This window comes from Carica papaya, chromosome 7, assembly GCF_054855325.1.
Source record: "Carica papaya isolate Zhongbai chromosome 7, ASM5485532v1, whole genome shotgun sequence".
NCBI lineage: Eukaryota > Viridiplantae > Streptophyta > Magnoliopsida > Brassicales > Caricaceae > Carica > Carica papaya.
Window position 1 is genome coordinate 3,217,014 of NC_142315.1, and position 121,548 is coordinate 3,338,561.

The 121,548-nt window shown below is 34.2% G+C and overlaps 12 protein-coding genes and 1 non-coding gene across 32 annotated transcripts; 7 read left to right on the plus strand and 6 right to left on the minus strand.

The window, feature by feature from the left end:
• The first annotated feature begins 6,032 nt into the window (after positions 1-6,032).
• DES-1-LIKE (fatty acid desaturase family protein) lies at positions 6,033-10,095 on the plus strand. 2 transcript variants are annotated; one of them, XR_002540280.2, is made up of 4 exons: positions 6,033-6,335; positions 7,888-8,739; positions 9,616-9,668; positions 9,734-10,095. XR_002540280.2 is itself a non-coding variant. In XM_088207942.1 (3 exons), the coding sequence occupies exons 1-2, from the start codon at positions 6,183-6,185 to the stop codon at positions 8,713-8,715; spliced, it is 981 nt and encodes a 326-aa protein (XP_088064068.1). In that variant the 5' UTR covers positions 6,033-6,182; the 3' UTR covers positions 8,716-8,739; positions 9,616-10,095. The 2 variants fall into 2 exon arrangements, 1 of the variants encoding a protein (XP_088064068.1); XM_088207942.1 differs by having other exon boundaries at positions 9,616-10,095.
• LOC110817956 (tetraspanin-19-like) lies at positions 9,253-11,860 on the minus strand. Of its 3 annotated transcripts, none has more exons than XM_088207945.1 (6): positions 11,498-11,860; positions 11,150-11,224; positions 10,904-11,003; positions 10,735-10,815; positions 10,544-10,648; positions 9,253-9,903 (listed from the first exon to the last, which is right to left on the minus strand). In XM_088207945.1, the coding sequence occupies exons 1-6, from the start codon at positions 11,536-11,538 to the stop codon at positions 9,445-9,447; spliced, it is 861 nt and encodes a 286-aa protein (XP_088064071.1). In that variant the 5' UTR covers positions 11,539-11,860; the 3' UTR covers positions 9,253-9,444. The 3 variants fall into 3 exon arrangements, with proteins under 3 accessions (XP_088064071.1, XP_021902373.1, XP_088064070.1); XM_022046681.2 differs by having other exon boundaries at positions 9,253-9,605; positions 9,727-9,903; positions 11,150-11,846; XM_088207944.1 differs by having other exon boundaries at positions 11,150-11,860.
• Positions 11,861-11,992: 132 nt separating this feature from the next.
• On the plus strand, positions 11,993-12,065 carry TRNAV-UAC (transfer RNA valine (anticodon UAC)). Its single transcript has one exon. It is a non-coding gene; the product is annotated as a tRNA-Val (tRNA).
• A 615-nt stretch (positions 12,066-12,680) lies between these two features.
• LOC110817799 (transcription factor-like protein) lies at positions 12,681-22,366 on the minus strand. Of its 5 annotated transcripts, none has more exons than XM_088208656.1 (16): positions 21,397-22,366; positions 19,876-20,039; positions 19,410-19,577; positions 19,002-19,070; positions 17,938-18,031; positions 16,941-17,041; positions 16,819-16,864; positions 16,675-16,734; positions 16,529-16,597; positions 16,307-16,390; positions 16,126-16,209; positions 14,647-14,732; positions 14,253-14,343; positions 13,601-13,681; positions 13,146-13,220; positions 12,681-13,047 (listed from the first exon to the last, which is right to left on the minus strand). In XM_088208656.1, the coding sequence occupies exons 2-16, from the start codon at positions 19,986-19,988 to the stop codon at positions 12,910-12,912; spliced, it is 1,359 nt and encodes a 452-aa protein (XP_088064782.1). In that variant the 5' UTR covers positions 19,989-20,039; positions 21,397-22,366; the 3' UTR covers positions 12,681-12,909. The 5 variants fall into 5 exon arrangements, with proteins under 5 accessions (XP_088064782.1, XP_088064783.1, XP_088064786.1 ...); XM_088208657.1 differs by having other exon boundaries at positions 19,876-20,124; positions 21,397-21,752; XM_088208660.1 differs by lacking the exon at positions 19,876-20,039 and having other exon boundaries at positions 21,397-21,752.
• A 4,898-nt stretch (positions 22,367-27,264) lies between these two features.
• Positions 27,265-33,337, minus strand: LOC110817856 (defensin-like protein). The gene is made up of 5 exons (XM_088208661.1): positions 33,180-33,337; positions 30,350-30,403; positions 29,753-29,856; positions 27,955-27,993; positions 27,265-27,875 (listed from the first exon to the last, which is right to left on the minus strand). The coding sequence occupies exons 1-5, from the start codon at positions 33,253-33,255 to the stop codon at positions 27,738-27,740; spliced, it is 411 nt and encodes a 136-aa protein (XP_088064787.1). The 5' UTR covers positions 33,256-33,337; the 3' UTR covers positions 27,265-27,737.
• Positions 33,338-47,597: 14,260 nt separating this feature from the next.
• LOC110817873 (uncharacterized) lies at positions 47,598-50,585 on the minus strand. 4 transcript variants are annotated; one of them, XM_022046590.2, is made up of 5 exons: positions 50,414-50,584; positions 50,259-50,320; positions 49,959-50,157; positions 49,692-49,868; positions 47,598-49,043 (listed from the first exon to the last, which is right to left on the minus strand). In XM_022046590.2, the coding sequence occupies exons 4-5, from the start codon at positions 49,827-49,829 to the stop codon at positions 47,724-47,726; spliced, it is 1,458 nt and encodes a 485-aa protein (XP_021902282.1). In that variant the 5' UTR covers positions 49,830-49,868; positions 49,959-50,157; positions 50,259-50,320; positions 50,414-50,584; the 3' UTR covers positions 47,598-47,723. The 4 variants fall into 4 exon arrangements, with proteins under 4 accessions (XP_021902282.1, XP_088064372.1, XP_088064374.1 ...); XM_088208246.1 differs by having other exon boundaries at positions 49,959-50,320; positions 50,414-50,585; XM_088208248.1 differs by lacking the exon at positions 50,259-50,320.
• Positions 50,586-50,876: 291 nt separating this feature from the next.
• Positions 50,877-58,891, plus strand: ALN (allantoinase). Of its 3 annotated transcripts, XM_022046489.2 has the most exons (17): positions 50,880-51,112; positions 51,250-51,305; positions 51,801-51,894; positions 52,618-52,738; positions 52,887-52,960; positions 53,290-53,366; positions 53,519-53,555; positions 53,628-53,713; positions 54,699-54,758; positions 55,422-55,558; positions 56,239-56,365; positions 56,648-56,803; positions 56,892-57,002; positions 57,668-57,778; positions 57,884-57,982; positions 58,257-58,396; positions 58,489-58,891. In XM_022046489.2, the coding sequence occupies exons 1-16, from the start codon at positions 50,902-50,904 to the stop codon at positions 58,383-58,385; spliced, it is 1,686 nt and encodes a 561-aa protein (XP_021902181.1). In that variant the 5' UTR covers positions 50,880-50,901; the 3' UTR covers positions 58,386-58,396; positions 58,489-58,891. The 3 variants fall into 3 exon arrangements, with proteins under 3 accessions (XP_088063515.1, XP_021902181.1, XP_021902182.1); XM_022046490.2 differs by lacking the exon at positions 51,250-51,305 and having other exon boundaries at positions 50,889-51,112; XM_088207389.1 differs by lacking the exons at positions 57,884-57,982; positions 58,257-58,396; positions 58,489-58,891 and having other exon boundaries at positions 50,877-51,112; positions 57,632-57,703.
• A 4,040-nt stretch (positions 58,892-62,931) lies between these two features.
• On the plus strand, positions 62,932-68,506 carry LOC110817855 (DNA mismatch repair protein MutS, type 2). 2 transcript variants are annotated; one of them, XM_088207538.1, is made up of 5 exons: positions 62,932-63,531; positions 64,884-65,823; positions 65,908-66,432; positions 67,180-67,638; positions 68,003-68,506. In XM_088207538.1, the coding sequence occupies exons 1-5, from the start codon at positions 62,945-62,947 to the stop codon at positions 68,306-68,308; spliced, it is 2,817 nt and encodes a 938-aa protein (XP_088063664.1). In that variant the 5' UTR covers positions 62,932-62,944; the 3' UTR covers positions 68,309-68,506. The 2 variants fall into 2 exon arrangements, with proteins under 2 accessions (XP_088063664.1, XP_088063665.1); XM_088207539.1 differs by having other exon boundaries at positions 68,006-68,506.
• Positions 68,507-68,803: 297 nt separating this feature from the next.
• LOC110817835 (stem-specific protein TSJT1-like) lies at positions 68,804-70,767 on the plus strand. 2 transcript variants are annotated; one of them, XM_088207540.1, is made up of 4 exons: positions 68,804-69,665; positions 69,820-70,060; positions 70,181-70,301; positions 70,515-70,647. In XM_088207540.1, the coding sequence occupies exons 1-4, from the start codon at positions 69,466-69,468 to the stop codon at positions 70,517-70,519; spliced, it is 567 nt and encodes a 188-aa protein (XP_088063666.1). In that variant the 5' UTR covers positions 68,804-69,465; the 3' UTR covers positions 70,520-70,647. The 2 variants fall into 2 exon arrangements, with proteins under 2 accessions (XP_088063666.1, XP_021902241.1); XM_022046549.2 differs by having other exon boundaries at positions 68,810-69,665; positions 70,459-70,767.
• A 2,476-nt stretch (positions 70,768-73,243) lies between these two features.
• Positions 73,244-104,848, plus strand: LOC110817941 (putative nuclear RNA export factor SDE5). 5 transcript variants are annotated; one of them, XM_088208296.1, is made up of 13 exons: positions 73,251-73,397; positions 73,809-73,934; positions 76,705-77,279; positions 78,303-78,328; positions 81,177-81,254; positions 85,650-85,729; positions 86,747-86,997; positions 102,651-102,733; positions 102,858-102,914; positions 103,573-103,640; positions 103,712-103,821; positions 103,900-103,970; positions 104,526-104,848. In XM_088208296.1, the coding sequence occupies exons 3-13, from the start codon at positions 76,715-76,717 to the stop codon at positions 104,640-104,642; spliced, it is 1,506 nt and encodes a 501-aa protein (XP_088064422.1). In that variant the 5' UTR covers positions 73,251-73,397; positions 73,809-73,934; positions 76,705-76,714; the 3' UTR covers positions 104,643-104,848. The 5 variants fall into 5 exon arrangements, with proteins under 5 accessions (XP_088064423.1, XP_088064422.1, XP_088064419.1 ...); XM_088208297.1 differs by lacking the exon at positions 73,809-73,934 and having other exon boundaries at positions 73,244-73,397; XM_088208293.1 differs by lacking the exons at positions 73,251-73,397; positions 73,809-73,934 and adding an exon at positions 73,549-73,605.
• Positions 104,849-105,929: 1,081 nt separating this feature from the next.
• On the plus strand, positions 105,930-108,898 carry GRXS17 (thioredoxin family protein). The gene is made up of 3 exons (XM_022046484.2): positions 105,930-106,208; positions 106,323-106,397; positions 107,536-108,898. Exons 1-3 carry the CDS (start codon positions 106,038-106,040, stop codon positions 108,766-108,768), a joined length of 1,479 nt encoding a protein of 492 aa, XP_021902176.1. The 5' UTR covers positions 105,930-106,037; the 3' UTR covers positions 108,769-108,898.
• A 331-nt stretch (positions 108,899-109,229) lies between these two features.
• LOC110817851 (Tetratricopeptide repeat (TPR)-like superfamily protein) lies at positions 109,230-111,657 on the minus strand. 2 transcript variants are annotated; one of them, XM_088207325.1, is made up of 2 exons: positions 111,300-111,657; positions 109,230-110,641 (listed from the first exon to the last, which is right to left on the minus strand). In XM_088207325.1, exons 1-2 carry the CDS (start codon positions 111,540-111,542, stop codon positions 109,403-109,405), a joined length of 1,482 nt encoding a protein of 493 aa, XP_088063451.1. In that variant the 5' UTR covers positions 111,543-111,657; the 3' UTR covers positions 109,230-109,402. The 2 variants fall into 2 exon arrangements, with proteins under 2 accessions (XP_088063451.1, XP_088063452.1); XM_088207326.1 differs by lacking the exon at positions 111,300-111,657 and adding an exon at positions 111,158-111,293.
• Positions 111,658-115,301: 3,644 nt separating this feature from the next.
• LOC110817795 (heat stress transcription factor A-5-like) lies at positions 115,302-116,799 on the minus strand. Its single transcript, XM_022046485.2, has 2 exons — positions 116,140-116,799; positions 115,302-115,758 (listed from the first exon to the last, which is right to left on the minus strand). The coding sequence occupies exons 1-2, from the start codon at positions 116,506-116,508 to the stop codon at positions 115,420-115,422; spliced, it is 708 nt and encodes a 235-aa protein (XP_021902177.1). The 5' UTR covers positions 116,509-116,799; the 3' UTR covers positions 115,302-115,419.
• Between the last annotated feature and the right edge of the window lie 4,749 nt (positions 116,800-121,548).

Below are 121,548 nucleotides of genomic sequence, written 5' to 3' on the forward strand. Positions count from 1 at the left end.
AATGTAAATAGTTGTATGTGTTTAATTTATGTGAATGTTAATCGATCTAAAGAAATGTTAACATTTAACATTATTGTATTCTATTTTTGAGGTAATGAATATGTGACAGTTATTCAGTATAACATGTGAACTTTAAATCGGCCTAAAGAAAGATTTCTTATTTGATGTGTTTCTACTATCTGTAGTTAATTATTGTTATAAGATACCATTTACAAGTTAATATTATGTACAAAGATAGAGTGTTAATGGAGTACTCGGTATCTTGAGATGAGAATATACATTTATTTAAAATTTATGATTTATAGTTTTATATGGGTATCAATTAATTTATTTTTGCATGTTCTCTATTCAGCTTTATTTTCTACTGGAAGTATCACTGCAAACGTTAATTCCATCCCAATGTTGAATGATACAAATTTCAAGCAATGAAAGAACAATATTCGACTTGTGCTTAGAGTTATGAATCTGGATTGAGTTTTACGAGTTGATCAACCCGATTTGATTACTCATAACAGTACCTTTGAGAAAAAGAAAGAGTTTAAAAGATGAGATCGATCAAACCATATAAGTATTTCGGTTATGGAACAAACCATTACAAAGATTTTTTGGGCACTATATTCGATGAGATCACAACGGCTAGAGATTTTTTTCATTCTCTAAAACAACGTTTTGCCATAAGTGATAAGACTGAGACATATACACTTATATCAACTCTTGTTTATATGAGTTATAAGAAAAATGGAAACATTAAAGAGCACATAATGGAGATGTCATATATGCATGCAAAGTTCAAAGCACTTAGAGTGGAATTGTTAAAAAAAGTACTTATGTACTTTATTTTGATTTCTCTTCCACCACAGTTTAATCATTTTAGGGTGATATACAATTGTAAAAAAGAATCTTAAAATTTGAATGAACTCATTTCACATTGTGTTCAAGAGGAAGAAATGCTCAAATTTGAGAAGGCAGAGAGTGTTCATTTCGCAGTGATCTCAAAGGATAAAAAGAACAAGAAAAAAAAAACAGGTAAATCTGTTGTAGTTGTTGTACAACAGAAGAAACAACAAAAGGTTTAGACTGAAAATATTTGTTTCTTTTGCAGAGTTCTGGGACACTAGAAGAAATAATGCGCTAACTATCATGCGTGACGTGTAAAGAAATGTATGTTTCTTAATTTTATTTGTTTTAAGATTAATTTAACTTATGTATCTACACACACCTGGTGGATAGATTCTAGTGCCACAACTCATATCAGTGTGTTTATGCAGGATTACTTCTATTACCGCAAGCCAAGTGATGATGCTAGATTCATTTATGTGGGCGATGACAAACCAGGCAAGATGGAAGCAATTGACAAATTTAGATTATTGTTAAAGATTGAATTTTATTTAGATTTAGAAAAGACTTTTATTGTTCCATCATTTAGACGGAATGTAATTTCTATTTCTGTGTTAAACATATTTAGTTATTCATGTTCATTTAAAAATAAAAATTTTAATCTTTTTCTTAATTTAAAATTAGTTGGTTTTGGTACTTTATCAGTGCATGGTAATATTTATTTGTTTGATACAATTGCTTCTTATAATGAATCCTTGCATCTTGGTACAATAAATATAAAAAAAAAATTAACTAAGGAAAATTCTTCTTCTTTATGACACAAAAGAATATGTCACATCTCTTAAAGAAGAATTGAGAGACTTGTGTCAAACGAAATTCTAGATCCCTTTGATTTTTAAGATTTTGATTGATGTGTTCATTGTTCAAGAAAAAATAGACAAATATTAAGAGATTAAGTGTCAATAGAGCTATGGACATATTAGAACTCATTCATATAGATATTTGTAGATCATTCTCTATGGCTTCTTAGAATGGTCAACAATATTTCATAACGTTTATAGATGATTATTCAAGATATAATTATGTATCTCATTCACGAGAAGTTTCAGTCCCTAGATGTATTCAAAAGTTTTAAGGCAGAAGTTGAAAATCAACTCAACAAAAGGATTAAAGCTATTAGATCTGCCAGTGGTGTGAATACTATGGTAGATATGACGGATAAGGTAAACGGTGTCTAGGGTCGTTTGCTCAATTCTTAGAGGAATGCGGTATTGTCCCACAGTATATCATGCCAGGTTCTCCTAGCATGAATGATGTCGCTGAAAGGTAAAACAGAATACTTAAAGATATAGTAATGAGTATGATTAGTCATTCTACATTGCCTGAATCACTATGAGGAGAAGCATTAAAAATTGCGAGATATTTACTCAATAGAGTTCCAATTAAAATAACTATAAAGACCTCTTATGAGCTTTGGACGGGTAAGAAGCACACTTTGAGACATTTGTACATTTGGAGATGTTCAGATGAAGCTAAGCCTTATAGACCATAGGAAAAAAATTGGACTTCAAGATTTTTAGTTGCTATTTTATTGGTTATTCTAAGCTATCCAAGGGTTATAAGTTTTGTGATGCCACTAATAAGATAATTTTTGAGACGACAAATATCCAGTTCTTCGATGATGTTAAGTTTCCGGGGGGAGAAAGAGTTCGCGACCTTTTTTTTGAAGAGGAATGGGTAAATATTCCTATTTCCTAAGTTGCTATTGACAATGATCAGGATCTTGTTCTTATACCTAACATTGTTCAAGAAGCAACTCCAAATTAAGACAATATCGTAGTATCTTCCGTTCCTGTTCAGAAAACTGTTTCTGAAGCACAAACTTCACACTCTCGATAACTTATGCCATTAAGGAGATCCACAAAAAAAAAGAAGTGCAATACCAGATGATTACATTGTATATCTCCAAAAATATGAGTTTGACATTGGCACGATAGAAGATGATCCTATCAACTTCTGTCAAGCATTGGAAAGTTCTAACTATCACAAGTGGATTGATGTCATAAATGAAGAGATAAAGTCCATGAAGGACAATAACGTTTGGGATCTTGTCCCATTGCCTAAGGATGCGAAACCTGTTAGTTGCAAATGGATATTTAAGGCCAAGAAGGATTCGAAAGGTAATGTGGAGATGTATAAGACTCATCTTGTCGCTAAAGGCTTTATACAAAAAGAAGATATCAATTATAAAAAGACTTTTTCTCTGGTTTCGTCGAAAAACTCTTTCAAGACTATAATGACTTTAGTGGTATATTTTGATATTTACTTACACTATATGAATGTTAAGATAACGTTTCTCAATGGTGATATTGATGAGTCGATTTATATGATGCAACAAGAAAACTTTATACTTGGAGATGCACAACAAATTGTTTACAAACTAAAGAAATCTATCTATGAACTTAAACAGGCTTCCTATCAATGATATCATAAATTTCATCAAATCGTCATCTCATTTGGTTTTGAGATGAATTTAGTAAAATATTGTATATACCACAAGTTTAATAGGAGTAAATATATTTTTTTGGCTTTATATGTCGATGACATACTGCTTGCCAATAGTGATATAGACTTGTTACACGAAACCAAGCGGTTTCTGATAAAGAAATTTGAGATAAAAGATATTGGGGACACATCTTTTGTATTTGAGATATAGATATACTAGGATCGCTCTCGGGGTATTCTTAGATTAACACAAAAAACTATATAAAAAAGGTTCTTAAAATGTTTAACATGCAGGATTATAAACCAGGTGACTCTTCTGTGTCTAAAAGAGATAAGTTTACTCTAAGTCAATGCTCTAATGATTATTTAGAGACTACGAAGATGTAAAAGATTTCTTATGCTTATGCTATAGGGAGTCTTATGTATGTACAGGTTTGTATGCGTCCAGATATTGCATACATTGTTGGGATGTTAGGTAAATATTTAAGCAATCTAGGTATGGATAGTTGGAAAACAGTCAAATGTGTCATGCGATATCTAAAGATAATAAAAAGTTATATGCTCACATATAAGATGTCAAATTAGTTGGAGTTTATTAGTTATTTTGATTTTGATTTTGCTGGATGTTAAAACAATAGAAAATCTACATCAAGTTATATTTACTTTCTTGCTGGGGGAGCTATTTCTTGGGAAAGTTCTAAACAAATACTTGTAGCCTCTTCTACTATGATAGCATAGTTTATAATTTGTTATGAGGCATCCAATTATGGAATATGGCTGCGAAAGTTTGTCACTAGGCTACATATTGTTGATGACATAGAAAGATCATTAAAGTTATTTTATGACAATAAATCTGCAGTTATATATTCTAATAACAATAGGAGTTCGACGAAATCAAAACATATAGATATTAAGTTCCTCGTTGTTAAAGAAAGAGTTCAGAGTAAGCAGATATCAATAAAATACATTAAAACAAACTCAATGATTGCGGATCCACTCACTAAGGATTACCACCTAAGATCTTTTATGAATACACTGTTCATATGAGTGTTGTATCCTTAGATGATGTGTAGTTTCAGTGGGAGTCTTGTACCATAGTTACAATTATTTTGTAAGACATGTCATAAATTGTGTACTTTGATTTGGTTTATGTATATATGGTTTCATTTTAGTTTTTTTTTTTCTTTTTTTTGCGTTTATGTTTATATATATTATTATCTCTGAATTTTTTTACAGTTGATCTCACTAAGGTTAAGGTAGAACCAGTTGGAAATAAACATACTTAGATCACATAACATATAATTTCTATATTGCACATCCATACTTGATCTATATTGTTCGGTTATATTGATATACGTGACCATTGATGGGTTTAACTACGTTAGTTGTAGCGAAAATCGTTTTGATTCTATGTCTTAATGATCGATGGACGAGATTGTTTGGTGATGCATTCAGGTATTGATAGTATAATTATGAGTACTTCTACGACTATTTAATGCATAGTTAAAATATCACATAAAGCCCAAGTGGGAGATTGATAGATTTTTTTTTCTAACGTGTAGGCTCAATATGGACCTTAGTATGCGTATCAGACTATCAATTTAATGAGCTCGTTTAAAAGTGATCAAATATAGTTAAACAATATTGGGCTTTAATGTATTGGATTTAAGTATGAGGTTGTAATGTGCATATACTATTTTTGTAATATTTTTATTTTATGATGAGCGAAATGAGAATTATAAAAGTTAGTCAATATAAAAGACAGTTATGGTACCCAAATCAAAAGATTATCATTTTATTTTTTTAAAATCCTGTCACAAAAAAAAAACTAATTTTAATACACTGTGTTGATTCGAAAAATCCTACCACTAGACGCAAACAAATCTTCTGCGATGAATTTAGGTACCATTCCACTTATATTTTTCTTTAATTCAGTACGAGAATGCATATTTAATTTTTACAAATCTACAGATTTGAAAAAAACTAAAAAAAATGTCTTGTGACAATTAAATTTTTTTAATTGAGGCATGTATATATTTTATATACCATCCAATTTCAAATAAAGTTGATTGATAATACAGAATTAGTAATTTTGTAGGTATGTTATAAATCGATAATGACTAATTTATAATATTTAATTAAATAAAAGTAAAAATTTAGTTTAATAGTGTGCTAGAGGAGTTATGATAATTAAATTAAGTTAGTTATCAATAAGCTTATTAATTATGGTAGGCATTTGTAATATATATTTTCGTTGAAGTTGATTGATAATACAAAATTAGTTATTTTATAGATATATTATAAATTAAAGGTAATTAATTTATAATATTTAATTTAATAAAATTAAAAATTTAATTTAATAATGTGTTAGTAGAATTGTAATGAATAAATTAAGTTAATTCTTAGTAAATTTTTTATGTTCTTGAATGTAATAAATGTCGAGAGATAATTAAATTCTCTTAATTTTGATTTCTACAATAAATTGAAAAGGTCACCTAATTTTTTTTTTCTCTATAGAAAATTTCAATTAATAAAAAATTATACTAAAATAAAATTGACAGCAAAAAAAAATAAATAAATAAAAATAAACCACCGTATTTTGTGGTGATTTTATATTTATCCTTTATTAATTTAGAATTATATATATATATATATATATACAAATATATATTGTCTTCTTTCTCGTTCTCTCATGGTTATTAGCTGTAACCAATTTAAAAACTCAAGAGAAAAAGGGAAAAAGAAAACGGGAGGCCAAAAAAGGAAGGCACAGAGCAGAAAACTCCAGAGAGAGAGAGAGGAGAGAACGGAAAAGGTTGTTTGCTCGAGGGGGAGAGGGGATGGGGAGAGAGGAAGAGAAAGAAGGAGTAATGGCGGCAGATTTCTTCTGGTCATACACAGACGAACCTCACGCTTCGAGGAGGCGCCAGATCCTCTCTCAGTACCCTCAGATCAAGGAGCTCTTTGGTCCTGACCCTTGGGCTTTTCTTAAGGTCTCACCTCGCTCTACCTCATATTCCTCACCTATATACACTTACGCATATATGCATTCTTTTTATTGCTGGTTTTGCACTGCGATTTTTTTTTTTTTTGGTTGCTTTTTAGATCTGTGATAATGTGGCTGGATTAATCTGTGAACTCGTTTACGTGTTTATGATTGCTGCATTGTGGTATTTGGGCTAATGGGATTCTGGGTTGGTTCATTCGCTTAATTTCGTTAATCACTTCGATTGAAACATGGTGATGATGGTTTTCATCTTCTCCGTCGTCGTAGATTCTACTAGAACAGTAGAAGCTGCGTCTTTCCGTTTCAGCCTGTTCTTTTCAAGATATCTTCCCAAAATTTTCTCTTTTTAATTTTGAGAAGGAAAAAGGTATTGGCTTGTAGAAATTAGAGTTAGCTATAGATTTTTACATATTATTATGTAACATGTACAAAAGTTAAACTTGTCGATTAATATATGTCTATATATGAATATTACATTAATTATTAGAAAATATTTTCTAATTTTTATAAACTAAAGAAACTTATATAGGCTAAAATTTTCAGAGCTACAGTGTAACGTATTTTTTAAGCTGGAGTTGGTGAAAGTTCTGTTTTTCTTTTTGTCTTTTGGGTCATTATCATAATGAAGATTGTGTTGACCAACTTGAAGGAATTGGAAGTGTTTGGTATTGTTATAGTTTCAATGCTGATTCCTTTTCCGCTTACAGCAAGTGATGTTGTGTAGTTATCCTGAATGATTTGCTTCCTTAGGTGGATTGATGAGAAAAATGAAATTCGGAAATTTTTTATGCACTTTCTTGTCTACTAATGACCCTGACATGGGTTAGCATAATCTGAAAGTTTATTCTGTACCTTCAACTGTAGCAGTCGTTTTCACAAAAGAATAGTGTTTCATAGATTTGTCATAACGAGACTCTGTAGCCTCCCAACTGATTTATTATATGTTTTGACTTGTTAAGTTGTTCATTGGTTAACTTCGAAGTTTCATTTTGCAGTACAAAATCGTCCCAGGGTGATTTATGGATGGCTATGTTGTGTTCATTTGTTTTTTTTCTTTTGAAAAGCAGCAGATATCATTATTCTTTATTCTCCGAATGCTCTATTTGTTTTATGAATGATTTATTAATGTGCAGACCATGTCCATCTTGAGTTAATATTCGGTTTAGAAGGTGATTGCCATTTGGAAATGTTTTTGAGTCCAGTGATATTTGATATTTTTTCTGGCTTCTCCTTGAAGCTCCCTATCAAGATTTTGGTGTCCTATGCCAGCATAAATCCAGTTTGGGTTTGGTAGCGGATCATATTTACATTTTACTATTCCTCTGCTATGAATTTTATTTCTTCACTTGTAATGACTTCAGCACATCTCAAATCAAGATAATGTTGAATATATAAAATACAATCTTGCTGACATCATGATTGTATTTTGCCTGTTCTGTTAAATTAATAAATTTTCTGCATGTTAAGATGTAAATTGCTTCTTTTACCTATAGTGGACCGGGATCTCGTATTCATGTCCTCAAATTTGTGTATTGCAGATTACAGTGGTTGTTCTGCTCCAGCTGTGGACCGCTACTTTAGTTCACGATGCAAGCTGGCTGAAGATATTGACAATAGCATATTTCTTTGGTTCTTTTCTCAACCACAATCTATTTTTGGCAATTCATGAGCTCAGCCACAATCTTGCCTTCTCGACTCCAGTCTACAACCGTTGGCTTGGGATTTTTGCTAACCTCCCCATTGGTGTGCCCATGTCTGTGACTTTCCAAAAGTATCACCTTGAGCATCATCGCTTTCAAGGAGTAGATGGCATTGACATGGATGTTCCAAGCTACACTGAAGCCCATCTGGTTACAAATATTGTTACCAAAACCATCTGGGTGTTCTTACAACTCTTCTTCTATGCACTGCGCCCTCTGTTTCTTAAACCGAAGCCTCCTGGTTACTGGGAGTTCATTAACTCAATCATTCAGATAGCTCTCGACATGGCTGTGATCTATTTCTGGGGCTGGAGATCTTTTGGTTACTTGATCCTTTCAACATTTGTGGGAGGTGGGATGCATCCAATGGCTGGGCATTTTATCTCAGAGCATTATGTATTCAAACCAGAGCAGGAGACATATTCCTATTATGGCCCCTTGAATCTTTTAGCATGGAGTGTGGGCTACCACAATGAGCACCATGACTTCCCAAGGATTCCTGGAAACAAACTCTACAAAGTGAAGGAGATTGCACCAGAATATTACGAGAGTTTGGAGTCATATAAATCTTGGAGCCAGGTTATATACATGTACATTATGGACAGAACGGTTGGACCATTTAGCAGAATGAAGAGAAAGCTATCAACTGCAAAAAAATCTGAATAGGACTTCTTCCTATCACTGTTATAGGTATTCTTGTTTGATAACAACTTGTTTTTTCTGTTCATCTTCTTTGTTGCCTTCTTACCTGCTGGAATGTGGGTTAATTAATTCTCTGTTTTCTTCTCTTTTTTTTTTTACTTTTGTTATTTGTCATTGTTGGTAACATTCTTGGGGAATCAGAAGTTTATGCTGTAGTCTTAGACTAAAGAAAATGAGTCAATGATTAATTACTCAATTATTTATAACCAAGTCTTTTTCTATTGGCTATATTTGCTCTGGAGTTTGCATATCTGTTTGTACTTATGCATTTTGATTTGTAAAGATTTGTGAGTAATAACCTGTAGGCAATTTCTGAAGATTTCCCTATTATGCTGTCAGCTCAATACATACTAACAAATTCTAGATGATATTATAAGATAAAATTACATGAGCTGGGATATAGTCCTTTAGTGGTGAAACAGGACACTTCAAATAAGATGTTAAAAAGCAACAAATATATAAATATATATATATATATATATATATGAAAGAGAATGAAAAGAGAGGAATCTGAATGAGTTTTTGCCAAAGTTCTATGCATTTACCCTTAAACTAAACTTGCAGGTTTGAGTAATAAAACAAAGGTAAATCTATTCCATGTTGACATATGCCTTGAATTGAAAGTTTGAAAATTCAACTACTACATGAATCCTACATTAATCCTAGTATCTAGCATTCCAAAAATTAATTACGTTACGCAGCAGATACAACACAATATATATAACATATATATATGTTGTAAACCATAATAACCCCAAAAGTATTGAAGACAGTTCCAGCATCAAACTTTAACAAAGAATCTCCTCTGCTGCTATTTCTCCATATTTGGAAGCTAACTTTTTTCATCTGTTTGCCTATTAACAGGCACCATGAAGATGTTAACAAATGGAGAAGATGCTTCGGAGACAAATACATATGTATGTATGCATATGTAAATATATATGTAAGAACGAATATGGCTAACATGTAACTTACATCCCAGGCATCAGCTGTCTTAGAGGCAAGGGGTGGATCTGCATTAACGAGATATGCAGGTGGTGGAGGGTCTACGAGGGGAAGCCTTGAGGGAAGGAAGTCATCGTCACTGTCGTACCTCCCACATCGGTTTGGTCCCACAGCTCTTAGGCCCATTGCCAGCAAGATAGAAAATCCCTGAAACCATTTTCCAAAAACATTTATTTTATATCCCCCACGGTCCCATTTGATTTTATGTTATTGTAATTTATTCTTTTATTTTTTAAAATTCTCTTCTGTTCATTTTAACCTTTTATCATTTATGTAAAATTTTTATTATTTTATATTTTATAAAATTTAAAATGACAAAGTATTAAATTAGTTATTGAAGTTTGGTATATGTTATAATTTGATTCATAATATTTTTTTTCGTTATATTCTATTTTATACGTTTTTAGAGAATAAAAAAGAAACTAAATGTCTGAAATAAATAGATATTATTGAAAAATTAATTCATAACGAAAAATATTAAGGATTAAATCGTAATAAATATTAAATTTTGAGGATTAATTTAATAATTTTTTAATTTAAAAATTTAACACTAGATTTTCGTAAAAGAACAAGAATGGAATGTATTCTTTTACTTTTAAAAAAATTTTACACTATAATTATCTTGGTATTTTTTGAATCATATAGTTTTTTTTTCTTCAAATCATTACTAAATTCTTTTAATTTTTTTTTTAAAAAATTGCTTAATTTGATTTTAGATAGCCAGTCTCTCTGGTAATAATATGTTTATGATTGAGTGAGTAATATAAATATAAGAAAGTGAAAGTACCTGGGCTAAGATAATCATCAACCCTATCCATTTGCAGACATCAAAATTGGACTCTACAAATCTTCTGAAATCTGGAAACCTTCCTGTTGGATCCTCTGGAAAATCCTGTTACACCAATTACCAATATGAAAAAAAAAAAAAAACCTATGAAATCAAAAGGGTAAATCAGAAGGTTTAATAAACAATTTTACCTTCTCCCAATCAGAATTTAGGAGTATGTCAACTGCCATAGCAGTTTCCAGTAGCAGAAGCACAGAGATAATCACCATATACTTCTTCATTTTAAGGTCAAACACATTTTCCCAAAGTTAAAAGAGGAAAAACTAGTAGCCTACATGAATTGGGAGTGAGAAAGGATACACAAAAGAGGCAAAATCCATTTGCACTATCTGCAGCAATATGACCCAGGCATGTTATAACACACAGAATGATGCCAATACCAAGAAATGTGTATATAAACCTGCAATCCCAACAAGACAATCATAGTTACCAACCATGGAAAAGTAAACAAACCCAGAAAAATTTCATGATTGATCAACAAGATGGTAAGGAATGAGATTAAGTTAGAAAAAGAAAAAAAAAAAAAAGAAAAGAAAGAAAGCTTACCATGGAGCAGTAGAATTGAAATCAACAAAAGATGAGCCTTCAGTGTCTCGTTGCCAAACTCTAGCCATCCAAAAACTATAAAGAATCATGGCAATCCCAGCCACTCCCACAATCAAATTCACAATTTTCAGTACTGATTGCATGCAAGCTCTTGCAATCCTTGCCATTTTGTTCCTTGTGTTTGAGCTAGTTCAACCTCCAAATCTCCTCTTATTACACTCCTTTAATTTTATCTTCTTTGTTTTAACTTAATAGACCAGGCTTATAAAATTATATTTATGTTTTTTAAAATTTATTAACAGAAAAAACCCACATTAGGCAGAATGTGATAACCGATTCGCAACTAACCTTCTCAGCTTATTGAACATGAGCTTTCCAATACCCAACATTCTTCTAAAAGCAAAACAACGCGGAAGGAAACATTAGGGCTTGGTAAGGAATATAATTTTGGGTGGCGGGCAAAATGACTTCTTGGTGAAGGGTCTTTCTTTTTATGGGAGAGGTTAGGATCTGCATATCCAAATTTCTTCTGTTTGTGAGAAGAAATCCTCGAAAAAAAGGAAGAAAACGAATAAGATTTTGACGGGTTGATATTAAATTTGTGTGTGGTTTCTGTTAGGAAATGTCCGGGGGGGGGAAAACAAAGTTACGAGGCCATGCCTCATGAGTGAACATATGATTTGAGGAAGGTAGAAGGAAATTTCTTGGGAACAGAGTGTGTCTGCATGCTTGCTTGGCCTTTTGCTAATACTTGCATTGGCAAATTGTCATTGGCTCCGACCATTCTGATTACTGGTCTCCTTTTATCGATTTTAGAAGCTTAGCACCCTGATGAACGTGACGGTTGCTGTGGTGTAGTGGTTATCACGTTAGTCTTACACACTAAAGGTCCCCAGTTCGATCCTGGGCAGCAACAATTTATTTGTTTTTGTTAATTCCGATGTTTTTTTTTTTCTTTTAAAACTTGGGAAATACACAGAAGATTCTTAGTCCATTCATATTTCTAACACGGAAAAAACGAAATACCAAATTTTCAAAAAATAAGAAACTTATGAATTACATGAAAATGTTGCTTTATATCTTAATTATAATATAAGATTGAATTTTTATTTGAAAGCGTCTATCACCTTATTTAATTCATTAAAATCTCAAAAGTTGATTACTTAAATGTGTAAATTATATTATAAATTTTAAAAATATTGTTAAAAAAATAATTATTTATTAAAAACTCTCTTTAACTACAAGTTTTTTTTTTATTTAATAAAATTAATTCTATAAAGCAGAAATATTGTATTTCATAAAAATAATTTATATTTGAATATATCCAAAACAAATTTTTAAACTTTTAATCTTATTAAGATCATTTTTTATTTTATCGGTTTTGTTATAAAAATATTTTAAAGTAAAACCTGTCCCGAAAAGGACTCATTATCACGGGATATATATGTGATATGTATGTGATGTGTATATATATATATATATATATACACATATAGGTATGTAATACATATATATTTGTGTACCTAGAGTATATAAAATCGAAATAATATTTTCAGACGGCACGAAAAGAATAAAAATGGAGAGTTGCTCAAAATTGATATACAAGAAATAAAAAACTTAAAGAATTTGCAGAGATTACTCTTAAAAGAAGTAATGCTTAGAAGATGAACTGGGTCAAATGAGTATAAATAGAAGAAACTATCAACCCCCGTAGCAGCTTTCCATGTTCACATTGACCCAATAAGCATTCGACTCTGCTGCTACTTGTTTTGACCTCGAAGAAACTCTCGCATATGCAAGTGAACCTCTGCCTTCACTAGCATACGCATCTTCTTCGAGTCCTCCCAGAGTAAGCCACTCCATTCTCGCGCAAAGTCACAGGCTGCCTCAAAAACCTCCTGCCACAATGAACTTATGAACTGAGATGCTAAATGAGAATACGACTAGGCTTGTGAAAAAAAAGAATAAGAAGAAAATCAACGGGATAAATTGTTACCCTGGAAGGAAATTCATCATAGAAGTGAGCAGGGGCCATCTCAACCCTATTCAGATCAGATTCCCACAATCTTATCTGCCACCCAAAAGGTGCATTTATGCCATCAGCAAATGAAGATTATATTCACCACTTAGAATGTGTTTGAAAAAATAAACTATTTTTTATAAAATTTATTTGGAAATTCAACAATCAAATTTAAAAAAATAAATTCTAACATAGTAAACTGATGCAATTGAAATGCATTGTCCTAATTCTATTTATAATTACTTTGGAATTGAATTTTCATTTCTCATTCTTGAACTATGCATATGTTTTCAAGTGAATTCCACAAAATATACCCCCAGTCTATATGCAATTTCAACTTCAATCACTGATAAGACATATCTAACTTTGCGTTGAATAGAATGTTAGAACCTGCATAGAAATATGGACATTGATTGGGCAAGAATTAAAACCTGATCTGTAACATTCTCAGGAACAGATGGTACTCTCTCTGCAATGCGAGGATGAGAATTTTGCTGAAGAAAACTGATTATCTACAAGTGAAAAGATCCAATGATTTAAATGAAGCAAATTCCTCTCACTACAAGAACAGAAATAGACAAAATATCTTAGAATTCCAGAGATCAGGGCATAGTATGTAGCTTGTCAATAAGTTTTTCCCTCAAGAATATTCCAATGTACAGGATCTGTACTGGACCTAAGATGTGAAGAGCGAAACAGATTGGGTACGTGTCAAAAATGCCAGGCTTGCACATGCAGAAGGTAATGACACAATTTCTCGCAGCATCAAAGTTAATAATCTAGCAAAATCAAACAAAACCGGCGGTTTGAACAGTTTTACCTTGTAAGTAAATTTATCAGATAGATGACTGTACATACTAAGATTGATTGCTTTTCAGGTCTCAATTAGTTTAGATAGAAAAATAAACAATTCAATGCAAATTGTTGGCAGCTCGCAGCAGAAGTCTCTAGCCTGTTCTATACCTTTATCTTAAGGTCCATGGCAACTGGAAATTATTCAATATATTGAAACATGCCTGAAAATTTATGCTGGATCTACAAGGAAAACATCTTAAAGAGTAATAACTAAAGAATTTTCTTCACCTGTTCTGCTGTAATGCCATTTTCAAAGGCATTATACAAGCTTTCTTTGGTTATTGCTCCAACTATAAGGTTAGGAAGTTGATACTCGACCCTGTATATGTATCAAAAAATTAATTAAGTCAAGAATATGAGATTCAAGAATGATGCTTCAATGTTAAGACTAGCAGCTACAAGCAGAAATTAGCTAAGTAAAAAAGGAATATGGAAGTAAATAAATTTGAAAGAAGAGTAAAAATCATTTATTAATTCTTAAGTTACATCAACCAACTTCCCCTTCAATATTTCGTTATCGTCTTTGTATTCAATCAAGATTTTGGGACACAATCAAGTAGCAAGTTATGCTCAGTGGAAGAACCTGCAATTAGAAATAGAACTCACCAGGTGGCTACTGTACCTTGAGAAAAGACGTAAAATTTCACAGTGTAATTTGGAAGTTGAGTAGGCATACAATCTGAAGTTTGTTTCCACAACGACAAAACCCTAAAAATATAAAATAGAAACGCATGAAATAAGCGTTCAGAAGACATAATGGACTTGGAAGAGAACTTACAATGTTCACTGCAGTGTTATTTTTGGATACACAACTCATAAAGGTACAGTTAAACGAATCCAAAATCCTTATCCACCCCCCACTATATCATGAAGACATATTGGGCATGCCTTAGATATAAAACCAACTAGACATCTCCAGGAAATATAATTTCCACTAAAAATGTGACTTCCTATAAAAATAAGACTGATTGAACGATAATCTGGGTGGTTGGTTGATAACAGTCAAACCGTAGCCTTGTTATTGAAGGATAATGTAGAAGTCCTAAACAAGATTGATTCTAGGAAGATTTACTTCCTGTAGAAGTCATAAACAAGATTGATTTTAGCAAGATTTACTTCTTAGAGTGTAGAAGTGAAAAGTCTAGGATCTGGATTTATACTCGGACTCCATAATTTCTGGTGTAAATCTTCTTCCTTCCTCAGAGACTCAATAGATTAGGATTCTCTCCTAAATAGTAGGTTTATAACTCTTGTAATCCTCCTCTATATATTTGGAATGCTAGTGATCTAATAAAGATGAATAAAAAGATTTATCAAACAATAGATAACAACAGTTGAAATGATGTCTATTTGACCTAGTTATTACTCGAGACCCAGGAATATATTGGCAATGAGACAATGAAGAGGAATGCTTTTTCTAGAATGACGTTATCAAGAGAGGAAGAGAGTACAAAGAAATGGGATTAAAATATCCTTCTATCAAACAAAACAAATAAAACACAAAGCAAGGAAAGCAGAAAAAAGTCAATATAAATAGCCTTCCAATCCCTTTGCATTATTGACAAAGGCAACTCCCTAGAAATTATGCATCTTAGTAAAATTAAATAAAATGTAACGCAAGGGAAACGAAGAAAAGTCAATATAAATAGCCTCCCAATTCCTTTGTATTAACGGCAAAGGGAACCCCCTGAAAAACCATGCATCTTTGTCCATAAAGAGGCCATGAAAATCATCCTATACCAAATAAAATGTGCAGAATTAGCACTGGTTGAAAATGCAGGCATCAATACCCAGCAAAAAGGCCATGAAAATCATCCTACACCAGATAAAAATGTACAGAATTCGCGCTGGTTGCAAATGCAGGCATTAACACCCCAGGAAAAAAGAACCTGTATCGCATTCTTGCCCTTCATACAACCCTCAAATAATCAGAGAAGAAAATTTCAAGAATGGCTAGCAAATCCAAGTCTCTCCAACTAATAATAATGAGGATTGATTATTGATTTAAGACGAAGGATAACAAAGTACAGACAAACTAGTAGGCCCAGAAGCTGCGCATTCCTAGATCTAAATAACAAAGGCACTATAAATAATAAGATACCTCTTTCCGAGTGGATGAGTCAGTTAAGCTTGCTGACAAATTGGTGGCTAATTTAGTAGGTACAAACCAACTTTCTTTCCTGCCCTGGAAATATACAGATCAATCAAAACCTTAGAATCATACCTAGTTTAGTAACTGAGAAGAGAATTAACATATTCCAAGATAGCCTGGCAAGGAAAACCTGCTGAAGTTTGACCAATCCTAGGTCTGCAAAGTCCTTAATTGTGCTCCTCTGAATGTCAGTCAAGGTATTTATATTATATGCCTACATAAAAATTGCACAACAGAAGGATGAAATGAGATCTGAAAAAAAAAACCAAAATTTTCACCATGAAATGGAAATCATCGTTATAGCAATTTTCCATGCTTGAAATCTTATGAACTAACAAGATTTATTGGATACCTCGCCTGTGACATGAAAACTAAGCTCTAGCAGAAATGAAATCAAATCTGCTGGATCTACACCTCGCTCCTGTACAAAAAGATACTCAGAAATTCAATAATACTGAGAGAACCAGTCAATGAAATCTGGTAATCTATGATCAATACCTCAGAATTAGATATATATTCTCTAATGATGTACCAAAGTTGTGCACTTGTATCCATCAGCTGCAAATCACATTCATCAAACATTACATTAAATAACACAGACCATATGAAGTGGAAATGGCACATGACTCACATATTACATACCAAAAATTGGAAACCACTTTCAGTTAACCTTGGGGCTTCTTTATCCCTGTATAAAAGTTTTAAAAACAAGCTAAATATTTTGCACAAAATAAGTCAGGGCTCACTTTTTCAATAAATAATACCTCTGAGTCAAAAGACCACGCTGGAAAACTTTCATCATGGAAGAGCTGAAACTTGTCAGCTTTTCAGCCTGGGTTGAGCTTATAAGTTGCAGCAGGAAGCACTGATTTAACACAATTGTGAATCATCAGAGAGTAACCAACATTAATATGATTCAACCAACCAAGGTCTGAACCAAGATTGGATCATTATTCTCCATTCTGCCAGGTTGCAATTCATATAACTATAATGGATTTAGATAATATTTTTATTTCTTACTACCAATACACATATTTATAAGAATTTGACCACTTCTATGCAAATAATGTTTGGTTAGAAATTTTTCCCTTTTAGCTCCATCCACACAAGATAACAATCTCCTTGGAACCACATGTCTACATTGTAAACAACTAAAACCGTCGCGATAATCTTCCGTCACCCCATAATTCCTAAATGTTTCTTATTTTTTTTTATTTGATGGAATAAATGTCTCTCTGTTTCTTTTTTTTTTTTCTGATTTTCTTGTGCAAGACAGTATTCTTAAGATTCTCATTTTATGATAATATAGTTTCTCAAACACAGGATGGTCCAAGATAAATCTTCAATACTATCATGTGGGTTTTCCTCTTTTCCTCTTTCTTTTTATCTTTTTTGAGAGACTGGAGTTTCTTTTACTTGCAGCATGTGCTTGCTAGTGTTAATTAACCTGCAATCAAAATCCTAAAATGTGACCTTATATTGTGTCCATCTCCAAAGCCGAGATCCTTATGCTCTGCAGGAGAGCCTCCACTCCAATAACTTTTATTTCAGCCCTTGTAATCCTGGTTTTCATCACTATGTACCCTCATGAGATAGTTCAGTCAGTCCACCAACTAATCCTAGTAGTGCAGGTTATGCAGTTGTGGTGGTTAGTTGCGAAAGCTAAATTACATCTGAAAAATTGCAGAGTTGGTAATCAAGATAGATTATAGTTTCCAAAGTTCAGAGCAAAACTTGAAAACAGGTAAGCAGAGTTCAGACCTCCCATTGTTCAAGGGCATAAGCTTCGAGTTCCTGCAAGCTAGGGAGCCTTGCAGTAACATTTGAAGGCATAGGTTCTCTTGGCAAAACTCCACTGCAGAACCAAGTTTAATTTAATCATATTATTGGAAGAAAAACTGGGAAACATTTATTTTCGTGCAAAACTTAGATGGTAACAATAGAACCCTAAGCAATTTATTATTAAAAGCATTTAGAAAAAGAGGTAGCAGTGCATGATGCAACAGAAATGAACTAAAAAGAAAAAGATATTGAGATAAGGTGGCATCTAAAAGGCTATGTCAGTGACCTATGGATAAGTAGAGAGAAAGAGGGAAAAAAAGGCTAAAATGAATGGTTTATGCTAATTTGAGAATCAAGCCGATATTATCTCTAGTCCTAGATCTTGTTATGGTACCTTGTAGATCAAAATCAGATGATGTAGAACTGCATTTATTCTGGCTTCTTCTTTCTTCCTATGATGAATAATTGTTAGGCTCAATAAGAGAGAACCTAAAATCTCCTTTTAGTTGAGTACTTTAGAAATTGGTTCATATAAATTTCTGCACAGTTCTTTATTCAGATTAGCCCTACTTCCTCTTTTTCCTTTTTCCTTTTTCTTCTTTTTTAAGAAAAGTTTTATTTAAGCCTTACACAATAACTGCCACCTTAATAATAAGAATTGCCCTTAAGAATAGCTAACTGTGTCTAGACAAAACCAACTCTACTGACTTCAAACTGACAGATTCAACAGCATCCAATTAATTATACAATCAAATATAAATTAATTAAATTGCATAGATAGGACACTTAATTATGTGACTACCTAGGCTCTTGATGAGAAAATCTTCGGTAAACTTTGCCCGACAATTAATTTGGTGATTGTGAATTCATAACATAAACATTCAACCATACATATGCATCAACTGATGGATATGAAAAAGGAGGGCAAATGATCTACTTAGTACTTCAGGTTACTCAGAATCAGAACTTTTTGATGCCCACTTCCCAGAATAAGAGAAAAGAAAAGAAAAGAAAAGAAAGATCTACATGAACTAAAAACTTACCCATATACAATATGCTTCTGGAGATTAGCTTGAAATATCGGATTCAATCTATAGGTGGTTTCCTTCTTCCTAAAAGTAGAAAATGGAGAACTTAAGTAAAAAGCAAGCAGTGCAGGGCAAAATTTACATATTTATTTGTTTCTTTTTCTTTTTCTTAGTTGTGGCAAAGGAAGAAGTGGTACCTACAATAGTAGAAAAAAATAACCTGTTTAGACCAAATTAACCAGCCGTTATTCTCATATGCAAATGCTCTTTCAATTGTATACATTACAAAAGGAAAGAATTGATATCACCATATGCATAAAGTTCAATTTACCTGAATCAACCTTGAACATATATTACAAGTACTTGATAACCAATAAATACCAAAAGAGTAGTAGCATGTTCTTGAAAATATAAGATGCATACCTATCAACAGTTTCCGTAAAAATCCTTAATTGAATCAATCTATCAATTGCAACTCTGTGCTTAGAGACTCCATCTGCAAGCACCCATTCTTCTAACATCGTGGCTGGCACCGGGACGTCAATGTACAAGGTCTGTAATACATATTTCTTGGCTAGAGGTTGCAGAGACCTGAGCACCCAATTATTAAAGAAAATTAATAAGAAACAGTAAAAGTTTTTGTCTCCTGTGGTTTATTTCTTTTTCTTTAAGTGTCTTATGGGTGAAAATACTGATCACAATCTTTCCTTCAGAAAAAAAAAATCAAATTAACAGCATTCTTCAATAAATTTACAAGGTTTATCACTTCAACTAAGCTGAACAAGAAAGGGGTTAAAATGACTGCCCTTATGTGTTTCTCCTCTTAAAATAAAAAAGAAATAAAATAAAACAAAGATGTCAAGCTCCAGAGAGAGAGGAGGGGAAGGACCTGAGAATGGCTTCACAGATGAAAACATTGTTGTAAAGCTTGTCAAGCTTGATTGCAGGCAGAGATGCCACCATGTCCATGAAATTCTTGGCAATGATCTTCACCTGAGGCATCTCTTTTTCTTCTCAATACAAAATTCTGGGTCTTAATTTTAGAGTTTAGGCCTGCACCCACCAGAATGAAGTTATTCTCACCAGGGTTAGTGTCTACTGTTTGTTCTTCTTTTCTTCTGCAATTTCTCTGCCCATCCTAAATTTTTAAATAGGCAAATTAATTCTAATTTGTCCTGCATCAGTCTAGTATCAGAGACAAAAAATCCTATACCAAACAACTCAAACCCATTTGTTACAAAAAAAAAAAAGAACTTCAAACCTAACCCAGTCTACAGTTGCAACCTAGATCATGGTCACTGATGGGAGGTGATCGACACAACCACTACCATTAATCGATCAACAAACCCAAAAAGTCCTGCTGCAAAATTCGACCGAAAAATGAGACAATCACCATTGCAAGTTCTCCCAAATGTTGCCTCTCTTGATCCAGTACCTGTACTTCTACACAACGATGTACTCAACACTGAATTCCAATCTGCAACCACCTCCAGTTGGGCCAAATGCTAAATACTCATTGCTGTCAGGTGACTGGATACCGGCGCATGAGTCTCACACGTGTGATATGAGATTGCGCTTTATAATATCATATTCTCTTTTGGCTCTTTCAAATAAAGGATGCCCAAGTCGGTTCACCTAGACTGGTTTACTCCTCCCAGACTGGTTTTCAGCAGTTCAAAATCATTTCTGGGTATTTTTATGTTCTCTTTCTATTTTGAAGTCTCTCCACAAGAGTTGGTGCGATGGGAACAGTTAAAACATGTGGAATCATAAGGATAAAAAAGTCTTCGTCAAAGGATGACAGAATTGACAAGTCTTTCTTAACTACAATTAATCACTAATATGCAATAAAGTGAAAAAAAAATCCAAAATATTCTTCAGTTTGTCAGACACTAGCCTGTTGTGGAAATAAAGGCAAGAAACTTGCCATTCAGGAAGATTGTTGTAGGAATCTTATTTCAATCTCTAAAGTCGAATGGCTCAATATTCCAATATAACCGTACCCACGCCCATATAGACTAGCTTGGACGGATACCATACCATAAAATGAGCCACTGCCAGTGAAGAAAGGAACAGAAGACTCGAGGGCAAAAAGCCAAAATCCCACCCACAAAGAGCTAGTAGTCTAAGCAAGAAATGCCAGACAAACATTTTTTTTTCAAATAATTGGTAGGCGATGTCTAAAATCAATTTTCTTCTATTTTTAACTAGTAAACACAAACAAAGTATTAATTATTTCTCATATCCCTAAGTTCCATAACGATTTCGCGACTCCAATGCAATCAATATAAATGAAGTAAACGATAGATAACAATTCGATAACAGTCTCATACCATAAGTCCAAAACAAAGAACAAAAACAACATCAAACGTTGAAAGCAGAAGAAAATAGAAGGATAAAGAAAACCTACCTTAATCAACTTTAATTAAGCCAAGTTGTGACCGATGGTCAGGCTGCCGTAATCAGCCAGAAGTTAGCCACGCGCGGCCCACTCATGCGGTCGATTGGTACTTTTCCTGCTGAAGGCTACACCATAAGAGTAGCAGGAAAGAAGAAATCATGGAACGCCAAGGCTTCAAGTCCAAATTTTGTCAACGACGATCAAGGGCAACAATGACCAGAATCAGTCACGTCTCTCGCCCAAACCGCTCTCGCGACCTCAAAGCAAACGGAAAAGTGTAGCGGCGGCCGGATGCTTCTCGCCGGCCTGTGAGGATTTATGGCAGTCTGGTTCCGACGAGAGTTGCAGCCGAACCAGAGAGAGAGCTGGTGCAAGCGGGAGTTAAAAAGAAAGGAATAAAAAGAAAATGTGCTTCAGTAATTTGGTGGCTTTTGGCAACGGTCACAATCCTATTCCTTATTGATTTCTGGCTGTTTGGTTACGGAGATAAACCCGAACTTTTAATATGAACGAAAATACAAATAATTAGATTGAATTCTGTTAGTTTATTTTAATTCTAATAAATTTTGTGTTGAATGCCAATAAAACGCTTATGCTTTCACCATTTGTCTCTCCCTCAGTCTCCTCCACTTTAGTTTCTTCTCTTTCCAGTTTCTTTGGGATAGGATGGCCTTTTTGGCTCTCCCTACAGGAAGCTTTTGGATGGTATTTCATCTTCGTTGCTGTAATTTTTTCTCCTTTCTGTTCTAATAATATTTCTTCTCTCATAAAAAATATATATATATACACGAACTAATTCTTCTCCCTCGAATTGTCCTTACATAAAAAAACAACGAAATTGATTAGCATCCGAACTGCATTTTGTACCCTACTTCAGATGTTTTCTATTGTCTTCTTTCTCTTTGGTTATTTTCTTAATTTGACGACCTTGACCCACATCTAGATTCACAATATATATATCTTTTTTTTTTATTTGTTGGAGGCATGAACTTGAAAATTCATATTGGTAATTGGTTGCATTTTTTTATATAGGGCTCTCTTTGGATATTTTCTTTCTAAAAGCATGCATGATTGACATTTAATAGCTAAAGCCTTCGGTTACATTATTGTGACAACGAGGGTGACTCTCGTAGGAAGAGTATTTTGTAGAAAGGGATGACACTTTAGAGGAATGCAAGCATTTATCTTTTGGATCCGTTGTCTCATTATTCTTACAATAATCTGTCTAATCTTCTATGGCTTTTTTTGCTTTCATTTTTTACCCTCGAGTAAGCTTTACTTCTTTAAAAATTTAAAATATAAAGCAATAACTAGTTTAAAGAGTTCAATTAACAAACTTAGATGGGAGTTATACTTGTCAAATGGGTTACTTACTATTCTAATCTCATAATTTTCAGGCTATGTTATAAATTAGTGCATAAATTTTTTTGTTATAATTCAACTTTGGAACCAATTATGTGTGGAACTTAGCAATGGTATAATTAGGTCTTATAAAAGGTTAAGAAAGACTTCACTGAAATACTTTTCATAATTCGATACTTTTATTATAACCAAAAAATGAAAGATTTAGAACTAATTTTTAACTAGAGTTATAGTTTTTTTGGAAGTAAAGATTATAGTCAATCCTAAAATAATAGTTTGGAGCTAGCATTTTCTTAGGTTATTATATTCTTTAATTGTTAATATTAGTAGATTTGCAAGCTTGGCTGAGTGTAAGAAGAGATGTTCCAAGGACCCTGTATTAAAGAGCTGCCAGTGGAGTGCTTACATAGACCGATCTCCAAGAGCTGCTAGTTACTCACAAATATTATTCTTGTGCTAATATCTTCTCATATTTTTGTCATAATAATCAGAAGATATTGGAATAAGGGTAATACTTGTGAGTAACTAGCACCTCTTGGAGATCGGTCTATGTAAGCACTCCATTGACGACTCATTAATACCGGGTCCTCGTAACATATCTTCTTAGACTCAGCCAATATAACGACTCCAGAAATTTAAAAAGAAATGTATAAAGAATGTGAGTGCGGAAGCAAAATAAAAGGTTCAGATTAACATTCCTTATACAATAACTTAAACGTACTAACAATATCAAAAATAAGTCATCTAAAGAAAATACTAGAAATGAAAGACTATAAGAAAACTAATAAACATCTAGGCATCTACTCGCCGTCTTCTTGTGGATCGGGCTCGGGAACCAGGTCATCCTGATCTAAAATGGTTAAGTAAGGAATGAGCTACACTACTTCAGTAAAGACATCATACTATATCACTATCACATAAGTAAAGGTTGGTAGAAAATAAAAAATAATCAATGGAGCACAAATTTTGAATAAATTCATTTATCAATAATCAAACCATTTACCGTCCACTTACCTCAGTGGGATTTATAAAAACAACCCATGCAAACAATAACATCATAGATATCATGAGTTCATATATAATCTGTAACATAGCACATGTCATACTTTTATATTTCAATAATCAAACAACAGTTTTCCTTTTTTATCAGCCTACTAGTATCCATGGGAATCCATAGGGGTCTCCGCTACACCTGAACCATTCCCTTAATAAATTTAATTTCTAGGGCCGTCCCCATACCCTGTCTGGTATGGGCACCAAACAATTTAAAGTCTCCATATCCCGTTCGATATGAGATAACGTTCCCGGTAGGGTTCCCTATGGACCTGATCCGTCCACCATCTACCAAGATATCTAGTGAGGCTGTCAACTTATCCATTTATCAATTCACATCCCTTTCCTATATTTTTTTTTAGTTTTCCGTTTTCCACATAAACATGAATGCTAAAGCAATTAACGAACATCCAACAAGACAAACATATCATTAGATTCACAAAATCAGGCTGAAATGATGTAAGGAGTGATTCATGTATTCAAAACTATAGAATAAATAAATCAGATACCATACTGCATTTAGACTGTAAAATAAATCAAACAAGAACTAATAAAGAAAAATGTCTGGTTCGGGCTCCATTAGCAATCGTAATAGATTATGCATATCTATTTAATTTATACAAATACAGATTTATCATTTATTAGACTTTAATCTCGTGATAGGAAATAGAGTGATGGGTCATTACCTAATTCGAAGTCGAAAACCAGATTTTCATTGTGCCTACGAGCATTCCCTAAATTCCCTGAATTTTTTTTTTGGAACTGAAACGCGCTTACGGTACCTACACATGTCCCAAATAACTCAAAAATCAGACCCCAAGGCCTATTCGACCAATTTCAGAATTCTGGCACGGCAGCTCCGCCGTGCTCCGATGACGGCGCTGCCCCGAGCGGCGGCAATCCTCATTGGGTTGACTGTTTTCGGCCGTTTTCGGCCATATCCAGCCAAACTTGCATTGGTTCCTGTGAGAAAATACCCCCAGGGCCCTCGGTGGGCCGAAAAAATACCGAAAACTGAAACTTATCGGCGGCGAGACTCTCCGGTGTGGTGGCTCCTCCGGCTCGAGTCGTGATTTGGTGTTTTGCTCCGATCAACCTATAGATGAGGGAACATTGATCACAATGGTGGAAAAATTACATCGAACGGGAATCATGAAGGGCCTCATCGAAGGTAAAAACTAAGAAAACCCGCGGCGGCGCTGCTGGGCTTCGGCGGCTTTTTCCAGCCAATTGGCCTGTGTTTTTGGTCCGATTTGACCATAGGTGGGTTCAACATCGAATTCTGAGCCAAGGGGAGAATTTTTACTTCGTTTGGCGGCCAGAGATTACTTCGGTGTGGCGGCGGTCGGCTCCCCGGCGGCTGGACTGTCTTCTCCGACGAGGGGCTCTGGCGGCTAGAGTTAGGGTTTGGGTGCGGATGAGATTATTTATAACCATCCGCTTTTAATCTGAGCCGTCCATCGCAATTCAATCTGCACTGTCAGATCGCGATTAAATAGGAAATGAATCTGGACCGTTCATCACGATATAATCTGGGCCGTCCGTACTCGCGAGAACGGATCTCAGTTGTTCGATCGCGCGCACGCGGATCACCCACGTGGCTCCCTTCCCGTTGCCTCCCGCGTCAGCGTCTCTGCCACACAGCGTGTCCTGATTGGCCGAGGCTGCTGACGTGGTGCAATTTTTTTAAATTACGTTTTGATCTCCGGTTTTCAATTTTCTTTTTAAAAATACCCTTAGAACCGAAATTTTTACCAATTTTTTTCAAAATTATTTTCAATTAAATATCTAAATAATTTTACCTATTATTATTATTATTAATTCTATTAAATTAAATTAAAACCATATATTATTACATAATAAATCATTACATTATATAATAATTACAAAAATTAAAATAAAATAATAATAATAATAATTTAAAAAAAAAAAAAAAGAAAAGGGTTGGGGTGTTAAGCCAAGCTTGCAAATCCACTAATATTAACAATTAAAGAATGTAATAGCCAAATAAAATACTAGCTTTAAAGTATTATTTTTAGGATTAAGTACAATTTTACTCCTAAAAAAACTATAACTTCTATTAAAAATTAGTACTAAATCTTTTGCTTTTTTTGGTTAAAATAAGGATCTCAAATTAGGAAAAATATTTCAATTAAGTTTTTCTTAACCTTTTATGAGAGACCTAATTGTAGCATTGCTAAGTTCCACATGACTAGTTCCAAGGTTGAATTCTAACAAAACACTTGTATGCCTGAAAATTATGAGACTAGAATAGTAATTAACCCATTTGACAAGTACAACTCCTATCTAAGTTTGTTAACTGAACTCTTCAAATTAGTTATTGCTCTACGTTTTAAATTTTCAAAGAAGTAAAGTCTACTACTGGTAAAAAATGAAAACAAAAAAGTCATTAAAAGTTCCAGGCTGATTATTGTAAGAATAATGAGACAACGGATGGAAAAGAGAAATGCTTACATTCTTCCGAAGTGTCTCCGTCAGCATTACATCCCCTTCTGCAAAAGAGTCTCCCTATAAGATTTCACCCCTATTTTTACAATGATATAACTGAAGGCTATAACTAATTAAGAAAATAACCAAAGAAGAAAAAAAGAAGACAATAAAAAATATATGAAGTAGGGTACAAAATGCAATTCAGATGCCAATCAATTTCATTGTTTTTGATGTAATCAGAACTGAACAGAATTGATGAGAAAAGAAACAAAGAGAGATTACATCAAACCAGGAGAAACGTTGCGCACTTTTTAATGCATTGTCTTCCACATAGTGGCACCCGCTCCATTGTTATAATCTGTAAACGCAATTTCTCTATTTAACTCTCTGATAACGGAAGGGGAGGCAGATGGAGGAACTATGATGCGCGCTAACTATTTATTTCAAAAGGCTTGTTATTTGATGCGTCAACCGTTTGGCTTGGTCCAGAACTTTCTCTCCCCTGAAACCGGTCCGAACCGGTAGGCTTGTGAGAAATTAGCGCTAACTATTTGTAAATAAATAAATTCAATTAGCTTTTTCAAATTTCGATTCGGTTCTGAAAATTAAATCGGTAGACTGGATTGAACTAAAACCTAACAGAATTAGATTCTAAAAGAAAATTTTAAAAATTTTAACTATAATTGATATTTAAAAAATATTTTTATTTTATCAACTTTGTTAATAATAAATTTGATTAAAAATTAAAGTTTGTAGATCTTTTGATTTTATTTATTATTTTTAGTTAAACATAATAATTTTCAAATAATCAAATATTATAATCCAAAAAAATATTTGTTTAGTCTTCATTCATAGTTGACCATCTTTATATTTGTACCATGTAAAAATCATAATTCTTCTTTGGTTTTTATTAAAGAAAAAAGTATTTTTCTCATGGAGTCTCATATGGAAAATAAAAGCTGAAGCTGACAGCAAACCAAGCAGCTAAGCTAATAAAATCACAGGAATGTCTTAAGAAAGGAGAAAAAAGTAAAATGCTTGAATTTCACATGCAGCTGCTTCTACAATCTGTCAGAATGTACCTGACTGTTTTTGCTCCTTAAGAAAAACTATCACGAGCAATAGGATAAATCCTTGGTGCCTCACATTGTCTTCTGTCAGAATTAAATTAATGTGGAGTCCAGTATCGGTCTGGTTTTCTGTTAAAGCTCCCGGATAGTACGCTAACTTTTCCACCTCCAAATTGTTAAAAAACTCAGCTATTAATTATCAAGGTATCGAAAATCTTGAAAACCAGATGCTCCGGATCCAGGGTCAAGGATGCGAACCCTAGTCGAAGGAATAAAGCAGGGAAACTTTTCCTGAGCTGTTATGCTTAGTTAACAAGGCATAGTGAAAACACTATAAAAGAATCCTCCTCCTGCAAACTAATTCAGTCATGAAAATTATGAGAATGGATGATTTGTCATAAAATCGGTTACTTCCTATGCAGAAGTTGAAGGTACATCTCCAGGGTTCTCATTGGGTTCAGTAGGATGTGTTGATGTTTTTTTTTCCTGAACTGGAGGAGGTGATGGTCTGTCTGGATGAACCTCATCAACTTCCTTAGGTTGGATATCAAACTGCAATAGACAAAAAGCTGATTTGTCAATGAAATAAAGAAATATGAACTCGTAAGGTTAAGCAGCACGACAAACTGACCTTAAAACCACAGCCAGCCACACATGCATGGAAACATTCCTGAAGACACAAGAATCAATGATCACCAGGTTAGCAAACTTAATGAAATTGATTGAAACTATGCTTTACAAAATACAATCATAGAATAAGTAAATCAACAATATCAAAGTCCGAACGAGATACATCCTCGTGCTCTTTGCATTACATCAGTGGTACAAGATTAAATTATAACACCAACACCACTTGCAGTCTTTTGGTTTAGATCATGCTATTTCTACTCTTGATATCTAATTTTTCTGTCATCGACGTCGATGTTATGAAGTTCCAAGTCTATTATAGATTTGTTAAAGCAAAGGTACTGTGCAGCTTGTCATTTCTTGACACCGGTTTCCTCTTAAATCCTTAAACCTGAGCATAGAAATTTGATAAAACATCCTTTTTTCGGAAAGTTTTTAGGAAATTAAAGCACATTTTTCTTAGAGAACTAACTATTTTTTTAGAGAAGCAAAGCCTCACTTTTAATGAAGCAAAGTAAATAAAGAACCCAGTTGGAGTAAATATTTTACATCCATCTTATGTTAACAATTCCTGCATGAATAAATTCATATTTCCAAGCTTCCATTTTATGGAAGAAAAATAAAGGGAAGATACCAGTTTATTTCATAATTTTTAGAGAATGATAATATTTCTCATATAGTCTATTTTCCTGCATAATCAGGTTCCTTCATAGTTAATTTCTATTCTTGTCACAGGTATCTCTATAAATAGCAAAAGAATATTTCAGTTTATTCTTCTAGCCTAATATCAAAGCAATAGTTACTAGGACTTTATACCTTCACCCCCTTTGGTCATTATCACTCTTCCTAGCCATCTAAAATGAGGAAGAAGTAAAAACATAATCCCCATTTTTTCTTCCTTGACTTTTCAATCAATATGCTAATTCTCCAAAACTAGTCCTGCTGTCTGAGCCAGATAACAATAATAACAACTCGACTTAAATCACACAAACAGGCCCCATGGGTGCCAGCCTAACCATTCTTTAGCAGTAATTAAAAAGAAGCCTAGCTCAAGTCATACTTCTCGAGAGATGATAGCTGAGATCTAACATAAAAGATGAAGCAGATGAAGCTCCACCCCATTCACTATCTATTGTGATTAAAATTGTAGAATAAGAACCTGAAATAGAGCAAGTGTCAACCGGAAAAGTTTTCTAGTAACTATAATAACTTTTGTGGTTGCCAAAGAACAAAAATTGTTGCGCCAGCAGATTAATAGGAATTACATTTTCCAGGTGCATCTGGCTCAATCCAAGGTGAACAAACGGCTAAATGTTCTTTCTTAAAAAAAATAAAAATAAAAAGTGATTCTGGCTAAATGTTCTAACAGATTAGGAATGAAATGTTCTTCCTATAGCCCTTAAAGACCCTAAGAATGTTTATACTATGAGATGGTGCAATTAGCAAATTGTAACATTTACCTAATCCAGTGAAACCCGTTATCTATTATATTAAAATGAAACAGGAAAAATAAGAGACCATTAGTTTTGAAATATAGAAAGATTTTCTTAAAACAAGAACATTTTGTGCAACTAAACAACTTTAAGAGCTTCAACCATTTATGAGTTCAGCAGGTGTAGAAAATGACTCTATAGATGTTTTTGCTCTGAACTGATTAATTGGCCTACGACTGCTCGAAAGAAAAACAAATAAGGTAACCAAGCAGCTTTCTACAATAACTAGCCAAAACCAGCAACTTGACTGAGTGCACAAGAAGCTTATCATGACAAAAATATGGGAAGACATTGGCACAAGGGAAATACTTCTGAGTAAGCAGCAGCTCCTGGAGACCGGTCTAGGTAAGCACTCCACTGGCAGTTCTTTAAAACAGGGTCCTTATAACAGATCTCGTTGCACGCTTCCACGCCTGCAGATTCACCAATATTAACAACTGAAGAATGTAATCATCTAAGGAAATACTAGCTCCAAACTATTTTTTTTAGAATTAACTAAAAATTTACTCCCACAAAACTATAGCTCTTGTTAAAAATTAGTCCTAAATCTTTTTCTTTTTTGTTTGTTACAATCAGGCTCTTGAATTATGAGAAGTATCTCAATTAAATCTTTCTTAACCTTTTATGGTACCTAGTTATAGCATTGACTAAGTTCCACACGTTGACTGGTTTCGCGATTGAATTATAACAAAATATTTTCATGCACATATTTGTAACATAGCCCAAAAATAATGAGATTAAAATAGTAATTAACCCAATTTGGAAATCTAATTTCCATCTAGTTATAAGTTCCAAAAAAGTAAAGTCTACCTACTGGTAGAAAATGAATGCAAACAAGCCATAAAAGATACTAGGCAGATTATTGTAAGAATATTGAGACAACTGACGCAAAAGAGAAATGCTTACATTCTTCCCAAGTGTCTCCGTCAGTACTGCATCCCTTTTTGCAAAATACTCTCCCTACAAGATTTCACGGTCATTGTTACAATGATGTAACTGAAGGCTTTATCTATTAAATATCAGTCATCCATAACTAAGAAAGGAAATATTCAAAGAGAGCATTACCAATCTAGGTTTTCAAGCTCATGCCTCCAACAAATAAAAAAAAACATATATATTGTGAACCTAGATGCGGGTCAGGGTCGTCAAAATTAAGAAAATAACCAAATAAAAGAAAAGAAAGAAGACAATAAAAAATATCTGAAGCAGGGTACAAAATGCAGTTCAGATGACAGTCAATTTCATTGTCTTTGATGCAAGGACAATTCCAGGGAGAAGAATTAATTCAGGTATATTTTAATCAATTTTTTATTTTATAAAAGAAGAAATATTATCAGAAGAGAAAGGAGAAAAAATACAGAAATGAAGATAAAATACCATCCTAAAGCCTCCTACAACTAGAAGGCAAGATAACAAAAAAACCAAACAATTCCAGTAAAAAGTGGTTCCCTAGTTCCTATATAACAAAGACAGGAATATGTGAAAAATGAGCATGAGCCTTAGACCATAGAGAAGCCAAAAAGGCCATTCTATCCCAAAGAAACTGGAAGGAGAAGAAACTAAGTTATTGAGAATAATAAAGAGATTTTGGTATCTCATTCGGAAAGGTAAGAAAGAAAAACTAGTTCTAAGGTAGGATACTCCTTGCACAGATTTCCTTCAGGGAAGCAGAAATTGAGATAGTGGGGGAAGGACGGGAAATAAATAACTTAGGTAGCATATTTTCAAAAAAGTATCTTAGTTAGGGGAATCACAAGTAAAGGTGTGGTTACCATTCTCAGAAATTCAATTAACAAACAGAAGTCACCTCCAAATTGATCTACTTAATGGTATAAATTAATATCTCTTAGCATCTGAAAGAATAGGACCAAAGAGGACAAGAATTAAGAGGCATTAAACTATGGAAAAACAGCTTGTAGAAACATTAGAGATGATGCCACAGCTTGATAACAGTCTGAGTCTATTGGAATTTACTCCATGGAGTGACAGTCTTCAACTACTCCTGTTAAATAACTTCACCATAGTGGATGGTTATATTTTTATCTCCTTCATTTAAAATCAAACTTTAAAGAAGTGACCATATAATTATCGCTATAATTAAATGGAACCTGCAGAGGTTAATTCTGAATCTTGGGTTTAACCCTGACTAGGGTGGTTACATGGTTGTCTAACAGACTTATTCCAAGAGATATGAATCCTACGCTACACTTCAATAATGAAGACTTCACAGAATTTGACCACATAAGCTCTACCTAGGTGCTAGATCAAATTTAGTTCTGTTTCAACTATGAGCAGCTACAAAAGCCAAACAAGGTTACGGTGACAGGACAGCTTCAAATGATACATTGTTCATTATTCAACCCATATAATGAACCAACATAGTATCTAGCTTTATAGTTACTACATGCTGAATGGAAGACTCTCCCTGCTTACAATCAAGTTGTTGGACAAGTAAATGGCTAAACAAATCACTTTTTTGTTAGTAACGTACTCTTTCAGATCCATGAAGCAAAAATATTGACATACCCCAATCATAAGAGAGTTACTTACTATGTTCTCATTGGTGAATCTCCACTAAGTGGAGGACACTGGAGTCATATCTTCACAGCACATATACATATATCTCTATACATATATATATGTCACCTTTTTTTAGCAGAGGGATACATAAGTAGAAATTATTTCAAGTATAACTCACTATAATCATAATGAACGGATATATCCTAGGTTTGTAACAGTAATTCTTATTTTTTTTCTGGAAAAGGTAGTACCAGTCTAACCAGTCCATCAGTGCACGGCTTCCAGTTACTAAAAATCAACAAGAACTATGTTAGAACCTGAATCCAAGAGACATTTTGAAACCAAGAAAATAAAGTAGTTCATAGTTTAAAAACACCAACAACACGGAACCATTTAACAAGTCAACAAAGATTTTATATATATAAGCCCATCTAAAATAATTCCAGAAACCTCCAAGGGGGCAGATCCTAGCTAAAGATCAACTTGTTGGTTTAGGTTTGATATCCTTGGGACAAAGATGCGAAACCAGGAAGCAACTTAGTTTCCTGAGCTGTCTTTGATCTGATCAGAGAATAACTTAGTCTCTATATGCAAAACCTGAACCGAAATAACCTTCATTCGTGTACAGTGGCTAAACTTCTCCTCTTAGTCACCTCTACACGAGTTCTGAGGGACTTTGATTACCAAACAAAAAACTGAGCCAAGATATCTACTGCTAAACTAAATTCTTAAAATATGTATCTAAGCTATAAGCATCAAGAATGCATAACCATTAACAAGTCAACAAGATAGTCAACAAACATGTGAAAGGACTCATCTGAAAATAACCCCGAAAGAAACATAAACGCACATAAGAAATACTCGCAATATAACAATGTCAGAAAAGTCAACAAGATTTTTAAACAATATGTAAAGTAAACATCTAAAAATAACACAAAAAATCTACAAATCCTCAAAGAACAAACATAAATTCCAATAACTTATACTGGAAGCGTCAAGTACTATTGTCTTTAAATAAATTACGAGTAGCCAGGTGTAGAGAAATAGAATGCAAAATCAAAACCAGAGTTAATCAGAAAGACTCTGTTACATTAAAGATCCATGAAACAATCAGATTGCTACGGATCAAAAACACAAAAAAGAAGCATAATCAGAAATTATTAACGAAAGAATTAAAAGAATTGACGGAAAAATAAGAGAAACAAAGAGATATTACATGGAATCTGGATAAGTGCTGCGAACTTTTTGGTGCATTGTTTTCCACATGGTGGCACCCAGTCCATTGTTATCATCTTGTGAATGCGGTTCCTCTATCAGCTCTCAAATAGCGGAAGGTGAGGAAAATGGAGGAACAGTAATCCGCTACCTGTTTATTTTATAGAAGGGTAATCTTGTAGTTTGACGCTTCAACCGTTTGGCTTGGTTCGGAGTACTCCCTCAGCCATGAACCCGGTCCGAACCGGAAACTCTGTGAGAAGCATTCTCACTGCTTGTAAATGGATTAATCCGATCTGGTTCATGCATAACTTTCAAAAAGAAAATCTTAAAAAGTTTTAACTATAATTTTGTATTTTATCAAAAATTTGATTACTATCATTTTTTTAAATTTTTTAATCATTTTAATTAAATATGATAATTTTTATATTCAATTCAGTATGGATTGTATTTATTTATTTTTTTTCCGATCGAAAAATTTCATATTATCAAATAAGTAAAGTAAGGTAAAAAATTACTAAAACAAAATATTAAGAAAAATAAAACTTTACATGAAACATGTTAAAATCGTTCTCTTTTCTCTTTTTATGGAATTTTTCAATTAACTTCGATCACGTAAAACTTCTATTTTTCAAAATTTATGAAAGTTCATAAGCATAGCATTTCACTAAGTAATACTGCATATATAAATTACCATCTTATTAGAAATTAGTTAATGAATTTTGTTGATTGCTTGTAAACAAATCAATTTAATGAGACGAGATGTTATTATAGATACATAAAATTATTTTTAATTTTTTAAAATATGTGTCCGTAATTATTATTATTATTATCGTTATTATTTATGTACTTAAATTAATGAATCCCACAAACTTACCGCACAAAAGGAATAATATTGCCCTAAGAGAAGTAAATTAGAGAATAAAGGGATATAGTGTGATTGGGGTAAAATCATTTAATCCAATCCAATTATGAATTATACTATGGTAAAAAATGTTCAATGCATTTGTTGATTTCTAATGATTATAAATTATGTGTGTAATGTAGATCCCATTATTCACACATATATAAAAGAATCATATATATATAATTTTTATAGAAGGGTTCGTTTTAGTTATCCATAAATATGATCAATTGACATACATTACTTGTGCATGTTTTTGTTTATTAAAATATATATGTTAGGATCCGACTGTAACATATAATTTATCGGATCTATAATTTAGAAAAAAATATTAAAGTTTAAATAATTTTAGAATAATTTTGAGATAACTTTGAAAAATTGGATAGAATTAAGAAAATGTAGGATAGAATTAGAATTTTAAGAAAGAAAAACAGATTTATAGAAAGAGAAAAGAGAGTAAGTCTCAGAGAAGAATAAAAGAGAGAGAGAGAGAGAAAGGGAGACTGATTTTTGGAAGAACAAAGAAATGGAGAGAGAAAGAGAGAATGTTTTAGAAAGAAAGAAATATTATATAGATAAATAGAGAGAAATATATATATATATATATTGAGAAAAGCTCATAGAGGGAGAAAAAGAAAAATTGTAAAGGCCCAAAATTTAATGAAATAGAAATATTGAATTGATAAAATATAAGTATAAGCGATTGAGAATTTTATAGTTACATTTCTTGCACAGTTAAATCAAAATGCCCAATAAAGTTACGAGAATGCTCCCTAAAGGAGATTAAAATAACAAAAATAGAAATGCAACTAGAAAACTGTAGGGTCGACCTTCGCAGCGCGACTCTAATAGAAAATGGAAGACAACCTTTTGTAACGCCCAATAATTTTTAATTTTATTATTATTATTATTATTATTAATTTTATTGTTATTTATTTTATTTTATTTTTATTAAATTAAATTAAAATAAACCTAATAAAATAAAATAAATATAAAATTGGGTAAAAATATTATTTGGATTTAATTGAAATTGATTTTGAGAAAAAGGGGTGAAAATTAGGATTCTGGGGTTATTTTTGAAAAGAAAATCGGAAACCGGGGGTCAAAACGTAATTTAAAAAAATTATGCCCCGTCAGCGCCACGTCAGCAGCCACGTCAGCAGCCCTGGCCAACCAGGACCTGCCGCGTGGCAAGACCACGTCGACCTGGGAACAGGCCACGTGGCGATCCGCGTGCGCGCGATCAGACGGCCCAGATGAGTCCCCGCGCGCACGGACGGCCCAGATTAAGCGTGCGCACGGACGGCCTAGATGCAAGCACACGGACGGCCCAGATGCACGCGCACGGACGGCCCAGATTCAATCGCGCACGGACGGCCTACATTTAATCAAAATAGATGGCTGTGATCAAAAGACAAAAGGGTATAAATAGAACTCCCACACCTGACCATAAAAACCCTAGCCGTCTGCCCTCGCCGGAGAAGACAAACCATACGCCGGAGGAGCTGGCCGCCGCCACCCGCCGCCGCACCGGGGAGTTTTCCGACCGCCGATCAAGGTAAATTTCATACTCCCGGCTCGTTTTTCCACGCTGAGTTCCCCTGTGGCCAAATCGGAGCTAAAATCCTGGCCAAACAGCCGAAACCCAGCGGCGCCGCCGTCCCCCTCCTCAATTTTTGCCTCCGATGAGGCCCTTCCCGGCCTCCGTTTGATACAATTTTTATATCACCGTGATCACCATTCCTTTCTCTACAGGTTGATCGGAGCCAAATCACCAAAACACGAACCTCGCGGGAGAGCCGCCGCACCCGAGAGCACCGCCACCGGTAAGCTTTGGTTTTTCGTAATTTTTTGGCCCCCCGAGGGCCCTAGGATTGTTTTATCACAGGGACCGATGCAAGTGTGGCCGAATTAGGCCGGAAACGGCCGAAAACAGCCAACCCAAGGCGAATTGCCGCCGCTTGCGGCGACGCCGTCGCCGGAGCACGGCGGAGCCGCCATGCCGGAATTGCGATATTGGCCGAAAGGGGCCCTGGGTCTAATTTGGGATTTTTTGGGACACGTGCAGGTACCAGTAGTGCGTTTCAGTTCCCCGGAAAAAATTCAGAGAAAATTAGGGACAGCCTGCAGGCGCACTGTAGAGCCGTATTCGGACTCCGAAACAAGTAAGGACCCCTCACCCTATTTTCTATCACGGTATTAAAGTTCAATAAATAATAAAACGGTATTTTATGAATCAATAGATGTGTGAAATTGTTTAAGGTCGCTAATAGAGCCCGAGTCTGGTGTGTTTGTCTGTTAGCTGTTGTTTGGCCTATTTTACGGCTTTAAATGCAGTATGAGGTCTGATGTTTTCATTTCATTATTTCGTGTGTATATATCACTGTTTTATTGATTATAGGTTGAATGACTGAGAACCCGATGTTGTATGTTGTCTTGTTTGGCATAAATTACTGGTTTGCTTGTTTCTGTGTGAATTGATGAGGCTGACTGAGGAAAAGGGGAATGAAAGGTTATGTAAATTGATAATTGTATAATGTGGTCAGCCTGACTAGATATCCTGGGAGATGGTGGACGGACCGGGTCCGTAGGGAACTCTACCGGGATCGTGGTCTCTCATACCAGACGGGGTATGGAGACCTTATGTGTTTTGGCGCCCATACCGGACGGGGTATAGGGACGGCCCGTTTCACCCTCATACCGGATGGGGTATTGAGGTTTATAGTTTTAGCACCCATACCGGACGGGGTATGGGGACGGTCCTGGAATCTGATTACAAGTGTTAAGGGTTCAAGGGTAGCGGGACCCCTATGGATCCCCATGGATACTACTAGGCTGATAAATGAGGAAAAAATATGTTGTGAAATGATTGAATTGCAAAGGTGTGATAAGTATTATGTTATACAGTTCATATGATTTCATAATAATGATAATGTTACTGCTTTCGTATATTGTTTTATGAATTTCACCGAGGTAAGTGGATAGTAAAGGATTTTATTATTGATAAAAGAATTTGTTGTAAATTATGCTCCATTGGTCTTTTTGTGTTTTCTACCCACCTTTACCTCCGTGACGGTGAGATAGTGTGATGTCTTTACTGGGCTGGTGTAGCTCATTCCTTATTTAATCATTTCAGATCAGGAAGACATTGTTCCCGAGCCCGTTCCGCAGGAAGACGGCGAAGGGGACGCCTAAAGACTCCGTAGTTATATTTATAGCTTTTTTTTTCGAGTTTCTCTTTTAGTTAGTTTGTTCTTTTATACTTTGAGCACGTTTTTGGTTTTAGTGTAAGGGATGTTAATCAAATTTTTATTCCGCTTCCGCATTTGCCCTTTTTAATACACATATTTCATTTCAAAATTCCGGAGCCGTTACAACCTTTAGTCGTTAACTTTTCTGTTATTCAAGATTTGAATCTTGGTCGTCATAATATGAAATTGTTAAATAAGGAAAATGAGTTACATTAGCACAGTAAGAATATCGACACTTAACAATTGATACCAAAAGTTGGTAAAAATCATAAAATAATCAATTGAGCCATTTTTTCCTTTTTGGTAAATTTATTTAATTTTAAAAACGTCATTCACACTGACCTTTTAGGTTCTCAAATAAGACTTGTGAAGACAATAATTAAGGTAGCAATTTATTAGGCATTTTAAGAAATAACAGTAATCAAAATTTAGCTTTTTACTTACCTATTGATATCTCTAGGGGTCCTTAGGGGTTTTCTCTACACGTGAACTCAATATCAAATCTATTAAATAATTAGTTGTCCCCCCATACCCCGTCTGATAATGAGCGTCAAACGTACCACTGCTTCAATACCTCATTCGGTATGATGGTGAACAAATACCTCCAAACCCCTTCCGGTATAGGACTTCTCAACCTTGTTCAACTGAAATAATGTTTATGGTAGGGTTTTCCCTATATACTGGGTCCGTACACCATTTCCCATGAGACCTAGTAAGCCTTCCACAGACATATCCTCATTATCAACTAATCACCAATTACATATAAAAATCTTGTTTTATAATTTCAGAACATTATAATGATAATATAATTTGGTACTTTAATCATTAAGAAAATATTGTCAGAGCATTTATTTCAAACCAATTAACAGATAGAGATAAAACGGTTAAGTAAGCTAATGAACGAGAAGACAATTAAAATCAATAAATTAAAGCATACGATGTTATAGTAAGCAATTTAGGTAACATAACAACAAATAGACAATACAAATAAACTATACACTAACTAGTTGCCGGCTCCATCGGTGACTTGTATTTCGTTAATAAAAAGTTGCTAATATTCATAAATTTCACCGTTTATTATTATTTAAACTTTAATTAACCGTGATGGGAGAAAGAGTGAGGGATTCCTACCCCAGATCAGTATTCAAAACACCACTTTTTTATTGGAATTCCCAGCGATTGTCAGATATCTTGATTTTTTCTACAAAACTGAAAACTCAGGTCACATATCCCGAAATTCCCAAAAAGGGTAAAAAAAATAATAGTTTTAAAAATTTTTGGCCGGTTTAGTGTTCCGGCATGGCGTTGGCTTCATTGCTTACAGTAACGTCTCCTCTCGGTTTGGGCAGTTTTGGCTAGTTATGTGCGAAAACCTATAAAATTTGAGGTTAGGTGACCTCTGTTGTCCGAAAAAAAGAAAAAAGAAAAAATCAAAGTTTATTGGCAGGGTGATTTTTCAGTATTGCGGTTTTGTTGTTCCTCCCTCACAGCGAGGGGTTTCTTCAGTCGTCTTGTACCAGAAAAAGGTTAGGAATTCAATGGTCAAAAAATGGAAGAAAATGAGAAGGGAAATCGGGCTCATCAGAGAGGTTTTGGGTCATGGGTGTAGCGATTCGGTCAAGCTCCGCTCTCAGTTTTTAGCTTCTCTTTTGATTTTTCGGTGTCGATATGGGTGTGGGGAGGCTTAGAATCGAATTTCGAAACGAAAGGGAGAAAAAACTCACCTCCCCGGTGTCAGCGATGGCGACGGTGGTCGACTTTTCTTTCGATCGCCCTTCTTCTTCTTCTCCAACGAGGTCAGGTGCGGCTAGGGTTAGGGTTTCTGGGAAGAGGAGTTTAAATACTACTCTTCATTAAATCTAGGCCGTCCATTCGAGGAGACGTGACTTATTCCTAGCTGTTGGATCAATCCTATTTGGAGAATAAATTTGGACCACAAGATTGGATGCAATCAGGACCGTTTGATCGTACTTGAAGAGAAAATGGATATGGGCCGTCCATGTGCGCAAAAATATATATGAGCCGTCGGATCCGTTAGCACGTGGGTCGCCCATGCGACTTCTCGCATGGATACATGTTTGCCACGCAGCGTACGGTGATTGGTTGTGATGTTGATGTGGCGATCCTACATGGCCCGTTTTCCATTATTTGCACTTTTGCTCTAATTTTCTAATTTTCTTTTCAAATATGTTCTTTCTTATTTCTTGTTTGACCATGACTTTTGAAAATTATTTTCAAATACACTTAAAACATAATTTTCTTCAAAATTTTAATTAAAAATAAAAAATTAATTGTTTTTAAATTTCTTTAAATTATTTATTATTATAATTTGATTATCCCAGGTCTAAATTATGGGCTCGGTTGTTACATCTCTCTCCCCCTTAAAAAAATTAGGACTCTCAAATTTGCCGCTATCTCATTAGTTAAATAATTGAGGGTACTGAACCCTGAAGTTTGATTCCAGCTCCCAAGTGGTCTCGTCCTTATAGTGATTATGCCATTGGACCTTAATGAAAAGAATTTCTCTATTGCAAAACACTCTACTCTTTCGATCCAAAATAACAACCGTTACCTCATCGTAGGATAGATCCTCTTAGAGTAGAAGTGACTCATAAGACAAGACATGTAAAAGTTCTGAGTTGTACTTGCATAGCATAAGCACACATAATACATTATGGACTTTGGATAGTTTTGAAGGTAGTGCTAATCTGTAGGCAGATGTCTCAATCCTGTCCAGGATCCCAAATGGTCCAATGAATCGAGTATTCAGCTTTCCACTTTTTCCAAATATGCTGATACCCTTAAAGGAGATGATCTTAAGGAACACTCGATCGCTCTTATCAAATTCAAAATCTCTCCTTTGGGTGTCCGTATAATTTTTCTATCTACTCTGGGTTGTCTGAATGTTCTTCTTAATTTTAACTATCTTCGTTGTGGTCTCATCTACAAGGTCTTGGTCAATCAATTTTCTATCACCCACCTCTTTTTAACAGATCAACGATCTATAGAGTTGCCCATACAATGGCTCATACGGAGTCATGTCAATACTTACTTGATAACTACTATCGTAATCGAACTCTATTAGGGGTAGGTGGTCATCCCAATGCCCTCCAAAGTCTAGAACACAAGCCTTGAATATATCCTCTAATGTACGAATGGTTTGTTATGATTGTCTATCTGTTTGAGGGTTAAATGTTGTGCTAAGGGATAGTTTCGTCTCTATTACTTGCCGGAAACTTATCTAAAATTGAGAGGTGAACTTAGGGTCCCTGTCTGATACTATTGTCACCGGAATTCCATGTAGCTTGACTATCTCCCGAATACAAATTATAGTTAGCTTGTCCAAAGGGTTGGTCACTTTGATGACCAATAAATGAGAGGATTTAGTGAGTCGATCAACAATTATCCAGATTGTGTCATGCCCCGAACGTGCCTTAGGTAACCTTGTTATAAAATTCTGGTGATATGTTCTCATTTCTACTCCAGGATTGGTAATGACTGAAGTAACTCGCATAAGTATTGATGTTCTGCCTTGACTTGTTGGCATACATGGCACTTGGATACGTAATCGATAATTTCTCTTTTCATCCCGCTCCACTAGAATCAGGGTCGCATGATCTAATATCAACTATAAAGGTGCAAAATTTAATGAAATATAAATATTGAATTGATGAATATAAGCATAAGCAATTGAAAATTTTAGAGTTACATTCATTACACAGTCAAATCATAATGTCCAATAAGGATACGAGAATGTCCCTTAAAGGATATTAAAATAATAGAAATAAAAATGCAACTAGAAAACTATAGGATCGACCTCCACAACGCAACTCTGATGGAAAATAAGATGTAACCTTTAGTCGCTAAATTTCTTACTGTCAAGATTTGGAACTTGGTCGTCATGATCTAAAATGGTTAAATAAGGGGAATGAACTACATTAGTTTAGTAAGAATATCAACACTTAACAACCAATACGGAAAATCAAAGGTTGATAAAAATCATAAAACAACCAATTGAGCTATTTTTTCCTTTTTGGTAAATTAATTTAATTTTTAAAACATAGTTCATACTCACCTTTTAGGTTCTCAAATAAGACTCGTGAAGACAATAATTAAGGTAGCAATTCATTAGGCATTCTAAGAAACAATAATAATCAAACATTACTTTTTTACTTATTTATCGATATCTCTAGGGATTCATAGGGGTACCTCCTACACATGGACTCAATATCCAATCTATTAAATAATTTACTGTCCTCAGACCGCGTTCGATAATGGGTGCCAAACGTATCACCGCCTCAGTATTTTGTCCAGTGTGAGGGTAAATAAATACTTCCTAACCCCTTCCAGTATGGAACTTCTCAGCCCCGTTCGACTGAGATATTATTTACAGTAGGGTTTGCCCTATGTACCTGGTCCATACACCATTTTCCATGGCACCTAGTAAGCCTTCCACATACATATCCTCATTATCAACTAATCATTAATTACATACAAAAATTTTGTTTCATAATTTTAGAATTATAACGACAATTAAATGATAATATAATTTGTTACTTTAATCATTAAGAAAGCATTGTCAGAGCATTTATTTCAAACCAATCAACAGATAAGAATAAAACAGTTAAGTAAGCTAATGAATGAGAAGACAATTAAAATAAATTAATTAAAACATACAATATAACAGTAAGTAATTTAGATAATATTAAAATAAATAGGCAGTATAAATAAACTATACACTGATTAGTTATCGGCTCCATCGATGACCTGTATTTTGTTAATAAAAAGTTGTCAATATTCACAAAATTTACCATTATTATTATTTAAACTTTAATTAACGGTGATGGGAGAAAGGGTGATGGATTCTTACCTTGGGTCGGTATTTAAAACACCGCTTTTTTCACTAGAATTATTAGTGGTTCTCGGATTTCTTGGGTTTTTCTATGAAAACTGAAAACACGCGTCACATATTCTTAAATACCCAAAAAGGGCCAAAAATAAGGGTTTTATAATTTTTTAGCCGGTTTAGTTTTCCAGCACAGTGGTGTTGCCGTGCTCCGACACCGGCTATGTTGCCTACAGTGGTGTTTTCTCTTGGTTTGGCCAGTTTCGGGCAGTTCTGTGCGAAAACCAACGAAATTCGAGGTTTGGTGGCCTCTGTTGCCCAGAAAAATGAAAAAATCGAAGCTTACCGGTAGGATGATTTTCCGGCGCAGCGGCTCTGCCGTTCCTCCCTTGCTGCTAGGGGTTTTCTTCGGTCGTCCTATACCAAAAAATGGTTAGGAATTCAATGATCGAAAAATGGAAGGAAATGTGAAGGAAAATCAGGCTCACTAGAGAGGTTTTAGGTCACGGGTACGGTGGCTCGGCCAAGCTCTGCTATCAATTTCTGATTTCCCTTTTAGTTTTTCGGGGCCGATATGGGTGTGGGGAGGCTTAAAATCGAATTTCGAAATGAAAAGAAAAGAAAATCGCCTCTCCGGTGTTGTCAATGACTCCGGTGCAGCAGCGATGGTGGTTGACTTTTCTTCTGGCTGCCCTTCTTCTTCTTCTCCGACGGGGTCAGGTGTGGCTAAGGTTAGGATTTCTAGGAAGAGGGGTTTAAATACTCATCTTTATTAAATCCAGACTGTCTGTTCGAGAAGATGTGACTCATTCTCAGCCATTGGATCAACCCTATATGGGGAATAAATATGGACTGCACAATCGGATGTAATTAGGACCGTTCGATCGTGCTTGAAGAAAAAATAGATCTAGACCGTCCGTGTGCATGGGAGTAGATCTAGGCCGTCAGATCCGTTGCCACGCGGATCGCCCACGTGGCTTCCCACGTGGATGCGTGTTCGCGTGTCTGCCACGTAGCGCACGATGATTGGTTGCGCTGCTAATGTGGTGGTCTTACGTGACCTATTTTTTATTATTTGCACTTTTACCCCAATTTTCTAATTTTCTTTTTAAATAGGTACTTTCTTATTTTCAGTTTGGCCCTAACTTTTAAAAATTATTTTTAAATACACCAAAAATATAATTTTTTTTCAAAATTTTAATTAAAAATTAAAAATTAATTTTTTTAAATTTCTTTAAATTATTTATTATTATAATTTAATTATCTTAAACTTAAATTTCAGGTCCGGGTATTACAAAAATATATAGAGAGAGAAGAGATAGTAGAGAAAAGAGAGATAGAGATCGAGATAGAAAAATGATAAATTTATTTGAGATTTATTTTCAAAATATTACTTATATTGATTGATTTATAACTAATACTTATAGATATGAAAAGATATATGATACCCCTTATAAATTATTACAATAGTTTAGATATGTGAGAATTCTTAACAACGACTACAATTGTTCAAAATTTTATAGGATCTCAACAATATATTTCATATATTTAATTTTGAATTAAAAATATTTTAATTTTATTTTTGATTTTTTGAAATATGCTAAAAAAGATTTTTCACAAAAACTAGGTTAAGTTAAATATGAGAAGTTAATCACCTGAATTTGTGTTGTTATAATTAATTCATGTACTTATCCTGTATAAACTTAAATGTTATTCACTACAATATGTACATATGAACATAGTATATATTAGTAATTACAAATTTGAATATTAGTTTTGTAACAGCCCCGAAAATATCCAAAGAAAATAAATGATAATTAAAGTGCGGAAGCGTAATAAATGTTCAAGATTTATATTCCTTACACAATAACTTAAAGTACCAAATAGTATTATGGAATTCACAATTTTGAAAGAAATACAAGAAATAAGGAAATGAAATAAAAATAAAGAAAAATAGCATCTACTCGCAATCTTCTTGCGGATCGGGCTCTGGAATCTGGTCATCTTGGTCTGAAATAGTTAAATAAGGGATGAGCTACACTAGCCCAGTAAGGATGTCACACTATATTACCGACATAGAAGTAAATGTTAGTAGAAAATCAAAAACCACTAATGGAGCACTAAATTTAGCAAATTTATTTATCAATCATAAAACTATTTACCGTCCACTTACTGTAATGGGATTTATAAAAACAACATATACAGACAACAATATTATACATATCATAATTTTATATATAATCAGCAACATAACACATATTATAAATTTATACCCATTATCAATAAATCAACAATAACTGTGACTCTTTTTACCAATCTGCTGGTATCCATAGAGGTTTATAGGCATGTTCCCGCTACGCGTGAACATTTTTCTTTAACATTCTCAATCACGAGCAGTCCCCATACCTCGTCCAGTATGAGCGCCAAATTACTAAACCTCAATACCTGTCCGGTATGAGGGTGAAGTAGACCGTCCTCATACCCTGTTCGATATGAACGCTAAATTATCAAGTCTTCATACCCCGTCCGGTATGAGACAACGTTCACGGTAGGGTTTCCTATGTACTCGGTCCGTCCACCATCTCCCAAGATATCCAGTAAGCTTGCCGTTTCATCTATTCACTTAATCGCACAATTTTTATCGTTGAACCTTTATTTTTTTCGATTCAGTAGTAAACACATAGAATAAACCATACATGCATTCAAAGCCATAAAATCAATTAATAAAGTACTTTATGCATTTAAAATGTAAAAACAATCAACAAAACAACAGTAGATAATTTTTGGTTCTGCCTCTATTAGTAATCCGTAATTACTTATGCACATTTTCTAAATTCACACAAAATAACATATTATTATTTATTTAGACTTCAATTCTATGATAGGGAATAGGGTGAGGGATCCTTATTCAGTTTGATGTCTGAAAAGCTACACTATTTGACTGCACCTACGGACGGTTTCCAGGTTCCCTAAATTTTTTTTTCTGGAATTAAAATGCGCTAATAGTATCTACAAATGTCCCAAACAAATCCAAAATCAGTCACAGGGCCCACTTGGCCAATTTCAAAATTCCAGCACGGTGGCTTCGCTGTGCTCCGACGGTGGCGCCGTCGCCTACAGTGGTGGTCTGCCTCAGGTTGGCTATTTTCGACCATTTTCGGTCGATTTTACATTAGTCCCTACAAGAAAACATACTAAGGGGCCTCGGTTGGTCGAAAAAATAAAAAAATCTCGAAACTTACCGGTGGCAGGGCGCTCCGGTACGGCGGCTCCTCCGGCTCACATTGCAGTTGGGTGTTTTACTCCGGTCAACCTGTAGAGAAGGATACAATGATCACAACGGTGAAATTTTTTTACAGAACTGGAATCAAGAAGGGTCTCATCGGAGGTGTTTTGTGAAATTTTTCGTGGCGGCACTGCCGAGTTTTGCCTATATTTTTCAGCCAATTAGCTGGTCCTTTTGCTCATATTTGGCCATGGATGTGTTTAAAATTGAATTCTGAGTAAAGAATTTTTTTTTTACTTCTTTTGGTGGTCGGAAACGGCTCCAGCGCGACGGCGGGTGGCGACGATCTTATTCCCAGCGGTTGGGTCTTCTTCTCCGGCAAGGGGTCTGGCGACTAGGGTTATGGTTTGGTGCGAATGAGAGTTATTTATATTCGTCTGCATTTAATCTGGACCGTCCATCGCGTTTGATCTGAACCATCCGATCGTGATTAAATAGGGAGTGAATCTAGGCTGTTCATCGCAATTCAATCTGGACCGTCCATCGCGATCCAATCTGAGCCATTCGATTGCATTTGAATCTGGCCATCCGATCATGTTTGGGAAGGGAATGCTTCTGGGTCGTTCGTGCGCGCGGGACCGGATATGAGCGTTTGATCGCGAGCATGCGGATCGCCCGCGTGGCCTCCCACGCGTCAGCGCCCATTGCCAGACAGCGCGTCCTGGTTCATCGGGACTGCTGACTAGGCATCCTACGTAGCAATTTTTTTTTAAATTGCATTTTAACTCCCGGTTTCTGATTTTTCTTTCAAAAATACCATCAGAATCCAAAATTTTACCCATTTTCTCCAAAATTATTTTTAATTTCATCATTCATCAATCTTACTCCATTTTACTCTAAATTAAAATTAAAAAATTAAGGAATTATATTTATAAATAAACCTTAAATTACATAAAAATTAATTTAGGGTATTACAAGTTTTTCTTTAAAAATAAATAAGAAAACTTATAAATTAAATTATTATTTAAGTAGAAGAATTTGTCTTAATTAAACATCTTATAATTAAAAAATATTATAGACAATGTAAAATATATTAATGACCATGAATTTAATTACATGGTATTCCATATAAAATATGATTAGTTTAGAACTTCATTTTAATTATTACTGAATATTTTCTCACTATATATAATACACAATATATAGTACTAACCATAAATTTAAATACAGTTATTTTGTATAATTAAATTATTATTAATTTCTATATTTTGTTTTACTGAATATTTATCATTAAATATATATATACATATATAATACACAATATATTTATATTAATGATCATAAATTCAACTAAATATATCACATATAATTAAATTGTTGAATTTAACTTTTATTATTATTACACATTTTATAATTAACTATACTTATACAATATATTTATTAAATATATTATATACAATATATCTATCATATTAAACTGAAATTACTTAAATTAAATTTATACAAAAACGCCATACTAATTGTTAACAGGTTAACCATGATCATATTATACACAATTAATTGGATACAAGTCGTGGTAGATCAGCAAAAGATCCAACTACTTATAGCGTACTATTAGTATGACACAATTACTAGTAAAGTTTGTTAATTAAATAGTTTGTTAACTTTAAAAAGCACAATTTTCAAAGATAAAATATATACATTAAAATCATACAATTATATATTGGTAACAATGATCATACTCAGCCTTGCATACACGTATAAGAGATAAGATATATAGTAATATAAACATAAATAAGATAGACTATTTTATACATAATACAAATTTTTTTAACTGATAATATAATACTTTAATGATTATGAGTTTTGTGCTTTTATTTGAATATCATAAATTTAAATTTAATTAAAAAATTAAATTTTATTATTTTATAAAATGTATTATAAATAATAAGTGATTAATTTATAATATTTATTTTAATATGATCAATCTTTTAGTAAGATCAACCCTCAACATAATTTTTTAATACTGATTAATTTTATCTATTTTAATAAGATCGATTATGAACTTAATTATAATAAAATAATAAAATTTGACACCTATATAACACTTACGGGAAAACTAGTATATATAAGTGCATTGGCTTAATAAGAAATAAAAATTATAAAATAAAGCATTTAATATTAGAATTGAATGAAGATAAAATTATAAAAATATAATATAAAAAAATATTAATGTAAAAATTTAAAATAAAAATTCCTAATGACTTACATTAATTAACAATAAAATAAAAAAAAATTCAAAAAAAAATTCAGAGGGCTTAAAAAGTCCAGTCTGTATCAAAAGCAGAGAGTTGGGCACGGGTATAGGCACTTGAAACATACTCCATATAACCATCTGCAGCAGACATTTGCTCCCTAAGATACGTAATCTCTTCATTCAATTCGCTCACCACCTTATTCAAATCTCGGATTACTGAATCCTTCGCGGAAATTATCTTACCAAGTTTACGGTTCTCTTCTTCCAACTGGCTGTAATTCTCCTGAAGTTTATTGGAACAAGCCGTGTGGTTCTCTGATATTGCCTTTGCTGCATCTCTCTGCCACGACAATATGTTCCTCTCCTCTTCCAACTTTGTACACCGCTCTTCGTATCTTTCCCTGACTCGATGTTGGAACTCAGCCTGTGCAATGGCCCCAGAGAGCTTTAAGGATAACTCATCTCTTTCTTGCTTGTACTCCTCCAATGACTCAGTTGCAGACTCGAGCTTTGCAAACAGATTCTCTTTCTCTTTGAAATAGGTAACCATTTCTAGTAACAGTGTGCTGGCTTCTATCAATCTGGGAAAGACAACACTCGTCTGTCTATAATGATTCTCAAGGCATTGGATGGTTGCATCGAGTTTTGAGTTGAGAGAAAACACGTTCTCCCTCTCAATGGTGGAGTTGGCATCTTCATCAGCTTCTTCTTCAGGATACAGAGGCGGAATTTGACAGGAAGTTGCGATTTTATCAGTAATAGAGAAATGGGTTCCCTCTGCTTGGAGCAAATCTGCTTCAGTAGGCATATGCAGCCACCATGTAGGGCGAACTAGTTCATTGCTTGATTCTGCCCAACTGTTACTTCCATCATCGTGATCAGCATCATGATCATCACCATCATGGTCTTGATCATGATCATCGCCCTCTGCTTGGAGCAAATCTGCTTCAGTAGGCATATGCCGCCACCATGTAGGGGGAACTAGTTCATTGCTTGATTCTGCCCAACTGTTACTTCCATCATCGTGATCAGCATCATGATCATCGTCATCACTGTTTTCCGTGCTCACCGTGTTGAAGCAATCACAGAGGCAGACTTGTGAAAGAGGGTCTCGATCAAAATTGAATTCGTTTTCAAAATCTTCATAATCATAATCTTCCGAATAATAATACCGATTCTCATAATAACACTCTCTATCACTCCACTCATTCTTCTTGTCTTCCAAATTTTGACAGGCTGATTCACAGGACTTCTCAGAAATAGTTTCTGTCAACTCATCATCACCGCAGACAGTGCTTTGATCCGTCGCTTCTTGGTTTTCGAGCTCTGAATCAGTTTCATTAATCTCAAAATTCAATCCTTTTATTTGGATAGTTTTTTCCTATACATATATGCAACCGAAACAATTAATTAGTGCTTGGTTCATACTGTCATACTGAGAGAGAGAGAGAGAGAGAGAGAGAGAGAGAGAGAGAGAGAGAGAGAGAGAGAGAGAGAGAGAAAATGATATGACGTTGGAGTATCTTTTTCCATTCTATAAATCTCCCTGCAGCCCGCTCATGCTTTGGGATAAACAGTTTATAAAGGTCAAAATAGTTTTCTTCCAATCTAAGGTCGAGATTAATTACTCCGCAAATTACAAAATCACCAAACATGGAAATGATGCAGTAAATTATGAATTACTTTATTGTTTCATATACATACACGCAACTGAATTAATTTAGAAAAAAGAAGTAATGTATAACCAAAACTTAAAAGACAAAAATTTTACAATATCTACTATTCAGTTTCAGAAAATTTTCCCTGGGAATGGCTTTAGTCTTCTTAGCAGTGGAACTAAAAGATTCAAAGATCAGAATATCTAATAGCCGCTATGTAGCTTTGGACTTAAAAAACTAAACTATAATTTCAAGAAGAACCCACCAAAATAAATGAAAAGATGCATTGTATATATATATTTCTCTATCTATATATTATCTCTACATTCTCTGTATATGTAAAAATAAAAGTAACAGTGATGGTTACTCACTCTAGAGTGTTGAGTTTCTGAAGTAACGTCGTCCAAGGTTGCCATAAACATGTACATCAAATTTGTGGTCAAGAACAGTAATATTGCCAGAGACCGTAGCACAGGATATCCCACCCAAGACACAGCTGCAAACAGCATTGCCACTCTTTCTTCAACAAACCACAGTAAATCACGATCCTTCACCATTCAAAACAAATCAAAAGAGAAATAAATAACACGTAAAATTATTCTAAACGAATATAGAGAATTAGAAGTATGATCACTTACAGTGAGATGATTAGGGTTGATTGTTCGTCTTTCAACGAAGTTTAAGAAATAAGTTAAATTACAAAGCAGCAAGGCTAGGAACGGGAAAACGACTTCAAATCCAGACGAGAAGAAGATCCATAAAATAGCCGGTCTCTCTAACCAAAATAAGGCAGTGTCTGCGTCGCTGATGTCTGCTAATTTCTTCGCATTTGTGTTTCTGGCCATTGTCGAAAAACTTAAAGCAGGGAACAATGAAATAAAATCACAATGAACTGGAGGATTTGTGTACTATATGTTTCTGACGATTGTATTACTTACATATATATAATACAGGAGGAGGAAACCGACTTCTGTTAGGATCGTGAAAATTTACTTCTTATCTGAACCGAAATCGCACCAGTGCAGGTACTTTCATAAATTATCCGAATTCTACTCGGTTTATGATTCATTAGCTGAAAGAAAAAAAGACTCACTTGATTCAAATTCTTATTATCGGGGCAACCACAATCGACTAATTTGTCTGCTTCTCCTTCTCTCCAATAGAATCGACGAAAGGATAGTTTGTCCAGAACCCTGGTCATGGTGGCTGCAGTCGAGAGCGCGGAGGGAGAGACGAGAGAGCAAGTAAAATGAGAAACTAGTGCACTGCAACTACTAAATAAATATGTTTTCACAGTATTTGAATTTGAAAAAATATTTATATAATTAAATAAGTAAAGGTTCTAAGTTTGTCCGCATATTTATTTATTTATTAATAGATTAAATATATTTTATAAATTTTAAAAATGCGTATTTTATTAATTATATATTAAATATATATTTAAAGTTTAAAAATATATTTTATTAATAAATTAAATATATATATATATATATTTTACAAGCAGCAATTTGAACTGTGTAATTATTTTTAATAAAAGGAATACATCATTAGTGTACTGCCTTTTTAATCAGGACAAACGCCATGACTCCGAAATCACCACTTTCTCGTCAGCACGTGATTGGGTCGCCACTCCTTTCTCTAGCGAGCAGGAACACATACACAGAGGGAGGGAGGGAGCGAGCCAGCGAGAGAGAGAGAGATCGAGATGGAGAATCTGCTATGGAGGATATTACCTCTGCTGACTCTGATCGCGTCCTTTCTCGTTTTCTTCTTATCTCGGGATTCTCTCAAGGTCTGATTAGCGACTGCATCTATGCATATATATATGTATATGCGTTACATATATGTTTATTATTCTAAATATTAGATTGAAGTTGATGATTTCGGCATCTGTATATAGATTATGTCGATGATTATTTCTGTGCACAGATGGAGCACAAATGATGAAGGAAGCGAAAGTTTGTTTCATGTTAACTACTAGTGAAGTTGAGTGAGTTGAATATGTAAAATTTGATCTCTCGTCAATGCAATCAAAGAGCGATTGAGCGTTGTTTTATTTTTATCAATATTTTTGATTCGATTGTTGATGAAGTCATTGCATAATCTGTTAGTCGTGTTTGTTGAACCGATTGGTTTTTTAGCGATGATATGTTAAATTAATAATTCAGTGGTTGATTTTGGTGTCAACTCGAATGCATCTTTTTTGTCTTTGTTTTTGGTCATGGAAATTCACAGGATAAAAACTATAGCGAATCACTCAATTACGTAAATGGCATATAGGTCCTGTGGCTTGCTTGGAGATAAGCTGAATCTTACCTTATCGGCAAAACTAGCTTGTGCCTACAAAATTCTGGGAGTCAAAATCATTTATAGCTAAATTGTTTAGGATTTCTTCTGTCCTGGACGTATTCATCCACAAACTGTACAATTGATGTTTGAATATAGTGGTTGCTTGATTAAGCTTGTAATTTAATTTGTAGCCGTCCCATGGCGAATGCAGCCTTTTTCCTTACAACCATTACTTGATAACCAGCAAGCGGATTGTGACACCACAGGGGTTCATTTCTGGTGCAGGTATGTCTTATAGTTATTTTTGGATTCTAGTCTTGGTAGAAGAGGAAAATTCTTTTTATTTTCTAATTATTTTATAATTATCACTTTGTACTTTTTTGGGGTCCTTTTTGGTTATTGTAGCTTGTGGAATTGTAGTACTTTGTTATGTTTGCAACAGTTGTTTGAAGTAGTAATTGTGGACATGCACTGGGTTGAAGGATTATAAGTATAGGAAGAAACTTTTCAAGTTTCTTCTGCCTACCATTGTAAGGAAGTAAAGAAATAGGAGAGTTTCTTACAATGTTTGCTCTCCTCTTGATAGAATTAGAATTCATTGGTCCCACACCTTTTTGTTGAAAGGACATCCACTCAGTCAAACTTGGAAACCTTGTCGATGTTTTATATTTTCATGACTTGTAAAGTCTTTTCTGGATGGTTACTCTTTTGGTGTCTATCAATGGTTTTTTTCTCTTTTTCACTCAAGAAAATTGTTCAAAGTAGTAAATTTAACTAATAATCAGTGGTAGGTTCAGCATCAAATTTTGATTTCACAGCATGGAGTAGATTTGGTGGACATTGCGCTTTGGCAGAGAATAAATACAGATATAGCAGATTTTGCATGCATATGATATCCTTCATCACCATTGTTTATGCTACGCCATTTGCTAAATGTTTATCTAGGCCAAGGTTTGTGCTGGATAGTTCCTGATCCTTACATCTCATTTTCAAATATCTAAATAACAGTTGAGGTCAGAGAAGGGAATATCATATCAATATTTAAGGAAGAGAATTGGGACGGGAAATCAAATGGGAGACAAGTCATTGACTTTGGGGAAGCTGTTGTGATGCCTGGTTTGATTGATGTGTAAGATATGAGAGCCTTATCATTTGCCATCATTTCATTATAAAGTTATTTGAAAAGGTTTAACATGACAATAAGAACTTCTCAGTTGCATGTGGATATGCTGCACTGAGAGTACTTCTTCTAAAGTGCTTTCATTATATCCCTGCAGGCACGCTCATCTTGATGATCCAGGAAGATCTGAATGGGAAGGGTTTCCTTCAGGAACAAGAGCAGCTGCTGCAGGTATTCACTTTCCTTCATAATTACTTCTTTGACAAGGATGTTTTCATCAGTAACAAGTTTCCTTTGGTTGAGCAAGACATAACGTGAAATTCTATTGTCTTGTCTGCTTCTTGAAAACCTTCGAACAAGATATAAAATAGTGTTATTTTTCTTATGTAGAATAGTCATTGGCAATAGAGTTAGATTTTAACTTTTCCTTGTCTTTATGGTCAGTTCTTCTCTTGAACCCTGAGTTTTTTTTTTTGCTTTGGGAATCTTATTATCATATTAATTTTATTTGTTCTCTCTATTAGCAAATGCAAGCATTTGACCTTCCTGTATGTCAACAGGTGGCATCACAACATTAATTGATATGCCTCTGAACAGTTTTCCTTCAACTGTTTCTTCAGAAACTTTAAAGCTCAAGGTAAGAAAGAGGAGGAGTTGGTTAACTTCTTTATAGTCCTGGTAACTTGTCATATGTGATCCAGAACTTTTATTTTTCCTTTTCTGTGGGGTTTTTTTTTTTTTACAGATAATGGTTTACCTGTTTGATGCATTTGACAATTTCTGTTATAGGTTGACGCTGCAAGAGAGAGAATATATGTTGATGTCGGTATGCTTTTTATACCATTCCTTGTCATATCCTTGATTAAAAGAATTGATCATCTTAACTGCAATTTACCAGGTTTTTGGGGTGGTCTTGTTCCTGAAAATGCATTTAATGCAAGTGCTCTGGAAGAGCTCCTAGAAAGTGGTGTTCTTGGTTTGAAGGTAATTGTCTGAGAACAATTTCAACGGTTAGTTGTATGCTATCTGGTTCGATGGTGTATCCATGCTTCTGAAAGCACTACTTTAGTTGGGCTTGATGCATTTTATTTGGATAATTTTGCTCTCAGTAGCTTTCTGTAATAATTGCAACTGCATCTATATTTGTTTTGTTGTAAATCAAAGTTCACTGAGCAACGTATTATATATGGACCTGTGCATTGGTTTCAGAGTGAAGAGCCAGTTGGTTTATATGCATACTGAACCTTTGAGTATAAAATTTTCTGATTACTCAACTGATCCCCAAGCTCTTCGTCTTGACCTCAGTAGCAGCTATTTTAGAACCTAAAGTTCCAAGGAATAATACCTTATTATCAATTAAACATTCTGAAGAAACCCATTAATAACTTCTAGAAAACTGGAAACAGTTTTAAGTGATTTTCTCAATCCTGGTAATCAGCTGAACTGGCTGATATTATTGTATCTCATTGTGTATGTTTTTAAATCAGTTTGTGTTCATGATGACAGGTGGCTTCTCAGTATTATAACAAGCAGCACCACATCATTTGCTAGCCTAGTAACTATATAATTATTTATTGTGTTTTTTGTTTTCCATTAATTTCTTAAATAGATTATATTTATTAGGTTCTTAATTACATTATGTTTAATGTTATTAAATAGGATATTTCCTAATTTCTTTTATTTTTAAAATAATTCATGGTTAAGAAGAAAACACGTGATGGTTTTGTTGTAGATACTCTATTATACAGTTAGCTACTGAATTTTGATAATTTATAATTATTTGAATTGGTTACATGAGAATCATGTTCAAATATACTATATACATGCAAAAGATTATGTACATAATCATTAAATGAAAGCTATTTGAAATGCATTGAGTGTATTAAGGGGCTAGTCTCAAATTGCTTATCTTTTAACTTTTTGATTATAACCTTACAGTTATCCTTGTCTCTTTTTTCTTGTTTTGTAGTCCTTTATGTGTCCTTCAGGAATCAATGACTTTCCTATGACAAATGCCACTCACATAAAGGTTTGCTAGTTGATACTTGAATTTAAATATTGTGATGAGTCAATTAAGTTTTATATCATTTTTCTTACTATTTTTTGATATGCTGACCATGCAGCTTTTCCAATTTTTTGGTTGATATACATAGTTTGTTGTGAGATGACTCAAACAGAGGATGCATATTAATGTAAAAGCCATAAAAAGGAAGAACACGAAATTTTAATGTGGTTCTGCAACATGCTTATTCCATAGAGCCACATGCGAAAATTTTACTATAATCACCTCTTTCAACTAGAGCTTTTCCTAAGAAAAAATCTAATTTTACAAGAATGCTCCTTATAGTAAAAAACTTTCCAAGGCCCAACAATATCATATGGAGATTATGATTTTTTCATATCTTGCTCGTGAATTGCCTTCGTTTGGGTTCCAAAAGGATTAAATGGATAAACAGTTAGCACGATGTCAAGTCATGATCCTTTTTTCCTTTCTCACGGGATGCATACAATCCTCCCCTAATTCTGAACAGTAAATTCTCTTATGAGCTACCTTGTACATATACTATTGACAAGGAAATGATCCATGATAGTACAGGCTTTTGATGAAGCAGTTTTTACCCTGACTTGAGTTGTATTCTGTAATTAGGGTAGAACCATAAACTGGTTGAAGTGGATAGTTATTCTTATGCAGGAAGGTCTCTCTATTTTGGCAAAATACAGAAGACCCTTACTTGTACATGCAGAGATTCAGGAAGACTCAGAAGTTCAAGATGTTCGAGACGATCCACATGCCTATTTAACCTATCTTAAGACAAGGCCACCTTCCTGGTGAGTTGTGTTTTCTTTTTCTTTTATTCTTTTGGGTAATTATATTACTTTGTGATAGAACAAATATTTTATTGTGATATCTTTTTTCAAGAAGTCCACAAACTATTCACTATTGTTTCGCTTACAATTTTCTTCTGGAGCCAAAAGGAAACATCAAGTTGATTGGTAGAAGAGTAACACCCATAATCATGGCTAATACCTATCTGGACCTGTGATTGATAGGCATCCAATATTCTTCTTGATGACAGCATTTACACAGTGCTTTTTTCCTGGTTTTGGATCTCATTATTACATTGAAGGTAATTAGTATTTGGCTTTCTATAAAGAGTAAAAATCTAAATCATACAAGATAACTTTAAAACTCCTTTCCTTCAATTTCTGGGAAGCTCTGGTTAACTTAATCTTCCTGTTCACAGTTTGGCAAGATCTGAACTTGCACCGTGGAAGTTCTGATGATGTTAGCTTAAAAACCACTTAGTAAATATTTATTACTATACTTTATTGTTGGTGCTATAAAATACTTAATAAAATTTACAAACAGAAGAATAACGGATGGATGTCATTTTTCTACTGAAGTAATTATCAAGAAGCAAATTCTTTGGGGCATATTTAGAACCTATTTTTTGGTTGACTAAAAATCTGCCAGTATCATTTTACCTGACTCTTTAATCACCTTAAAGGGAGGAGGCTGCTATTAGAGAACTTTTGACTGTAACAAGGGACACAAGGGCTGGTGGCTCCTCAGAAGGAGCTCATCTTCATGTTGTTCATTTATCTGATGCGAGTTCTTCCTTGGATCTTATAAAGGTACCCTGTAACTCTATCTACATATTTATACAGTACCCAGTGGATAACACACGGGAACAGCTTTAGACAGCACGTGCTTCTCATGTTAATAAATGATCATGAGATCACATTGAAGTTAACAGTATCCTGGACGTGCTTAATGTCTACACCTTTAATTTCCTGGTTTATTTGCTCATTCCTGATTTAATTGCTGCTCTCTCTGTTTTTTTTTTTGGTGTGTGATGCAGAGAAAAATTTTTGTGTGACACTACCATTTATATATATTTTTTTCATTTTGTCCAGGGAGCAAAAGGAAATGGTGACAGCATCACTGTTGAAACTTGCCCTCATTATTTGGCTTTCTCAGCAGAAGAGATTCAGGATGGAGATACTCGATTCAAGTGTGCTCCACCCATACGTGATGCATCCAATAAAGAGAAATTATGGGAGGCTTTAATGGTATTGACATTTCTAGGATTTGATTGTTTATACTTCAAAGGCCCTTCTTCTCCTACCATGGTTTCCTATTAATTTCAATTTGTTGCAGGAAGGACAAATTGATATGCTTAGTTCTGATCATTCACCAACAGTACCAGAACTTAAACTCCTTGATGATGGGAACTTCTTGAAGGCTTGGGGTGGCATATCATCTTTGCAGGTTGGTGGCTTACGAAATTCAGGAGTAAAGTCAGCTCCTTTAATTGCTTAATATCATACAGTTTCAGATATACAATATTTACAAGTGTTTTATGCTTGATCTAGAAGCTTAGGGCAATCTGGCATGTAAGTTAACACGCACTTTTCCTGATTTTTTTTTTGAAATAAAAGAGATCAATTTTATTCACAAAGGTATTAAGGGGGTACCACCCGTATACAAAATAGTTACAAATCTATCAAGTGGTCCAGGACAAGACTTAGTCTTTCAATTCTTTTACATCATGACCTAATAAGATAGATCCAAAAGTATGAAACCATCTATATTTAATGTTTACATATCAGTTTCAATGCCCTCAAACACTTTTCCTGATTATTGCTTTGTTTGAACAATCTCTTACATATTCATTGAATGCTACTAGAACACCACTATGTACATGCACTTATTCGAAGCCTACTTAACTAACATGTATTTTGGCTAAAGAAAAAGCCGATTATCAACTTTTAGGACTAAAAGAATATGCATATTACTGGGATACCATAGCATTATAAAGTTTAGTCTGCTTACTAGGAATTGTTTCATTGTCTCGGTGCCAATTTAGCTTCCCGTTCTATTTCTATTATTTGTTTCAGAGAGAAATTCATGTCATTTTTTGAGGAAATCCGCAGTTTGTTCTTCCTGTGACATGGTCGTCTGGGCAAAAATATGGGGTAACTTTGGAGAAGTTAGCCTTATGGTGGAGTGAGAGACCTGCTAAACTTGCTGGACTAGGTTCAAAGGTGACACATAAGTTTTATGGTTTTTGATTCTTCGATTCAGCTTAACATGATCTAAATTCATTTGTATCCTTTTGCTCATTCACAAATCTGAATAACATCGTGCAGGGAGCTATAGCAATCGGCAAACATGCAGATATTGTTGTGTGGGAACCTGACGAAGAGTTTGACCTTAATGATGATCATCCTATGCATTCTAAAAATCCTGTATGTATTCCATGCATATTTTTTTATAGCTTCATAATCATCTCAGGTGCCATTTCAGTCTGAAAAAATATGCATATGTCAACAGATCTCAGGAAGAGGGAACAAAAGCAAGTTACTTATACTTTGTTCACTCTGTAATTTCATGGAAAAATACTTAAGACTTTTTTCTGTTGGCAGAATTTTCTGCTGAACCATAAAGAAGGTGGTTCGTATATAGTTGGATCCTTAATTTACCTTTGTCTTTTACATGCTTTCACCAATAACATGTGTACAGAGCATCTCGGCCTACCTGGGAAGAAGACTGTCTGGAAAAGTGCTAGCAACTTTCGTAAGAGGAAACCTTGTCTACAAAGAGGGAAACCATGCTCCAGCTGCTTGTGGCGCTACAATCCTAGCTACATAAGTTGACAAATAGTAATTCTTTTAACTAATCTCCAAAACTTTCTTGATATTTCTTTTGAATTATAGAGTGAACTAATTCTAGGTTCCGGGATTTTTCTTTCTAGCTGTTTTTTGTCCAAGCAATATCACAGAAAACATGACTGAAATTCAAACTCCTGCGTTTGTTCCTGTTAATGATTCTGAACCATAATGCAAGTTCTTCACTTCTTCTGATGAAGCTAGTGGATAAAGACTGTAGAGCTTTCAAAAGCATGTTAATTAGTAAGTTGCTACCACGACATCATCCTGGTGTACTTGTACATAGAATCTGTGTTGAGTAACTTTTTAGCCTTTATCTGATCATCCCACGGACAGGTTACAGAAGTACAAAAACTTTGTTATTACGGCAACATGCTAAGACCCAAGTATTTATTTACCAAAAGTGTGCCTAGTGCATTTAAATAAATTTTAATGTTCTAAACCACATTTTTGTTTCATTTTGTAAATATTTATTCCTTTTATTATGCATACTTGTCGAGTTGCAACTACAAAACCTATGTTAAGCAGTTATTAATGTAACGCCCAATAATTTTTAAATTTATTATTATTATTATTATTATTAATTTTATTTTTATTTATTTTATTTTAATTTAATTTAATAAAAATAACAATAATTGTAAAATTGGGTAAAAATATTATTTGGATTTAATTGAAATTGATTTTGAGAAAAATGGGTGAAAATTTGGATTCTGTGAGTATTCTTGAAAAGAAAATCGGAAACCGGGGGTCAAAATGTAATTTAAAAAAAATTGTGCCCTGTCAGCGCCACGTCAGCGGCCCAGTCAGCAGTCCTGGCCAACCAGGACCTGCCGCGTGGCAAGACCACGTCGACCCGGGAACGGGCCACGTGGGCGATCTGCGTGCGCGTGATCGGACGGTCCAGATGCGTCCTCGCGCGCATGGACGGCCCAGATACAAGCGCACGCACGGCCCAGATGCACGTGCACGGACGGTACAGATTTAATCAAAATGGACGGCTGTGATCAAATGGCAAAAGGGTATAAATAGAACCCCCACACCTGACCACAAAAACCCTAGCCGCCTGCCTTCGCCGGAGAAGACGAACCAGACGCCGGAGGAGCCGGCCGCCGCCACCCACCGCCGCACCAGGGAGTTTTTCGACCGCCGATCGAGGTAAATTTCATAACCTCGGCTCGTTTTTCAATGCTGAGTTTTCCTGTGGCCAAATCGGAGCCAAAATCCCGGCCAAACGGCCGGAAAACACGGTCGAAACCCAGCGGCGCCGCCGCGCCCCTCCTCGGTTTTTGCCTCTGATGAGGCCCTTCCCGACCTCCGTTTGATACAATTTTTATATCACCGTGATCACCATTCTTTTCTCTACAGGTTGATCGGAGCCAAATCACCAAAACACAAACCTCGCTGGAGAGCCGCCGCACCCGAGAGCACCGCCGCCGGTAAGCTTCAGTTTTTCGTAATTTTTTGGCCCCCCGAGGGCCCTATGGTTGTTTTATCACAAGGACCGATGCAAGTGTGGCCGAATTCGGCCGGAAATGGCCAACCCGAGGCGAATCGCCGCCGCTTGTGGCGGCGTCGTCGCCGGAGCACGGGGGAGCCACCGTACCGGAATTGCGATATTGGCCGAAAGGGGCTCTGGGTCTAATTTGGGATTTTTTGGGACACGTGCAGGTACCAAGAGTACGTTTCAGTTCCCCGTAAAAAATTTAGGGAAATTAGGGACAGCCTGCAGGCGCACTGTAGAGTCGTATTCGGACCCCGAAACAAGTAAGGACCCCTCACCCTATTTCCTATCACGGTATTAAAGTTCAATAAATGATAAAACGGTATTTCATGAATCAACAGATGTGTGAAATTGTTTAAGGTCGCTAATAGAGCCCGAGTCTGGTATGTTTGTCGGTTAGCTGTTGTTTGGCCTATTTTACAGTTTTACATGCAGTATGAGGTCTGATATTTTCATTTCATAGTTTCGTGTGCATATTTTACTGTTTTATTGATTATGGGTTGAATGACTGAGAACCCGATGTTGTATGTTGTCTTGTTTGGCATAAATTACTAGTTTGCTTGTTTGTGTGCGAATTGATGATGCTGACTGGGGAAAAGGGGAATGAAAGGTTATGTAAATTGATAATTGTATAATGTGGTCAGCCTGACTAGATATCCTGGGAGATGGTGGACGGACCGGGTCCGTAGGGAACCCTACCGGGATTGTGATCTCTCATACCGGACGGGGTATGGAGACCTTATGTGTTTTGGCGCTCATACCGAACGGGGTATGGGGACAACCCGTTTCACCCTCATACCGGGCGGGGTATTGAGGTTTATAGTTTTGGCGCCCATACCGGACGGGGTATGGGGACGGCTCTGGAATCTGATTACAAGTGTTAAGGGTTCACGGGTAGTGGGACCCCTATGGATCCCCATGGATACTAGTAGGCTGGTAAATGAGGTAAAATATATTGTGTAATGATTGAATTGCAAAGGTGTGATAAGTATTATGTTATACAGCTCATATGATTTCATGATAATGATAATGTTACTGCTTTCGTATATTGTTTTATGAATTTCACTGAGATAAGTGGATAGTAAATGATTTTATTATTGATAAAAGAATTTGTTGTAAATTATGCTCCATTGGCCTTTTTGTGTTTTCTACCCACCTTTACCTCCGTGACGGTGAGATAGTGTGATGTCTTTACTGGGCTGGTGTAGTTCATTCCTTATTTAATCATTTCAGATCAGGAAGACATTGTTCCCGAGCCCGTTCCGCAGGAAGACGGCGAATGGGACGCCTGAAGACTCCGTAGTTATATTTATAGCTTTTATTTTCGAGTTTCTCTTTTAGTTAGTTTGTTCTTTTATACTTTGAGCACGTTTTTTGTTTTAGTGTAAGAGATGTTAATCAAATTTTTATTCCGCTTCCGCATTTGACCATTTTAATACACATATTTCATTTCAAAATTTCGGGGCCGTTACAATTGAATTGTCATACAATCTTTTATATCTATTGTTTTTGGTAGGCGTTTCAAGTACAAAATCCGGAAATTTCACTTTTAAATTTGAATTGTCAGTCATAGAGATTTGTAATCATTTATTGATATAAAGAAAATGACTGTGATAAGGGAACAAAACTAATTAGTTTTTTATAAAATGAAATTAATGAGGATCTTTTAAATGGTAAAAAATACTTGCATGGTTTTATATTACTTTCTTCTAAATTTTGTTTAATAAAGATTTTTTATGCGGGAACAGATAGTAACTTTGTTTTTAATTTGTTTGAAAGGTGATCGTACACATTCATCATAGCTTAAAAGATAATTTCAATGATCAATACATCATTGATTTTTAGATTGGAATGAAACTAAAAGTTAAAAGCTTATAATAATCCCATGATATCTTTCTATACACAATACAAGCTAGTGGTATAACTATTAATTTACCTTCATGATTCAGTATTTTGTTTCAGCTTCATTGACCATTGTTGTTGAAGCACCTCAAAGTACAAGAGCATATGAAGTATGTCCGGTAAGCAATAAAACGAACATGGAATGAGAACAATTTTATTGTATGATAAAATGATTTTGCTATGATGTATCTAAATGGAATTTTAAACAAATTTCAAATTCTATATTTGAAGTAAAATGTATAGATATTGTAATAATTTACAAAAAAATTGATAAATAAAATTACCGCGTCAATTTTTTTTCTTTTTTTTTTAATAAAAAATACTTAACAAATATGTTATGATTTATGTATTTTCTATCTTTTTACTTAACAAATAATTATTATTGTTATTATTATTATTATTTTATTTCTTTGCATATAATTATTGTCTATAGATTTATATTCTTCTTTAAGTTTTAGGTTGCCGATGTAAATTTTATTTATATTTTTTATTCACATAATATGAAGAAAAGAAGGGATTCACTAGATAGTTTTTGAATATAATAGCTTTGGGATATAATCCTATTAGTTTATGCTAAAATGATGAAGCAATATACATGTTCATATGTGAATTTTGTATTAATTTTTTTAGCATGAGTCATTATTTTAGCCGCTAAATTATTAATTATTTTATAATTAGATTTTAAATATTTTTTACGTTATAATTTTAATTTTTAAATTTAAACAATTATTTAATTTTGTGATTTTTTATATAATTGTAAAAATTCTAATAGAAAATAACAGAAGTGGTGTATGTAAGCTCAATAATAAAGAATTTTTTTTTTATTATTTTAGGTAAAAAATTATTAAAAAAATTATGTATTACAATAATTCTATGTTGAGAAAGCAAATTATGATGGTGAAGTACAACAAAATATATAGTTTAAAGATTAAATAATTTTGATTATGGTTTTTTTGTTATATTATGTTTTAAAAAATTGTATATTAATATAATAATAATAATTATTTTATTTAAATTGATATTATGAAACGTATATTATTATTATTATTATTATTATTACAATAAGCAATTATCTCTTCAACACAAAATAGAAAGGTGGCGTTCTTCTGCCACGTCAGCAGAAAATCAGCAGTATAGTGATGATAACAGGAACTGAAACCTATAAACTGAAATTCAAATTTGAGAACGGAAAGTTTCTCCATCCAGAAATGGAACTCTCCAATCATCTCCTCTCCCTCCAAATCTCTCTCTTTCATCACCCGCTCTTCGCCGTAACCCCGCCGCAAAAGCTCAGACCCAGACTTACCATCTCACTCGCCAACTCTTCCCACTCCTCCTCATCCCAACTCGCGCAAACCCTCCAAGCCGAAACCCTTAAAACCCTAGAATGGAGCTGCCTCTGCAAGCAGCTCTCTCCCTTCACATCCACCTCCATGGGCCTTTCCGCCACTGAAACTGCCAAAATCCCCATAGGAGAAACACGGGAAGAGAGTCAGAAGCTTCTTGATCAGACGACCGCAGCTCTGGCAGCCTTGGAGGTTATGGAATCAGAGCCGTTGGATCTTTCGCAAGTTGAAGACGTGTCCAGGATTGTCGACTCCGCGGCTTCCCGTGAGTTACTAACCATCAGAGAGCTATGCGCCGTACAGAAAACTCTGAGGGCAGCCAGAGGAGCGTGGGAGAAGCTGGAGGAGGTGTCGAGATTGGGTGGTGATGGTGCAGAAAGGTATCTGTTTGTATATAACTGGTCTAATTAATTGTTCGAGGTCTGTCTTCTAGGCCTTCTTTTTTCCGGTATCTGTTTGAAAAAATGTATCTTGACCTAGATAGATTTAGTCTTACATTGGCTCCCTTCAGCTCCCCTGTAGGGAGTTGTGAGCTATGGAGGTGCCATGGTGTCCTTCTAGCCAATGCTCCTTGTTATCTCGGGCAACTACCCAATTATCCCATAATCTGTGAGGTTTTGACGAGTAAAATACACCACTCTTGTTCTTTACTAAGAGTTACAGCTAAAGTTAGACTTTACTTGTACATATACATATTGAGTATTGAATATCAGGTCACCAAATGGATTTACTCTTAAATTTCGAAAAAGTAAAGTTGAATTTTTAAAGTAAAATAAAGTTGAATATGTATTTATTTCTTAAAGTAATTATGAAGTAGAATATGGATTTGAACTCCAAATGCCATGTTAAATAATTTTTTTTGAAATAATTAATTATTATCCTTGCCAATATGGCAAAAGCTTAGGCTAATACGAAATGATTTTGTACGTATTTTATACACGAAGAAACCTTGATTGTTGATTAATTATGTTAAGTATGTAAATGGATATTTTAAACCCCATTATTTTTTTTAAGGAGGATAAAGGAAAATAAGAAATTGAATATGAGAGAAACATTTTTTCAAATTAAAAATATAATATAAGTTATTACGAAAATGAGGAATTATATAATTTTAACAATGATAAGTTATGAAACCCTCATTACCTCCTACTTGGAAGTAGGATAATGGAGGGTTAGAGGCTGCTCTCATTTATTCTTTTTAATAACTGTCAGAAAGGGATTGATGTTAGCCTTTACCTTACAGAGTCAACAGTGAAGAGAAGTGAAAGAGAAATAGAATCATCATTAAAATTGAGTCACTACACTTGTTATATACAGGCCAATATTCGAGTTGGTATCCATCTCAACTGCTTTATGATCATAGTCTTTGATCTTAGATTTAAGCTTCATTTGTTTGAGCCAACTAAAGGTGAAATTTTTGTCTGTCTTCAGCATCTTGAGCTACGAAGGTCTTTCTTTGATATGACAAAATGAGAAAGCAATTATTCTCTATAAAAATATTAATTTGTGCTTGACACAGTTTTGGAGAGGCATAATTGATATGATATTGATGGACTCTCTTGTCTCAGTAACAGCCTGAAAACAAAATGTTTTAGAGAGATGGAACTACTGTTGCATAGAGAGAGACATTCTTGTTTCTCCTGTCTCATAAGAGGTGGATGTGACTGCATGAAATTTCAGTTTGTAAGAGGAACTTTCATAGAATCTTATCCTTCGTTCTGTATCAAAATAGGTACTCTCCCCTGCTTGAAATACTTAGGAGCTGCAATTTCCAGATGGAGTTGGTGCAAAAAATAGCATTTTGCATAGACTGCAAGCTGTCTATAATCCTGGACAGAGCTAGTGAAGAATTGGAGATTATCAGGTCTGAAAAGAAGAGGAACATGGAAAATCTGGATTCTTTGTTGAAAGAAGCATCAATTCGAATTTTTCAGGCTGGTGGCATTGATAGACCTCTAATAACAAAGCGCCGGTCTAGGATGTGTATTGGTATTAGGGCTTCTCACAAATATTTGCTTCCTGATGGTATAGCTCTCAATACAAGTAGTTCCGGTGCAACATACTTCATGGAGCCCAAAGAGGCGGTGGAGTTAAACAATATGGAGGTGAGGCTTGCAAATATGGAGAAAGCTGAAGAAATTGCAATTCTGAGCTTACTTACATCTGAAATAGCAGAGTTGGGAGTTGATATAAAGCATTTGTTGAATAGAATTTCAGAAGTTGATCTAGCTTTTGCAAGAGCTGCTTATGCTATGTGGATGAATGGGGCCTGTCCAGTTTTAGGTTCAGAGATACATCATGCTTTATCAGTAGATATTGAGAGTATACAACATCCCTTGCTCCTTGAATCCAGTCTAAGAAGATGTTCCTCTGGTTTCCTTGCATCCAACTCCAAGAATCCATCTCCACTGGATGAGGTAAATAATGTTGCAACTTCTGGGAATCTGTTGGAAGTTGTATCTGATGTTTTTCCTGTGCCAATAGACATTAAAATTGAAGGGAAAACACGAGTGGTTGTGATCTCAGGACCAAATACAGGAGGCAAAACTGCTTCTATGAAAACTTTGGGAGTGGCGTCTCTTATGTCAAAAGCTGGAATGTATTTGCCTGCTAAGAATTGTCCAAGACTTCCTTGGTTTGATCTTGTTCTGGCAGATATTGGGGATCATCAGGTATCAGTTTATCTAGCCGATGGCTGATAAGTTCTCCATTTTTCACTTATTCACTAAATTCTGACTCTGGTTTCTTTGTTGAAGTCTCTGGAGCACAATCTTTCTACCTTTAGTGGGCACTTATCAAGGGTTTGTAAAATATTTACTGTGGCCTCAGAAGAATCACTAGTTCTTATTGATGAAATTTGTAGTGGAACTGATCCTTCAGAAGGCGTAGCTCTTTCTACCAGCATCTTGCAGTATCTCAAGGATCGTATTAACTTGGCTGTCGTGACCACACACTATGCTGACTTAAGTTGCCTGAAAGATAAGGATACTCGGTTCCAGAATGCAGCCATGGAATTCTCACTGGAAACTTTACAGCCCACCTTCCGGATCCTTTGGGGAAGTTCTGGTGCTTCAAATGCTTTGAGCATTGCTAAGTCAATTGGTTTTGATGGAAATATAATTGAACGTGCAGAGCAATGGGTGAAGAGGTTAATGCCAGAAGAGATGCAGGAGCAGAGGGGTTTGCTCTATGAGTCTCTGATGGAGGAAAGGAATAGGCTAGAAGTTCAGGCTAGAAGAGCTGCATCTCTTCATGCAGAAACTATGGATCTCTACCTTGAGGTATTATTATGTAAATTTATTTCTGCAATAATTTTATGATGTCTTACTGGTGTGTTTTTTACATTTTTTCCCTAAATGTTTTCTACTGTTTCTTTTGCTCTGTAACAAGAAGATAAATATTTACAACTCTTTTTCTTCAACCAATTTCTGAGAAAAAAAATTGATTTTGATTCTGTGAAGCCAAGTGGACTTTAAGTGAATGAAGCATTAGCAGGTCCTCAATTTATTTGGCCTCATGTTAGCTCTATGACAGGGATGGCAAATGATCAGCCCAGAAACTGTTCACAATGACAACAATACCTTTTTTGTCTGTGTTGATTGAACCATGACCCAGTCAATTCTGGTGTTGCTTATGTTTGTTGGATTTGCTGTTACTACCTGTCTAGTTGGTCAAACTTGGATTTGCCACAGAAACAATTCTCAAATTTCCTTGCTTTATGTTTTGAAATTCATTCTTTCTTTAAGAAGTTTAAATATATATTTCTTTATTAGTGCATTATATTTAGAGCTGGATGAAATTCCTGGTGATTTTTTTGGAAGTTAAATGTCATTTAAGGAACACACAGAAATAGCTAAAGGTAACTGGTCTTTGTGTTTTATGGAAGTGGTTTGGATTGTAATAATTTGAAGTAAATTGAACTCTTTGAACTAAAGCTTTGTTACTCAATTTGTTTTGTTTGTTGGTCTTGCCTTTTGTTTTAACTCTCACCCATTTTGCTTATTTCCCTCTAAATTTCATTGATGAAGATTCAAGATGAGGCAGAAGATCTTGATAGGCGTGAAAAAGCTCTAAAGGCAAAAGAAACCCAACGGGTCCTACAAGAGTTGAAAGCTGCAAAGTTCCAAATAGAAACTTTAGTGCGGGAGTTTGAGAATCAACTCAAAACTGCCAGTGCTGACCAATTTACTTCGTTGATTAGGAAGTCAGAATCAGCAATTGCATCCATCGTTGAGGCTCACTGTCCTGCTGACAGTTCATCTGTCACTGAAGCAGATGTCAGCTACACACCACAATTTGGAGAGCAAGTCCATGTGAAAGGACTAGGAGATAAACTAGCCACTGTTGTCGAAGTTCCTGAGGATGATGAGACGGTTTTAGTCCAGTATGGTAAAATTAGGGTCCGTGTGAAAAAAAGCAACATCAGACCCATTCCAAGTAGGAAAAGAACTGAAGGAACTCATCCTGCATCTCGGTTGAGAAGACAGGTAAACTTCATTCTACTTAAAGAATTATGTGACATCATAGAACTTGATTCACTTTTAAAGTGTGGACTTATTCAAAAAAGACTAGGGGAATGTACTCTTTTAAAGTATTGATGTGCTGGAAAAGATATCTTTGGCTTAGAACTTGTAATCTGTCGTGCCAGTTCTTTCTCAATTTCGGGTAGATGTTTTCTTTATGTCTCACCTACGCAAGTCACCACTCAATAGCTCCTAGTTTTTTGACTATTTTGGTAGACAAATCCTGTGTCCTTGATATTTTTAGACATGACCTGTAATATTCATTACCTTATCTTTCTTCAAATCTACATCTATCAATGCTGAGTGTGAATATGATTGTATATAACAGCAGAGTGGAGAGATCCAGAGAAGTTCAGAGGATAACAAAGATGAGGGGGTCTCATATGGTCCAGTGTTGCAGACATCAAAGAACACAGTGGACCTACGAGGTTTGCGATTAGAAGAAGCTGCTCTCCACCTGGACATGGCAATCGCTGGAAGAGAATCACACTCGGTTCTCTTTGTCATACATGGGATGGGCACTGGCGTTGTCAAGGAGCGTGCACTGGAGATATTAAGGAAACATCCTCGAGTGGCTAAATATGAACAGGAAAGTCCAACAAATTATGGTTGTACAGTTGCTTACATCAAGTGAAAATATCTTTTTTTTTTTCAGCACCCATTTGGTGCAGTGGCAAAGTCCCCTTCCCAGGGCGTCAAATTGCTCAGATTGGAGTAAGTTTAGGCAATGCCCATTCAGAGCTAACTACTAACAAATGATTTAATGTAATTGCATTAATAAACGGCTCAATTTTGATATGTGAAATAAGCGCAATCTTGCTATTTTGGTGTATTTTTGGAGTAATCGTTGTTGCGGATGCATTGTTAGCATTAAGAACTTCATTTGAAGAAAACTTGATACACTTGTTCTCTTCTGCATAGAATTATAATGGTAAGAGAACTTCCAGTCCTAGACATGGTTGGTACTTCGTTGGATCCATCTAATGAAAAATGTTTGTTTATTTTTTGATATTTCTATTAATTTTTCTTTTCATGAAAAAGTCACTATTGGGGTTTGAATTTTATTTAGTTGACAGAAATAGTATTTTCTTGAAAGGTTTGTCCCCTGGCTATATGATGGCAAAGCCCAGCCGTCCATTGTCTTATCTAAAATTCTTTTCACTAATTGAAGAGAAGTAAGTTATATCCACAGAATTTGATTTAGGGTTGATTCATCAGACATAAATTTCCAAATATATATTTTACAATTTAATTTGTGGAGAATTAAATTTGGGGATGACCTTCTTTTGAGAAGTTAATAAAGGTGAGAAGTGCAATTGATATAATAAATTATTTTAGCATAAGCTTAGGAGTTTCTACTCTCTACAAAATGTTAGATTGAATTATAACTATTGATTTTGTAGTGAATCTATTACCCAATCCTACTTAGATACAGGTAGAAGTTCTTCCTCCACATAGTTTAAAATAGGAACTACTCCTGCAATGAAAACTTTCTATGTTTTGAAAAGTGTGATTTGACTTGTCTTTCTACCTGAAGAAAAACAAAACCAAGAAATTTGGCATTATGCCTGTTCCTTTTGGCTGCATATAATCAAACTGTGAACTGCCATTCATATCCTCACGTATACACTCTTGTCTTTCAGCTACAATAAAAAAACCTCTTCACTCTTTCAGTTACAACTACTAGAGATAAGCATGAAACTCTCCATCAACTCCATTTAGGGATGCCATAACTTTTATCATAATACTCTCCATTGATCCTGCAATTAACTCTTTGTTACTTGGTTGAAAATGTTGGCTGTTTTTGAGAAATCAACAGGAAATCCCCCTGAAGAGCTGAGGCTTCCTTCGAAGGAATCCAAGGTTATCAAAACCCGGGAAGAAATTGTGGAGATTTTCCGGTCATTTTGGCCAGATTCCACACAGTACTACCTCCCAAATGGTAACTTAATGGCTTTATCACATGAACATGAAACTCCATTTGATCCAAGGTACTGAAAAAGCTTTTTATCTTCTCATGGGTACCATGTTCTTGTTGCTTACATTATATTTTGCATCTGGGTGTTTCTTTTTTTGATGCAACAATCAAATTTTCAACCCAAGTAGCATATAACATAAATGGGTATCTGATTTGTTGAGAAACAGATCCATTGTTGTAATAGACAACGTCTTCTGCATCTTCATTGGGACTTTAGAGAATATGTGTGAGCTTAGGAGACACTATGGGCTATCAAGACAAGCTGCAGAACCAGTGCTTGTGATTGAAGCTTATAAGGTACTAAGAGATAGAGCACCTTATCCATCTGATCAAGTCATCAAGGATCTTCATGGAAAATTTGCATTCCTTCTCTTTGACGCTAAATCTGCCATTCTTTTTGCAGCCAGGGTAAGTTCACCCTTCCTCTCTCTCTCTCTCTCTATATATATATATATATATTATTACAGTACCAATTACCCATGTTAGTTTTTTTTCTTATTTTTAAGAATGCTTTGTTGAGTGGATTAGGACCGCGAGGGGAGTGTAGAATTCAAATGGGGAATGACTGGAGATGGGTCCTTGGTTTGCTCTGATGATTCCAACATTATGAAACAAATTTGTGGAAAATCTTGGGCACCTTTTCCTCCTGGTAAGTTTCTTTCAACCTTTTCTCTTTTAACCTTTAACTTTTGAGTCATTGGCCTACCCTATTGAAAGACTAGTGTCCCTGATATCAAGGACAATTCCCCTCCCCCTAGAAAAAAAAAACCCAAATCAACAAACTAATTGAGGATGATTTTGGACAGGGTGCATATATATGAATACAAGTGGACTTATAAGCTTTGATCATCCGCTTTGCAAGGTTAAAGCAATTGCAAGAGAAGATGATAATGGGGAGGTTTGTGGTGTTGTTTTCCAAGTAGATTTGTTTACAAGACTCCCCAGCATTCCCCGCACTGGCAGTGCTTCCAACTGGGCGGTTCCCGCTCTCGTCGACAGTGAGTAACTTTGCTGTAACTTTATCGCCTGCTCAAGAAGTAATGTACTCGAATATGCCTAAAACCTTGTGTTAAATAAAGCATAGTAACTGATGAAGTGTGTTCATTTCTCTGTAATGTTTCACTTAATTTTATAGCATATACCCTTTAATCTGGCTTCTCCACCGTAATGCTTAAGGTCACACTTATTGTGATAATGGTAGAGTTGCTTATACAAGGCATTATTACATTTCATTATTTCTCAAGGTTAAAAAGTAGCTAGTCAGACTCTGGTGCCATTGCAGCTACAGTTTTCTGTTGATCATGATCACGCAGCTCTGAATCATCGCCTTCGCTTCCCAGTACCGCAGATGATGAGCTATCATTTCCATTTGATGCTCCTCTATTAGTGGGTTCATTGCTGATCCCTCCAAATATCTGGGGCAAGCTGTTGAAGGCAAAGTATGATCCAACACCTCCACATCGCCCATTTAGACAACTCACTGGTGTACAATACAAAGCCTGGCCAGCACTCCAACTCCATCCAGGAATTGCATACCCACCAGTCCCACCAGGGGTAGGACCTATAAATCCACGGTTAGGACCACTTCCTCCAAATCCACCATCAGAGTTAGGACTAGACCCACCAACAGCGTCAGCATTAGGACCAGTCCCATCAATACTTACAGGATTAGAACTAGACCCACCAGATCCACGACCATTATCAATTCTAGAACTTGGAATATTTCCAACACCGTTTCCTTGAGCCCTAGTACCTGAAGGATCTGACCCAGTACTGGGTTTATTTCCACTGCCAGCGTTAATTCCAGGGTTAGGACCAGACCCACCATTATCAATTCTAGAACTTGGAATACTGCCAGCACCATTTCCTTGAGTCCTAGTCCCTACAGGATCTGACCCAGTACTGGGTCTATTTCCACTGCCAGCAAAAACATTCACCGAGCCGGTGAAGCCAATAGGTTCGCTCATTTGCCCACCAGGTCCACCATTGTTATTGCCAAAAATATTGCCAAATCCTGTACTGCTTATACTGAATCCTGGAATAATATTGACCAAACCAGGCAACCCACCCCAAGTACCATACCCTAAACTCCCACCACCACCACCACCACCACTACCTGAACCATAACCAAACCCAGATCCAGACCCAGAACCAGAATCACCATTAATGGCCACAGCACCTATCGAACCAGAGGCAGAACCACCATTAATACTCAGAGCACTCACTGAACCAACAGGGTCAGAAGAACCCTGATTAACAACATTGTCATTAAGGCGTAATCTATTAGCAGAACAGACAGTCCCTAAGCTTACAAGAAGCAAGAAAGATAAACGTTTGAAATTGAGTTCTTCCATTTCTTTTTCTTTGAAGCTTTAATTTTTGGTGGCCTGATAAAATGCTCTAGAGACCAGGGGCAATATATATATATATATATATACACACACACATACAGTGAGTTCATATTCATGTTCTTTGTTGATCGAGAATAAAATGGCATCAAAACTGGGATTAGTTCGAAGCATATATAGAACTGGTTTTTGCGCATTTTATTCTTCAAATGAGGTTTCATCACGCCTCTATGAGCCACCAAATACAGGGCTGCCGGTAATTTTCGTCTTCAATTTGCACAGCAAACACACACACAGAGGCGATTTATAATTTATATAATTAAATTCTGCAGAACTAAAAATATTATTTGAAGAAGACAGAGAAGTCAACTTTGTAAGTGCAAATGTACATCTAACAAATATAAAAGGATGTTCAAAATGGTAAAAATTCGCATCACAATGAATTTCGAATTTCAAATGGAATGAGAAAATATATTTTCAATGGTGTAAAAGAATTCACATCTAATAAAGCTATAAAAAGATGCAATTTTTTTAAAAAAATAATAGAAATTCAATTAATAAAATATAAAAATTTTAATTAATTACATGTATAATAATTATTTATTTAAAATTTTTATTAACTATATATTTTAAAATTATACTATACGTAAATTATTGATCACTAATTTATCTCACACAATGCAGATCGATGCACCACCTGCATCCGCATTCCCGAAAGCACTCCTCTCTTTCAAGAGGATTCCCGGCGTGTCAATCCGTTCTGTACTTTACATCGAATTAAACCTCATATTCCACCGCTCGTATAAATTATCATAAATTTCTTTGAATTTTATTTTTGCGAATGCTATTTTTTAAAATAATTATAAAATTTTTATTTACGTAAAATAATATTTTTTTTTTATATAATTATATATTTTTTTTCCAACAATATATCTTATACATGAGTTAAAAATCTAATTATTATTCAAGGCGCGCTCAAGCTTATGTATTTTATATACTAGTGTTCCAATTTATAGTTTTTAAGATTAATATAAAAATTAAAAATAAGAATGAATTATAAATAATATAAAAAATACATTAATCTAATATTAATAAAAAGCTGGTAAAAATATTTAATAGCCTTATATTGCATTTAAATAATGGAATTGCCGCTTTATTTTCACTGTAAATAAAATAATTGTAAAATTCAGGAAAGGAATTTACCAAAAAGAAGAGAGAGTAAACAAAAAAAAAAGAAAAAAAAGAAAAAAGAGTCGTCAAATCTGAGACGCTGACAATCAATTGACCGCCGGATGGATATATATATATATATATATATATATGTTTATCGTCTGTTTTCTCGAGAAAACGCGTAGTGAGGGAGTCTCCCAGGTCTAAACTGCAGTACCAATTGTCTGGTAAGGTCTTCGAAATTTTCTCTCGTTTCACTTCTTTTTTCTTCATCTTCTTCTTCATGTAAACTGAAAAGACAGTGTTCTGTTTGTTTGATTTGATTATGAACACTAAACTGGTTTTGATTTATTGTTCTTTGGTTGCGTAAATTGAAAGCTATGTTATGGATAAAAAGATCGAATCCTATTCGACTCCGATCTTTGCCACGAAATGGTATTGTATATTGTTTTAGTTTGATTGGGAATTTGATTTCGTTAATTTTGAAGGTTTAAGGTCAATTTGGTTCTATGTTTATGCTTTTTCTTATCAGTTTTGATTTTCTATTGGATAATGGTTGCTCCTGACGGATATTCAATAAATTCTGGTATTTATGCATGAAATGTAATTTGAATTTTATATGTTGTCTAACTTTAAAGGTACATTTGGTCTTCTGGTTTGCACTTCCATGACATTGCGGCGCAATCAGCAATCATGGATTGCATCTGGTTCCCACGTTAACTGGTTGTGTTTTGCTTCTTGCACAATGAGTGGTTGTGCTCAAGGTAAATTAAGAAAAGAAGTCATGCAGATGAGTTTCTTTCCTAACTTGTGCACATTTGTGCCTTTTATTTGGAAAAATTCAAATCATAATTCGATACACCTCATCCTGCATTGGAAAATTATGTTTGATTAAGTTTATACAAAGATTCGAGTTGCTACTTAAAAGAATATAACTTTTTAGGGAAACAATTTATGACTAAAAGGTAATTGCAGTAGTGATGCTTGAGCCTGTGAGGTCATTAAAAATATGAGTCCGCTTGCCATTAGGGGTGACTCTAACTGACGTCTTTCGAACAATTTACTTTGTATTTTGACATTCTTGTCCATGTTGAGATATAAGAAAGATATATGATTAATGAGTTACACATCATGAGTCACGAAGTCCTAATAAGGATAAGTTATTTGGGCCAGATATCTAATCTACATTATCGGTTATATTTAGGAAAACCCTACTCTTAGATTATGTAGAACGGTTTGTTTATTGAAATTTTCTGCTGTCTTTCCCTTTTCGCCCTTGTTATTATTTTTTCTCAAATAATACTCTATCAAGTTTGCTTGGAGACCTTCTATTGCCAGCCAAGAGGTTCAAATTAGATTCTTTATCTTTCTGAAGCACCCATTTAGACAACTACTGTTATACCCAGCCTTAAAAAAATTAATTATAAATTATGTTTGGATCCAAGAATACCGACATCATTATTTTTAAGAATTTATGGGTGATTTTTGAATTTAGAATAAGTTGCTAGGATTCTTAATTATGAGAAATAGCCCCCATCTCTATGTGGTTATTCATCAGGAGGTGGTAAAAAAACCCTAGAGAACCCTAAGAGAGAGAAAGAGACGAAGGAGAAGGAGAACATAATTGGAAATAACAAAGGTAAACATTTTTAAGTTCACAACATATATTTATGCATGGTAGGTAGCTAGAAAAGTACAAAAAAAGTAAAGGTCGTTTCTGATAATTTTATCATTTTTAACTAATTTTCAGCAACCAAACATTTGTGTCTACCATCTACATGTCACAAGCTTCCCACATGCACAAAGATTACATGATTTGAATGTAAATTAAGGAAGTTATAAATTTTTGAAAATGTAAGGCTGTAAAAATCATGAATCACGGTAGCAGTAAGTTTCGGGGAATTGATCTCAATCTAACTTCCTTGTGAAAATCAAAATCCTCAATCTAATTTGATCTGTACTTAGAGAACTGAATTTCTAAAATTGGTTGCTCGTTATGCAAATCTGAAATTTAAAGCTTCAATTTTAATGGATAATTCTGGAATGCTAAATGTATAATATAGTGGCTAAGAATTTATGGAGATGTAGATTTTGTTTATATATTACATATTGGAGTTTATTGGATGGTATGAAAATGATAAATTTTGGAGTAATGATTTTTAATTTAAAGTTTGATCTGTGACTTGCCTAGATATCTCTTAGATTGCATAAATCATGAATAGTCTTCTCATTAAAATGTGTATGCATCATTGAAATTTTTCGATATTTATTTGATATTTTGAATGAATAGAACTTTAAAGAAATTTTAACATTTTTGAAAATTTTGGATAAATTGGCATTACATGTGAGTAGTCGTTAAGCTATTTTAGTGTTTTATGATATTTAAAAAAATATTTTGAATATTATTAAAATCTCTAATTGTTCAGTAGTTTTAATATTATTTACTAATTATACAAATTCTCTTCGGAATACATATGTCTCTAATTTATTGTTTTGGGTATATATTTTGGGTCAAACTTATCTTTAGATAAATTGGAAATTTGAAATACAATGAAGTTATTTACTTTCGATGAGTATAAGAACATATCTATAAATTGTTCTAAAACTCGGTCTACTTCTTAAATGACATTGCCAATTTGGGTAAATAATAGTAAGTAATATCGAGAACATGTTTCTTGTGGGTTTTGATACAAAGATATATGTATTACCTATATCATGGAGGTTAAATATGGTTCTAGAATTTGTCACAGAGATGTAATATAGTTGTAACTGTTAAGGACTAATTAATTTTTATTTGAAGTTTGACAAAACTTAATGCATTTATCTTAAATATAATTGATAAAGTTAATTGTTTATTGCTGTATTTGCTTTACAATATATTACAGCTATTATTATCTAACTGTTCAAATATACTTGATCCAATTAGTTTGGTTTTTTTCTGTTATTCATTGGGTTGTGAGCTCACTCCAGTTTCCTATAAATTTTGAGGAATAAGTTGTACATGGTGAGGGACGCGTGAGTGATTGAGGATTTTGATTTAGAAATTAAAATATATTAGTTGTATTTTGGATTTAGATTGGAAGATCATTTTATTTGAGGAGTTTAAACTCTTTTAGTTTTGAAGTTAAATGATTTATTGATTATTTGACAATTGAGGCATATTTTACTTTCACTTGAGGTCTGTTTTAGGCTTTGCATATTTATGACTTTTTTTTTTTCATAAATTTGCAGCATTGTAACATGCTTAATTTCAGATTTGGGGCACATACTCTTTATAATGAAAATTTTCTTTGAATCCTAATTGCATGTTTGCATCATCATGTTAGATAATCGTTACATATATTGCATGGTGCATCTTTTCTCTTATTGTTACATTTTTCTCCTAGGCTTATTCCCCATAACTTTTTCTCCCGGGTGGTGATATGTAGATGTATGAATTGCATTTGTGTAAATGTTCAATTCCTCCATTGAATTTTCTCTTTTCATTTTTCCCAAGTTAATGTGTTGAGCTTCCCTCCTTTTGGTGCTGTGAAGGATATTTAGGATGGAAATATCTAATCCTAATGGATTATCCCATGGAGACGAGGAAAAGGCGTTGCAAGCTTTGCTTGATGCATTTGGATCTAATTTTTCTCTAGAGGAGATAGCTTCTGCTTATTGCAAGGCAGGTCAAAATGCTGATATGGCTGGTAAAATTCTGTATAAGATGCAGGGAAACACCAGTTCTTCAACTCCTGCATCTAATGTTGGGATGAGAAATGAAAAATCTTCCAAATCATCAAATGGTGATATTCCTGAGAGTTCATTTCCAAATGAAAAGTCGAGCATTCCAAAGAAAAAATGGCGTCCGGTTTCAGGAGGCACTATTTCGAGTGTTCTTAAAGATTATTCTAGATCCAATTCAATACATTGTGCTAATGGTTCTCAAATGGTAACCAAACCATTGAAATTGGATCAGGAGGAGTTGCCTATGTCTGAAATTTGGATGGAAAATGATAACTTGAAGCCGGCAAAGGGAAACAATTTGCACAAGGATATGGAAGATTTTCTGTTGAATATGCTTGGGTATGGATTCAAGCTGGATAGGAATGTAATCAGACAAGTCCTTGGTAAGCCAAACTTCACATGTTTTTGTTCTTTACTGATTACTATCTTTCTTGTGTTTCAATTTGTCCCCTGTTAAAATTAACTTGAGATATCTAGCTTCTGTTTACATACTTAAATTTTTACCTTCTCATCATACTTTACTATATTTGAAGTTGTTTAAGTATCTGTGTTAAAAAGTGTTTCTGTTGCATGTAGTTTGTATTGTCAGAAAGTTCCTTGAAACAACTACAACGCTGATACTTTAGTTTTTCTTTTCCACACATTAAGGTGTATGTGGAAAACTATTACATATGACTGCTTCTGATGAGGTGGAAGGGTGAATAAGGATCTTAGTATCTTATAACAGTGGCTAATAACTATGTAGTTGTCCTTCTATTCTGTCTTTTCTTTTTATTTTGATCCTACTCCTTAACAAACAAAAGGGCATGAACTCTTTCCATGTAAGCGACCGGCCAAAATAGCTGAGGGATTTCGAAATAGCCTTCCACTGATCTTTAGGATGTTCCTAATTGTAAAAGTAAGTAATTATGAGAGTGATATGAATGTTGTTCGAAAGCTAATGTGTTAGTATATTCTGAGGAGCTAGAAAATCAGCTCAAGTAGCAAGCTCGCAATTAAGTACCATATCTATCATTTTTCATCAATTCTCATGAAGTTCTTAAAGGTCTAGTAGTAAGAAAAATCAACAGGGTGTCCTGTAAGCAATTGTGCATAAGAATTGTTTGTGAAGAACTAGGATTAGGATTAATGATCCGACAATGCAAATACTTTATGAAAGAAAGAAGAAGAAATTTTGTAGTTCATCATCTAGCAAATAAATGACAGGCATTATGATTGAGCTAACCAAATATTGTATAAGACAAAACAATAGCTACTGAAAAATTTGACAGTAGTTAGTCTTTATCATTCAAACATATTTTTTATTGGTCTTTTATGAATTGTTGTGGTAATATTGTGAATATTTTAATCTTCATGGAAGGGATGTATGGCACCACTAATCAAGTTTTTTTTTTTTCAATATGCAGGTGATTGTGGGTATGATATGCAAAAGGTACACTTAGTATTCTCCTTATCCCTGAAACTGCTATCTTTTCTTTTTGAACAAATATGCTTGTGTAATGGTCACATCTTTGTCAACACAAATCTAAATTTCAGTTATTTTGAAGGGATTCTATCTTTTTTTAAAGATAAAATTGAAGGGATTCTATCTTGCATCTAGAGGCTTCATGCACTATTTGTTAACATACATTGGCTGCTGTCTTTCTTGGAAAGGAAATTAAGATATTCTTAATTTTTTTTATAATTGGGATAAGTAGTTTGGTTAGCCTAAGAACTGAAGAAACCTTTTTTCTCCAAAGGCTTAGAGAAGATTGGCGGAGTAATTATATCCTTGTATAACTCTGAACAAAATAAACTGGGCCTATCCAATGTTTTCTAGAGCTGGTTATTTCACTGATCTGTGGATGTTGTGGTTGGAAAGAAATGCTAGGGTTCTAGAGATTTTTTTTTGGTTGTAAATATAGTAAGAGCGCATATATGGTAGGTCAATGCAGTCAGATAGATTTATGGGTATATGTGTGCATGTATATATGTAATTGTAGGAGAGACAGCTAGAATATGTCAAATAGGTCAACTGTTTTTTATATAAATATGTACATTTTTTTTTTTTTAAAAATGTAGTTTTTGGGGGTTTGTGGAGTATATGGCTTGTGTGCAACTGTAGAATCTTCAACAATATACATACTCCATACAATGAGTTGTGGGAGAGGTAACCTTTTTGGCATCTTTATGGGCTGAATCACACGGTTATTATCACGACAAGAACATCTTGGTCTACACCGAAAGAGGGACAATTTAGCCTAAGCTCATAGTCCTTGGATACATTTTTTTTCCCCTCTATCCATGAGGAGCATGCTGTGCCTACACTTCTTTTGTGTGTTTCATTCTGGAGGATGTCTTATTCTGAGTGCTGTAATTCTTTTGCTCCTATCTCGGTAAGGTTTCTTTTTCTATAAAAATTGTAGAGAAACGTTTTCTTCAAAACAGCATGGTAACAGATCAAGGTTGTTGCACTAGTTGCTGCTACTGCTGAGCTGCCACCATATTTTTCATCAATTGCTAGTTGACCTGCTTGCACTGTTGTTAAGTTGCTGGCCAATTGAGCTGCTACCATTGCCGTGTTATGTTGTTTCCCAATTGAACTGTTGCCATTACTCCTGAGATTCATCCATGAGGCGCAACATGGTATCATAGTTTGTGCCCATGATTGCTACTTGAAATCGTGACATCTTGCCCCTTTCTTCCTGGAATCACAAGTCATAATGATTTGTTTGTGCAGTCTTTCTGTGTATTTTGTATAAATTCAGGTCTCCTAGGCTTCAGACAGTTTTTAGTTGTAACAGAGAGGAGCAGCTCTTCTCAGGATTCCTAGTGTTTCACATGACTGGTTGTTCGTGACGGAGATACACAATGCTCCAACACGTGCCGAGAAGTGCAGAAACTATTGTGTGCATTGCGGCTGATTGTTTGGAGTGGAGAAGTGATGATCTCACTTAAGGATGACATTCTGTACTCGATCCTGCTTAACCCGACCCGTCCAAACACAATATAATATGATATTTTTTAAAAGTGCGGGTTAGGGGTGGCGAGAAAAGAGGGGCAAGTAGGGATGGTTCGGGTTTGTCCTTCCAAAATCTGCCCAAACCTAATCCATTATGTGTATATGTATTTTTTAATTGTTATTCATATAAATGTAATTATAGTTCTTTAAAAAAATGTAATAATAGTTATACTAATATATAAAATGATTGGGTTGGTTTTGGATCCGATAACTCGTGAAACCACTAGAATTCTAAACAGGCGTCTTTATTGGCTGATAATAAGAATTCTACATCAAGATATTGCACATTTCTTAGTGGAAATTTAGTTATTCAAAGGATTAAAAAACTAACTGTAGTGGTAAGATTGACAGTTGAAGCTGAATATTAACTTATGACTTAAGAATATGTGAGCTACTATTGACTTCAAAAAATGATGAGGGAATTAAAGTTGTTGGAAGGGAAGAGTCTAGTGCTACACTGTGTCAACTAGGTAGCAAGTAGCATCTTTTACAATCCAGTTCAACAACGAAAGGACTAGTTGACATTTTATCGGAAAAAAAAGTTTTTTGTATATTCTAAATATCTTCCATGTAAATTTCAGTAAACAACTTGCATCTACCTCCATTAAAGGATTAGGAAGTACCCAATTTCATGGATTGATTTACAAGATGGGCATGAGAGATATCTATGCACCATCTTGAGAGGGAATCTTTACTGCCAAGATTATTCAAAAAGATCCTCGTAATTATTATGTGGATGTTCCTTACTCAAAATAAAGCCCTCAATTAATAATATGTATCTATAGTCTTGTTTAGAAATAATATAAACGTGTATAAATATGTCACGGAGTAAATTGATAATATAAACATGTATAAACCTTTTCTCTCTTTCTTTTATTTTAACTGCAATCACAATAACTTTTTTCTTTTGTCCTCCTTTTGGAAAGTGAATTTTTCACTTTCAGCATCAAGAAGACCTGCCTATGGAAGACATTAGCTATATAGGAAAGGACTATACATAAACTACCCCATTATTTTTAGCCTACGTAGGAAATATTGCTATTTATGTTATTTGGTATCATTTTCCCTTAATTTTCCTATAATTCTATGATTTTATCCCCCATACACGAGTTGATCATAAATTGGAAATGTTATTTTGGTAATATTCTTATCAATTGCTTCTTAATCAATATTACTTCTATGTTACTGTTAATGATTATTTGTGATCTATTTACTTTCAAAATGAATTTAAACTGATAAGCATATCTAAACTCTTTTTCCCATTTATTTGATCTTTCAGAGCATTGAGAAACTACTTAATCAATCAAGCAAAAGGTTGGAGAAGAGGAATGAACCTGATGATAAATCCAGTCAGAAGGTCAGTACAATTACTATGTATTTAAGATGTTAGTTGAAAGCCAAGTTGTTATAACTTTGGTTCTTTAATTAGATGTTGAAATTTATAACTTTTAGTCCCATCTATTCTCCCTCTGCTGTTGATAATGAATTTATTTCTTATGATCCTAATATGGACTTGCCTATTGCCGTTAGAGAAGGAACTATAAAATATATCCAACACCTAATTCCTCACTTGTGTATCATTTCACAATTTTTTCCACATGATAGGAGTTTGTATGAGATTTAGAGAGATCGTCTATTGTATATTAGGAAGGAACATTATATGAGTATATATAGCTTATACAAAGAGAAAAAGTAGGAGACTAATTGCAGCACAAATCAAAACCTCTATATCAGAGAGATTCTCTAACCAGTATCGACTATTTTTAGGAAGGCTAACATCCTAATATTAAGGTAGAAGATTGCGGGATTTCCTATTATTCCCACTCAATATGAATATTTCATTCCCAACTTGGAGATAAGTCATTGGAAAATCACACTACTGATTGTTTTTTGTTAAGAAATCTACAAGTTGTATTAGTTGAGATTTATTGAGTACAAATCAATATGTCCAACTTTTTCTGTATGAAGCTTTTGTTATATGCATAGGATTGTGAGCAGTGTTAGTGGCAAATTTGTTGTTGCAAAATAATGTCATTAGCCCATCCTAGATGATCCATAAATCTTCCAAAATTATCTTGAGCCATAATATTCACAAACTTTCTGTGCTATCACCCTAAACTCTATCTCTGCACTTGATTTGGTGACCACATTCTGCTTCTTACTACTTCAAGTCACAAGATTTTCTCCAAGAAAACTACATTAACTCATAGTTGACAGCTTGGTGACCCTGCATTGTGCATGTTAGTGTATGCCCCAAGAGCTAATTCAGTCGTCCTTTTGAATAAATTTCTTTTGTTAGGATTAGTCTTTAGGTAATGTACTATCTATAGGCTGCATGAAGGTGACCGTCTCTTGAGCTATGTATGCATAAATTGGCTAACCACGCTCAAGACATATGTGATGTCTGTCCTTGTATGAGCAAGATATATAAGTGTAGGACAAATTTACATGCTAACTTTCCTGTCTTCTTTAGGAGATCGATCACATACTTATGCTATGAAACACGAATTAAGGGTGTGCACAGTCTGATCCAGACAGGAAAAACGAGACCGGAACCGGATGTTTGGTCCATACCAGAGTGGATCAAAATAGGTCCATACCAGAGTGGACCAAAAATATTTTGGTCCAATCCTCATTCCATGGAAGCATGGATTGAAAAAAACCGGTCCAGTCCCAGTTTGGACTGGCTAAAAGAAATATATATACACCCACAAAACCCAAACAAACAGAACCTATATCTTATTTTCCAAGCCTTCCTCTCCTGCTGAACAGTCCTCCATCTGCTTCCCTTTTTCTTTCTCTGCTTCGTCCCCAAAGCTCATGTTACACCAGTCACCAACATTGCTTAAGCTTCTCCTTTGCCAACACCGTTGGTATCTCTTTCTTTGCTCTTGGTTGGATTCATGAGGACCTCAAATCCCCTCTCTTCTCCATCTTGTTATTATACTTCGTCATCCATTCATCTTCTTCCTCTGATTTGAACTTTTCTTTAAAAAAAAAAATTTAAAAGCAGAGAAATTGAGCGAGAGATATTGGCTGGTTTATATATATAAATATATCTATACATATATATAACATACATACATGGCAGTTTATTTCTATTAATGTTTTATTAAGTTTTGAGTAAAATTGAAATTAAAAGAGTAGTGGGTATTGGAATCTGGGGTCCTATGTCTCTATATATATATATGGATATATATACATATGCAGCAGCAATGAATTTCCATATATATAGCATTTTTATAGTTGGCAAAGTAATGGAAATATTTGGTATTTTTGTCACCATCTTTAAGCCACTTCTCTCTGGCCTTTTGTTTCCAAAAGAAGGCTTCCAGATTAAGTTTGTTGGCAAGTTCCATTTTAAGACTATTTTTTCTTTCTCTATCAGTGGGAGACAGTCCCGAAGCACATTCTGCCTTTTCCAGAATATCAAGCTCCCTCATAAGACTGTTGATGTCATTTTCCTCAGCCTTTTCCACATCTTTAGTCCAGATTTTAATTTTCTCTGTCAGAATTGAGTTTGAAGGCAAGACAGTAACTAGTTGTCCCTTTACAGACATTGTTTTTCCATACAGTTTCAACCATGGATTTGAAATTATCAGATTTGAATTATTTGTTGTCATTTGTAAAAGGTGAAGGACCCATTTAATACCTCCAGGATCAAGGCAAATAAGAAAGTGATCAGAGAGAGGTCTAGTGAGTATCTTTTGAGATTGACCCGGCATGTTTAGGAGAAGACCTTGACTGACTGGAAATCTGTCAATCCTCACATTTTATTGTTTCTTAGTTTTCTCTTAAAGCCCATAATGATATCCATGAATATCTCTTTCTCCATGTTGCCATGAAGAAAAATATTATTTACATTGAATTGTGCCAAATACCAATCAAAACTAGTCACTAAAGACACCAAACCTATTACGACATGTATTTTCGCCACTGGAACAAACATCTCTTGGTAGTCCACACAATAGATATGCATATATCCCTTTGCCATGATTCCAGCCTTATATCTCTTTAGGGAGCCATCTGATCTATACCTCATTATAAACACCCACTTGTCCTACTCCCCTTCTCATCAAGGCACTATCAAGATTGCATTTTGGTCTTTGAAGGGATAAACTTAGACTTATCTTAGTGCGGTCAGTTTGCAGAGGAGTATTGACAATTAAAAATAATGGAATAAGTCCAGAAGACAAAGAATTAAAGAAGAAAATGATAAAATAAACAAAAGAATCATATTCGCCATATAAAAAAAAAAAAAAAAAGCATGATAAGAAAATAAAAGCAAGGCCGAAAAGACAATTGGAAGTGCCGGGAAAGGGCTTGGAAAGCCAGGATAACCACTGGAATGGAAATGCGTTTCCTTACATTTCTGTGTTTATTTCCAAAAAAAAAAAAAAACACTCCTGTGCTATGTGTGTGTGCATATGTATTGTGTATGCATTTATTTTTCAGCAAGCATGCTTTGTGCATCATCCAGTCTTGCACACAAAACTTCCGAGATAGCGGCATCACAGCAACAGTACAGCAATTAAAAATGCTGGAAAAATGCTGACAGATAAACAGTTCTGAGCCCAGAAGCAATATCCTATTCTGGTTGGAATTTCCTTCCCTACTCTGCCTCAATAATTTGCTCTGCCTCTAACACTGTTTGCAGCCTATTAATAAACCATTTAATTCAAACTCCATCTGTAATAATAATTATACATAATACACATCTTTTGGACTCTAATTTTGTAGTGTAATTAATTTAGGATTATAGAAAATTTATTTTATACATATTGTACTCTGTCACCTATACATGGGTGCATGTACCTACACAAAAATCATTACAAAATAAGTTCAGAAGATTTTCAGTTCTCTTCTCTTATTTCTTCATGCCCTTGCTCAGATCACAAACAACATTTACAAATGCCTCGTGGGAAGATAGTCCTGCGAATCTGAGATGTCTTTAACAGAGAACTCTAGAATCACCTTGAAGCACGGGCATCTCTGCATAGAAGAAATTATGACCAACTCAAAGCAACTCTTCTCGGCTATCACTATTTAATCAGAGACTCCCCTCCCCGAGCCAGCTGCAAGATAGACAGCTTTCTTGGTTCTAGACTTGAGGGCAGGCAGATCCAGCCCACAAACATCATCTACAATCTTCATGAGTCTCCATGCCTTACGGAAAGAACAAACTCCTCCTAACACTTCCTTTTCTTTCTATAGACAACAAGTACTTTCTACTATTCTTTCTTGCCAGGACAAGCCAAAGATTCTATTTGTGGTCTTCAAACTCTTCGCCTAGTAAGCCAGTCCTCCCTTCGGGTAGAACTCACTAGAACCAACTAATTTCTGCCCCAACAAGAGAAATGTTGATACGTAATTATTTACCATACTTTGAGATATGCACTTCTTTTTTTGAATATTGTTATTTTGTATTCCTGGTGCAATTATTTCTCATTTCGAAGAAGTAAAAGAGAGATATGATAAGTTCCTGTTGAAAGGTTTTACGGATCTTATGAAGTTTGGTGTTTTGCACGCACCATGAACATCTTCTGTTTTGGTATTAAGTGGAAGTTTTCTGTCAATAGTCTTCTTTCCTCTGAAGTTTGGTGCTTTGCACGCTCCATGAACATCTTCTGTTTTGGTATTAAGTGGAAGTTTTCTGTCAATAGTCTTCTTTCCTCTGAAACTTGAAAACTTGCAACCTTTTTACTATTCTTGATTGATTCACCATTTTTCCATTGTATGGTTCATTTTACAGGCCAGTGATATGCGTCGAAACTCTGAAGGATCTTCAACTCAGGAAAGGCTGCAACTACAACATGTGGATTATTCTGTTTGGTATTCTTTTAATTTTCATAATTTCTTTCGTTTCTAACAACTTCTAGGGATTAATATTGAAAAGAATATAGAGGGGCTGATGTCAAGTAGTTTCAATTATTGAGCATACTTTCTTCAAGAGGGGAAGTTCTGTTTATAAGGCATTGATTAGTACTTTAAAATATTTTCTATTTTAATTTTTCAAATTTGTTCCTGTGTGCATAAAAATACATAAAGCAGTGCAAACAATAGCAGTTAATAATAATAAAATAAGGATGGGTTTAAAAGAGTATAAAAAGTTGTTTTTAAAACTGTTCTCATTTTACTTGATTATTCCACAAATACACATCATCCAACATGTTTTCATAAACGAAGATATGGGTAAGCACATATATAAATATTTATTAATTTAGGATATGAAAACTAGAAACCAACTACAGGGATAACTGTGTACTAAAGCGTAATTAAGTTTTATGAAACAAATAATAACAAGTGTAAAAGCAAAGTCATCACTAACCATACTACATCAATTTTGATGCTGTTTTTATAGTGATACTAAACTATTGCAGGTTCTGGTAAGGAAATTTTTGAGTTATATATGGAAGCATAAGAAAAGCATGAAGAAAAATAATTTTTTGCTAATCTTTTGGGATAGCAAGTTTTCAAAGCTATACACCAATAATATGGGGGATTACTTTTGGAGGATAGCTCTCACTAATTGTATCTTCTAGTCTTCATTTTTTTAAATTTATGTATTTATGCTTGTTTTATTTACGGAAATATGTAAGTGTTGCATATTTGGTGAAATAATAAAAATGCAGACATAATAAGTATTAGAAAATATTAAAAAAATATATCTTAAAATTTTCTGATTTCATTATTATTTCATTAACATTCTCTTCATCATTAACTAATTTCTACAGTTTTGTGAATGTGATACCTATAAATTTAAAAAATGAAAACTAGAAAGCATTTTTATGTATCAAACGGAAACTAAGTTTCTCAAACCCTTCATGGCTTGTGTTTTTATTGCCTTAGTAGTGAAAGTAAAGTTTCAAATACAAATGGTGGGAAAATATCTAAAGAGCAAAAAGAGAGGAATAATCTTCAGAAGGAAGTGTTAGCCTCTTTATTTACTGCTGCTGATAAATCGGAGGAGTTACCAAGAAGATCAGTAAAAACTGTAAGGAGGCCTATAGGATTAGGAGAGTTGGTTACTCCAAGGGACTTGATTCCAGATAAGGTTGTTGCATTTCATTCACACTCGGAGGCCAAGGATTATGAGGATGGTATGTGCTACTATTATCATTTTAAACAATTGATTGTATGGACCTTCTGGTTATTCATTATTCTTTTTTTTTTTTTTTATAAAAGAACTTTATTGATGAAAAAGAGAATTTTCAGAAGAGACGGAATAATATCATTCAACCAAACAAAATAAAGAAACAAGAAATAAAAAAGGAAAACCAGAAAGCTTTAAGACAAAATAGAGATCGAATCTCTTTGCAAAGTAGGTAAAAGCATCCTAATAATATCCTTCAACCAAGAAAAATGATGAGGGTGAGAAATTAGAAAGGGGGTTACAAATGAGGGAATGTAATAATTAGGGAAAAGAATTATGAATATTTACATGCATTTAGTTACATAGAGTTAGGAGTTCATATAGAAGAAGAATCTATACATGGAAACATAAATCACCTTATTAATGTTAGGAAATCAAATAACAATTACATAAAAATATTTCATAATATATTTTGTGATATTTTAACACTCCTCCTTAAGGTGAAGCATAAATATTGATTATATTCAGCTTGTTACAAAGATATTCAATTCGGGTTTCATTTAAATCTTTTGTGAATATATTACCTAATTTTTCTCTTGTTTTCACATAACCGATAGAAATCAAGTTCTCTTGAATTTTCTTATGAATGAAGTGACAATCAATTTCAATGTGTTTATTTCTTTTATGGTACATTAGATTTAAAACAATATGAAGAACAACTTGATTATCACACTAGAGTTTTGCAAGTAATATGAGATTCAAACCCACTTCCACTAAGAGATGTTGTATCCGTAAGACTTCACATGTGAACTGAGTCATAACTCTATATTCGAACTCTGCACTGGATCGGGACACAACGGTCTGCTTCTTACTCCTCCATGATGTTAGGTTCGCATTAACAAAAATACAATAAGCTGTCGTAGATCTTTTATCAATTTTAGATGCAGCCCAATCAGTATCTTGAAAGCATTCAATGTGAGTGTGCACATGATTGCTAAACAGTATATCAAGTCCTGAAGTACTTTTTAGGTAGCACAAAATTTGTTCTAAAGCCTCTCAATGTTTGACTGTAGGTGCAGACATAAATCGGCTAATAACACTGACAGGATATGCAATATTTAGGCGAGTCACTGTGAAATAATTTAATTTTCCAACTAATCGTCTGTACCTTTTTGAATCATGAAGGGAGTCATCATATTTTTAGTAAGGTATACATTTGATATCATTATTGTGTTACATAGTTTAGCTCCCAACTTTCCAGTTTCTACTAGTAGATTAAGTACATACTTCTTCTGAGATAAGAAAATCTTTTTTTTGTTTCTTGTTACTTTTACTCCCAAGAAGTATGTTAACTGATCTAAATGTTTGTTGTGAAACTTAGTATATAATAATGATTTGAGAGAGGATATTCTTGCACAATCATCACTTGTAATAACAATATCATCGACATAGATAATAAAAAGTATAAGACCAGCTATTGACTGTTTATAAAAGATCGAGTGATTACACTTGCTCTTCTTCAATCCGAATTCCATAATTACTTTACTAAATTTGTCAAATCACGCACGGGGACTCTGCTTCAGCGCAAACAAAAAGTTCTTCAAATGACAGACTTTCTCATATTTTCCCTGAACAACAAATTTAGGTAATTGCTTCATATATACTTCGTCTAGAAAGTCGCCATGAAGGAATACATTTTTGATATCTAACTAGTGTAAGAGTTAATTTTGAGATGTTTCAATGTAGATAAATAAACGGACAGATATAAGTTTTGGCACTGGAGATAAAGTATTAGAATAATCAACCCCATAAGTCTGAGCATAGACTTTTACTACAAGTCGGGTTTTAACTCTTGTTACTAAGCCATTTGGGTTTATTTTAACTGAAAAGAGTTATTTGCACCCCACGATCCTTTTTCCTTTGGGTAAATCCACCAAATTCCAAGTATGATTTTCATCGAGAGTATTTATCTTTTCACGCATTGCATCATGCGACTAGAATGATCCAAAACTTCCTTAAGTGTCTTTGGTACGGAAATTGAATCTATATAATCAATGAAGGAAGTAGACGAGGGAAACAGACGATCATATGAAACATAATTAGCAATAGGATAAATTGACTGAGGAATGATGCACTGACGTTTACCTTTACGAAGACTAATGGGGAGATCAAGATCCTATGAGGTAGAATCAGCTGACGATAAACCTAGTTTAGGACATGTATCATGAGTCTGTTGTCTTCTGAAATAAACATGAATAATTGGTGGTGGCACTTAGGTCAAAAGCACAATAACACTATCACCAACTTGCTCAAGTAGAGTTTGAGACACATCATATAGAGAAATACTATTATTTATTTGCTCAGTAGAGACGCTTGGTGTGAAACTATAAATGAACCACTCATCGTCCACCCCCTAACTTGTAAACTTGGACAACGAGGAGAAAAACGATGTATTTTCTAGAAAAATTACATCAGTTGATAACAAAAATTTATTGAGATCTGAAGAGTAGCATTAGTATTTTTTTTTAAGGCGAGAACATATCAAAAATACACATTTCAGGGCTTTTGGATCCAATATTGTTATATTAGGTCACACATCTCGCACATAACAGGTACTACGAAATATCTTATATTGCACCGAAAATACTTGTTTAGAAAAAGAACACTGTAAGGAGCATCTTCATTAAATACTATAAATGACATACGATTAATAAAAAAATATACTGTAGAAACAGCATCAAGCCAGAATTGGTTAGGGACTTGTATTTGGAACAAGTGAGCTCGAGTTGTCTTAAGTAAATGCATGTTCTTTCTTTCAGCGATTACATTTTGAGATGGTGTATCAACACACGAGAATTGCTAAAGGATTTCGTATTGAGTTATATAGTTCTGAAATGAGTTTGACATATATTTTTTGACATTATCACTTCTCAATACATGCACAGAAATATTGAATTGTGTCTTGACTTTAGCACAAAAAACACAAAAATGAGATAATACTTCAGAATGATTCTTTATAAAATATATTCAAGTCATTCGAGAAAAATCATTCATAAAGGTAACAAAATACTTAAAAACCTGTTTTGGTCATTCGAGAAAAATCATTCATAAAGGTAACAAAATACTTAAAAACCTGTTTTGGACAAAACAGGACAAGGGCCCAAACATCAAAATGTACCAACTCAAAAGTAGATTTAGCTCATCTATTGACTCTTGAACCTGACGGACTATGATAATGTTTTAGAAATCGACATAACTCGCAATCCAGTAAAAGTATATAATAGAATTAAAGGTATAACTTATTCAACACAGCTAGAGGGGAATGTCTTAATTGACAATGTAATTTAAATGAAAATATAACAGCAGAGCAAACAAACGACCGAGGCTCCCAGGTATCAAGAATGTAGAGACAATTTAATATATTTCATTTGCCAATAATCTGCTTCATCATAAGATCTTAAAGAACACAGTAATTAGGAACGAATGTAATACAATAATTTAAATATTTAGTCAACTTACTCACATAAATCAAATTGAAGGTAAGTTTAAGTAAATTTAATACAGATGACAAGGTAGTAGATGAAGTTGGTTTTGTAGTCTCAGATCCGACAATGTTATAAGTCGACCCATCAGCAATAGTTACAGGAAAATGTATTTTGAGTGGTTGAAAAATAAAAAAAAATATTAAGATTATCTGTCATGTGATATGTAGTATCAGAATCAATCACCCATCTGTTCGATGAGGAGATAAAAATTTATTCAAATATTTCTGATACTTAGTGAATTTAGTATACTCATCAGTTAAAATTATAACAGTTTTTTTAAAAGATGAGATAGCATTAGCAACAACAATAATTGCGGTTTATATATTGCAATTCTACAATTTTTTACAAGACTATTTTATATGTCCTTATTCATGGCAATAATAGCAGACAATATTCATTTCAATTCAGGAATTATAAAAAATATGCCACTCAGAATACGTAAAACATAACAGTCAGAGATATTCGGAAAACACTGCAAATAAGGTAGAAACTTTAAGAAAATAGAATATTTTTTCACACACAGAAAGAAAGAGAACCACACTGAGACCATTGGAGTTCGCGCGCCGTTGCAGGAAATTACCATAGAACCCTAATGCACACCCTAATATGGAATGGCGCTCGCAGAAACACCCTAAATTACGCTGGAAAGCGGAGAATCACTTGCTGTCATGCGATCTCCTTTGTTGCAACTTTCCTTTCTTCAGCCTTGTGGGTTTGTGCACAAAATTGGCCGATCGAGCTCCTCTATGCCTTCTTTCCTCGAACAGGAATCCAACACGCACGGAGATGCTTTCCTTTGGCAATCCCGCCGCACACCTCAAACTGCCGCGCGAACTGTTATCCTTGGCTTCTCCCGCGTACACCACCGTACTGCCCACACTCTGAACTGGTCGGAGATCGGTGGTTGTCTTCCTTTGGCGTCAGCAATGAGTTGTTCAACCATTCTTTTGGCTTGATGTAATTTGACCCTTAAAACCCTAACTCTAACCCTAACTTTGATACCATGTAATAATTAGAGAAGTGAATTTTGAATATTTACATGCATTTCATTACATAGAGTTAGGTGTAAATGTACATAGAAGAGGAATCTATATATGAAACATAAATCACCCTATTAATGATAGGAAATCAACTAATAACTATAAAGAATATTCCGTAAAATATTTTGTGATATTCTAATAGGGAGTATTATTCTTCTTGAGTAAAACAGATAAGTAAGATGTGAAACTTGAGAGAATGGAAGTTCACATTTTGAACTTTGATTGCACATAAAGAATTACCTTAAACAATTAAGGGGAAATAAAGAAATAGCCTTCCAAACCAAACGTGTTTTTTGAAAACAAAATTGGTAAATTAATGAAAAGTGTTGAGCGACCACCCTAAGAATCCCAAAATCTCATAAATATAGGACAAATGCACTCATCACTCAATAGAAATCCATTAAAGAATATGGAAATACAAAAAAAACTCACCACTCAATAGAATCTACTGAAAGGATATAAAACTTGTTTGAAAACAAAGCATCAAGTTTGTTCAATTTCTATTAATATTCAAATCTCTATCATCATTAGTGTCAAACAGATATAAAATGCCTCGGAACAATCCTCCAATTATAGGAAAATATAAGAGTAAAGTACTTATTTTCATTCTTGCAGCTAGCCTAGTGATTTTAAGATACTTTGACATATTAGTAAGTATTATCTTTAGAAGTGGATAGTTTAGGCGCTATTGCTTAATACCGTCATAACTCTCTTTTGAAAATTCCAAATCAATCAAGGCTTGTTGCATTAGAAACTAGACTTCCCAGGCTTTCCAAGGACACCTGATTTATTGAATTTGGACTTGATTTGAAGGACCAACTGTTCATGTAAAGTAGCGTTTGAATCTGACTCCACAAACAGCAATTAGGCTTCAGTTCTTGGGATTTTATTTGCATTGCACCTGCATCACAAAATAATAATAATAATAATAAATACAAAAGAAAAACCAGAAGGCCTTAAGACAAAATAGATATTCAATCTCTTCACAGAGTAGATGAAGACATCCTCTTTAAAAAGCCCTGTGCTTTTCCCCCAAGTGAAGCAGAGTGGATCATCCTATTTTAGAACAGGTGATGTGCTTGAAAATTATCTCACTTTGTTCTAACTAGCTGGCCCACAAACTAGCAAAAATGGGCCCTCTCTATAATACCTTATGCTCCTTTGTCCTTTCTATAACTCTTAAGGTAGTAGAAATGAAAATCTAAAAGTTAGATGGATGCACCCACACAAGCCCAAACAAAGAAAAATTTATTCCACAACTTCCACGCGTCAGAATAATGGGGGAACACATATGAGATCTTTGACTTTGGAGAATTTCTTTGGTGTTCATCCTATTCATAAGAATGGTTCGAACAAAAACTATAACTTTAAAGGGAGCTTTTTGTTGCAGAACTCAAGATCAACAGGGTAATCCAAAACTCAAATAAACTATAACCTTAAATGGAGTTTTTTGTTGCAGAACTCAGAATCAACAGTACAATTCAAAACTCAAATAATACTCAAATAGCATCAAAAATTTAAATTCTAAATAAACCTTTTTTACTTAACCCATTATGAATTGTATTATAGGAACTAAGGTAATTCAAAAAATAAAAAGAATTAAGAAGACAACAAAAGAGTATCTTGATAAGTTGATCAAATTCTTATCTCAACAAGAATGATGAACACCTCACTTATTTAAAAGAAACTTTGTAATTTATTCCTTTAAATTTGAGTGAGTACAACCATGAATTGAAGGTGTATTTATAGTGTAGGTCATATGCATTGCAAGCAAATAAATTTTCTAAATTAATTGTATAAATTACGTAAGAAATTAAATATTGACTTGAATAAGAAAACAATAAAGAATTTTTTTTTTTAGATAAGAAAACAATAAAGAATTAAGAAGATTATAACCAAAGTAACTAGATAGGATCTCTCTTTTGCGGAAACCTTATAAATAGAGAAGATCTTAATCAGTTGTAAAAGTATTAGGGGAATTAAAAATGGTAAATTAAGGCTGGCTCTTTATGGTCTCAAAAGACGCCAAATCTCCAAGATTCCCTCCTAACCCATGAGCTTTAGTCCTTTAATGAGGAATTTATTTGGTTTCCTCTTTTATGAGCTTAAGTTCAAGATATTAGTAGCATATAACTTAAGTGGTTATGTGAAATTCAACTATCACATATGTTTCTGATATGATATTGAAGTATCAGAATGAAGATCCAAGTGTAACAACCAAGAACATAGATAAGATAAAAGTTGTCAAGAACATTCATTAAAGACATTAAATCTATCGTTTCTATATCATTTGGGTTACAAGAGAAACAAAAGAAAATCAAAATAATCGGCAACCAAAACAATTCATTGAAGTAGCCATTAATACAAAATATATAGAAGATTGAAATTATCAATAAAGAAACTCTCCTCTTAAAATGAGTAGCAAAGGGAAATTCTTTCCCTAAATGATCTTCCCAAAAGAGAAAATGGGAATTATCATGCACCTTGCGATGAACTAAGGGGAAAAAATATTTGTATACATGAGAAATGAATTTTCATGGACTACTATGGGTGATGATAAAACCTTTTGTCATATAGAAAGAGGCTCCAGAGAAAAGTGTCATAACATTTGACTACTATAATAAGATTTTTACATACAAGGTTTCTTAATACCAAGCTTCTATCTTTTTAGAATTGTTGTACATCTCATATAATTAAGTGAAATCTCTAGAACTTTCATCCAAGACAACAAGAAATCTGTCATATTTTTCTCAACTCTATTAGCTATACCAATTGGGCTTCTGTACAAAGAAAATAAAAAGGGATACTCGAAAAGCAAGTCTAAAAGCCTGAAGGGATGAGGGTTACAGAAGAGACTTAATCATGTTTAGAAGGATTATCTCCTGGAATATTAAGGGCTTAAATGATCAGAAGAAGCAACAAGTAATTAGTGGATGTATGAATATATGGAAACCAAACTTGATTTGTTTGAACGAAACAAAACTGAAATTCATATCTAATCGCTTCATCTGTAACTTATGGAAAACAAAAGAGGTAGGATGGAAAGCCTACCGGCTAGAGGAGCATCGGGTGGGATTATAATTTTGTGGAAGGACAGGTATCTAAAGTGTGAGGAGGTAATGTTAGAGGAATGTTCTATATCATATCTATTTAAAAACTGTAAAAGTATGGGAAAATGGGTGTCCATAGGGTCTATAACAAAGGGGAAGGGTGGGAGAAAAGCTCATTGTGGAAAGATTTGGACGACTGTAAACAAAAATGAGACCTTTTGTGGGTTGTAGGAGGTGATTTTAACATGATGCTGAGTAGATTGAAAGATCTAGAGAATAATTTTCGAGGGTGTATGCAGAAGAATTTAAGGGACTCTTGATAAAATGGAATTAAAATAGACTTGGTTATCTAAAGACTGAATTTGACATGTTATGAATTGACAAGTTTTTGGTGTCGGTTTATTGCCAAATACAAGCAATGGGTATATGTTAGAAGCTTCTGCAGCAAACTTCATCACACTATTTCCCCATATATCTTGCAGCCAAAGGGATCAAGTGGGGTCCTTATCCTTTCAGGTTTGAAGAAAAATGGCTGAAGGCTAATGCTTTCTGTGATAGGATTGGTGATTGGTAGAGAAATGCTACAGTCGGTGGTAATGACAGCTTTAGAATTGCTCATATGTTGAAGGTTGTGAAAACTATAATCAAATTGTGGTGCAAGGAAGAGCGAAGAGAAGACATAGAAATAAAATCTTTAGTAGGTGACATTGAGACTGTTGATGGAAAAGAGAGAATGCTTTGTCAACTAAAAACTTGGCCACAAGGAGGCACTGAAGCTCTAATTGGCAAATAGACTACAAATGAAATAAATTTTTTGGATACAGAAATCAAGAGGCAGATTGATCAGGAAGGAGGATAGGAATACTAAATTTTTTCACAGTATGACAGACCACCATAGAATGATCAATTATGTGGAAAAATCGGTATTTATGGGCAGGTAATGTAGGGCAATAAGGAGTTGAGACAAGGTGTCAGGGAGTTTTTTGTTTTGTACAGGGAGGAGTTAGATGGTGATCAAAGTTAGATAGTCTAAAATTTGAAACTTCGGATGAAATCAGTCATGCCTCACTTGAAAGGGGATTTACAGAAGAAGAAATTTTGAAAGGATTTATGCAATGTAACGAAGATAAAGCTCCTGGACATGATGGTTTTAACATGAGCTTCGTATAAAGATTTTGACATGTTATGAAAGAGGACATCGTAGAAGTGTTTAAGAAATTGCATGGGGTGAGCTCTTTGTTAAATCTTTAAATTCCTATTTTTTGGTTTTGATTGCTAAGGTAGAGGGAGTCGTTAACCCTAAAGAATCTAGACCTATTAGTCTTGTCGAGAGCATCTACAAGCTTATTGCAAAGGTATTAGCCAAAAGGATGGTCAAGATGATGAATAAAGTGATAGGTGAATGTCAACATGTTTTTGTGGAATGGAGGCAAATTATGGACACGGCTTTGGTGGCTAATGAGGTGGTAGATGAACTATTATCTCGAAATAGAGGATTCCTCTACACACTTGACGTGAAAAAAGCGTATGATCACGTCAACTAGGGTTTTATTGAATATATGTTGAAGAGAATGGACTTCGGAGAGAGATGGTGTAAGTGGATTAGCTCTTGCATCACTAACTTCCTTGACGGTCATGGTGAATGGAGGGCTATTTTCATTTTTCAAGGCCCCAAAGGACTTAGACAAGGGGATCCCTTAACTCCATGGCTATTTATTATAGCTATGGAAGGGTTGAACAAATTGTTGGTAAGGGATAGGGAATTGGATTTGTTTATAGGACTGTAAATGGGAGTGGGTGAAGAAGTGGAAGTGGAAGTGGGCTAATAGGCGGCAGAAATTACTCCTTTTTTTGGTGATACCCTAATGTTCTGAGATGCGGATGAAGGAGCACTTCTCAATCTTAAATGTGTCTTGTTGTGCTTTCAAGCAGTTTTTGGATTTAATATTAATTTGACTAAGCTTGAATTGGTGAGATTGGGTAGTGGGGATGATGTTACCAGATTGGCAAAGGTCTTGGGATGCAAAAAGGTGAAGTTGTCGATCAAGTATTTGGGATTGCCTTTAGGGGCTAATTCTAAAGATGTGAGAATGTGGGACCTGATCATAACAAGGTTTGGTAGGAGGTTAGCAGGTTAGAAGAGAAATCTGATGTCTAAGGGGTGCGGCTTACTTTAATAAAAAACACATTGGCTTACCTTCTCATTTATTACATGCTTTCTTGACAATCCCAATGAGTGTGACGAAGAGATTGGAATCCATTAAATACATATTCTTGTGAGGTTACTTGGAGGATAGAAAGAGATATCATCTAGTGGCATGAAACAAGATTAAAAAACCGTTAGATCAGAGTGGTTTGGAGTTGAGATCGTTTATGGATATGAACAAGGTGCTGCAAGGCAGGTGGCTTTGGTGATTCGTGAAAGAAAATGGTACTCTTTGGAGAACGGTATCAACGTGAAGTTTGGTATTGTGGGTAGAGGGTGGTATCATAGAACTTCGTCAAGACTATATGGGAAAGGGTTGTGAAGAAAATTTGTGTAGGAAGAGATAATTTTTAGGGATGCATCAAGTGGAGGATTAGTGATGGGGAGAAGAATCAGTATCTGTATGGATCTTTGGTTTATGATGGAGCACTTAGAGGTAAATTCCCTCTGATTTTTGACATTGCGCAAAACAAAGATATTACAATTAGTGAGTCATTCAGAATCATCGGGGGGAGGGGTTTAGTGAGAAATGGCAAGTGAAGTCGATGAGAAACCTCAATGATCGGGAGGTTAATGATTTCGAGTCCTTTCTTAGCTCTATATCCGCAGCCCATCTGAATAAGAGCAATTATCAATAAGTTTGGAGCCTAAGGTCTAAGAGTACATACATGGTAAAGTCTTTTTGTAACTACATCATTTCACTAAGAATGATTCCATTGATATCAGCTTTCCATGCAAACAAATTTGGAACGTGAGTGCTCCCTTGAGAATGACTTTTTTCGCTTGGGAGGCAGGAAAGGGATATATACTTATTATTGACAAGCTAATGAAAAGGGGAAAAGTTTTGGTGAATGGATACTTCCTAGGTAAGAGTGTGGAGGAATCTTGCAATTATATCTGGTTGTGGTGTCCACTAACGTATAAGTTATACCATGGTGTATGAGTTATTGGAGATTAGTTGGGCTATGGCAGGTAATATAAGGGATGAGATTTGAGTGTGGAAGAGCATTAGCAGTGGGAAAAAGCAAGTGGGTCTCATTTCCCTTGTCATTTTTTGGGTTGCGAGAAAAGAAAAAAAATAGAAAAGTTTTTGATGGAGTAGAAACTGGATTCGATAGAGTTAAAGATAAACAGTTCCAGACTATGAGTTTATTAATAACGGGTTATTCTTGGCAATCTATGGAAGATTTTGGGAATCTTATAGATACACTGATTGAGCTGTAAATAATTTTATATATGGATTGGCATCCCTTTGGTACATGTAATTAATGATATATACTATATTTTTATTTCAAAAAAAAGGAATGAAGTAAGCCGATGCCCTACAGAAAAAAAAAAAAGAAAGAAAGAAAAAGAGCGCCTTTCTAGTTGTTGAGATGCTTAGTGATCTTATCCAAGATTTTCTCGCAAAAAGAACTAGCGTGCAGATTTACTGCTGAAACATGCTAAATAGGTGATAGGCCATTGCAGAATAGTGCCTAACAGTCTCAACAAAATCACCAATAACATGATTCTCAATATTATCAACCAAGCTGCTCTTACTCGAATTAATTTGCAATCCTAATTTAACTGTAAACACCTATAAAAGAGAGATGTATAAAGAAAGATATTCTTACCTTCAGGCATAAAAAAAGTGGTACCATCTGTAAATTATAAATGGTAGGCCCCCGAAGCATTTCTCCCCAAGAAACCCCAGATGAAATCCCTATAAGCACCTTACAGTATATGAGGTCAATCACTAATGTAAAGAAGAACAGAGGTAGAGGATCTTGTCGACCTATGCTGAGGCTTGTTCAGGATAACCTCCATTCTTTTAGCAAGAAACTCTTTGAGTTAATAACTTGATGATTGTATTCATGATAATAGGTGTATTTATTCCAACTCATAATCTAAATCTAATTATAGTCCTAAGAATTATAATCCTAGCTTCATTCCAATTTGTTAATCAAAATTTAAATCTAAATACTTGATAAAAATTCTTAAATGATTCTGAACTCTTATTAGTTTCTTATAGAAACCAAGTTCCTACCCAGTTATAGACTCAAACACCTCTTTGCCACTTCTATGAGCCCCAAAGCCCTACTTTTTTTTTCTGAATTGTAAAATTTCTTCCTTTATCAAATTGAAGCTTGTTCTCAAGCGCCAAAGTGGAATGTTTTATCATTGCTTGCTTCCTCATCTCTTGCTCATCGTTCTTAAATTCCAACAAAAATAGCTTTTTAATCATGCCTTGGGAAAAACAATTCATCGCAGTTGATGTAGAGGCCCTTCTTCCTCCTGTCTTCCATCTCGTCCTTGCTCAATTTTTTGACAAATTGCGGCAAATTAGATGTTCCCCAGTTGTTGTTTTCCTTTCGTTTTCTTTGGTTGCCCCTTCCCTTATAGAGCTTTGTCAAACTCATGACAGTAGTGACATTAGGTGATTGCTGTAACTCGACTTTCAACAGTGATATATTCTTGGGGGCTAAGATCTCAACTTCATGTAGGAGTGAGAGCTGATGCACATGCGAAAAGCTGCTCAAAACGCCGCTGGTTCTTGCGACTGGTGCCTCTTGCTTCAAGTTAACCGGTTCTGCCAATTTGTTTCTGCATATTGGCAGGCTGACTCTGAAGTTATAATAGAATTTAAGTCTTCAAGGTGAAAGGAGGTTACACCCACCTTGTATTCTTCGGCTGTCCTCTGGTGTTGGAAGAAGTGCTTGTACCTATTAATCAACCCCAGTGGATCATCTGAGTTATCATATCTAGGAAAGTCTAACCTTGCGAATCGTGGCACTATACTTTCCTCTTCTGTTGTTGCTAGAGTCGGCTAGTTTCTTCTCTTTTCTTTTTGTTGAGCTTGTGGTATTGACAGTCTCCTTCTTTATAACTGACAATTCCCAAGATAGGCTTTCAACCAAAGCGATGAGCCTGCGCAACCTCTCATCTGAGCAGGCACAATCCTTCTGGTATTACTTCATGAACGTCTCAAACTATCCTACATGAGCCTATATGAGGCTTGTGTAAGAGCACTCTTATCTTTTAGATAGGAACTCTTTTAGTTAATAACTTAGTGATTTTATTCATGATAATAAGTATATTCATAGAGAAGCTGATTGAGTTAGATCTCTATTACGATTCTAGGAATCACAATCCTAGTTTAATTTCAAGTTCTAATTTAAATCTAATTATAGTTATGGGAATTGTAGTCCTAGCTTTATTCAAATTTCTTAATCTAATATACATCTAAATACTTAATAGAAATTCGTAAATAATTCTAACTCTTATTAGTACATTAAAGAAAGTAACTTCCTACCCAACTATAGACTCAAACTCCTTCCCTTTGCTGCTTACATGGGTCCCACACCCCATTTTGTTTTTGTATTGTAACACTAATTCCATTGTATACCTCTTCAAACTCCAACTTAAAGATGAAATTTTCTCAAAATTCAACTTAAATACAACATTTTCACTTCCTCACAATCACTTTCTCAACTACTTAATTAGCAATAAGAGAAGCATTACAGCTTTCTTTGACGAGCACCAAAAGCACTTTGATTTGTAGAATACCATTCCTCAACACCTCACTTAACCATAGAAGCACGACCTTGGTAATAATTTTTGAAACACTGATCACCAGACTAACAGGAAAAAAGTTTAATAATTTTTGAAACACTAATCACAAGACTAACAGGAAAAAGTTTTGAAACACTGATGGACCTATCTTTTAAAAGAATGGATAAAATAGAATTCATGCTAATCCTCATCCTCCCATTTATGTGGTATTGAAAAACCTTTAGTAGATCACCTTTCTCAAATTCCTAACAATTTTGGAAGAAAGCAGTTAGGAAAAGTGCCAGCGCCTGGTGCTTTGTCAGTTCGTAAGTACCAAATAGCCATTCTGATGTTCTCTTCTGCACAAGGTCTCCCTTACCATCTAGTTCTTGCATTATCAGTTGGACTCAGCTCCAGGCCCACAAGGAAAGTTCTGCTTAACACCTCCATATAGTCTTTTATAAATCCACCAGCCCCTAAAGGAAAGGTCTATTTAGCACTTCCTCATATAAAGTTTTATAAAGTCAAGTGATTCCAACCTCAATGGAAACAGAATTGTGAACCATCCTAACCTCCTCGAGTTACAACTCTTTCACCAAGCTCGTGTCTTCTCCCATTAGCCAGACAATGGAAAGGAACTGGTATTATCATCTTCAAACTTTTAAATGAATGCCTAAAGATAAATAATAGTTACATGTTAAATGAAGTATCCAACCCCTGACATCCAGACACATAACAAGGGAATTTTATTTCCGCTGCCTTTCAATTTTTGTGGGAATATAAGCTCAGTTATGCTCTTCCACAACCAGCTCTGTTGGACTGTATTGTTAATGAGAAACCTTTGCATCATTTCATTATGGGTGTCCTATTTATGTGATATCCTCTTATAAATTGAGGTGCACAAAGTTGCTTCATGACTGCCTTCAGAATCTCCAATGGATTGCCATCTGAAATGTATTCTGACTAGTAGATGCTGGTGGATCTGTAGGATATTGAGTGATATCAAGCCTGTGAGGCAGGTCCTCATAAATTATGATAAATACCTTGATGTGGCCATTTTTATGCATAGAATCCTGAATGACAGGAAGAACTGTTGAATTTTCTTTCCTTGGAAAGGTCGCTGAAGATTTTCTAATATCTGGTTAGGTCAGATGTCATGTAGTAAGGCGTTTATTTGGTTATATTAAAGTTTCTCTGGTAACTGCTGTAGGTAGATATCATGTTTCATTAGACTGAACGATCCATTAACAGGATCCCTGAAATTCTTTGCCCTTGCGTCTTCGAAAAACATGGTGGTGGAGAAGGCTTACTCAGTAGTGTGTGGGAGTAGGGAGTGGACCGTGAATGTTACAAGAAATCTCAATAATTGGGAAATTTAAGAATAAGAAGTCTTGCTACTCTTGTCATCCCAGATCCAATTAGATAACTACAGGGATCAGCTGATGTGGAAAATGAGGAAGCGGGGTTATTTTTCTGTCAAGACTTTCTACAAGCATTTGACTAGAGGGGAAGGGAGTGGATTTGTTCATTTCGCGGCTAAACAGTTTTGGAAGACGAAGGCTTCCCCAAGAGTTACTTTTTTTGCTTGGGAAGTGAGTAGAGAATACATCCTGACTATCGATAGGCTGATGCGGACGGGTAAAACTATGGTTAATCGTTGCTTCTTATGCAAGATGGATGCAGAATCTTGTAATCACATTCTGCTATGGCGTCCAATAGTTTATAGCATCTGGTTGGTGTACGGTCTCCTTGGGATCAATGGCAGGTTCAGTGAGGGATGAGTTATGGGTGTGGGCGAGTTTATGTAAAAAGAAAACTTTATTTTAATTTCTCTATCTATCTTTTGAGTTGTTTGGAAGGAGAGAAATGCTAGAGCATTTGATGGAATTGAGAGAGAGTTAGTTAATATTAGGGATAGATGGATTCATGTTTTTGGTTCCATGGTTTTGGGTAATGACATTAATGGGTTGGAAGATTTTGGGAATATCATTAACCTTTTCATTCACATGTGAATATCTTGTATATGAATGGTAACCCCTTGTATCATTGTTGATATTGTTACTACACTATGCTTTTTATTTCAAAAAAAAAAATTAATAGACCTTAAAACAAATGTCCTTTTTGGACTTACTAATAGTAGTTGAGGAAATACATAGTTATAGATTGGCCTTATTTTGTTTTGACATTGCATATTTCTGCTTGCTTGTTGAATTTATAAATGTTTGCTTTGGCTACCTCTCTCTCTCTCTGTCCCTAAATTTGCTAAGTTGATTTGCCAAGTTCAGATGAAGAAGAAGAAGGCAGCTATCATGCTCTGCGTAAAGCTGTGAAGGAATATCGGGCTACAATGAATGCATATTATAAAGCTGTATGTCTCTCATTACTGAATTCCTTTGTGTTTGATATCGTTTCACAAAAATTGAGATGTTCTTGTCTGTATCAACTTCCTCCTATTTTGAGAACAATAAGTAAGCTTTTCAGTTCCTTGGCAGGCTGTTGGGGCATTTGTAAAAGGGGACCATGTTAGAACTCATAAACTCCTGGAACAAGTAAGATTCTGTTACTCGTTTTGCACTGAAAGTAATTCAAATATGGATGTCCTGATTCTAATTTTAGGTGTCAGCATGTGAGATTTTTTTTTTTTTTTTTGTATGGAGTATTTCGGTGTCAGTATATTAGAGTATTTAATTTGTTAACTGCCACTTGTCAGCAAGTAGTTTATTCAAGGATCTTTGAATTAGTCTTCAAAATGCTTAGACTGGATAAGATAACGCACAGCGTTTAGGAAGCACTTATTAGAAGTTATTTTAATAAATTTGTGGATTCTGCTTTAATAAGATTATGCAAAAAAGTTTATTCAAGTTGCTAAGTACTTGATTAAGGAGATCATTGGGATCTCTCCAACAAGCCCAAGCATACTAACAAAATAAGGCATAACACAGAAAAGTCCAGATGAATTCTGGTAAGTTCTCTGTACAGGGTCCAATGACCAGATCTATGGGCTGTGTTCACACCATAAAGACTATATAGAATTTGTGAAGTGGATGATAGACAGTTATAAACTTTAGATGCTTTCAATTTCACTAACTCTACAAGATATCTTGTGTATTCAAATTAAGATTTGAATTGATGGGATATTACTGAATCTTTGACATACAAGAGTCCCTTTTTTGTTATGACCTCTAACTGTTTTGTTGTGAACGTCAGGGGCATTTCTTCTTCGAGAAGGCTCGTAAAGCAGATGAGGAAGCAAATGAAAAGATTTTTGAAACTAGGTTGCTGTCTTTTCTCTCATGTCTTTCTTTTATTTAGAACACCCATCTAACCCCTTCTCTCCCTTAAGCAGCAGTAATGTAGACGCACAAGACTTTATGATGCTTGACTTGCATGAGGTTGGTGCCAAGGACGCCATACGGCTTTTAAAGTGTCATCTGTCTTCACTTGCAGGCATCCCTTGTAAGTCCATTCTTATCTTTATCTCTAAATTGATATCCGAATCATATTTTGTCACATAAAACTAACATTTTCTATCAGGCATCAAGTATCTCAAGGTTGTGTTAGAGGGGAATGATGAAGATATCTCAAAGGGAGCTCGAAGACGATTGGTAAGACTAGTTGGACCTTGGTCAAGAAATCCTCTCATCTGTCTAAGTTTTGAAATTATCCATATATAACTGCAAAATGCTGATCTTGGTGTTGTGGAGTAGAGTTAGTGAGCAAGATAAATAAACAATACAACAATTTACTAGGTTTGCCCAATTGTATATACTTCCAAGGGATGAATTAGGTATTGGATTCACTAGAAAAAAGAATTCTAAAAATTGTAGATGTGATCTCTCTCTCTCTCTGACCTTCAGTGCACTTATATCTCTACAAATTCTGAATTATGCAGTTCCGAAAAACCAACATATATGTATATAGTGGCTTTAGGAAGAAAACTCTAGAACTTTAATATAACCCATGTCGTAAAACGGGGGGCTTTTCTCCCATGCCCTTACTCTTATTCAAGTCTGGTAATGCTGACTTAGTATTTTAGTCTTATAAAATTAAGACGTGAAACTTATACGTTCTTTATAATGCAATAACTCATATACATATAGCATTTGGAATGGTGAAAATATTAATAGGGTGCTTTAATTGTCTGTCATTATTTGTTACAGGTTATGAAACTATTAGAGAGAGAATCCATCACCTGGAGCGAAGATGAAAATATTGGAACAATTTCAATTCGCTTGGATATTGTTGACCCGAAAAGTTTGAGTTTTGCTAAAAAGTAGGAGGGGACTTGGCTTCGAAGAATTTATCTGTGTTCAACTCCAATACCTTAAGTCATTACATCTTTTTATTGAAATCGAACAAATATTCTGAATATTAATCTTTAAAATTTATATGTATGGATATTAAGATATGTATTTTCCATTCTTTGGAAACATGGATGGTGCATGAAATATAGAAATAACAATTGCATGGGATTTTCTTGTTAGCAAGGTTTATAATTTGTTCCAAGCAAGTGGATACATGAAATTATAGCAAACTAGAAGCTTAACTTCATGATTTGAAGATCATGTTGCATCTTTAGACCATTAGAAGGTATTATTTTTCATTTAAGAATGTATGAGCTCTATGGTTCTTACAAATACTAAAAATTATTGATTGATATGTAGGCCTAAATTATTATTTCTAGGGTTGTGTTACTTTTATGGATTGAAGATTGAACAGAAATTAAATCATTAGAAATGTTTTAATTACCTCATTAAAAATCGAAGGTACTTGAGATTTGGGTTTAATTATTATCAAAATTTAATATTTTTTTAAAACCGTAATTTAGTTTCTATACAATAAAAATTTATTGAATTCACTTTAATTTATTAATACATGTAAAATGATGATTATATGTTTGTAAAATAAAAAATAATAAGTAAATATTTAAAAAAAATATATCAGAATAAAAAAACTTAATTTATATGTTAAAGAAGAAATAATAAAGTGTAAAATAATGGAAAAGTAAAAAATAACTAAAAACATATTTTAATTTACAAAATTGTCATTATGTTTGGTTTCTTGGATCATACTTACAATCTCTGATATGAATATGATTGTGATTCAATGTGTAAGGAATTCATAAATCATGATTTATAAATTTTCTTATAATATATTTTTTTATTCTTGTAAATCAATTTACTCTGGATATATTTATTTTGTACTTATATATATATATATAGGGAATAAAGTGATAATTTTTCTTGAATTTGTTCAAAAACTTTATTAATTTTATGTAGTATTACAGTTTTATTGTTTTAATTATTTAATTATTAAATTATATGAATATAAAAATGCATTAAAATTTAATTTTTGCCAATTATAATAAAAATAGTATTATAAACACACATAACCAATTACACTTATATTTTTACCTTATTATAATTAAAAGAAATATAATAATAAAATTTTAAAGTATTCCAAGGATTTAACCAATCGATATAATGTAATTAAAATTTCCTTAGCTTTTCTCTATTCATGCTAAATAACTAGGTTTTTGGAAATGGTAACTGTTGACCAGTGAGCTTTTTACTTTTAACAGGTACTCACTGATTTATTTAGCAGAAATTCACCTCTCGAACCTTCTCCTCTCTCCTTATTCTCTGGAATCTCTCCTGTTCGTGGCTCCTAGGATGGGTGGGTCGGTGAAGGATGTGCAATCAAAGGCAGAGCTCGATAACCTGCGCCAGAGCGGCGCACCTACAATCCTTCACTTTTGGGCCCCTTGGTGTGATGCCTCAAAACAAATGGACCAAGTCTTCTCCCACCTCTCCACAGATTTCCCTCATACCCATTTCCTTAGGGTTCGTTTTCCGTCCCTATTTTAGACCCTATCCATATATCTGTATATCTGTGTGGATATCTATGTGCTAAGTATTCTTTATAATGCTTAATTTGTTTGTTATGGGTACTTTTAGGTTGAGGCAGAGGAGCAACCTGAGATATCAGAGGCGTATGCCGTCTCTGCCGTGCCATATTTTGTCTTCTTGAAGGTGTGTTTAGTGGGTTTTTATTTTATTTTTCTATTTGATTAGGGTTTGTTCTTCAAGTTTAGTGCTTTCTCTCTAATTTTTGAAGGGTTGTGGTGTAAAGAGTACATTCGATTATCTAATGCCTTTTTCTAAATTGAAGTACAAATATTGTTGAAATTCTTATGTAAAAATAATAGCGTGTGAGATAGTATTCGCTATCACTTCAAGGGAATAAATTGTAAACTTCAATTAGGGGTTGAAGTTTAGGATAATTGGCATTGTTATAAGGACTATATTCTTGATGAGATGATATTGTTATCGAAATAAAATTCGTCAATTGAAGTGGTCTACTGATTTAAATTGTTGTGGGATACTATAAAAAAGTGCTATTATGTATTGAAAGTTTATTTGGTTGTTTGTTATAAGCACTCTAGGGAAATCTTTTGTTGTCAGTATGAACCATGCCACTGATCTGGTATCATGGAAGTCTCATGGCATTTATTTAAGTGCATTGGCTGCAGTACTAATTGCACATATTTGTGGTTTACTGATATAATGGTTTCTAGACATGGAGAGGAAGATTGTTGAGCATCCGGACTTCAAATATGTTGTGAAAGTATTTCGTCGTTGAACTTCTGGACTCATAATGTGTTAGGAAATATGACATTTTGTAGGATTTGAAATTTGGAGCATGATTGCATAATATCTCCTTTTTCTTTACTTAATTTTATGATGAAACTAAAAGTCTAGTTTCGTTTGATTGTACTTGTAAACCATTTCAATATCAAGCTAAATAGTTAAATTCCAATTTGGTACTGTTCAGTATTTGGATATATAACATTTTTGTAAATTCTAGAGATGGCATAATAATGTTCCTTTTTTCTTTGCTTGATTTTATGATGAAATTCAAACTCTATTTAGCTTCACTGTACTTTATAAACCATTTCCATGTCAAGCTAACTTCCTTGGATAATTAGACTCCTTTTTTGATACTGTTCAATATTTGGATATGTCACGTATCTGTAATAAATCCCTTTAAGGTATGGAATAATATATGACATATTGATCCCCTTTAAATTATTTTTATCAGGTACTCTTCTTCTTCCTAAGAATTTTCACTATAAATGCCTGATGATGTTTGACTTAATGTTCTATGTAGGATGGTAAAATTGTTGATACACTGGAGGGTGCTGATCCATCCAGTTTGGCCAACAAAGTTGCTAAAGTTGCTAATCAAATTGATGCTGGCGCATCTGCTGCCCCTGCCAGCCTAGGAATGGCTGCAGGTCCCACTGTCCTTGAAACAGTCAAAGAGTTTGCAAAAGAAAATCATGCTTCTAAAGCTGAAAATCAGGTGAAACCTGGACTCAGTGAGGCACTAAAAGAACGTTTGCTGGAACTGATTAACTCTCATCCTATAATGCTCTTCATGAAAGGAAGCCCTGAAGAGCCGAGGTGTGGTTTTAGCAAAAAGGTTGTTTCCATTTTGAAAGATGAAAAAGTTAAATTTGGAAGTTTCGACATCCTATCAGATAATGAAGTTCGTGAGGGTTTGAAGAAGTTCTCAAACTGGCCAACATTTCCTCAGCTTTATTGTAAAGGTGAGCTTCTTGGTGGATGTGATATAGCAATTGCGATGCATGAAAATGGCGAACTGAAAGAAGTTTTTAGAGATCATGGAATTAATACTGTTGATGAAAATGAAACTAAAGTGGTTGAACAGGGTGCTGGAAAGGGAGGCATCACAGGACCCACAGGGTTGAGTGCAGCCCTTAGCTTGCAGCTCGAACGCCTAATTAATTCTGGCCCTGTTGTGCTTTTTATGAAGGGACAGCCAGATGAGCCCAGGTGTGGCTTCAGTGGGAAGGTAGTAGAAATTCTTAAACAAGAGAAGGTTGATTTTGAAAGTTTTGACATACTTACTGATGATGAAGTCCGTCAAGGGCTTAAAGTTTATTCAAACTGGTCTAGTTATCCTCAACTATATATCAAGGGGGAGCTCATTGGTGGATCAGATATTGTATTGGAGATGCAAAAAAGTGGTGAACTTAGAAAGATTTTAACTGAAAAAGGGATTGTTCAAAAGGAATCTCTTGAGGATCGTTTGAAGAACTTGGTTTCGTCTTCACCTGTGATGCTTTTCATGAAGGGTACCCCTGATGCTCCAAGATGCGGTTTCAGTTCCAAGGTTGTGAATGCTCTGAGGGGAGAAGGTATCAGTTTTGGCTCTTTTGATATTCTAAGCGATGAGGAAGTAAGACAGGAGCTAAAAGCCTTCTCTAACTGGCCAACTTACCCCCAGCTCTACTTCAAAGGTGAGTTGGTTGGCGGTTGTGATATTGTGATGGAGCTGCAAAGCGACGGAGAACTGAAGAGTTCCCTGTCTGAATAATAATTTGTGCTTTTTAGCAAATATTTCTCAGGTTGTTGTCATATGTGTCACCAGTGCCATCTATTTGACATTATAGCTTGGTATAATTTTTGATCAATATTTGTCACTTTGGAGTTGGTTTTTAAGGTTACACCAATGTGTTAAAACCTCCCATATTATCATAACCCAAAATTTATTGAGGATGTTGGTGCATGCTAAAATCTGTTAAATTGATGAATGTTGGCTTTGGCCAGATAATGGAAACTATGAGCATACACTTCGCTTTTTTGGCAGGTGACAGAGCAAAGACTTCTTGAAAGTTGTTGACAATCCCTTAAAATTATAGCTCGAGCATGAGCAAACATCAATACATTAAAAAATACTGTTTCTTCTTCTTGCTCCTATTGTCTTTTATTTAACATGGCAAGAGAACAAAAAAGCTTGATATGGATGACCAATTTCATCACGCATGAACAGAGCAGTCAGAAAATGTACCAGTGATGTTAATAAATTAGGTGCAAATGTCACTATTCAGCAATGCAAACAAACAAAATTGAACTGCCATAAATTGCACCATAAAAGGCTACTAGCCTACCAAGTAATAAATTTGGTTGGAATTTGCAAAATCGGCAGCATAATTCTTCCTATGTTTCAATCACTTCTGCCTCACAGACAATATCTTCTTTGTTTCTTCATCTTCATCTATCTCATCAGCCTCCATTTGTTCCAAAAGCCCATCAACCTCTCTACCACATCTTAGACTCGACTTAATCAAGGCATGATACATTTGTCTGTTTACTGGAATAGCAGTCCTCAATGAAGCCACAAAATCCTCTACATCTTCAATACTACCCTCATCAGCAAGCCAATTTAAAATGCTTAAAATCACCTTAAGATTCGGTTTCAATCCTTTATTCCCCGCATGCAGAGAAAGAGCAGCCTTCATACACTCTAAAGCTTTCTTTGGCTTACCATTCTCCATATGACCTGCTGCCACCATAGCCCAGCTATTTGGGCTGGTAGCGTTTCCTTTATCCATCAAGTCTTCAAGCATTGCTTCTGCCTTCTCATACAGACCTTTTCCGGAGTATCCAGTAATAACAATCTTTGGGACTCGAAAGTCATACAAGTTACCAGATGATTCCCATTCCTTGAGTATTTTCTCAGCTTCTTCAAGCTCACCAAGCCTCACCAGCGCCTCCAGAATGGTTATGAAGTCCCTGTTTATATACCTCTTGCAAGCAACTTTCTCCATACCCCATAATCTCAAGACCTCAGTCTTATTTCCCAAACTTGCATAGAGTGATATCAGAAAATTATAGCCCATACCATCTTTTTTCTCTAGTTTCTCCTCTGAATTTTTCAGGACACTGATGGCCTTATCAGTAAGGCCTGCCTTTATGTAGAAATTAGCAGTAACAGCATAGGTGTTCCAGTCCATGGTAATATGAGGTTGGCTTTCCATATCTTTCAAAACTTCTTCCACACCCTGAAGATCAGATCTTACACCATAGGCATTGATGCAGATCCTGTAGCTGAAGTTGTCAGGAGAAACTCCATTCGCCTTCATTTCAGCTAGCACAGCAGGAATTTTGTCATGCTGGCCAATGTGTGTGTAGAGACACATGATGTTATTGTATGTAAGAGCTGATGAGGCAAAGCCCATCTCCTTAATTTTATGCATGTGGGTAATAGATTTATCAGTTTGTCGCTGCCGTACATAGCAATTCAGAAGAGCACCATATGTCTTGTCTGTTTTATCCTGGTCCTTTAGGTTATTAAAATAGCTCTCGGCAGAGAGAAATCCACGAACATGGCCAATCAGATCCAGTTGCACAGCATGTTCACTCGGAGTAAAAACATAAATTCCCTTTTTGTTCATCCACTCAGAAACCTGCACCAGTTAAACATCAAAAGGAAAGGAATCAAGGACAAGATTCCAACCTGAAGCCATAACTATGACATTTCGTGACCATATAAGGTAGAATATAGAAGAAAAAATAAATAAAAGCACCAAAAAGAAAACCTGCTTAGTTTTTCATTTCAAACATATCCATGATGGTTTGTATTCTCTACTATTTCTTGTCATTACAAGCCAAGAAAATAGATGACTATATTTAATCTTAAGAATCCATGTGTTATGGCCTTTACACTCAATTTGCTACGTAAGATCGCAGAACCCATATGACATGGTCTTTTAGCCCAGTTTGCTACATCTAGTTTCTCTTCAGCATTAGACTCTGAATCTAGCACGAAACCAATAGAAATGCTAAGATCATCACAACTTCTCACTCCAAGCAACATAGAAATTGGCAAAGTTCAAGCTCATTAAATACATTCATTTAAAACAAGACGCAACAACAAAGAAAACTGAAGCCAATAACTTCAAAACACACACGTCACAACCTACCATTAACTGATAGAACATCAAAGACCTTCACTTTCATTTATGCTCCACATTTTCTCAGCAAACCAAACAGTATCCAAAACATTAGTAACTAAAAAAGTTCAATTTGTTTTTTTTTTTTTCAAAAAAAAAGAAGAATAAAAACCTCAAGAGCCTGAGTGAATCTCTTTCGCTTGCGAAGATCGTGAATGATACGTTGAAGCTCCGCGAACCGAACCTTGTTTCCATTTTTCACCCAACTTTCAAGCTCTGGAACAACACTCGTCTTAGGGTTCCCCAGCGGACTGATTTTGGAGTACAAAGTGGTTTTGTTGACTCTGTTCGTATAGTAAGATCTACTTATAACCGAATTTTGGATTAGAGTTCGTGCAAAGATCTTTAGACTCATTGTTTCCTATACAGGAAAGGTGGCTTTGATGGTGTTGAGTTTTGGTGCAGGGGAAATGAAATGCGTGAGGGAAAGGAGTAACAATGGAGAAGATTTTGCAGCAGGGTTTAAGACAAATGTGAAATGGGCTTGGAGGCTGATGATATAATATGATTATTATTGGGCTCTTTGGTTATGTTTTTTTTTTTTTTTTAAAAAAAAAGTAAATTATCAAAATAATTTTTAAATGTTGATATTTATTATAATTTTATTTTTAATATTAATTTTATTATAATTTTCTTTCTAATATTTTTTTATTTATTTTAATCCTTCAGTTTTTTTTTTTAATAATAATTATATCAGTAAAAATTTCAAACAATGATGTTAATTAATTAATATATTAATAATTATATTAAGTCTATTTTAATTATCAATTTAAAATTATTTTTTAAAGCATCAAAACATGTCTTAATTATTTTAATTTTTTTATTATAAAATAAAAAAGAACTGAATATTTATATAAAATATAAATCGTCAAATATTAAATTATAATGCAAAAAAAAATATTAAAAATTAAATTATTATAAATCTCAAACTTTATATTAATTTACTATTAATTTTTGTATGAACCACCGGATAGATTGGGTTCATCTACACAATAAGATTTATTCTATATTTATATTTAAATTTTAAATTTGTATTAGGAAATGTATAACTAAATTTGAATCAATCTTCAAAGCATAATTTTACTTAATTTTCAAGAATATTAATTTTAAAATTAATTATTTTAAATAACAAAAATTTCAATAAAAAAGATTGACTAATTGTAATTCAAGATATAAGTATATGTTTAGTTAGATGTTGGACAATTCAGATTCAATATGTATAAAGAAAAAAAAAATGGTGTGTATTCTTGGCCAACCATAGCTTTTTGGACCCACTTAGTTTCTACTTCCATCATCAGTCTTTTGTCGATCTCGTTTAAATCACCAGAGACAATTTTGTCAGGATGTCTTGATTCAGAATGTGTAATATTTAAATTTTTTATTATAATTTTTATTTTGTTGTAATACCCCTAATTAATTTTAATGTAATTCAAATAAATGTATAAATATAATCTTTTAATTTTTGAAATTTTATTTAATGTAAAAATGAAGAAAAATAGATGGATGATGAAATTGAAAACAACTATGGGAAAGATGAGTAAAATTTTGGGTTCTATGGGTGTTTTAAAAAAAAATCAAATACTGTAGGATCAAAACATAATTTAAGAAAATTGTGCCAAGTAAGACGTCCAGTCAGCAGCCCCGATAAACCGGAGCACGCCGCGTTGTAAGGCACGATGACGCAGTGCCACGTGAGAGGCCACATTGGTGATCCGTGTGCCAACGATCGGACGGTCTGGATTTGTTCTCGCGGGCATTGACGGTCCGAATCCATTCCCCTTTTAAACGCGATCGGATGGTTATCGTAATGAACGGTTCAGATTCACTCTCTATTTAAACGCGATCGGATGATCCAGATTAAATGTAATTGATGGCCCAAATTAAAAAAAGACTGATATAAATAACCATTTTCACACCAAACTCTAACCTTAGCCGCCAGACCCCCTGCCGGAGAAGAAGAATTAGTCGCCGATAAGGGAGTCAACTACCGCCTGCCACCACACCGAAGCCACTTCCGACCGTCAGAAAAGGAAAAAAAAATTTTATTCGCTCGAAATTCAATTTTGAACACCCTCATGGCCAAATTGGAGCAAAAGAACCAGTGGATGAGTCGAAAATCGCAGGCAAAGCCTGACGGCGCCTCCACAAAAAAAGTAAAAATCGCCTCCGATGAGTCCCTTCCCGATTCCCATTTCGTATAATTTTTTCACTATTATAATTACTATCCCTTTCTCTACAGGTTGACTGAAACAAAGCACCCAATCGAGAAGGTGAGCCGACGGAGCCGCAGTACCGGAGAACCTCACTGTCGGTAAGCTTCGATTTTTTGACTTTTTTTGGCCAACCGAGGCCGCTTAACGTGTTTTCTCGTAGGGATTGGTACTTAACCGGTCGAAAACAACCAATTCGAGACAAACCACCGTTGCGGGCTGTGGTAATGTCGCCAGAGCACGGCGGAGCCGCTGTGCCAGAATTTTAGAATTGGCCAAAAAAGGTTTCTAACACTGATTTTGAATTTTTAGGGGTATTTCTAGGTACTTGAAGCGTGTTTTAATCCCCCAAAAGAAAATTCAGGGAGTCTGGGGACCGCTAGTAAGTGCAATCAAAAACTTACATTCGGACACCAATTCAAGTAAGAATCTCTCACCTTATTCCCTGTTATAGAATTGAAGTTTAATTTTAAATAATATGGTATTTTTTAAAACTTAAAAAATATTCGTAATTAATTACAAGTTACTAATGGAGACAGAACTGGTTACTTATTACTGTTTGTTATGTTTAACTAATTGCCTGATTTTACAGTTTTTGAATGCATGATAATACACTGGAATTGGTATGATGATGTGATTGTGTTTCTTATATGCATGTATTGCTTGTTTTATGTGATTATAGCTAAATTGAAAAACTGAAAATTAAATGTAAACGGAAAATTATTTGATTAAGTAGATGGATAAATGGCAGCCTTACTGGATATCTTGGAAGATGGTGGACGGATCGGATACATAAGGAACCCTACCGTGAATATTATTTCATACCGAATAGAGTATCGAGGATTGGTAATTTGGTACTCATACCGAACAGGGTATGGGAATGACCTATTTCACCCTCATACCGAATGGGGTATTGAGGGATGGTATCTTTTGGTACTCATACTGGACAGGGTATGGGGATGGTCCGTTATTTGAAAATGTTGAATAAAGGTCCACGCGCATTGAAAACATCCCTATGGACTCCCATGGATACCAGTAGACTGAAAAAAGATAAAGTTGTTGTTTTGACTGATTGAATAAAAGATTTTAATATTGTTTATATTATTGACTTTATAAATTAGTTTTTTTTATAAATCTCGCTACGGTAAGTATGCGGTAAATGATTTTATTCATGATAAACGAATTTACTTAAATTAAGAGCTCTATTAGTTGTTTTTATGATTTCTACCAACCTTCATTTCTGTGTCGGTGAATAGCGTGATATTTTTAGTGGGTTAGTGTAGCTCATTCTTTTATTAACAATTTCATATCAAAAGAACCAAGATCCAGAGATCGATCCACAAGAGGGTTACGAGTAGGATGTCCAGTTGTTTATTTTCTATTTATTTCTTTAATTTTTTGTTATTTCTTTTAAAAAAGTCATTCCCGTAACTCTATTAGTTAATTTGAATTATTGTGTAAGAAATGTAAACTCTAACTATTTATTTCGTTTCCGCACTAAATTTACAATTTATCTTATTTGGAGTTCACGAGCCATTACATTTATAATTAAAGAAAATTAGAGAGATTGAATTAGTAAATATATCTTAAATTTTACAATATTAGAAAACCAACTTGAAGAAAGAAATTAAGAAAAAAATACTAGTTTTAAAATTATCATACCTTCATGTTCCTCTAATTGTGGGTAGGGGTGTGTGTGTGTGTATATATATATATATATATATATAATATCATCAATTAATTTCATAAAAACTTTAAAGTAGTAATTTATTGGTAGGTTAAAATATATATATATATATAATAAATTATGTTATGGTCAACATATAGTTTAATTCATGTACGAAAAGGAGATGAAACTTCATAATTACAAATGGAAACTCAATTTATTTCTTCCAAGAAAAGTCTAAGAAGAAAATTGAAGAAGCTTCATGACCATTGACCAAAACACTATATAAAATACAAAAAAAAAAAACAGAAAATGTTTTAATTTATTTATTTAATTGATAAAACTAAAAAAAAAAATTAAACCTTCTTTTCTTTATTTTGTTGGGTTTCAACATGTTGAGCCAGACAATCTAATAACTTTATCTCTAATGATTTAACCTGTGCGATTCGCATTTGCAATTCCAATTTTTCTCTCTTTAAACTCTTGTTTTCTTCCATCATTAATGTCAAACCGTTATTTTCATCTCCATTGTTGTTGTTATTACTGTTTTCTTCACGAGGAGAAGCTCGTAGGTATGTCGGAAATACACTTGGCTCATGCTTCTTTCTCGTGATTTCCATTAACATGTGCTTGCAACCCTTTCGAAACTTTTCGTTCTTGAATTCCCATCGATCTGATGATGTCTTCTTGAATCCCTGCCTTGGCGATTAGTAATTGCAACAGAAACAATTAACAGGGATTGAGGTGACATATATATATATATATATATGCAGCTTCCAATTATTTATGATTATATATGTGCACCACTTGAATGTTTAAGTAGAATGAATATGATGAGTGGGTATATAATATGTGTAGGTATGTATATATACATAACTTAAACAGTTTATTGTGCTTTACAGGAATTCTTTAAAAGGGTAAAGTATATGATGAAAAGCAAATATATAAACAGACTAACACACATTTATATATAGGAAATTGATTACTCTATATATACACGCACACACATATATATATCAATCTAGTGATTATGAGGATAAATCATCTATAGATATAGTATTATATATATAACTCACGTAGGTATTAAGCTGGCGAATGAAGCTAGAGAAGTTGTTGTGCTTGAAATACTTAGGCAGCAAGAGGTCGGAGAACTCGGCCGGATTCCACACAACAAACCCATTTCCCTCTGCGTTCCATGAAACCAGTCTATTCTTCTCATAATCTCCATTAAAATTCTGGTCTGATCCACACCACATGACCTGTTGATGATCATGACCATCATCAGCTTCTTCAAGCAACTCATAAGTCTTCAACAGAAATGGAGCCGGCCCTTTTGTCTTTGGAGAAGAACTGGCAATACTTGAAGAACTACTACTACAACAACTAATCTTCCCAAGATTATAATCATAATTACCGTCCTCCATAAACTTTCTTCCTATCATCATCTAATATACACATATATATCCAGACAGGAATCTTATATATTCTATACAGGAAGGTTGTGTTTGTCTACAGTGTATATATACATGAATATCGTAACCCGATTTTCGGGAAGTAGTGGCTCTCTTTCTTTCTTTCTTTCTTTTCTTTTTTTTTATTTTCTCCTCTCTTTTGCTTTTTGTTGAATGCGCATGCATTTATATGTTACTTTCTCAGAGCAAGAAGAAAATAACCATAAGGATTATCTTACATCCAATCATAGTTTGACTACAAGAGTTTATGAAATTTCTGTGCCTTTTGGTTTCCCCCCATGACATAAGGTGCTTCTTTTTCTTTCTAGAAAAAATAAAGTTTTTTCTTTTTGTAAATACTGTGCTTGGAGAATTAGGTGTACGAAACATGCGTGCACTAAGGGGGGTACGTAATAGAACCTCTGCCGACAAATTGAAAAAGCAAGGGAAGGGCAGCGCAGCGACGCGAAAGCTGACTCCATTTTGGAAGGCTCTGGCCTGTGAGCTCCGCCCACACTGTCTGCTATTCTTCTTGTAATAATTACATAATTAATCTATCTTAAAAAATAATTATAATTAATCCTCTCTAATCATTTCCCAAGTAATTACTTCACTTCTTTTAAACATTCAACACTATTTTTTTTTAATAAAAAAAGGTGTTTAAATTAATTAATTACATACTAATTCATCTTAAGTTTTAAGTACTTTCAAAAAGATAGGTCAAGTTTCTGACACTATTTCTAATAATATTTAATTAGTCCGATTTAATAAACTTTTGTTTATCGTTAATTAAATACATTTTATAATGAGAATTTGGTATTAATTTTTTTTTTTTCATTTAATTCAATTAGAAAAAGTTCATGCATGAATAAAACTATATATCCTAAATATTCTGATTAAAGCATTAAATATATGGATTATATGAGTAAAGGGTAATTATACAGTCATTATATATCTCCATACAATATGTCTATATTAAAAATTAAAATAGAATTAATAGAATATTATTAGGAATTTCGTAGAGATTGGAGTTGGTAGCAAACTTGATTTGACTGCTACAATGGTTAGGCACTTCCCTTTTTCCACCATACATGTGCTTAATTACCCACTTGCAATATATATATATTAATTCTTTTCTCACTATTATGTGTGTGTGTGTATATATATATGTACATTATATTATTATATTACTTACCCTATACTCTTTAATCTCTACTTTACGTGACTGATTTTTATGTAATTTTTGAATTACGAAGTTCTTTTTATGTTAATTTAATTGGGTTTGAAAAAAGTGGATGTTTCTAGAAATGTTGAATTTAAAAATCAAATTTGATTAATTTTAAGGAGGCTGTACTAATTTTTTGATGTGCCAAAATCTTGACCAAGATTCAGAATCGTTAAGCTGTTTTGTGACTTGCAATAATTATTGGTAATGGTGGGTTTAAGGATTTGTAATAGAATTATTTTACTAATATAATAACAATCTAATATTTATATACAATTGATATAAAACCAATTTAGAAGAGTAATTTACATTACAATATTTACATAATGTATGAAAACCCTCTTTTTAGAATAGGAGGACGAGATAACAAAATTCGAGTTCTATCATAAAATTTGAGAAAAAGTTGTTTCTCGAGAGATTTTGAATAAAAAATTAAACATTCATCTACGAACAAAAGATAATCAAAATTAATGTGTTTTAATATGATGTGGGGATTAAATTAATGAATAATTTTACACAATTAATACATATATATTTATTTGATACACAAGGAGAATTCATACAAGAATTTAAAATTATATAAATTGTTGTATTATCTACTAAGTTAGTGTTTAATAAAATCAAGCATTTACCATTAACATCATAGTTAATGTGGACTAATCTATGATGTAAATAATATAGTGCTCGTTCACATTTTTTTTTTTTAAATATGATTATAAATATTAAAATTACTTTCAACTTTCGACCATTGTCCAAGAACCCCTACTTCTGTCTCCGGTGTGAGATTGGGTCGTGTCTCAGTTCCAGTGTAACTAATCATCGGCAAAGACCAACAAATTATTATTGGTCTAAATTTTGATTTATTAATAAGGAGTATTTCAATTTTTTTGCCATTTCACTATATTTTAAATAAGATTATTGGATTGTGAGTTAGAAAAAAATAACTATCAATGTCTTTTCTAGTTCGTGACTAATTTTTGTTTTACTATAAATGTCTTACCTTGGCTATTTTTCTCGAATAAGACCTCCAATTCACATTATGTTTCAGGCGCTTTCACTTCCAACGTCTAATATATTCTATTTATTATGATCTTATACAATTATTGATGTTGTATAATTTATAATAAATTTATTATATTTTAAGCATCTTATGATTTTTAAAAAAAAGTTTTACCCAAATTATCATTTAACGTTTAACAACAATAATTTACAACAAATTATAAAAATAATGGTCAATTCACATTTAATATGATTAAGTTATTAGATATATCTTTACTAATATTAATAAATAATTACTAATTACTTTACATTTTTAATTAAGTTTTAAATCTAATTGAGACCCAATTAATTATAATTAAGCAACTCTTAATTTTACTCCCTCTAGATAAATTCTAAGACATCATCATTATTTGAAAATTTGCATTGGAAATTCTTAAAAAACCATGAAGAATATTCAAGCAGAGACACCTGTTAATGGTCAAAAAACAGTTGCTGTTTCCATGGAGGCTGAGTTCATAGATGTAGATATTTTTTTTTTTAATTTCTTTTTCAATCAATTTATTAAATTAATTATTTTTTAAAATAATTTAAACATTATTTTTTATAAAAAAAAAATTAATAATATATTGTATTAATATCACGTGACAATCACGTGAGACTAAAATATTTCTAATCTGCTTAATTTTAAATTAGTCCTTAATGTTTTAATTTAAATATAAATAATGAATATTTATGTGATATCGAGTAAAAAATTAGTTTGTTAATTAAGCAAGTTAAAGTATCCGTGACACATTTTATATTTCGTCCTTTGTTTCTAAACTATTAATTATGATGAACGATTGAGTATCCTACGAAGAATTTGAAACTATATAATTCTAAATGTATATCGTAATTTTTATTTAGATGACAATTCTTATAATAATTCTCTTATTAATATAACGACCATTATTTATAATTTTTAGGGTTTTGATTCTAATAATGTTGCACTCTTAATTACTTTAGTCAAAAGTCAAAACATGTATCCATAAAATAAATAGTGATATTATTCATAGAATCGTGTGTTGTCAATTATTGTGGAATGATTATAGTTAGACTAATTATCATTGAAAAAATGATATTTCGATTGTGAAATTTATCGACTAGGTATTAGTTGGTGTTCGTTCAAACATGGTTATTTTCACATGGATCTTGAAAAGATTAAAGCAAAACAATTGAGCTAGAGGGGACCAATTTGCTATATGATAGGAGATTTTCATACTTTTTTAATTGTATCGACAAAAATATATAAGCCGTACAAGAGAGAAACGAAAACATAAATTTGTAATACAAAATGAAAAATTAGAGCTTAGATTAGAAAATTCATCAATTCAATTATGAAAAAAGAACATGATATGCACATAAATTGCGAAAAAAATTTATAATACAATATGCACAAAATATTATATTCTCATCAATTGGCAAAAATTGAATGGCAAGAAAATTTAATAATTTACATAGAAATCTTTTTCATTTATTGTTTTTAATTATCTACACTTAGAAGAAACTTTTTTGAAATATTTGCTTTTAAAAATGTAATATTCTGGCCCAAAATTTGGTCCGAGATTAGTCTTAAAGTTTAAAAAATTTATAAAAATATAATTTTAAAATTAATAAATTTTTATTTAATGTGAAAGTAGAAAAAAAAATAGGTTGATGATGAAATTGAAAATAATTTTAAGAAAAATGGGTAAAAATTTGGGTTCGAATGGTGTTTTTTAAAAGAAAAAATCAAAAATTGATGGTCAAAATACAATTTAAAAAAATTGTGTCATGTAGGACCGCCCAGTCAACAGCCCCCACGAACTGGAGCGTGTCATGTGGTAAGGTACGCTGACCCGGTGCCACGCGGGAGGCCACGCTGGCAATCCGTGTGCTTGCGATCGGACGGCCTGAATGCGTTCCCGCGCGCGTGGACGGTCCAGATCTGTTCCCTCCTCAGTTGCGATCGGATGGTCGTGATTAAATGCGATGAGCAAACCAAATTCGTTCTCTCTTTAAATGTGATTGGACGGTCGAGATCAAATCATGATGAACGGTCAAAATTTATTTTCTCTTTAAACGTGATTGGACAGTCGAAATCAAACGTAATGAACGAACCAGATCTAAGGGAGACATGTATAAATATCTCGTATCACACCAAACCTAAACTCTAGTTGTCAGTCTTCTGCCAGAGAAGAAGAATCAGTCGCTGGAAAAAGGGAGCCGATTGCCACCCGTTGCTGTGCCGGAGCCACCTCCGACCGCCAAAAAAAGTAAAATTTCTCTTATTCGCTCAGAATTTGATTCCAAACACCCACATGGTCAAATTGGAGTAAAAGAAATGTTGGATGAGCCGAAAATTATGGGCAAAGCCCGACGTTGCCGCCTTGGGTAAAATCTAAAATTGCCTCCGATGAGTCCCTTTTTATTTTCGTTTCGTGCGATTTTTTCACTATTGTGTTTATCATTCTGTTTTCTATAGCTTGATCGAAGAAACATGCTCAATCGCGAAGGTGAGTCGGTGTAGCCGCCGCACTGAAAAATTTCGCAGTCGATAGGTTTTCATTTTTTGATACTTTTTTCAGCCTACCGAGGCCCTCATAACGTGTTTTATCGCAATGATGAGTATAAAATCGGTCGAAACCGACTAAAATTAGCTGAAAATAGTGAGACCGAGGTAAAACGGCACTGCAGGCAGCGATGTCGTTGCTAGAGCACGACAGTGCCGCCATGCTAGAATTCTGAAATTGACCGAAAAAGATTTTTAACACTAATTTTAAGTTTTTTGAGGT

Coding starts and splice junctions, on each gene's coding strand:
- LOC110817855 (XM_088207538.1), top strand. CDS start 62,945: ATGATAACAGGAACTGAAACCTATAAACTGAAATTCAAATTTGAGAAC. Junction 63,532..64,883: donor GGTGGTGATGGTGCAGAAAG/GTATCTGTTTGT, acceptor GTATCAAAATAG/GTACTCTCCCCTGCTTGAAA. Junction 66,433..67,179: donor CTATGGATCTCTACCTTGAG/GTATTATTATGT, acceptor TCATTGATGAAG/ATTCAAGATGAGGCAGAAGA.
- LOC110817799 (XM_088208656.1), bottom strand. CDS start 19,988: ATGCCTCAGGTGAAGATCATTGCCAAGAATTTCATGGACATGGTGGCA. Junction 16,391..16,528: donor GTTTTCATGTCACAGGCGAG/GTATCCAATAAA, acceptor ATTTTTATGTAG/GCATATAATATAAATACCTT. Junction 13,048..13,145: donor ATGATGAATTTCCTTCCAGG/GTAACAATTTAT, acceptor TCATTGTGGCAG/GAGGTTTTTGAGGCAGCCTG.
- LOC110817956 (XM_088207944.1), bottom strand. CDS start 11,316: ATGGCAAGGATTGCAAGAGCTTGCATGCAATCAGTACTGAAAATTGTG. Junction 10,649..10,734: donor TAAATTCTGATTGGGAGAAG/GTAAAATTGTTT, acceptor TTGGTGTAACAG/GATTTTCCAGAGGATCCAAC. Junction 9,904..10,543: donor TGATGATTATCTTAGCCCAG/GTACTTTCACTT, acceptor AAATGGTTTCAG/GGATTTTCTATCTTGCTGGC.
- LOC110817851 (XM_088207325.1), bottom strand. CDS start 111,542: ATGAGTCTAAAGATCTTTGCACGAACTCTAATCCAAAATTCGGTTATA. Junction 110,642..111,299: donor GATTCACTCAGGCTCTTGAG/GTTTTTATTCTT, acceptor TAACTGGTGCAG/GTTTCTGAGTGGATGAACAA.
- LOC110817941 (XM_088208293.1), top strand. CDS start 73,556: ATGGATAAAAAGATCGAATCCTATTCGACTCCGATCTTTGCCACGAAA. Junction 73,606..76,704: donor CCGATCTTTGCCACGAAATG/GTATTGTATATT, acceptor GGTGCTGTGAAG/GATATTTAGGATGGAAATAT. Junction 86,998..102,650: donor GGCCAAGGATTATGAGGATG/GTATGTGCTACT, acceptor TGCCAAGTTCAG/ATGAAGAAGAAGAAGGCAGC.
- DES-1-LIKE (XM_088207942.1), top strand. CDS start 6,183: ATGGGGAGAGAGGAAGAGAAAGAAGGAGTAATGGCGGCAGATTTCTTC. Junction 6,336..7,887: donor ACCCTTGGGCTTTTCTTAAG/GTCTCACCTCGC, acceptor TGTGTATTGCAG/ATTACAGTGGTTGTTCTGCT.
- LOC110817856 (XM_088208661.1), bottom strand. CDS start 33,255: ATGATAACAATGGACTGGGTGCCACCATGTGGAAAACAATGCACCAAA. Junction 30,404..33,179: donor AGCACTTATCCAGATTCCAT/GTAATATCTCTT, acceptor GAAATCTTGTAG/GGAGAGTATTTTGCAAAAAG. Junction 29,857..30,349: donor CGGAGACACTTGGGAAGAAT/GTAAGCATTTCT, acceptor GTGAATCTGCAG/GCGTGGAAGCGTGCAACGAG.
- LOC110817835 (XM_022046549.2), top strand. CDS start 69,466: ATGTTGGCTGTTTTTGAGAAATCAACAGGAAATCCCCCTGAAGAGCTG. Junction 69,666..69,819: donor GAAACTCCATTTGATCCAAG/GTACTGAAAAAG, acceptor GTTGAGAAACAG/ATCCATTGTTGTAATAGACA. Junction 70,302..70,458: donor TTGGGCACCTTTTCCTCCTG/GTAAGTTTCTTT, acceptor GATTTTGGACAG/GGTGCATATATATGAATACA.
- ALN (XM_022046489.2), top strand. CDS start 50,902: ATGACTCCGAAATCACCACTTTCTCGTCAGCACGTGATTGGGTCGCCA. Junction 51,113..51,249: donor TATCTCGGGATTCTCTCAAG/GTCTGATTAGCG, acceptor TTCTGTGCACAG/ATGGAGCACAAATGATGAAG. Junction 51,306..51,800: donor TCATGTTAACTACTAGTGAA/GTTGAGTGAGTT, acceptor TTTAATTTGTAG/CCGTCCCATGGCGAATGCAG.
- LOC110817795 (XM_022046485.2), bottom strand. CDS start 116,508: ATGATGATAGGAAGAAAGTTTATGGAGGACGGTAATTATGATTATAAT. Junction 115,759..116,139: donor TTCGCCAGCTTAATACCTAC/GTGAGTTATATA, acceptor TCGCCAAGGCAG/GGATTCAAGAAGACATCATC.
- LOC110817873 (XM_088208246.1), bottom strand. CDS start 50,165: ATGGCCAGAAACACAAATGCGAAGAAATTAGCAGACATCAGCGACGCA. Junction 49,869..49,958: donor TCAACCCTAATCATCTCACT/GTAAGTGATCAT, acceptor TGAATGGTGAAG/GATCGTGATTTACTGTGGTT. Junction 49,044..49,691: donor CAGAAACTCAACACTCTAGA/GTGAGTAACCAT, acceptor ATATATGTATAG/GAAAAAACTATCCAAATAAA.
- GRXS17 (XM_022046484.2), top strand. CDS start 106,038: ATGGGTGGGTCGGTGAAGGATGTGCAATCAAAGGCAGAGCTCGATAAC. Junction 106,209..106,322: donor CTCATACCCATTTCCTTAGG/GTTCGTTTTCCG, acceptor GGGTACTTTTAG/GTTGAGGCAGAGGAGCAACC. Junction 106,398..107,535: donor CATATTTTGTCTTCTTGAAG/GTGTGTTTAGTG, acceptor TGTTCTATGTAG/GATGGTAAAATTGTTGATAC.